General features: G+C 45.9%; 1 long non-coding RNA gene across 1 annotated transcript; it reads right to left on the bottom strand.

The window, feature by feature from the left end:
* Positions 1 to 43,626: 43,626 nt before the first annotated feature.
* LOC125163239 (uncharacterized) lies at positions 43,627 to 89,052 on the bottom strand. Its single transcript, XR_007151355.1, has 5 exons — positions 89,001 to 89,052; positions 70,913 to 71,030; positions 49,407 to 49,473; positions 46,161 to 46,253; positions 43,627 to 43,683 (listed from the first exon to the last, which is right to left on the bottom strand). It is a non-coding gene; the product is annotated as an uncharacterized LOC125163239 (long non-coding RNA).
* Between the last annotated feature and the right edge of the window lie 55,127 nt (positions 89,053 to 144,179).

Below are 144,179 nucleotides of genomic sequence, written 5' to 3'. Positions count from 1 at the left end.
GCCACCCCCACCTTCTCCAAACTGGTGACTTCTGGGACCTCACCCTCCACCTTCACCACCTGGAAAGATTATCTGACCAGTATGAGTTGACTTATAAAACACGTTTTGTCTTTTTGCTTGTTGAGTGTTTGGAGAAGATGCAGTGATGGCCCCACAGGGCTTCCAGGTCAGCCTGAGTGAGGACGTTGTAACGTGCTTCAAATTTCTCAGGACATGCATGAAATGGGCAGTCACTTCCACATTGTGAGCTGGGTAACACGTGTCTCTGATACAGAAGGAAAGAGGTCTTATACAGGCTGGCAGACATAGCACTCCCTAGGATGTAGCTTGTACAGAGACCATGTGCTGTGTTCTCTAAGGGCTTAGACACACCCCTAACTTTATTTATAGCTAGTTGAAACCTGAACTGTTCACAGCTGCTTGATTAGTTATAAAAACACCTGAACCAGGGTCACGTAACCTTCCTCAAGGGACGGGATCAGATCTCCCTCTTGTCCTCAAGGGTCACCCGAGGCACCTGAAAAACTCTCTGCCCCTGGTACGGGATGTGTGAAAGAATTGAATACAATGAGAAATGTTGCGGATGGTTTGTTTTTCTTCCACACAGTCTATGCAAGTCAGAATCAACTTCCATCCACCTCCATCCTCTATGAGACCTAGGACGTGGTGCAGCTCCCATGGGGAATATCAGTTGTGTCTCTACCAATGATGCAGAGAAAGATAAGGTAAATTCTGTTGCCCATTTCAGTTGCAATGCTTTCTGGAAACTTTTATCTGGCCTTGTCTGGTTTTCTATGTCCTCTGGTGTCTTTACTGTTTGATTTACGTCCTCACAAGATCGTCATGTTAGCTAGTGGCTCTGGACGCCACAAGTGTGTGGAGGCTGAGGACCACGTGGCTCTCACTTTGTGTTTGTGGAAATAACTTGATGAGGATGACACTTCACTGCACCCTCAAGTCTTCTGGAGCATCTGACTCCTTCCACACCTTCTTTACACGGGACTATCATTATTATTTTCATTTTTTCTTATTTCAGTGTAGGCGATGAACTTGTTCCAAATGTCTGCGATAAGCCTCGTGACTGGAAAAGATGAAAACTCTTTCCAACTTTATATTGTGTGATTTGTGCAGTGCTGAGTGTTCTTAGATAAATTTCAGAATTCATTACTGGTCCTTTTGTGTTGGTAAATGTGCGATAGAGAATTTCTCCAGTTGTCCCCTAAGTGGAAATACTCTGAATTCTCAGAAGCGGCATGTGTACTCGAAAATGTACATGGATCTGCAGTCGTGAAGGGAGAGAATCAGTGATTACTTGCAGGGCCAGTACCTCACAGAGGTCTTCAGGTGTGTTTATATGAGCAGGTTCTCTTGTGTCCTGGGAGCAGTTGTAACTGGTACTTTGTCTCATGATGCCTTGTGGGAGTTTTACACCTGAAATCGAAACATGTTTCTGTTCATTCTTTTGTGTAGAATTTCTAGCTCCCTTTTACAACTGGACAAAATAGCTCTGCAACTCATATTGTATTTAAAAGATGAATTACCTGTGAATTAATATAAACATACCTGGGACCAATGAATGTGCACAGATAATGTGTTTCTCTCAGAAAACACATTTCTAGGCCCCCTGCAGGACTCCAGGAATCTCCATCTCCTCAGAGGTCTCTGTGGCCTTGCACAGAAAATGTCTTTGTCAGGGAGGGAAGCAGAGTGAGGACAGGCATGGGATGGCAGGTTGAGCTTTGACCCTGGGGTGGCCCTGAATCTCTGTGTGGTTTTGGGCTTTTCTTTCATTCCTTCATGTTCTGTCTATTCTCAAAGTGCAAATAAAAAGTCTGCAGATCTGGTGGAAGAGGACAACCAGAGGGGTCCAGGACACAGATGCCTGAATCTCTGGAATACGCTCCTTTATTAGACTGGCATTACTGCCATCGATCTAGAATAGGATCCCTTGGCTTTCTGCATTTGTAAACATGGGCAGTGACGTGTGGAGACAGTAGTTTTTCCTTATGCCATCTGGTATCTTCAGGCTGTAGGTGGGACCTCGTAGGAGGTCCTTGTGGGACCTTCAGGCTGTAGGTGGGACCTCTTGGGAGGGTAGAGTTTTCTGGCACTGATGCTGTGTTCTACTAGAACCCGTGAATGAAGAAGGGGCCAGGTGCCAACACCTGTTTCATTGTGTTTCAGCTCCTGTGGGTGTTCTGCTTCTGTGTGTCATACCAACATACCTGTCACTTCTGTTCTGCAGGTCCCTATGTATGCAAGAGGTCCTCCTTCTTTACCAGACCCACCCTGTAGGCCCTTCTGCACAGATCCCCTTTATCACTGTTCATGGACTCTATGAGCCACCTCCAGCTCCTTGGTGTCCTCAGGGACAGGACCCACCACCTCGACAATTTGTAAGATGATCTGAACAGTATGAGTTGACATGTTCAGCATGTTCGTCTTCTGTCTTGTTGAGTCTTTGAGAAGATGTAGAGATGGCCTCACAGGCTTTGCAATGCAAGGGTGCTGCTGGCTGAGGACACTGTTAAGACGCCTCAAGTTTCTCAGGACATACATATGTTGGGCTGTGTCATTTTCTAATACTGACCTGGGCCGCAGGTGTCTCTTTTGGAGAAAAAAAGAATCTTCATAGAAAAGCAGGTGTATCAGTTCTGCAGATGTGCCTTTTACAGAGTCCATGTTCTTGGCTCTGTGAGGGATGAAGCAAACCCTTACCATCAGGGGCTTCAAGTGTCCTAACAAGGAGAGAGTCACATGCATTAAATGACCTGGGGCTTCTGATCTACAATAGTGGAAGCTCCAGTAGTGGGTCCTCATGTACAAGAGACGGAGAAATGAATCTCATGGGAATGAATTGGAGGAAGAGCTGAGATGGTGCAGAGGGGAGGGTGTTGGAGTCAGTGAGATGGAGTTTTAGGTCATTTCTGGTAGGGCCAACAACCTGGGCAGGGAGAGTGAGTGCAGCGTGAGATCCACACAGAGCTGCTGCATGGGTTCAAGGACAGTTCATGCAGGTATCATCTCTGAAATGTCATTGTGGCCAAAGTGCACCTAGTTCATCATCTAAATAAAGACTGTTGTTTCCCTTGGTTTTCTGAAGGTTTTGGATCTGTGTGAAAGAATGCCCTGGAGAATTGTAGTTTAACATGGTTCTTATGGGATGCTTGTCTGCCTAAATTTGTGTGTCTCTGTGAGACTAAATGCGATGAAAGGTTGTAGATCAGCTGTGTGGCTTCCTTGGCCTTAAGCCTGAGTCAGACTCTTATCGGGGAATTCCGGTTTGACCAGGAAACGCCCCTGCTGGACTCTTGTCACTGCACCCCTGAACCTACTTTCACTACCCTGCCTGAAGGTTTTCAATTCCGAGACTTCCCTCACAATTTCCTGAGGCTTTGCTTGTGTTCCTGCTGTCTCAGCCCTAATGCCAGCTCTCAGTGGGGCCATCTCAGAGCCTCAGCTTTGTAATCTGAGAAGCAAGGACAATGTTGATCTCTGAGGTCAGTGCAATGAAGAGGTGGTTAAGCACATAAGGAATTTGTAAAATGTATGGGATGAGTGGGCACTCACTCTTCTCAGGGTGGAAATGAATGTATCTGCACACAGAAGATCATCAACAGATGTTCATTCAATTTCATGAAACTAAGGGTATAATGCCTGAGGCTGGGAGATTGGCAATTCCTGTTTAAAAAGATACAACAAACATCCCTGTGTGTTTTCTATTAAAATTCAGGTCCTTCTTTACAAAGAAGGAAAAGATAAGCAGGAGAATGTGTACATTCAGGGATCTACCTCTAAGATCTGAGGATAATCTTCTTCCATTACAGGTAGACACACAAATGCAGCCACACAAATATGGGCTCATCCAAGGCCACAGATGTATTGTAGAAGACAAAACACATAGAGGAGAATAGAAGATCCCTTTGCAATAACTCAAAATCATCTTGATGTAGAGGGCAGTCAGTTTGAAATTTGAAGAGGACACTGAACCATTACAAACCAGCTGTGGTTATTATATATTTAGAGATGGTGTCTAATCTTCCCCTTGGTCTGAATGCTTTCCCTGCCCACCCCATCCCCTCCACTGTGTCCTTCCTAATGTCCCCTAATACACTGGTCACAGTTGTGTTTCTGTGTCAGGTTCTGCTTCCAGGAAAATCGACACTCATTCCCCATCAAGTGTACACTTTGGGGTTCCTGTATATGCAGTTAACAAACACATAGTATGTACAGTATTGGTGGAAGAAAACAGATCATTCTTTGGGTTTGTATTGCCTGGAAGGGACCTATAGTTCCATCTGAGGAGTTGGATACATCCTTTAGGGAGCTCTGGTGGTGGTTGTTAATTTGTAGATAGATATTCATGAGCAACAGCGTGTGTGCTAGATGATGAGGTTTGTGCTGATGAACAGGGCAGGTATCTGTCTCCATGAAAGGCTCTATTCTGATGGTGAGGAATGGATTCAGGAGAACAGTAAGGAGGCCCTGCATTAACTCAGCTCTTGTGCCCTTGTTCATCTTACCAGCTGCTCCCAATAGCACCAATCCAGGTGGCCTCCAAGGGGGAAAATGGCACAACTTTTGTGGTGAGTCACATGATGTCCCATAAAGCTTCCCTTGTTGCCTTATTGAGGAATGGGGAGGGCAGAGGTCCATGGTCTGAGATAGGTTCCTTCGACACCACCCAGGAGAGTTGGATGTAAGTATATGGCTCCTTGTACATTGGCCAATCCAATCCACTTTGCCCCAGGGACCCTGAACCCTCTGAGCCCCTTTTTCCTCCCAGCTTAGGGAAGCAGCCAGCCCTCCAGAAGCTTTTGGGTCATGGCTGGGCCACTAAGGGTAAATGTCTGGCTGTCCACATGCTGCCAGCATTGCTATAGCAAATGTCAATGTGAGCAGCTGTTGTACAGGGGATTCTCCTCCATTGTGATCAGGGCCTGGGATGAAACATGACAGGACAGAGGGAGAGACAGGAGTGCCCTGTGCTCCTAGACAGGGCTGCATGCACAGAGTACATAGCCTGAAGCCTGTGGAGAGGTAGAGAAAGAGACAGGCAGGGAGAGAGACCCTGGATGAGTGATAGGGGAATTAGGCAAGTCCTAGAGAGTGAAAGGAATTATCAGAGAGAGAGAGAGAGAGAGAGAGAGAGAGAGATGTGGTTAGAGAGAAACAGACAAAGAGGAAGTACAAGGAGGAAAGTAGAGACCTGGTTCAGGTATGTGGACAGGGTGACATGGGCCAGGAGAGAGGGGATGTATGAAGTGGCTCTGAGTGCTGGGGCAGAAAGGGATGGTATCATGGGCATCAGAGTTCTGTGACTCCAAGACTCCAACATCCCTGGGACCAAGCTTTGCAGAGGCCATTGCATTTGAAAAGATGGGTATCTTGGGCGCCTGGGTGGCGCAGTCGGTTGGGCATCCGACTTCAGCCAGGTCACGATCTCACAGTCCGGGAGTTCGAGCCCCACGTCGGGCTCTGGGCTGATGGCTCGGAGCCTGGAGCCTGTTTCCGATTCTGTGTCTCCCTCTCTCTCTGCCCCTCCCCCGTTCATGCTCTGTCTCTCTCTGTCCCAAAAATAAATAAACGTTGAAAAAAAAATATAAAAAAAAAAGAAAAGATGGGTATCCCTCATTTCTCCTGTAATTGTGAGGCTCAGTCTCATGTTCTGTCATGGAGAAGGATGTCTTGAGGGAGAGTGTGCTGCTCTTTGGCAGGTAAACTCCAGATCCTACCCTGTGGGGAGGTGACCCAGAGCCATCTCCCTCACTGCCCCAGGCCCTGTTGGATTTCCCCCCCCTGCCCCTACCAGCTGGCCTTCCTTATGTTCTAATCCCAGGAATCAGGCATTTTGTTGCCCCCAGTTCTGGCAGTCTGGACCTGGCAGAGTTGAACTGCTGATATTGATAAAAAGTACTTGACAATAAGGTCCCTATTCTCCCTCTGGAACTAGCGGTGTGCATCAGGATCATGGGTTGCTATCCTCCTGTCCACTGCCAAACTGAGGATGCCGATGGTAGGTGAACCCTTTAAAACACCATAGTCTTCTCTTACATCAAATTCAAACACATTTTCTTGTCCCAGCTTTCTTTTAATTTTGAAGAGATGGCAATTAATAACTGAAGGCATAATGGTCCTATAGGAATTTGACCTATATGACTGATGGACATTATTTCATCCATCTATATCCCTAAAGCACATTTCATTGGAAATATTAGCCAAGGATACATACAGTAAATTCATAACAGATGTGTAGCTCCCTGTAAGTTGCATTCTGACCTTGTCACATATGTGTCATCAAAGATATTATTAGTGACTTTTCAGATAAGCACTCAACATCAAGATGGTGATGTTAGAGAATCTGGTATAAATGGAATTTCACAGATTCTAAATTAGGAATGATTTTTTTTAATTTATAATTTTTTATAATTTATAATTTTTTTTCTTTTTTTGAGAGAGCCTGAGTGTGGAAGCGCGGGAGAGAGCGGGAGACACCGAATCTGAGGCAAGCTCCAGGCTCTGAGCTGTCAGGACAGAGCCTGACACAGGGCTCAAACTCATGGTCTGCAAGATCATGACCTGAGTGGAAGTCGGACGCTTAACCAAGTAAGCCACCCAAGCCCCCCAGGAATGGTAGTTTATTGGCAAAAAAAGATAAATTAAAGAGAGTGTAAAGGATGTCGACTTTTAACTGAAATATTTTTCACACATTTGTTGTATTAGTTTTAGGCATACATTGTAGTCATTCCATATGTCTATAAATTATGTTATATTTAAGCACAAGTGTAGCTATCATGTGAAAGCATGCAACAGTATTATTACAGGATTGACTCTATTCCATTGTCTGTCCCTTGTATCCCTAAGACTCATTCATTCCATACCTGGAAGCCAGTACCTCTCTCAAAGGTGTCCATTCTTTATCTAACCTAAACACTTAGGTGGTAAACACAATTACCTCTTGTTCAGCATGTGTAAATTGGCGGTCTGTTTTTCTGGAAACATTGCTTAAAGCATTACAAATGATGTCATTACGTTAATAAATTCGGTTTCATTCTTCATTCACAAGAAAGGAGAAGGAAAAGATTTGTGTCCCAGGCCCTGTCACTAAAACCCTTCCCAATGTGGAGAACAGGCTGAGTTGCCCAGAGCACCTCTGGTCCCTCAGCTGAGTGACCAGGGAGTTCAACATTGCAGGAATTCCCATGGTGGCCAGCAGAGAGAGCTCGAGCACCACAGACCCGGAGGGGCGGTTCTTCTGCTGGGCAGTGATGGCCAGCAGAGGGCGCACCATCGGCTTTTCTGACCCAGGGCACCTGAGAGCAGGAGGGCTTCTGTTGCTCCCAGGGGACGCAGGGCCTCTGCTGCTGCCTCAGGACAGAGAGCAGAGATGTGTTTCCAGCAGGTTCTGCTGCCCGCCCCAGGGGTGACCTTGGAAGCTTTGCAGCAACTTGGTGTCTCCTGAGTCGCCAGAGAGAAGCTGCCTTGTTGTACTGAGTGCTGAGGAGGGGACGCTGGGTGGCTTCCCTGGGCAAGCTAGTTGCTGAGCAGCACAGGCCCTTGCATTTTTCTGGGCTGTCCCCATGTTTCATTCCTCCCCTTCCCGGACAGTATTTGAACAAGACGTATTTTACTAAAGGACTCATGGATTGCAGGGTCCCACAACATCACCTCATAGATGCAGTGGATGGTTTGTTCCAGATTCAGGCTTGTTTCCGGGAAGAAATCCTGACAGAAATTCAGAAGAACGGGAGCTGCATTCCGTTAGGACGTGAATACATGAAATGTTCATCTCAGGACCTTCTAGAAGAATGAGCTGGGACCCACTTTCCGAGTGCTGCTGTAACCAGAGACCGAGGTAAGGGCACAAACTCTTCCCCACATCATACATGCTTTTAAAAAAATTTAATTGTTATTTTTCCAACATAGTGAAGTGATTGAAAACTACAGAAAACCTGGTAGGTAGCTGTCATGAACCTTATTTTATCTTTGAATTTAAATTCCAGTGAGTGAAGACACAGTGTAATATTAGTTTCAGGTGTGCAATATAGACCAACACTTCCCACACGTCACCCGGTGCTCATCCCAAGTGCACTTCTTAATCCCCAGCAGCTGTTTCACCCATTCCCTCACCTCACTGTGGAAGCCCTCAGTTTGTTTCCTAGTTAAGAGTCTGTTTGTCATCGTCTCCTCCCCCCCACCTTTGTTTTGTTTTATTTTCATGTGTTATTGAAATCATCTGGTATTTGTCTTTCTCTGACAGGCTTATTTCACCCAGCATTACATTTTCTTGCTCCATCCACCTCGTGGCAAATGACAAGATTTCATGTTTTTACGGCTAAGTAATATAAGTAATATTACATTCCATTTACTACATCTCAATTTATTCACCAGTTGATGGGTGCTTGGGCAGTTTCCGTAATTTGGCTGTTGTAGAAAATGCTGCTGTAAACATCAGGGTGCATGTATACCTTTGAAGAATTATTTTTGTATTCTTTCTGTAAATACCTCGTAGTGAAATTTCTGGATCAAAACGTAGTTATAGTTCCAGTTTTTTTCTTTTGACAAATCTCCATGATGTTTTCCAGAGTGGCTGCACCAGTTTGCATTCCTACCCACAGTGCAAGTGTTTCTCTTTCCCCACATCCTTGGCAACACCTGCTGTTTCATCCTTCATTGATTTTAGTCATTCTGACAGATGTGATGTGTTATCTCATTGTACTTTTGAATTGTATTTTCCTGAAGATCAGTATGGTTGAGCATCTTTCATGTGTCTCTTGGCTATGTGTATGTCTTCCCTGGGAAAATGTCCATTCGTGTCTTCTGCCCATTTTTAATCGGATTTCTCATTTTTTGGGTGCTGTATAACTTTATATATTTTGGACACTAACCCTTTATCAGATGTCGTTTGCAAATATCATTCTGTGAGTGTTTTGTTGATTATTTCCTTGGTGACAGAAGCTTTTTATTTTTAAGAAGTCCCATTATTTTTGCTTGTGTTTTCCTTATCTCAGGAGATATATCTACAAAGATGTTTGTACAGCCAATGTCAAATAAGATACTACCTGTGTTATCCTCTGGGATTTTTATGGTTTCAGGTTTCACACATAGGTCTTTATCCATGTTGGATTTATTTTTGTGTATGTTTTAAGAAAATGGTCCATTGTTGTTTTTGTTTTGTTTTGCAGGTTGCTGTCTAGTTTTTCCAAAACCATATGTTAAGGAGACTTTTTTTTAAGTTTATTTATTTATTTTTGAGAGAGAGAGAGAGAGAGAGAGAGAGAGAGAGAGAGCGAGCGCATGCAGAAGAGGAGCAGAGAGAAATGGAGACAGAGAATCGCATGCATGCTCTGCACTGCCCTGAGATCATGACTTGAGCTGAATCCACAATCACATGCTTTGGTGACTGAGACATCCACGTGTCCCAAGACTATCTTTTTTTTCCATTCAATATTCTTTCCTGCTTTGCTCAGCATTAACTGACCATATAGGTGTGAGTTCATTTCTGGGTTTCCATTCTATTGATCTATGCCTCTGTGTTTTGTTGTTGTTGATGTTTTCCCAGTAGCATACTGTTCTGATCAGTACAGCTTTGTAATATAACCTGAAGTCTGGAACTGTGATGTCTAGATTTAGTTTTTGTTTTCAGTTTTGTTTTGGCTGTTTGGGGTCTTTGTCGTTCCATACAAATTTTGGGATTATTTGTTCTAGGATTTCATTACATGTGCAGATTGTTTTGAGGAGTGTAGACGTTTTAACAGTATTTTCTTCTTCCCATCCATGAACATGAAATGTATTTCCTTTTCTTTGTGTCCTCTTCCATTTCTTTCATCAGTATTTCATAGCCTTTAGAATACAGGTCTTTCACCTGTTTGGTTAGGTTTATTCTAGGTATCTTGGGGTATTTGGTGCACCTGTCAATGGGATTGATCCCTTACTTTCTCTTTCTGTTAATTCATTATTCGTCTACAGAAATGCAATAGATTTATGTACATTGATTTCTGTATATTGTGATTTGTCAAATTCATATATCAATTCTAGCAATTTTTAAGGGAGTCTTTCATGTTTTTTATAGAGAGCATCATGTCAGTTCCAAATAGCGAAAGTTCTACTTCTTCCTTGTCTATTTGGATGCCTCTTATTTCTTTTTGTTGTCTGATTGCTGTCACTAGGACTTCTAGTACTATGTGGAATAACAGTGGTGAGAGGGATCATCCCTGTCTTGTCCCTGACCTTGGAGGAAAAACTTTCAATTTTTCCCCATTGAGGATTAGATTAGCTGTGGGTTTTTCCTAGATGACCTTTATATGTGCAGGTAGGCTGAGTCTCCATGTACTTTGCTGAGGGTTTTTATCATGAATGGATGTGACATTTTGTCAAATGGTTTTCCTGCATCTGTTGAAAGCATCATATTGTTCTTATCCTTTCTTCTATTATTGTGGTGCATCATGTTGTTTGATCTGTGAATGTGGAACCACCCTCCCAGCCCAGGAATATATCCCACTTGATTATGGTAAATGATTCTATTAATGTATTGTTGACTTTAATTTGAAGGTATTTTAATGAGAATTTGGGCATACATACTCATCACGCTATTGGCCTGAAGTTTTATTTAAAAAATTTGTAACATATTTTTAAATGTTTATTTACTTAGAGTACATAAAAGTGAGGGAGAGGCAGAGAGGGAGAGAGAGAATCCTGGCCATGCTCCACACTGTCAATGCAGGGTCCAACGTGGGACTCGAACCCACGCACCGCAAGATAATGTCCTAATCTGAAATTAAGAGTTGGACAGTAAACCGACCAAGCCACACAGGCGCCGCTCCAGTTTTCAGTTTTAATGGAGGCTGTATCTGGTTTTGGTATCAGGGTAATGATGGCCTCATAAGATGAATTTGTAGGTTTTCCTTCTTTTTTATTTTTTGTAATAATTCGAGGAGAATACATATTACCTCTTCCTTAAATGGATGGTAGAATTCATCAGTGAAGCCATCTGGCCCTGAACTCTTGTGTTGGGGGGTAGATTTTTTTAATTACTAATTTGATTTCTTTCTTTTTTCAGATTTTATGTTTCTTTCTGTTTCAGTTTTGGTATTTTGTGTGTTTCTAGGAATTTGTCCATTTTTCTCAGCGTGTCCAATTTGTTGCATGTAATTGTTCATAATATTCTAACTGTATTTTTGTGGTGTTGACTGTTATTTCTCCTTTCTTACTTGTGATTTTATTTATTTGAGTCCTTTCTGTCTTCTTTGTGAAAAGTCTGCCTAGGAGGTATTCATGTTGATTACTGTTTTGAAAGAACCAGCCCCTGGTTTCATTGATTTGGCCTAGTGTCTTTTTGGTTTCTATATTCCTTATTTCTGCTTTAATCTCTATTATTTCCTTCCTTCTGCTGTTCTTTTTCTCATTCCTTTAGTTGTCAGTTAGGATAGTTTGAGATTTTTCTTGCTCCTTAAGGTAGGCTAGTATTGCTACATACTTCCATTGTAGACTGCTTTTGCCGCATTCCAAAGGTTTTTACCAGTGTATTTTCATTTTCATTTTCATTTTCATTTTCATTTGTTTCAGTGTATTTTCTCATTGATTTCCTGTTTGACCCATTCATTTAGTAGCATGTTATTTAACCTCCCTTTATCTGTGGCTCCCCCCCCCCCCTTTTTTTTTCTGGTCGACTTCAAGTTTCCTAGCTTTGTGGTCAGAAATGATGCTTGTTCTGATCTCTCTTTGGGTACCTGTTGAGGCCTGATTTGTGACCTAGAATGTGATCAGTTCTGGAGAATGCCCCATGTGCGCTTGAAAAGAATGTGTGCTCTGCCATTTTAGTATGGAGTGTTCTGATATAAGCCAATCTGGTCCGGTGTGGCATGCAAAGCCATTGTTTCCTTGTTGATTTTCTGTTTACAGGTTCTGTCCATTGATGTGAGTGATGTGTTAAAGTCCTCTACTATCGTTATATTATTATAAATGAGTTCTTGTATGGTTGTTATTAAATGTTTTATATACTTGGTGATCGCATGTTGGGTGCATCAAAATTTAAAATCATTGGATATTCTTGTTTGGCTGTCCCCTTTAGTATGAGGGGATATCTTATTATGTCTTCCACTCTTGTTATAGCCTTATTTATTTATTTTTTAATATAAGTCTTAGTTGACATACAGTGCATTCTCGGATTTGGGAATAGAATTCGGTGATTCATCCCTTACATACAACGCCCAGTACTCATCACAACAAGTGCTCTCCTTAATACTCGTCCCCCATCTAGTGCAGTGCTGACCCATATCCCTCCATCAACCTTCAGTTTTTTCTCTAACATTAGGAGACTCATATGGTTTGTTACCACTCTTCTCTTTCCTGCCCCCTTCCCTTGTTTTCATCTTTTTCTTAAATTCCACGAGTGAAATCATATATTTGTCTTTCTCTGATTGACATATTTCACTTAGCATAATACATTCTAGCTCCATCCACATCATTGCTAATGGTAAGATTTCATTCTTCTTGAAGCTGAGTTATATTTCATTGTATATGCATATGTATGTATGTATATATGAACATACACATATGTACATACGTATACACACACACACACACACACACACACACACACACACACCCCACAACTTCTTTATACCTTCATCAGTTGATGGATACTTGGGCTTTCTCCGTAGTTTGGCTACTGTTGATAATGCTGCTATAAATATTGGATGTATGCAATTTCACTTTAGGTATTTACCCAAAGAGTACCAAAATAGAGTCTCAGTTTTAAAGTTTATTTTGCCTGATATAAGTATTGCTACTGGCTTTCTTTTGACATTATTGACATGATAAATGTTTCTTCATTTCCTCACTTTAAATCTGCAGGTGACTTAAGTCCAAATAAGGCTTTATAGGGAACATCTAGATAGGTCTTGTATTTTTGTTTGTTTCTTTTCTTTTCTTTTCTTTTCTTTTCTTTTCTTTTCTTTTCTTTTCTTTTCTTTGGCCATTCTGACAACCTATCCAATGTCTTTTGATTGGAGCATTTAGTCCATGTACATTCAGAGTAATTATTGATAGGTATATATTTAGTGCCATTCTACTAGTTGCTTTGCCATTGTTTCTTGATGTTTTCTCTGATCCTTTCTTGTCTGTAACACTTTTGGTCTTTCATTTCCACTCAAAGAGTCTGATTTAAATATTCATTTCTTTTGACTGGTAGTACATTTCTTTACTTATTTTTAATATTTCTTCTTTTTTAAATTTAAGCCCAAGTTACCTTAAACTGGAATATTAGTTACTTTAAAGTGGAATAAAGTTTCAGGAGTAGAATTTAGTGATTCATCAAGTACAAAATATACGCAGTACTCATCCTAAGTGATCCCCCTAAATGCCCATCACCATTTAGCCCATACCCCTATTCAGTAACCCTCCAGGATCCCTGAGTTTCTCCTCTGTTTTTAAGAGTCTCTTATCATTTGACTCCTTCTGTTTGTATCTTATTTTTGCTTTCCTTTCACTACGGTCATCAGTTTTATTAAATTCCACATATGAGAGAAATCATATGATGTGTTTCTTTCTCTAACATATTTTGCTTAGCATAATAAAGTCCGGTTCCATCCACGCTGTTGCAAATAGCAAGATTTCACTCTTTTTAATCACCAAGTAATATTCCCTTGTAAAAATATACCACATCTTCTTTATCCATTCATCAGTCAATGGTCATTTGGGCTCTTTGCATAATTTAGCTATTGTTGATAATGCTGCTATAAACATTGGAGTGCATGTGCCACTTTGAGTCAGCGTTAGTGTATCCTTTGGAAAAATACTTAGTAGTGCAATTGCTGGGTCCTAGTGTAGTTCTATTTTTGTTTTTTTTTTGTGACAAATCTCCATACTATTTTCCAGAGTGGCTACACGACTGCATTCCCACTAGCATTGCAAAAGCGTTCCCTTTCTCTGCATCTTTTCCAACATCTGTCATTTCCTGAGATGTTAATTTTAGCCATTCTGATAGGTGTGAGGGGTTATTTCATTGTGGTTTTGATTTGTATTTCAGTGATGACTAGTGAGATTGAGCATCTTTTCACGTGTGACCAATCTGGATATCATCTTTGTTAAAGTGTCTCTTCATGTCTTTTGCCCATTTCTTCACTGGATTATTTGGTTTTTGGGTGTTGAGTATGATAAGTTCTTAATAGATTTTGGGTACTAACCCTTTATCTGATATGTTACCTGAAAATATCTTCTCCCATTTCATTTAGTTGCCTTTTAGTTTTGCTGATTGTGTCCCGTGCTGTGCAGAAGCTTTTTATCTTGAGGTCCCAATAGTTCATTTTGGTTTTTATTGTCCTTGCTTCTGAAGACATGACAATCAAGAAGTTGCTGCAGCCAGGATCAAGGAGGTAGATTGCATCTTTTCTCCTCTAGGATTTTGATGGCTCCTGTCTTACATTTAGATCTTTCATTCATTTTGAGAGGTGTATGTGTGTGTGTGCATGTGCATGTTTGCGTGTGTGTGCGCGTGCATGGTTTAAGAACATAATCCAGGTTCATTCATCTCACTGTCCAGTTTTCCCAGTACCATTTGCTGAAGAGACTCTTTTTTTCCATTGGATATTTTTTCCGGCGTTGTCAGAGATTACTCAGCCATATGTTTGAGGGTCAATTTCTGGGTTCCCTATTCCATTCCATTGATGTCTGTGTCTGTTTTTGTGCCTGTACCATACTGTTTTGATAATTGCAGCTTTCTAATACACTATAAAGTCCAGAATTGTAATGTCTCCAACTTTGTTTTTCTTTTTCAACATGACTTTGGCTATTTGAGGTCTTTTCTGGTTCCTTACAAATTTTAGGGTTGCTTGTTCTAGCTCTGTGAAGAATGCTGGTGTTATTTTGATAGGAATTGCATTGAATGTGTTGATTGCTTTGGTTAGTATTGACATTTTAACAATATTTCTTCTTCTAATCCATGAACATGGAATGTTTCTCCATTTCTTTGTGTTTCTTCAATTTCTTTCGTAGACTTTGTATGGTTTGTTCCTTTATTTTTTTTAATGTTTATTTTTGAGAGAGAGAGAGAAAGAGCACATGAGCAGGGGAGGGGCAGAGAGAGAGAGAGAGAGAGAGAGAGAGAGAGACTCTGAAGCAGGCTCCAGGCTCTGAGCTGTCAGCACAGAGCCCATCGTGGGACTCCATCCCACAAATGCGGGATCATGACCTGAGCCGAAGTCAGTGCTTAACCGACTCAGCCACCCAGACACCCCTCTATTGTTTTAAGTGTACTGCTCTTTTACCTTTTTGGTTATGCTTATCCCTGGGTATTTTATGATTTTCAGTGCAGTTGTAAATGAGATCAATTCCTTGATTTCTCTTTCTGCTGATTCATTATTGGTGTATAGAAGTGCAATCAACTTCTGTATATTGATTTTATATCCTGAGACTTTCCTGAATTCCTGTATCAGTACTAGCAGTTTTTCAGTGGAGTCTTTTGTATTTTCCATGGAAAGTATCATGTCTGCGAAGAGGGAAAGGTTGACTCCTCCTTGCCAATTTGGACACCTTGTATTTCTTTTTGTTGTCTGATTGCTGGGGTTAGGACTTCCAACAGTATGTTGAATAATAGTGGTGAAAGTGGATATCCCAGTCGTGTTCCTGACCTTAGGGAGAAAGATCTCAGGTTTTCCTCATTGAAAATGATAGTAGCTGTGGGTCTTTCATATCTGGACATACTGATATGAGGCACAATCCTTTTATCCCTCCTTTCATGAGGGTTTTTTGTTTTCATCAAGAATCGATGCTGCATTTTGTCAAATGCTTTTTCTGCATCTATTGAGAGGATCATATGGTTGTTATCCTTTCTTTTATCAATGTGATGTATGGCATCAGTTGATTTGCAGATATTGAATCTGTTGTGCATCCCAGGAATAAATCCGATTCATTGTGGTGAATAATTCTTTTTATGTATTGTTGGATCCGGTTTGCTACTTTCTGTTGAGAAGTTTTGCATCCAGGGTCATCAGGGAAATTGGTCTGTAGTTTTCCTTTTTATGGGGTCTTTGTCCAGTTTGGACTCAAGGCCAAGCTGGCCTCATAGAATGAGTTTGGAAGTGTTCCTTCCATTTCTCTGCCCATGACCTTATCTTGTTCTTTCATTTGGGATGTATTCCTCTTGTCTTGGCATTTTGGCTGAGTATTTGCCTTCTCTGTGTTACCAAAACTCATTATGTTACCTACCTGTGAGATGAATGGCTTTATGAAGAGGAGGTCATCTCGTGTCCAGGGTCTGGCACATCAGGGAGTGTCTGTGGTATGTGTTGCATGCAGTGTTTTGTGTTCTGGCTGCACTATCCTTCAGGCCAGTTGTATGGGCAATGTATGGTCCTTGGCCAGAATGTGCTGAGTTTTATCTCGGTCTGCTCCGATCTGCTTGTTAAATGAGACTTGAAACGACTGTCACTCAAAGTGAAGCCCTGCAGAACTGTCTGGTCAAGAGAGGTGGTGTGGTCATGGGCTTCCGCTGGTCTTCTGGGGAAGGGGCCAGCTCCATTGGGACTGAGGCAAGCTTGATTGAACTAGAAGGCTAGACTTGCCAAAGCACAGGAATGTGGGGTTGGTGTAAGCAGCTTAGGCAGCCAGTGTGGGGATGACCTTGTTTCCAGAAGATGGCTCTCTGTTTATGCTGGGGGAAAGAGGAGGAAAATGGCGCCACCCAGCTCCTCTGTCCTAGCTCCTTTGTCCCCTCATTGTGAACACTGCCTCTCAGGGATGCTCTCCACGATGAGTGTATAATCTTCCCACTGTGTGCACCAGGTGATGTACAGATCACTGTTTCCGTGCCGTCTGCCTGCAAGTAGTTTGCTGCATTCTCTTCAGGAGTAGGCCAGTGCCCTCATGGCTGTATCCCAGCCAAGACTGCTAACCTTTAAAACTCCACATTCTCAGGGTGCCTGAATGGCTTGGTTAAGTGTCTGACTCTTGATCCTGGCTCAGATCATGACCTCGTGGTTGTGGGATTCTCTCTTTCCCTCTCGTCCTGCCCCTCCCTTGCATGTGCTCTCTTTCTCTCTCTCTCAAAATAAACAAACTTAAAAAAATGGTGGCATGGAATATCTTATTTAGACAATATTACCTCCCTGAGAGGAATGGAAGTGATCTATCAGTTAAATTTCCAGCACTGACTAGGAAATTCTTTGCTGACTGGTTAAAGGTTACATTCTTACAGGAATGAAATTAGGTTTAGTGACATGGGGCCTTAACATAAGTAAATCCATGACGAGTCTGTGATTTTTCTTAACATTCCAAACCCAAATTTTTACACATACATTTTTTTAATTAAAAACATAGCCCTAAATAATATTTTAGCCATCCTCTGCCGGCCCGATGATCATATCCTGTGAAACTGTGACCATCTCCTAATCATAGGTGAAGATCAACTCTGTGACTCTAAGATCTTTGTGGCTCTAAGTTACTTTGATGTATGTTACTAAGATCTTTGTGAGTCTAGGTTACTGCTTGCCTTTTGAAGTCTTTGACCCAGGGATACCCAGCCAGGTTGCTGACCCATCACTTAGGCACAGAAGCACCCTTTCCAAGTCACCTCTTCCTAAAGCGTTGTCTTTCCCTCTTGTACTTCTGGGTCTTACCCTTTTGCAGATCACATGCTGTGATGGACATCCTCTCATGCACACCTGTCAAAGTAGCCAAGAGAAAGCTGCTTGCCTGTGACTGCCATTTCATGGTCACATCTTTTCCTTCTGAAACCCCTTGAACTCCCTATCGTTCTTCCAGTCTTTGGATATATCTTTGATTTGAAATATTTGATTCTCGTGCATTCCTGCTAAAAATATGTGTGAAAATATTAAATCAAGGATTCTTTACAATAAGTGAGCCAGTCACAATGATTCATCTGGCCGTGTGTATATTTTTATTTTGACAGTGTTCAGGCATGATTTGAAGTACATCCTGTAAAATCTGAGTATCATTCATTATCTAGGATAACCACCTTTATGGAAAGCCATTCAATGACATGCTCATTCAAGATCAGAAAAACACTTAATTTACATACCACATAATACAGTGGTATATACATACATTATTATCTTAAAATATGTAATGTAGATGTTTCTATGATTTATATATCATGCATTCAGTTTTCTGTACCATGAATGCTATTTTTTAAATTAAACATTAGTAAGAACAAGAATAGGTACATGTGCATCACTAGTAACTAATACTAGAACTAGTCATATAATATTATGTGTTGAAAACATAAAACCATGATTACTAATAATCTTTTCATTTGCGATGGGTTCCTAGTTACCAAAAAAATTGGGAAGGTATTACTGAGTCTCCACATACATCAGACTGTTTTCTGAATATTGATGTCCTATGAGTTGGTACATGATCACAATCAATATCCCAAAGAGATATGGTAGTATTAACTAAAGTTTATATTTGTATTCAGATCGCTTTGGTTTTAACTTCTTCTGTTCCAGACTCATCCCAGCTGGCACATTACAGTCATCCTATCTCAGGCTCCACTTGGCCATGACAATTTTTAGATTTTCCATATTTTCATAATCTGCAAAGTTTTGAGGGTAAGTTTGTAGAATGTATTTTGTAGAATGATCCTTGGTTGGGATATGTCTAATGTTTGTTCAAATACTTAGGCCAGAGTTACTGTGTTTTGGAACAAAAGATCCAGGAGCATAATGCCATCCATAATTATTATTTCACATAAAGGTTGTTTACTCTGAAGGCTGGGGTCTTTTGTGGTTCCATACAAATTTTAGGACTCTTCTAGTTCTATGAAAAATGCTGTTGGTTTTTTGATGGAGATTGCATTAAAAGTGTCAATTGCTTTGGGAAGTATAGACATTTTCATGAAATTTGTACTTCCAATCCATGAGTATGGAATGTCCTTCCATATCTTTGTGTCATCTTGAATTTCTCTCATCACTGTTTTATAGTTTTCAGAGTATAGGTCACTCACCACTTTGGTTAGATTTATTCATAGATATCTTATTATTTGGTGTACAACTGTAAATGGGACTGTTTTCTTAATTTCTCTTTCTACTGCTTCAGTATTGTCTAGAAACCCAAAGATTTCTGTACAATGATTTTGTATCCTGTGACATTGCTGAATTCATTTATGAGTTCTAGCAGTTACTGGGTGGACTCTTTAGGGTTGTCTATATATAGTGTCATGTAATCTGCAAAGTGTGAAGGTTTCACTTCTTCAATATTTGGATGTGTTTTTATTTTATTTTATTTTATTTATTTTATTTTATTTATTTTATTTTATTTTATTTCTTTTGTTTTGGTTCATTTTGTTTCGTTTCATTTATCTGCTGGCTGTGGCTTGGACTTCCAGTACTATGTTTATTAAAAGTGGTAAGAGTAAACATCCTTGTATTCTTCCTGACCTTACAGCAAAAGCTCTCAGATTTTCCCCACTAAGGTTGATTATAACTGCAGGGTTTTCATAGATAACCTTTATTACATTGATGTATGTTCCCCGTAAACCTAATTTAGGGGGTTATAATCATGAATGGATGTTGTACCGTGTCAAATGCTTTTTTCTGCATGTATTGAAATGACCATATGGTTCTTTTCTTTTAAAGTTTATTAATCTTGAGAGAGAGCGTGAGCATGGGAGGGGCAGAGACAGAGTGCGAGACACAGAATTCGAAGGAGGCTCTTGGCTCTGAGCTTTCAGCACAGAGTCCGATGCGGGACTTGAACTCACGAATCATGGGGTCATGACCTGAGCTGATGTTGGACTGTTACAGTATTGAGCCACCCATATGCCCCGATCATATGGTTCTTATCCTTTCTCCTGTTGATGTATTGTATCACATTGATTCATATGCGAATATTGAACCACCTTTGTAACCTGGGAATAAATTCCACTTAATTGTGGGATATATTTACAGTTGTTAGATCTTCTTTTTGGATTGTACCCTTTACTGTTATATAGTGTCTTCCTCTGTCTCTTGTTATGTACTTTTTTTTTAAGTGTATTTTTTCTGATACAAATATTGCTACTCCAGCTTTTGTTTTTTCATCCATTCTTACACCCTATGTCTCTAGATTGGAGCATTCATTCCATTTACCTTCAAAGAAATGATTGATATATATGTATGTATTGCCATTTTATTACCTGTTTTCTTGTGGTTTCTAATGATTTTCTCCGATCCTTTCTTGTCTGTCTTTCATGTTTTGCTTATTTTCTTTAGTGATATATTTGATTTCTTTATCTTTATTCTTAGCATATTTATGACTGGTTTTAGTATATGGTTACTGTTATATATAACAGTTTATATACTGTTTATATAACCTCTTCTGCATTTAGCAGTTTGTATTAACTTGATGGTCATTTACCTTTGCACCCATTATTTTCTCTTCCCTAGGTTTTTGGTAGATGTTATTATATTTCAAATCCATTTCTCTGAGTTTCTTAACTGATTCTTTACAGAAATATTCATTTTTTACTTGATTTGTGTCTTCTACTCTATACTGTCACTTTGGTCTCTTCTTTCCACTCAAAGAGTCCCTCTTAATATTTCTTACAGGACTGGTTTAGTGGTACAAACACCTTTAGTTTTTGTTTGGGAAACTCTGTGTCTCCTTCCATTCTGAATGATAGCCTTGCTGGATAGAGTATTCTTGGCTGATGATTTTTCCATTCAGTACTTTGAATATGTGATGTCACTCGCTTCTGGCTTGCCAAATTTCTGTTCAGAAATCTGTAGCTAGCCCTATGGGTCTTCCCTTCTAAGTTAAGGTCTCTTTGTCTTGCTGCTTTTAAGAGTTTTTCTTTATTGTCACTGTAATTTGCAAGTTTGCTTACAATATGTTTGTGTGTTGGCCTGATTTTGTTGATGTTGATGGGAGTTCTTTAGTCTCCTGGATGTGAATGTTTGTTTCCGTCCCCCAATTAGGGATGTTTTCAGCTATTATTTCCTCAAATAAATTTTCTGCCCCCTTTTCTCTTTCTTCTGGGACTCCTACAGTATGAATATTATTGTGTTTGCTGTAGTCACTGAATTCCCTTAGTCTCATCTCACGTTGCAGAATTCTGTTCTCTTTCTTTGGTTCAGTGTGATTAATTTCCATTACTCAGTCTTTGAGGTCCCTGGTTTGTTTCTCTGCGTCTTCCATCCCTCTGTTCATTCCAGCAAGCGTGTTTCTCCTTTATTGTGTCCTCAATGTCTACTGTATTATTTCTTATCTCTAGTCAGGGGTCTCACTCTTCTACTCATTTTGCAACTCCAATGAGTATCCTTATAATCATTGCTTTCAATTATGTATCAGGTATGTTACTTATACCTCTTTGGCTTAGGTCTCTGGCTATGGCTTTGACTAGGTCTTTCATTGTGGACAAACATCTCTGTGTGTCCATTTTGTTTGTCTCTCTGGCTCTGTTTCTCTGTGTTAAGAAAGTCAGCTGTGCCTTCTGCTCTTGAAACTAATGACATTATGAAGAAGAGGTCCTGGAGACCTCTGTAGTGCACGTCTCCATTTATAGGACCTGGACCTTCAGGGGGATATCGTATGGGTATTGCTCACGGCCTGATGTTGTGTCTGGGTTACTTTTCCTTTTAGTTCAGGTGTCTGCACTGATTGCATGCCTGTTGTGGGCTGTGCTTGCTCTCAGTGGTGTTAGTGGGACCCAAGCAGGCCAGCTGTGGGGTGGTATGGCCTCTGGGTAACTTGGGAGCAGGGCAGGAGTGTTAGCAAACTTGCACAGGGCTACTAGTCCTATGCCATATTTCCCAATGTTTGGTGGCTGGGCCAGTGGTGGAAGCTAGGGGCTTGAGGATATGCACAGGGCATATCTGTGCCTGAGGACATGTGGCTGGGTGAGACGGATGAGGGTGCCTGGATGTACACAGCTGGGTGAGGTTCAGATGTGCACAGCATGCTGTGGCAGCTATGCATGCAAGTTGTCCTGCAGGGTGCCCTTGTGGTTTTAAGAATGTTTGCCCTGAGACCAGCAGTCTTGGTTTGGTGAGTCCCCCAATGAAACCTTGGGACTGGTGCACTGCTAACGGGTTAGGTAGCAAGTGTCTGTGCAGCCTCACCCTCTGGTGGGTGCTTCTATGCTTATTCTGGGAGGCTGTGGGAGAAGAATGGTGCCTGTGAGCACCCTCATTGTTGGAGAAGTCCTCCAACACACTCAGGAATCAGCATGAATACATCTGTCTCCTGTAGCCTCGGCATTGTGTAAAATGCCATGTTCACATTGCCTCACTACACAGGCAGGGGGCTATCACTCATCCTCCTGGATCACCCAGTGCTGGGTCAGCTGACCTCCAAAGCTCCAGGATCTAAACTCAAGGGAATTCAGCCCCTCTGGATTTTAATGCCAAGTGTGACGGAGATTAGTCTTCCCTGTGTCAGCTCTCTGGTGTGAGCTCACTTTCTCTGCCCATTCTGCAGGCAGCCAGCCTCCACCTTTCTGACCTTCCTAACCTTTCTGATGCAGCTTCTCTCTATTTAGGTGTGGAGTTTGTTCTGCCAGTCTTTGGATCGCTCTCTGGTTCATGGACTTGGATGTGGATGTTATGTAGTTGAAAACATGGGGCAGGGTGAGCTCAGGGTCCTCTTAGTCTGCTATTATTAATTTTTTAAATGTCTTATTATTTTGGATTTTTGAGACATGGGCAGACAGACTCATATCACCCATGAGCTTCAGGATTAAAAAGGAACTTTCCCACATTTTCTTCTAGTATTTTATGTTTTGAAACTCTCTTTAATGAGGTATAATTACATCTAACAAACCTCAAGTTAAAGGGTATACTTTGATGAGATTGAGGGTACAGGACCATGGGTACAGCACCATGAAATCATATGGTTTCTCCCTAAACCTTCCATCATGATCCCTTTGTGTCTAATGCTAATGTTGCTTTTGAAGTAAGGACTACTTTTTTTCCCCTCACGTTTTCACATATTGCCCAGGTGTCTGAAAGCTGGCATTGGGGTATCTCCTTTTCCAATAGTCTATATTCCCATAAGTTTTGCAGTCGGTTTACCTTTGGACTTTTGCTTCTATTGTATCTCTCTGTATGTTCACATACTCTCGTTGCAATACTTTAATGATGAGGTCTTCATCATCGCTTTAATTTTCACTAAATGGTATGAGCTGCAGTTCCACTTATGACAGAATGCACAGGCTTCCTATGATATGTATTCAAGAGCAAGGCAGATATCCTGAGCACTTGAGCTGAGAATGTCACCCTGTCTTTTGCCAGCCCTCTTCCCTTCCCTGCAAGACAAGAATCTCCTTTTGTTCACACAGAAATGTGGGTGAAGTCAGTAGAAAACATTGCCTTCTCTCCTCTTCCCTTTATCTCTCAAAATCCTTGCCACTATCTTCTGCCTTTCCCTTTCTCTGACTCAATCTCCCAGGCCCACAGTTCCACTCCAGCCATGATCAGGGTGTCCTCCAGCTGCTGGCCTCTGCCCTGTCCATCCCTCAGTGAGAAATCTGGAGTAGGATTATGCATTTCACAGGACTGATCAAGAAACATGTGATCCTCAGAGACCTCCTGCACAAGGTTGCTGTCCGTGGAGACATGGCATCCTGAGGGAGGATCTGACTCCATGTGTGGCCTCCTCACTCATCTCCCACAGTCACTGCTGGTCCCTGATCCTTACCCACCATTACAAATCAGCCATATGCTAGGGCCAGGTACCTGTCTATCTGACCCCAAGCACCAGGAGTCAGTAAATATTTCTAAAATAAATGAGCACAGGCACCCCATGCATCTAGATATAGGAAGTTACCATCACCCCAGAAAACTCTCTCGGGCTCCTCTGCAAAAAGGGCGATCTTGCTACTATCCTACATCACTGCAACTTCTGCTAGTTTGTTACCTGTGTGTATAGGAACCACACTGTGTACATTCGATGGAGGGTGTGAGTAGGTCCTCCTAGAAGCAAACACTGAAACAGAGACAGAACAGTGAAAGTACTATTAAGGGATACTAAGAAAAACAAAGTGGAGAGCTCAGGGTTAGCAGAGAAAGCATGCAGGCAGATCTGACACATTTTTAAGATATATAATCACCATACTCTGTCACCTCACACAGTCCTCTTCAAATTTCAAAATAGTTGTCGTATAAGGCAGTGAGATTTACGAGATTTGGGGTTATTTCACTATGGTCTTATGTTTTCCTACATGCATTCCCTCTTCGGTACTTAATCTGTGGCCTCAGATGAACACTTTAGTGTGGATGCATCTGCGAGTCTATATGTAATGGAATATGATTGTCTTCAGATCTCAGATGTAGAACTCTGATATACACATTCTCGTAATTATCTTTTTCTTTCTTTGTCTGGCAGGGCCTGAATCTTAATACAATAAGTGTGCCGTTGTCTTCTTTAAAGTGGCGATCCCCAATCCCTGGGCGGAGGCGTTAACCGTCTTAGTTTAATGAACTTCTGTGACCATCTTTTTTTGATGATCATTTGTGTGGAGATATCTTAATTGAAACTGTGAGAAGTGTGAGTGGATATTTCCCAGACATTTTGCAGATGCATTCTGTATTCAATGTCTTCTTTTCATTATGTCCTTATAAACAAATATTACCCCTCTTTCACAGATAACCCATCTCAGGCTCTGTGTAGGTCCCACTGAGAATTGGTATTCTGGCTGAGATAGCAGGAACACAGGGAAACCCTCGGGATATTGTGAGAGAAGTTTAAGGAGATAGATGCAAAGCCATAGTCAGGTTATGTCAGGGGTCCAGCAGGGGTGGCATCTGGGCATCCCTGAATTGTAGGTTTACCCAGGCTAAAGGCCAATGCAGGCACTCAGCTGATCTAGATCCTGTCTTCACTTTTAGTCTCACTGAAGGATATGAACTTATGCAGACAAGCATTTCCTTAAGACCAAGTTAAATTTTCTATATATCCAGGGCATTTTTTCACCCATAAATATCCAGAACCTTCAGACAACGCAGGGAGACAACAACCTTTTTAGATGATCACCTGGGTGCACTTTGACAAATATGACATTTTGGAGAGGAACCTTGCATTGTGCACTGAGAGTGATCCCACATAGTAGCTCCGTGTGGAACTCATGCTCCCTGCTCAGGCTGTGGTCAGTCAGGAACGGGCTGCAACTGCATCTCACTGAACCCAGGACCCTCCTCTCTGCACTTCCTCAAAGTCTGCTTACTGTCCTCTAATTTCTCAAATTTCTATTCCTGTGTGATTCAAGTTTCCCCCACTCCTTCACTGGTGCTTTCAACATGGTGACCACAAGGTCTATGTCATATAATGCATGTGCCCCATTTCACACAGGACACCTAAGTCACCTACACTTAGGGGTGCATCTCATCCTTCACAGAACTCAAAACATTGTGTCTGTAAAATATGCACCAGTACGCCCGATACATCTGTCTTTGTGTAAAAATCCTCTTTCTTGTTGACAGGAGAAACCTAAAGCTTACCTCATTATGGGGAAATGATACAGTCCATTGAACATATGTCCTGAGAAACTTGAGATATGTTACAAAGTCCTCAGGGGTTTTGCAGTTGAATTGCCAAGCCCTAACAACCATCTCTACATTTTTCCCACAAAGTGTTTCACGAAGTAGATGAATATGCTTTAGAAATACCTAACCACTTCAGCTTATCTGCCCAAATAGAGGAGGTGGAGGATGGGGGGGGGTGGTTTATAGCCCATGACTGGAGATGAAGGACTGTCCATGGGGTTAGGGTTAGGGGTTAGGGTTAGCGGTTCGGGGTTAGGGTTAGGGTTAGATTAGATGGTTAGATTTAAAGTGTTAGGATTACGGTGAAGGTTAGGTTTAGGGTTTAGGGGCTAGGGTTGGGGTGTAGCTTAGGGTTAGGGCAGGGCTTAGGTGTTAGTGTTAGTATCAGCATTAGCTCAGGGTTAGGGTCACGGTCAGGGTAGTGTCAGGGTCAGGGGATAGGGATTAGGATTTAGGTTTTATTGTTTAGAGTTTACGTTTTAGGTTTTGGGGTAGGGGTTAAGTTTTCGTGGTTACGTGTTAGTGGTTAGGTTTTAGGGTTATGGTCAGGGTCAGTGTTTGGTTAGGGTTAGTGTTTAGTATTTATGGTTTGGGGATTAGGGTTAGTGGTTAGTCTTCAGGTCTACGGTTTAAGTTTATGGTTACAGTTAGGATTTGGATTCGGATTTGGGGTTTATGGTTCAGCGTTTCGGTTAGGGTTTGTATTATTGTTGCAGATGGTGTTAATGTATATTAGTGCCGTGGTTTGGGTTAGGGATAGGATTTAGGGCTAGGATTAAGGTTTGGGTTAGGGTTAGGGTTAGGGTTAGTAGTTAGGATTTAGGCCCTAGGGTATTGCAGGGGCTGAACCCACAGCATTGCAATTGTCTACCAAAGGGCTGAGGTGAGGTTGCAAGGTCGGTTGCCTGTCACGATTAATCTTTTGGTTCCAATCCAGACAACTGTATGGGAGAGTGGTCTGGTAGGCCTCAGGGATATTCTTGGGCAGCTGCAGCCAGGTTTTTGAAATGACATGGTGATGTTCCAGGTTCTAAGCCGAGTGATCCTGCACCACTTCTGGACCTCAGAGCGTGGTGTTGTCAGACTTTGTTATTGGGTCTGCATGGATAGAGAGCCTTAACTAGGGTTATGGTTTGTTACAGGGACGTCGCCAGGGTGTAAGCGACTCTAGTTTCGTGATCTCCCTCTAGGACTGAATTGAGGACCCATGCGACGGTGCTTTTCAACTGTAGGTTTAGGGTTGAGATAGTGTTAGGATTCAGTTGAGGGTTCTGTTTAGGTTTAGGCATAGGCTTAGGGTTACGTTCCAGGAGACACTAGGCGCTGAAACCAGAGCAGTGCAGTTGTTTCCCCAAAAGTCTAATTTGAAGGAACAATGGATGGTGCCGATTAGGATTAGTCTTTGAGTTCCAAGGCTAGACAACTGTATGGGCCACTAGTTGGGTAGGCCTCTGGAAATCTCTCTGGATCTTCAACCGGTCCTTCAAAAGAACATAGTATATTACATGTCCTATGCGGAGTTATGCTGCACCGCTTTTGTTCCCCAGGCATGTGGTGTTGTCATACGTTGTTATGGGGTCTAATATCGAGAGAGACTTACCTAAGGTTAGGGTTCTGTCCAGTGACATTTCCAGCTCCAAGCGAAACCAGTCTCGTCATCTCCCTCGAGGTCTGAAGTGAGGGCCAATATGACGAGGCGGAGCAATTGTAGGATTTGGGTTCGAGTTAGGTTCGGTTTCAGTTCAGGTTTCTGATGAGGGTTAGAAGTAGGGTTCGGATTTTGTTCCCAGGAGGTTCAAGGCGCTAAACACATAGCAGTGCACTTGTCTCCCTGAAGGGCTGAGTTGAGGGCACAAGGGAGGGTGCCGGTCAGGGTTTGTCTTTGGGTTCCAAGGCCAGACAACTCTATGGGCCACTGGTCGGTTAGGCCTCAGGAATACTTTTGAGTACCTGAAACCCAACCTTGGAAACGACATGGTGATGTTCCAGGTTCTATGTGGAGTAATCCTGCACCGCTTCTGGACCCCAGGCGCATGGTGTTGTCAGATTTTGGTATTCGGTCCCATGGGAAGAGAGCCTTAGCTAGGGTTAGGGTTTGGTCCAGGGACATCACCAGAGCTGAAGCAACTCCCATCTCGTGATCTTCCTTGAGGGCTGAAGTGAGAGCCTGGGTGATGGTACGGGTCAAGTGTACGGTTAGGTTTCGAGACTGGGTTAGGTTTTGGTTGGCGGTTCTGGTTGGGGTTAGGGTTACGGTTAGGTCCCAAGAGGCTCCAGGCACTGAACCTACAGCAGTGTGGTTGTCTACCCAATGGGCTGAGTTGAGGGCTCAAGTGAGGGTGCTGGTCAGGATTAGTCTTTGGGTTCCTATGCCAGATATCTATGGGCCACTGGTTGGGTAGGCGTCAGGATTCCTCTCAGATAGCTGCAGTCGGGCTTTGGAAACCACATGGTGATGATCCAGATTATTTGTTGAGTGATCCTGCACCATTTCTGCACCCCAGGCGCTTGGTGTTGCCAGACTTTGGTATGGGGTCCCCATTGGGAAAGAATCTTAGCTTGTGATAGGTTTCGGTCTAGGGACATCGCCAGGGCCAAAGCAACTCCAGTCTTGTGATCTCCCTCGAGGGCTGAAGTGAGGGCCCATGCGACGGTGCGGCTCAACTGTAGGGTTAGTTTTCGAGATAGGGTTAGGTTTTGGTTGAGAGTTCTGGTTAGCGTTAGGTCCCAACAGGCTCCAGGAGCTGAAGCCACAGCAGTGCAGTTGACTCCCCGAAGGGCTGAATTGAGGGCACAAGGGAGGGTGCCCTCAGGATGAGTCTTTGGATTCCAAGGCCAGACAACGCTGTGGGACAGTGTTCGGATATTCCTCAGGAATACTCTTGAACAGCTGCCACCGGGCCTTGGAAATGACATGGTGATGTTCCAGATTCTATGCTGAGTGATCCTGCACCGCTTCTGGACCATAGGCGTGTGGTGTTGTCACTTTGGTATTGGGTCCTTATGGGGAGAGAGCCTTATCTAGGGATAAGGTTCGATCCAGAGACAACACCAGGGCCGAAGCGACTCCAGTCTCGTGATCTCCCTCGAGGGCTGAATTGAGGGTCCTTGCAATGGTGTGAGTCATGGGTTTGGGTTCGAGATACCGTTAGGTTTCTCTTGAGGGTTCTGGTTAGGGTTAGGGTTAGGTCCCAGGATTCTCCCTGCACTGAACCCACAGCAGTGCAGATGTCTCCCTGCAAGGCTGAGTTGAGGGCACAAGGGAGGGTGCCGCTCAGGATTAGTCTTTGGGTCCCAGGCCATACAATTCTATGGATCACTCGTCACTTAGGACTCAGGAATTCTCTTGTGCCCCTGTACTCAGGCCTTGGAAATGACTTGGTGATGTTCCAGTTTCTATGCTGAATGATCCTACATCGCTTCTGGACCCCAAGCACGTGGTGTTGCGAGACTTTGGTGGGTCCCAATGGGAAGAGAGCCCTAGCTAGGGTTAGGGTTTGGTCCAGGGATGTCCCCAGATGCAAAGTGACTCAAGTCTCTTGATCTCCCTCGAGGGCTGAAGTGAGGACCCATGTGACGGTGTGGGTCAAGTGTAGCATTAGGTTTCAGTTGAGGGTTCTGGTTAGGGGTAGGGTTAGGTCCCAGGAAGCTCCTGGCTCTGAGTCCACAGCAGTGCAGTTGTCTCCCCGAAGGGTTGAGTTGAGGGCACATGGGAGGATGCCGATCATTTTTAGTGTTTCCGTTCCATTTCCAGACAACTGTATGGGCCATTGGTTGTGTAGGCCTCAGCAATCATTTCAGAAAGCTGCAGCCCGGCCTGAGAAACGACATGCTGAAGTTCCAGGTTCTATCTGGAATGATCCTTCACTGCTTCTGGACCCCAGGTGTGTGGTGTTGTCAGACTTTGGTTTTGGGTGCCCATGGGTAAGAGCCTTAGCTAGAGTATGGTTCCATCCAGGGTTGTCGCCAGGCTGAAACAACACCACTGTTGTGAATTCAATGGAGGGCTGATGTGTGGCTGTGAGTCTGCTATAGAGTTAGTGTGCTAGATACGGTTAGGCTTAGGGTGAGGGTTATGTTTCAGTTCACCGTTAGTGTTAAGTCCCAGGTGAGTGAAGGCAGTGACTCTACAGCAAAGCAGTTGTCTTCCTGAAGGCCTGAGTGCAGTACAGAAGGGAGGGTGTTCGTTCGCATTAATCTTTAGGTACCAAAGCTAGACAAACATATGGCCCACCTTTTGGGTAGGCCTCAGGATTCTTTTCGTGCAGCTGCTGTCGTGCTTTGCATATGACATGGTGATGTTCCACGTTTCATGCCTACTATTTATGCACCGATTCTTGATCCCATGTATGTGCTGATGTCAGACTTTGTAAATGAGTCCCCCTGGGGATAGACACTTAGCTAGGGTCAGGGTTCAGTATAGGGAAGTCGCCAAGTCCGAAGCGACACCAGTGTTTTGAATTCCATGGAGCGCTGAATTGAGGGCACATGTGTGGCTGTGAATCTGGTTTAGAGTTAGTGTACTAGATAGGGTTAGGGGTAGGGTGAAGGTTATGGTTAGGGTTATGATTAGGGTTAGGGTCAGGTCTCAGGAGGCTCTAGGCACTGAACCCACAACACTGGTGTTATCTCCACAAAGGGGTTAGTGGTGTCCCCAAGGGAGGGTGTCAATCAGGACTAGTCTTTGGGTTCCAAGGCCAGACAAATGTAAGTGTCACCCTTCGGGTAGGTCTCAGGATTCGTCTCGTGCAGCTGCAGTCGCGCTTTTGAAATGAGATAGTGATGTTCCACACTCCATGTCGAGTATTTCGGTACAGATTCTCGAAACCGTGTGCATGCTGTTGTCAGACTTGGAATTGGGTCCCGATGGGGAGAGAGCCTTACCTAGGGTTTGTGTTAGGTCCAGGGAAGTCAGCAGGAGCGAATCGACTCCAGTTTCGTGATCTCCCTCGAGGACTGAATTGAGGGCCCATGCGACAGTTCGGGTCAAGTGTAGGATTTGGGTTAATGTTAGGGTTAGGTGTAGGGTGAGGGTTATGTTTAGGGTTACGTTAGGGCTGGGGTTAGGTCCCAGGAGTCTCTAGGCACTGACCCCACCGCAGAGCAGTTGTCTCCCCGATGGGCTGAGTGGAGTACACAAAGGAAGGTGCCAGTCGGGATTAGTGTTTGGTTTCCATTGCCAAACAAATATTGGGCAAGCTTCATATAGGCCTCAGGAATCCTCTCGTTCAGCTGCAGTTCCTCTTTGAAAATGACATAGTGATGTTCCACGTTCCACGTCGAGTATTTCTGCACCGTTACTCGAACCCTTGTTCATGCTCTTGTCAGACTTTGCAATTGGGTCCCCATGGGGACAGAGCCTCAGTTAGGGTTAGGTTTCGGTCCAGGGGAGTCACCGTGGCAGAAGCCATAGGAGTGTTGTGAATTCCATGGGGGGCTGAAGTGGGGGTATGTGCGTGGCTATGTGTCTGGTGTAGCTTATCAAGGTTGATAGGGTTAGGTGTAGGGTAAGAATTATGTTTAGGATTAGGGTTAGGTTTAGGTCCCAGAAGACTCCAGACACTGATCCCACAGCAGAGCTCGTGTTACCCCAAGGGGCTGAGTGGAGTACCCAAGAGAGGGTGTCGGTCAGGATTAGCCTTTGACTTCCAAGGCCAGAGAAATGTATGTGTCACCCTTCGTGTAGGACTCAGGAAGCCTCTCGTGCAGCTGCAGTCGCGCTTTGGAAATGACATGGTGATGTTCCACGTTCCATGCCAAGTATTTCTTCACTGATTCTCGAGCCCGCATGCGTACTGTTGTCAGACTTTGGAATTGGGTCCCCGAGCCTTAGCTAGTGTTAGGGTTTGGTCCAGGGAAGTCACCAGGCCCGAAGCAACTCCGGTTTTGTGATCTCCCTCGAGGGCTGAATTGAGGGCACATGCGAGGGTGTGGTTCAATGTAGGGTAGGGTTAGATATAGGGGTAGGTGTAGGGTGAGGGTAATTGTTAGGGGTACAGTTAGGGTTATGGTTTGGAAATAACATGGTGATGATATATATTCCATGCCAAGTATTTCTACACCTGTTTCGAACCCTTGTGTGTGCTATTGTCAGATTTTGGACTTGTTTCCCCATGGGAGAGACACTTAGATAGGTTCAGGGTTTGGTCCAGGAATGTCACCAGGGCCAATGCAACTCCAGTGTTGTGAATTCCATGGAGCTCTGAAGTCAGGACACATGCGCAGCTGTGGGTCTGGTGTAGACTTAATGAGATAGATAGGGTTCAGTGTAGGGTGATATTTATGGTTAGGGTTACTGTTAGGTTTAGGTTTAGGTCCCATGAGTCTCCAGACACTGACCCCAAACAGAGCAGGTGTCAACCTGAAGGGCTGAGTGTAGTACACAAGGGAGGGTGCCCGTCAGTCTTCGTATTTGGGTTCCAAGACCAAACAAATGTATGAGCCACCCTTTGGGTAGGCCTCAGGATTCCTCCCCTGCAGCTGCAGTCGCGCTTTGGAAGTGACATGGTGATGTTCCAAGTTCCATGCCAACTATTTCTGGACCAATTCTTAAACCAGTGTGAGAGCTGTTGTGAGACATTGGAATTAGGTCCCAATGCATACAGAGCCATAGCTAGGGTTAGAGTTCATTCCAGCGGTGTGGCTATGGCCGAAGAGACTACAGTCTCGTGATCTCGCTGCAGGGCTGAATTGAGTGCCCATGCGAGTTGCGGGTCAAGTGTAGTGTTTGGGTTAGAGATAGGGTTAGGTGTAGGTTGAAATTTACGATTAGGGTTAGGGTTAGGTCCTAACCCAGCAAGCTCCAGGCACTGAACGCACAACAGAACAATTGTCTCCCCGAAGGGCTGAGTGTAGGATACAAGTGAGGGTGCCTGTTAGGATTAGTCTTTGGGTTCCACGGCCAGGAAAGTGTATGGGCCACCCTTTGGTTAGGCCTCAGGAATCCTCTTGTGCAACTGCAGCTGTGCTTTTGAAATGACATCGTTATGTTCCACGTTCCATGCTGAGTATTTTTGCACCGATTCTCGAACCCTTGTGGGTGGTGTTGTCAGATTTTAGAATTGGGTCCCCATGGGGAGAAAGCTTTAGGTAGGGTTAGGGTTCAGTCCAAGGAAGTCGACAGGGCTGAAGCGACTCCAGTCTCATGATCTCCATCGAGGGCTGTGTTGAGGGCCCTAGAAAAGGTGGGGGTCAAGTATAGGGTTCAATTAGAGATAGGGTTAGGTGTAAGTTGAACGTTATGTTTAGGGTTACGGTTAGGGTTAGTTTTAGGTCCCAGGAGGCTCCAGGCACTGAACCTACAACAGTGCAGTTGTCTCTCCGAAGGGATGAATAGAGTACATAAAGGAGTGTGCCGGTCAGTATCACTTCATAGGATCCAAGGCCAGAGAGATGTTTGAGCCACCCTTGGAATAGGCCTCAGGAATCCTGTCGTGCAGCTGCAATCACACTTTGCAAAAGACATGGTGATGTTCCATGTTCGATGCTGAGTATTGTGGCACCGATTCTCGAACCCGTGTGCGTGCTGTTGTCAGACTTTTAACTGGGTCCCCATGGGGATAGACACTTAGCTAGGGTAAGAGTTCTGTACAGGGAATTGCTAAGGCCGAAGCGACACCAATGTTGTTAATTCCATGGAGGGCTGAAGTGAGGGCACATGTGCGGCTGTGCATCTGGCTTACTTTTCATGTGCTAGATAGGGTAGGTTGAGGGTTATGTTTAGGGCTATGTTTACGGTTAGTGTTAGGTCCCAGGAGGCTCTCTATCCATGTAGTTTCAAATGGCAAGATTTTATTCTTTTTGATGGCTAAGTAATATTCCATGGTGTGTATATGTATGTGTATACACACACACACACACATACATACTATGTATGTATGTATGTATGTATGTATATATACCACGTCTTTATCCATTCATACATCGATGGACATTTGGGCTTTTTCCTTACTTTAGCTATTGTTGATAGTACTGCTATAAACTTTGGGGTTCACGTGTCCCTTTGAAGTAGCATATCTGTATCCCTTGCATAAATACCTACTAGTGCACCTGCTGGGTTGTTGAACAGTCTTCTTTTTCATTTTTTGAGGAACCTACATACTGTTTTCCAGAGTGGCTTCACCAGCAGTGCAAGCCAGTGCACCAGCAGTGCAAGAGTTCCTCTTTCTCCATTTCCTCGCCAACATCTGTTGTTGCCTGCGTTGTTAATGTTAGCCATTCTCACAGGGGTGAGGGGGTGTTTCATTGTGGTTTTAATTTGTATTTTCCTGATGATGAGTGATTTTGAGCATTTTTTCATGTGTCGGTTGGCCATCTGGATGTCTTCCTTGGAGGAGTGTTTGCTCGTGTCTTTGCCCATTTCTTCACTGGATTACTTGTTTTTTGGTATGTTCTTGAGTTTGGTATGTTCTTTATAGATTTTGAATACTAATCCTTTATCTCATATGTCGTTTGCAAATGTCTTCTCCCATTCTGTTGGTTGCCTTTTAGTTTTGCTGATTGTTTCCTTCTCTGTGCAGACTTTTTATTTTGATGAGGTCCTAATACTTCAGTTTTGCTTTTGTTTTTCTTGCCTCTGGAGATGTGTTGGGTAAGAAGATGTGGACGCCAACATTAAGAGGTTTTTGCCTGCTTTCCCCTTGAGGATTTTGACCGCTGCCTATCTTACATTTAGGTCTTACATCCTTTTTGAGTGTCTTTTTGTGTGAGAAAGTGGTCCAGGCTCATTCTTCTGCATATCACTGTCCAGTTTTCCCAGCACACTTGCTGAGGAGACTGTCTTTATTCCATTGGATCTTCTTTCTTTTGGTCAAAGATTAGTTGGCCATACATCTGTGGGTCCAATTCTGTGTTCCTGTTCTGTTCCATTGATCTGAGTGTCTGTTCTTGTGCCAGTACCATACTGTCTTGATGATTACAGCTTTGTAATACAGCTGGAAGTCCAGGATTGTGATACCTCCTACTTAGGTTTTCTTTTTCAAGATTGCTTTGGCTATTCGGGGTCTTTTCTGGTTCCATACAAATTGAAGGGTTGTTTTTTGTAACTCTGTGGAGAATGCTGGTGTTATTTCGATAGGCATTCAGTTGAATATATAGATTGCTTTGGGTACTATTGACATTTTAACAATAGTTGTTCTTCCTATCCAGGTTCATGGAATGTTTTTCATTTTTGTGTATTTGTCATCTTCAATTTCTTTCATAATCTTTCTATAGATTTCAGTGTATAGATTTTTCACCTCTTTGGTTAGATTTATTCCTAGGTATCTTAAGGGTTTTGGTGCAAATGTAAACAGGATGGATTCTGTGATTTCTCTTTCTGTTGCTTCTTTGTTTGTGTATAAGAATGCAACTAATTTCTGGGCATTAATTTTATACCCTGCCACTTTGCTGAATTCATGGATCATTTAACAGTTTTTTGGTGGAACCCTTTTATCAAGAAAGGATGCTGTATTTTGTCAAATGCTTTCTCTGCATCTATTGAGTGCATCATGTGGTTCTTGTCCCTTCTTTTATTGATGTGATGAATAACATTGATTATTTTGTGGATATCGATCCAGCCTTGCATTCCAGGTTAAATCCCACTTGGTCGTGGTGAATAAAGTTTAAATGTATCATTGGATCTGGTTGGCTAATATCTTGTGGAAGATTTTTGCGTCCATGTTCATCATGAAAATTGGTCTATACTTCTACTTTTTAGTGGGATCTTTGTTTAGTTCTGGAATCCAGGTAATGCTGACTCATAGGAAGAGTTTGGATGTTTCCTTCCATTTCTATTTTTGGGACAGCTTCAAGAGAATAGGTGTTAACTGGTCCTTAAATGTTTGGTAGAATTCCCCTGGAGAGCCATCTGGCCCTGGGCTCTTGTTTTTTGGGGAGATTTTTGATTACTAATTCAATTCTTTACTGGTTATGGGTCTGTTCAAATTTTCTATTTCTTCCTCTTTCAGTTTTCATAGTTTGTGTATTTCTAGGAATTTGTCCATTTCTTCCAGATTGTCCATTTTATTTGGTATATAATTGCTGATAATATTCTCTTATTCTTGTTTGTATTTCTCCTGTGTTGGTTGTGCTCTCTCCTCTTTCACTCTTGATTTTATTTATTTGGGTCCTTTCCTTATTCTTTTTGATCCAACTGGCTGGTGGTTTATCAATTTTATTAATTATTTCAAAGAACTAGCTTCTGGTTACATTGATCTCTTCTACTGTTTGTGTGTGTGTGTGTGTGTGAGGGGTTGTTGTTTGTTTTTGTTTTTGTTTTCAGTTTTGAAAGCATTGATTTTTGCTGTAATCTTTATCATTTCTTGTCTTCTGCTGGATTTGGATTTTATTTGATGATCTTTTTTCCATTACTTTAAGGTATAAGCTTACGTTGTGTCTCTGAGACTTTTCTTCCCTCTTTAGGAAGGCCTGGATTGCTAAACTTCCTCTTATGACTACCTTTGTTGCATCCCAGAGGTTTTGGACTGTGGTGTTATCAGTTTTATTGGCTTCCATGTACTTTTTAATTTTCCCTTTAACTTCTTGGTTTACCCATTCATTCTTTTTTTTTTAATTTTAGTTTTTATTATTTACAATTTACATCCAAATTAGTTACCGTATAGTGCAACAGTTATTTCATGAGTAGATTCCTTAGTGCCCCTTACCCATTTAGTCCATCCCCCCCCACAACCCCTCCAGTAACCCCATGTTTGTTCTCCATATTTATGTGTACTCTTCTTTTGTACACCTCCCTGTTTTTATTTTTGTTTCCCTTCCATTATATGTTCATCTGTTTTGTGTCTCAAAGACCTCCTATGAGTGAAGTCATATGATATTTGTCTTTCTCTGACTACTAATTTCACTTAGCAGAATACCCTCTAGTTCCAACCATGTAGTTACAAATGGCAAGATTTCATTCTTTTTGATTGCTGAGTAATACTCCATCACACACACACACGCACGCGCGCACGCACACACACACACACACACACACACACACACACCACATCTTCTTTATCCATTCATCCATCAATGGACATTTGGGCTTTTTCCATACTTTGGCTATTGTTGATCGTGGTGCTATAATCATGGGGGTGCATGTGTCCCTTCAAAACAGCACACCTGTATCCCGTAGATAAATGCCTTGTATTGCAATTGCTGTGTCGTAGGATAGTTCTCTTTTTAGCTTTTTGAGGAGCCTCCGTACTGTTTTCCAGAGTGGCTGCAGCAGCTTGCATTCCACTATTCATTGTTCCATAGGATGTTCTTCAGTCTACAAGTATTTGTTATCTTTCCAAATTTTTTTTTTGTGGTTGACTTAGAGTTTCATAGCATTGGGGTCTGAAACTGTGCACGGTATGATCTCTATCTTTTTGTACTTGTTGAGTACAAGTAAACATAAAATTATTTATGTTTATTTATTTTAGAGAGAGAGAGACAGGGGCAGAGAGAGAGGGAGACACAGAATCCAAAGCAGGCCTCAGGCTCTGAGCTGTCAGCACAGAGTCCAACACAGGGCTCAAACTCACAAACCATGAGATGACGACCTGAGTTGAAGTCAGATGCTTAACTGAATGAGCCTCACAGGCACCCACTTTAGTGACATTTTAAATGACACCGTTCAAAGTGCACTTGCTACCTTGCAAACTCAGAGAGAAAGAAAGAAATGTGAAGAATCAGGAAGTAGTTAAGAGTTGGCTGCTGAGTTTTACTGTAATTTGGTGTTTGGAGGGTTTTTGTTCATTGGGTGAAGTGAGCACAGCATATTTGCCTGCCATTTACCACAGTAGACAGTGGGCCTCTGGGAGCCAAAACTCTTTCTGACCAATGAGCTGGAATTTTACTAGGACCGCCAAGATGAGATTTGCTATTTCAAGGACTAGGAGTTATCTTTTATTTTCACAACTTGGTAATTATCACATCATTCAACTCTGCCCTCCAAGATATGTAGAAAATACCTATATATAGTTGAGAGAGAAAGGGTGATAGCCAAAGTGTATAATCCTTTCCCTTTAAAAAATATGTTTAAATTATGCTTTATGATTTTTTTTAATTTTAGTGAGGGGGCATGCAAGTGGGGGAGAGGGAAAGAGAGAGAATCTTAAGCAGGATTCACACTCAGTGTGGAGCCCAACACAGGTCTGGATCACATGATCCTACAATCGTGACCTGACACAAAATCAAGAATCTGATGCTCAACTGACTGAGCCACCCAGGTGTGCAATAGTCTCTTTCTCTCTGAATGCTGAATAGGAAATTTTCAATGTGAATGGGGGATAAACAGGCATACATACATACATACATACACCACTAAGAAAGCCATGAGTTGTTAGACATGAATTATTTTCCATCATCTTTGTCTTCTAGTTATATTCATGCCTCTAGTGTTTGTTGATTGCAATGCACGATCTTGCTGTGTGAGGTACAAATTGTTGTGTGATCAGTTTTCCGTGAAAGTCTTTCCTCATATCTGTCTTAACCACAAGGTGCCAATGTTGAATTCGAGGATGTAGAGCTAAGAGCCTTGAGGTCCAATAACTGTCAACTAGAAGTTATATTTTCTGTTGGGGAGAAATCCCCATATGATGGCAATGACTTTGCATTGGTAAGGGAAAGAATACTTTCATGCCTTCATGGTTCTTGCGCTTTTTGTGTCTTACCAAAATCAAGACTCAGGTCATGTGCATGTTTATCAAGCAAACACCTTTTTTTTTTCCAGAAAATAAAAACGCCCTGGAAGACAAGTGTAATGCATTGAGGTCTGTGAAAGCCACAAAGGAAGCAAAAGTCAAACAGCTGAAAGAGAAAGCACATAACCTGGAAGAATTCTATGAACAAAGAAAAGTGCCTACAAAAAAAGTAAGATGGGGGCGCTTGGGTGGCTCAGTCGGTTGAACGTCCAAATTCGGCTCAGGTCATGATCTCATGGTCCATAAGTTCAAGCCCCATGTCGGGCTCTGTGTTGACATTTCAGAGCCTCAGAGCCTGGAGCTTGCTTTGGATTCTATATCTTCCTCTGGCCCTACCCAACTCGCACTCTGTCTCTATCAAAAAATGAATAAACGTTAAAAAAATTTAGAAAAGTAAGATGTTCATGTGAGAACTGTCACAAGGACCGTATTGTATGGGAGAACATGGCAGCCAGTAGAGGTAATTGTATTTCTTTTGGAACTGGGTCCAGAGTATTTTTGCCCAATGCATTCAGTAGAATTGGACCTTCCCTTCCTACCTTGCTTTCTGTAATGTAACCTGCATTTTCCTTTCTCCTAAGTGCTTGCCACACATTGTGTCATGTTTTGGGGGCGGCAGAGGGAAGGTACCATCATTAATAATGTTAATACCTGGATCCACTCTGGATCCATCTACACTGTCCTATAGGTTTCAATCGCATCACACTGTTTTGTCACCCAGCAGTTAGGTCATTTTTGTTCAGGACCAGACATGGGTCAAAAATGTGTGGGGAAAAAAATGAATTCTATTGCTGCAGAAACAATGGAAGTTGATTTCTGGAAAGTGGGTAGGGGTACCAGCAGTACTGGATCCCTGCATCCATTATGCCAGTGAGATTGCTCACTGCAGGCCCAATCCCTAAGAAAGTCAAGTTGTTTCCTGTCCCCTGATTTTTCAAGTGTAACTTTTCTGAGTCTTGGCCAAAGCCCGCAGCTTCACTAGGGATCATCTTTGCTGGCCTCCCCTGAACGACACTTGTTTACTTCTAAGTCTGTGCCCATAAAGTTGTTCAGCTTCTTTGCCGTTCAAATGTATGCACCCCACATCAACGATGAGTCCTAGGGAGTTTGGGTCCAACTGCCAGGCTGGCTTTGTCCTGGGCTTCCTTCTTCTCCATCTTGGTCTTGTGTGTCTTTGTGGGGTTGTCAGATACTTGGTGCATTCAGTCCCATGTTTCCTCCTTTGTACAGTATTTCCTTTTGTTCTCAGGAGGAGATGGGGGACTTTAGAGTCCCTCACTCGTGTTGGAAAGTGAAGTCTTCTCTTCCCTGGAGACTCACCTTTATGTTCGTCCTTCCCACAGCGGGGGTTAGGGCTTGCTCTGTCTCACTTGCATCTTGTTTTTGTTAACTCGTAAGCTCTTTCTGTGAGTGGGTACAGCACCCTGACCACCTCTCTATCTTCAACCCCTTACAACAGAGCCACTACATTACAACCACTCCAGCAAGCATTTGCCCAAGGACTGCCTGAGAGACCAGAAGGAAATGCATGTGCCTTTCTCTGTCTAGTGCTTTTGTGTCATTTGCTAAGAGATTTTCAATTTTGCGTATGATTCTTGAGGACATCAAGTGTCAAGTTGAAACCATCTCAGTCAACACCACAAAGAAAATGGTCTGAGGGCAACACAGCAACCCAGCCTTGCCAAGCATTGCCTTCTGCTGCCTTCACTATCAATGGAATGAGTTTGTTAAAGTAGATTTGGCTCCATGAAGTTGAGAGTTTTCCACCTGAAATCTCTTTCCTGGAAGTAAACCCAGACTGTGTGACAGTTCCTATCAGGTTGTATGTCAGCAGATGATGTTGTTCTAAGAATGGCCTTTTGAAGATGGAGGCAGGGGTTGCAGTCCTGAACGCTAGCGATGTCTGGGAGTGAGCTGCAATGTTAGTGAAACCATATTCTGGAATGTCGTCTTTCAGGTGATTGCCTGTGTCATGGTACAACTTTTGGACTGAGAATCAGGGCTCCCCATGGAGGTGTAAGACTAGTGATGATCCCTTGATTCATCCTAATGGGTACAGTTGGTCAGATACGGTTTTTCACTCACTGATGAAATGAGTCTTCGCCATATCAAACAAAAGACCAACTCTGGGATGGCAGAAAGTGCAATGTTATTTGATGACTTTATGATAAAGGAGAGGAAACGAGAACTAGAAAGACAGTTCCAATAGTAGAGACGTGGCAGCAGACAGAAGTTGAATTTTCTTGAACTTAAATGGGGTGTTCACTTAATTTCTCTGATTCGTTGTCAGTCTGTGCATTTATGGGAGAAGTGGGGGAAGGGATATTTGCATAGGCCTTCAAGAGTGCTGGGAGGTAAAAAGGGAGAACCTCTGGACCTTGTTCCTGACTGTGTGTGTATCTTTCCCATCTTAGGAAGCTGAAAATGACACTGTGAACTGGCAGCAAAGAAGAATCAGCTAGCAGATGCAGGTAAAATTTGAAAATAGCTACAGAAGGGGCGCCTGGGTGGCTCAGTCGTTTAAGCGTCCAACTTCAGCTCAGGTCATAATTTCACAGTCTGGGTGTTCGAGCCCCGTGTCAGGCTCTGTGCTGACAGGTCAGAGCCTGGAGCCTGTTTCAGATTCTGTTACATCTCTCTCTGTCTCTCCCCCACTCATGCATGTGCTCTCTCTCTGTCTCAAAAATAAATAAACATTAGGGAAAAAAAAAGAAAATAGCTACAGAAGAAATAAACAAGTACAAGTGAGTTCAGCTAGTAATTACCAGGAGCTCATGAAACGGCTGTTATTTTTTGGTTTTTAATATTTTTGAAAAGTTTAAAGTCAACATATGCATAGAGTATTAACAGATAAAAAAGGTAAGTTTTAGAAAGAATAAAATAATTAAGTTTCTAAACATTTGCAGATCTCAAGTAGTGACCAGACTGTGTGGAAACTTTCTCCATGCTAACATTCCTCGGGGGTGGTGTCAAGTGTCATCATCTGTAGGAAAGCAGTGTGTCGTACAATGAATCATACCCATCAACGTGGTAGTGCCATTTCATGGCCTTCGTCTTTGCAAGCCTGGGAAACATGGTGAGGATATAAGTTATAGAAGGATAGATCTTTATGATAAAAGACACTTGTCACATGATGAGTTAGAGAAAGATTGAAAATGGGAAGGAATTCTATGAACTCTGAACCCTACAGGCATGGGATAATGAGTAAGGAAAGGATGTAACAATAGCTTTGATCCTACTGTACATTGATAATCATGGGCAAAGTGTTTCATGTGTAAGAATAAATTGTATCCTGGGACAGATATGAGGTTGTTGGGAACGTGGGCAGCTTATTTAAAATCATACCCAATATTGGGCCTTATCTGACAAGAGCAATTGTAACTCACAGGCCACAAATTGAACAAACACGGGAACAGCTGCAGCAAGCAGAGCTCACCTTTAGATACCAGGTAACCTGAGTTCTGCCTGACATACTGAACCCTTAGCACCTCACGCAGGTGAGTGTAGTGGCCCTTGGAATCCCTAACCACGGGCTTTTCATTGTTGGCTTTTTCCGCTTGCAGTTCATGAGAAGAATGCTCAGGACAACTAGGTAAGTGTTTTCTTGTTTCCTCCTCTTTCTTTGGTGCACAGTGTGGCACCACCTTCCGACTGAAGGTGGATGTGTTTTTTCTCCCCCAGATCAAGACTCAGATCTGGGACAGGGAGATGGCGGAGCAGGGCAGGGAGGTCGCTTACTTGAAATACAGGTGTGGTCATTTGACTCGCGTTTTTATGCGTGTTTCCAGGGATGACACCTGCACTGTTAGTTGTCTAGGAGACGACGTGGTGTTGCAACTCTTATAGAAGTCCATTATTTTTCTGTATCCAAGACTGGGTGGGATGGAACCAAAGAGGCTGCCTGAGGGATACACGAGGCAGAAACCAATCACTGCAAGAACCCTCCAAGGAGAGGTAAGGAGCACGTTGTGATGTGCCGCAGTCCAATTTCTGCTGTGCAGCCTGTTCCTGTGTGTGATCATCGTGTGGTCTGGAAAGAATCACACGCACTAAGGACGGCAGGTGGTCTGAAGGGGTGACAGAAGGATGTTGTCCTCTGGTGCCACAGACAGTGAGGCACTTTTCCCTGTGACTGGTAGAGCTCATGCCCCTCCTCTGATGGTGACCCTCCCACCTCCTCTAGCATCCCCCTGTCTGAAGAGCCTGGAAACTTTCTTCCCACCCGGATACAATGTGAAGACTTTAGTTTATTTGAGGAGAAGGTCCTTTATTCACTAGTTTGAAGAGTCTTTCTTTTTGTTTGTTTTGGGAACTGTAGCCCTACATCCCGCCATTCAAGTTCCATAAAGCTTAGCTTAGTCCTCTGATGGTATCAGTGCAACTCTGCAGCTTCACTGCTAACTTCTCGCAGTTTTCCTTTTCTCAATAGTGTCAAATTAGTCTTTCCTTACATAATAACTGCTGTGGAAGGCAGCTTGTAGATAAGCTGGGAGATTGAACAAATTGCCTGAAGAAATGCACCCTTGTTGAGGACTCATTGAGGATATACACCAAACCAGTGTTCTCAGTGTTATTCTTTTTTGTTAAGTTTATTTATTTTGAGAGATGCCCAAGCAGGCATCACACTGTCAGTGAGGAACCCAACGCTGGGCTTGAATTCACAAGCTGTGAGATCGTGACCTGAGCCAAAATTAAGAGTCGGATGCTGAATCCAAGCATCCTCAGACTAATTCCTGATCTGTAATGGAATCGTGATTTCCCATGATGTATACTGAGAAAATTGTTTTACTGGTGAATTCTAAATTGCTAGTTGCGCCTGACCTGTCCACAGTTATGTGATTAATTATGAAACAACATGAACTAGGGCACCGTGAGGTCTTTATCAAGGTGAGGGGATGGTTCTCCCCCTTATCCTTGGGGGCCACCTGAGGCATTTGGGATACCCTCTGCCTCTGGTCAGGGACCTGACTGTAGGGAAAAGTTTAAGATATTTGAGGAATGAGTTAAGGGATTGTTTTCATTTCGCACAGTCCTCTAAAAGCAGAATAAACCTCTGTCCCTTCCAGGGTCTTTAGTAGATCGAGAAACTGCTGAAACCTCTGTGGGTTACAGCGACTCTGGCTGTACCAAGAATGCAGACAAGGGCAAGGTAAATGCCGGGGCCATTCTCAGTTGTAACTCTTTTGGGAAATCCTCATCTTTATGTACAGTATGCTCTCCCGGCCTTGTCTTGTTTTGCATGTTGTGTGCTATGTCTGTTTGTTCTTTCTTTTCCAAATGCACACTCATAACCCAGGAGCCCACAGGCTTCTCAATTTTTAGTCTGTCAGCTTTCTGTGGTAAGTTTAGAAGCCAAAAGCGCGGAGAGACTGAGTACCTTAAGGTTTTTCTGTGAGTTTCAGGAAATAATGAGAGGAGGATGAGTGCACACTCCAAACAGATGTCTCCCGGCCTGGGTGATCCCTTCCAGACCTCACCTCTGTGGGAACAGTGTGGCTGCTGTGTCTTCCTTTCTTGATTCTGGCTAGGAGATGAACCTGTTAGAAACGACATCATGACTCCAACTTTCTATTGTGTGCCCTGTGCCATTTAGAGTGGTCATAGAGAAAGCCAATATCATCACTCATCACCTTTCCGTCTTTGTTGGTAAATGACTTGTCTGGAATCCTCCAGCTATGCCTTAGGTAAATACAATTTGCACACTGTGTCCTTCAATTGTGTTTCTATGAGCAGTTTCTGGTTGTGTCCCCAGTCACTGTTAGAGCTGATATAGTCTCATGACACATACCAGTTTTATACCAAAGCACTTGCATGAAATCTGTTATGTGAATTTCTCTTTTTTTCCATTGCACATAATGACTCTGTGTCCTGTAGTATGCTTAAAGTCAGAATTCCCTATGAAGATGAACACATCTGAGCTTTGTAGACATTCACCACAAGTAACTCGTTCTTCACAGAAGACTCTCCTTCCCCTGCAAGATTCCAGGCATCCTCCACTCCCCAGAGGTCTCTGAGGCCTTTGACAACACTTCCAGAGGGAAGACTCCTTTCTCAGGGAGAAGAGCAGAGGAGGCACAGTGAGGGTCCGGCTGCAGAATATTTTGCCAGGAGTGGCTGTGATTCCATGAGCAGAATATGAGCCGTGTATTCCCACTCATTTTTTTTGTGTTCCTAATATAGCAAAAGCAGAGCATCTGGAGTCGCTGTAGATGAGGGATGCAGGGTGAACCTGGACATGGATGGCTGCCTGTCTGGAGAATGCTACTTCATTAGTCTGTAATTACTTCTGTTAACCCTCTAGGACAGGACCCTTGCCCTTTTCTTCCACAGACGTGGGCAGTGATGTGTGGTGGCAGTAGGTTAACCTCTTGCATCTACTACCCCAAGCTGTAGGTGCTATCCAGTGGCAGGGACAGAGTTTTCAGGTACTGATGCTACTCTCTTGGATCCTGGTGGCAGAGAAGGTGGCAGGTGCTGACACATTCTTCTCTGGGTTATAGCTGCTTTTGGTATTGGTTCTTTGGTCTGGAATATGGATGTAGCTTCACTTCTGTTCTGCAGGGCAGTCTGGATCCTGGGGACCTCCTCCGTTAACTGGACGATTCTGCATGCCCTACCCTGGAGTCGCCCCACCCCCATGGACTATTAGGCACATACACCTCCTGAACCTTGGCAGCCCTGGGGCCACCCGGAACCCCTCCACCTGCAACACTTGGTAAGACGATCTGAGCACTAGGAGTTGACTTGTAAAACACACTCACCTTATTTTGTTACTGTTAGGTCTTGGGCCAAGGTGCAGAGGCGGTACCACAGACCATTGTGGTGCAAGGGGAATGTGTCTGCTGCCATTACCAAATTCCTCAAGTTTATCAGGATCTCATCTTCGTCTTTTCCCCCACCATGGGTTGGTACAGGCGTCTCTTGTAGAGAAGGAATGGGGCCGTATGCAGCAAATCAGACATAGCGCTTCAGCAGAAATGCCCTGTACACAGTCCACATGCTGGGATCTGTGAGGCATGAGGCACAATGTAATGTACGTCCATCTAGTTGTGCCCCCAGCCATCCATAGTTGTTCGATGAGTGATGAATACATCTGAGTCAGGGCTTTTAGGAGTTTTCATCAAGTTATAAGGGATGGTTCTTCAAGTTCTTTTTGGGTATCACCGGAGGCATGTGGGACACCCTGTGCATGTAATTTGGGATCTCACTGGGACAAAGAGTTTAAGTTGTCGGAAGTATGAGGGGAGGGTTTTTTGTTTTGTTTTTGACCTCCAAACAGTCTACTCAAATCAGAATAAACCTCCATCCCTTCTGGGGCTTTTTGCAGATCCAGAAGTAGGTATCACAACCAAGAGTGACATCGACACTGGCTCTGCCAAAACTGCCAAGAAGCACAAAGTAAATGCTGTGGCCATTTTCAGTTCTAAGTATTTACGGACCGCCACATCTTTCTGGTTTGTGTGTCGTATGGTCTGTCTGCTGTTTTTGTTTTTGTTTTCCCAAATGCAAAACCTTTACTGCCGAGTCTACGGGCTTCCCTGTTTCCCAGCTGGCATCTGTTTGTGGTAACTTGAGCAGCTAAGAGTGCCTAAAGGTGGGGACCATAGGGCTTTTCTAATGTGTTCCTGGAATAAATCAAGGAGGATGACACCACACTCCACTTGGAAGTCTCCTACCTTGCCTCATTCTTTGTGGATCTCCTCATTGTGGAATCTTTGCTCTTGCTGTGTCTTCCTCTCCTGTTTCCTTCTATTGAGGATTTTAACGTGCTCAGAAAAATCTGTGGGTATCGTTACAATTTGAAAATGCGAACTGCCTTCACTCCAACTTATATTTTTGTATGTGTCCTTTAGAATGTAAATTTCATACCCATCAGCATTTTGGTAAGCATGCTGTCCAGAATCCCTTCAGGTGTGCCCTGGGCACAAACACTCTGAACTATAAGAGGTGGCATATTTGCCATAGAAAACATGCACTGGAACTTAAGTTGTGAAGAGAAAAAATCCAAAATTACCTGTGTGGCAAGTCCCCACGGTGTCCTTCACTTGTGTTCACATGAGCACGTTCTCTCGTGTCCTGTGTCACAGGTACAGCTAAAACATGGAAACTTACAGCAGGCATCAAAGTGCATTTGTGTCAATTTTGTCTTTTAGAATTTCAGCTCATTTTTCCAGAGGACACAATTACCCTGCAAAGTATACTGCACTTAAGCTGAGAAGTACCTCCAAAGTAAAATAAATTAGCTCAACCCAACTAACATGTATAGGTTACCCGTTTCTCTAAGAGCATGCTTTCCCAGGTCCTCTGCAGGCCTTCAGGATCCCCATTTCCCCATGTGTCTCTGTGTCCATGGATAGCACTTCCAGAGAGGAGGAGAACCCATTGTCGGGACAGAAGTAGTTTGGGCACAGGCAGGGGCTTAGAGGCAGAGCTCTGAGCCACGAGGGTATGATTCCATGTGTGGACACTGGGATTGTCATTCCTTCTCATTCTGTAGTTCTCCACAGACACAATAAACAGCCTCTGTGGTGGAGGGGATGAAGGGTGGAGTGTGATCCTGGACATAGTTGCTTTCCTATCTGGAATATGCTACTTTGTTAATTTAGTATTCAGCCTATAAATCTTCTAGGAAAAGGGCCCTTGCTGTTTCTAGGTTTCCAGACACATGGGGACACTAGTTTATCCCAATCACATCAAGAGTCCTGGTCCTTTCCCAGGATTGCCTTGCAGGCTGTACCCCGTGGACCACCCTTCACCTCCAGTCATGGGCTATAGGCCACATCCCCCTCCTCCACCTACTCTATTTGTTAAGATGACCTGAACTGGCTGAGTGGCTGGTAAAGTATATTCATCTTCTTCATGATTGACTTTGTGGGAATGATGTAGAGACGGTTGTGAGTCTTGGCAATCCAACTACAAACTGCCTGAGGACACTGTAGCATATCTCAAGTTTCTCAGGCCATACATACAATGGGCAGTGGCATGTCCCTGTAATACAGTGAGCTATACGTTTCTCTTGTCAAATGAAAGAGGAGTTTTTACACAAAAGTAGACGTATCAGCAGTACTGGTGGGTATCTTGGAGACACAATGTGTTGGGTTCTGTAATGAATGAAGTGCACCCCTAACTTTTAGAGCATCAGGTGTCCTGTGTGACAGAGGGACATTCATTACTTTTGATCACCAACATGGAAACACCAGTGAGGATCCAGGGCAAAACCGGGGGAGCCTTGAATCATACAGGAATAGAAGGGAAGTTGAGCAGAGTAAGCAGAGTTTGAGGAGGTGCAGAGGGGAGGGTGTTGGGGTCAGGGAGATGCAGTTGGAGGTCTTTCCCGCCACAGCCTGAGCAGGGAGTGTGAGGTCCATACAGAACTGCTATGTGGGATTGCTCTCAGTGCAAAGTGCACGCAGGTAATCACCTAAAAAGATTCTCATCTCCCTGGATTTTCCTGAAGGTTCTGGGTATTTGTGGGGGGGGGGGGAAGAGCCCTGGATATATGGGGTATTTAACTTGGTCTTATGAAAATGCTGTATGCCCAAGTTCATATCCCTCAAGAGACTAAAAGTGGAGACAGGGTCTAGATCAGCTGAGTCATCCTACAATTCAGGGATGGCCAGATGACACCACTGCTGGACCCTGTCATCATCCTGACTACAGCTTTGCATCTCCTCAAACTTCTCTCACAATATTGTGACAGCTGTGTTATCTGTGAAAACGGTTAATATTTGTTTCTAAGAACAAGAGAAAAAGAAGACATTCAGTGCATAAAGCGTCTGCAAAATCTCTGGGAAGGGTCCCCTCACACTTCTCACAGTTAGTTTCCATTAAGATCTCTCCACACAATGATCCTCCAAAAAAGATGGTCACGGGAGTTCATTAAACTAAGACTGTTAACAACTCAGCCAAGGGAGTGGGAATCACTGTTTTAAAAAATAAGACAATGTCCCTCGTTTTTCTATTAGAATTCGGGCCCTGTCACACAATGAAAGAAAAGATAATCATCAGAATGTGTACATTCAGAGGCCTAGATCTGAAGACAATCATTTTCTATTACACATCATCTCACAGATGCAGCCACACACTACAGTGTTCATCTGAGGCCACAGATAAACTACAGAAGACAGAATGCATGTAGGAAAACATAAGACCACAGGGAAATAAACCAAAATCTCTTTGCCTTATAGGACAACTCTTTTGAAATTGAAGAGGACTGGGCACGGTGACAGACAATCGTGTTTGTATATACATTTTAAAAGCTTTCCCTGCCCATCCTGTCCCCTCCACTTTGTCCTTCCTACTGTCCCCTAATCTACCTTTCATCGTTTTGTCTCTGTGTCAGCGTCTGCTTCTAGGGCCATCTACTCTCGCTCCCCATTGAGTGCACACAATGGGGTTCCTGTACACACAGGAAACAAAGTGCCAGAAATGGTGGTGAGGGAGGATAGAAGCAAGATCACCCTTTGTGCAGGGGAGCCTGAGGGAGTTTTCCGGGGCGATGGGAACTACCTATATCTAGATTGATGGGGTGCTTATGCTCAATTATTTTGGAAATATTCCCTGACTCCATGGTGCCTTGGGATCAGACAGGTATCTGTCCTTAGGAAATGGCTGAGATCTAATGGTGGAGAAGGATGAGGGACCAGCAGTGACTGTGGTAGAGGAGTGAGGGTCAGACCCATGCCCAGAATGCCAGGTCTCCACAGACAGCACCACGTGTAGGAGGACTCTGAGGAGCAGAGATTTCTTGATCAGACCCATGGACTACATAATCATCCTGCAGTTTCCTCACTGAGCGATGGCCAGAGCAGAAGGACAGCAGCTGGAGGACACCCTGATCATGGCTGGAGTGGAGCAGTGGGCCTGGGGGATTGAGTCAGGGAAAGGGACAGGCAGAAGGTAGTGACAGGGAGTCTGAGAGACAAAGGAAAGAGAAGAGAAGGGACCCTTCTCTGCTGACTTCACCTACATTTCTGTGTGACCAAAACGAGACCCTTGTCTCCCAGGGAAGGGAAGAGGGCTGGCAAAACACCGAGTGACATCCTCAGCTCAAGTGTCCACGGTATCTGCCTTGCTCTTGAGTACCTAACACAGAAGCACGAGCTTTCTGTCATGATTGGAACTGCAGCTCGTAGCATTTAGTGAAAATCAATCCAATTATGCATCCCTCAGCATTAAAGTACTCCAACAAAATTAAGTGAACACACTGAAAGATACAACGCAGGATAAAGTCCAAAGGTAGATCGACAGCAATACTTACGGGAATACAGTCTATCCGAAAAGGAGGCAGGTACCCTAGTGCAGGCCTTCAGAAACCTGGCCGATATCTGAAAACGTAAAAAAAAAAAAAAAAAAAAAAAAAAAGTCCTTACTCCAAAAGCAACATTAGCACTAGACACAAAGGGATCATGATTAAGGTTTAGAGAGCAACCATATGACTTCATGGTGCTGTATCCATGAGAACAAGCCTCATCAAATTATACCCTTTAATTTGAGGCTCTTTGTTATATGTAAATTGTACCTCATTAAAGAGAGTTTCAAAGCACAAAATACTAGAAGCAAATGTGGGAACGTTCCTTTCAAATCCTGAAGTACACGGGTGAGATGAGTCTGTCTGCCCATGTCTCAAAAATCCAAAACAATACACCTAAAAAATTAATAATAGCAGACTAAGCAGACCCTGAGCTCACGCTGTCCCATGTTTTCAACTGCATAACATCCACATCCGAGTCCATGAACCAGAGAGGGATCCAAGACTGGCACAACAAACTCCACACCTAAATAGAAGATGCAGCAGGAAGGTTAGGAAGGTCAGAAAGTTGGAGGCTGGCTGCCTGCAGAAGGAGCAGTGAAAGTGAGCCCTCACACGAGGGAGTTGACACAGGGAAGACTAATCTCCATAACATTTGGCATTAAAACCCAGAGGGGCTGAATTCCCTTGAGTTTAGATCCTGGTGCTTTGGAAGTCAGCTGACCCAGCACCGGGTGATCCAGAAGGATGAGTGATAGCCAGGTCCCTGCCTGTGTAGAGACGCAACATAAACATGGCATTTCACACAATGCTTAGGCCACAGGAGACACATGTATTCATGCTGATTCTTGACTCAGCTGGCCTGCCTGGGTCCCACTGACACCACTGAGAGCAAGCAGAGCCCACAACAGACACGCAATCTGTGCAGACCCCTGCACTGAAAGGAAAAGTAACCCAGACACAACAGCAGGGAGTGAGCAATACCCATACGATATCCTCCTGAAGGTCCAGGGCCTATAAATGGAGACGTGCACTGCTGAGGACTCCAGGACCTCTTTTTCATAACGGCATTAATTTCAAGATCAGAAAGCACAGCTGACTTTCTTAACACAGAGAAATAGAGCCAGAGAGACAGACAAAATGCACACACAGAGATGTGTATCCACAATGAAAGACCTAGTCAAAGCCACAGCCAGAGATCTAAGCCAAAGAGATATAAGGAACATACCTGATACAAAATTTAAAGCAATGATCATAAGGATACTCACTGGAGTTGTGGAATGAGTAGAAGAGTGAGACCCCTGACAGAGTTAAGATATAACACAGTTAGACACTGAGGACACAATAAAGGAGAAACATGCTTGCTGGAATGAACAGAGGGATGGAAGAAGCAGCCGAACAAACTAGTGACCTCGAAGACTGAGTGATGGAAATTAATCACATTGAACCAAAGAGAGAGAACAGAATTCTGCAACGTGAGATGACACTAAGGGAACTCAGTGACTACAGCAAAGATAGTATTCGTATTGTAGGAGTCCAGAAGGAAGAGAAAATGGGGAAGAAAATTTATTTGAGGAAACAATAGCTGAAAACTTCCCTAATTGGGGGAGGGACACAAACATCCACATCCAGGAGACTAGAGAACTCCCATCAAAATCAGGCCAACACACAAACTTTTGTAAGCAAAGTTACAAATTAGGGTGAGAATAAAGAAAACTCGTAAAAGCAGCAAAACAGTCCTTAACTTAGAAGGGAAGACCCATAAGGCTAGCTACATATTTCTGAACAGAAACTTGGCAAGCCAGATATGAGTGACATCACATATTCAAAGTGCTGAATGGAAAAATCAGCGGCCAAGAATACTCTATTCAGCAAGGCTATCTTTCAGGATGAAGGAGGCACAGACTTTCCCAAACAAAACCTAAAGGAGTTTGTACCACAAAACCAGTCCTGCAAGAAATATGAAGAGGGATTCTTTGAGTGGAAAGGGGAGACCAACAGTGACAGTATAGAGGTAGAAGACAAATTCAAGTAAAAAATGAAAATTTCTGGAAAAAAATCAGTTACAGTACTCAGAGAAATAGATCTGAAATATAATAACATCTGCCAAAAACCTAGGGAGGATAAAGTAATGGGTGCAAAGGTAAATGACCATCAACTTAATACAAACTGCTAAATGCGGGGGAGGTTATAGAAACACCTAACTGTAGCCATATCCTAAAACCAGTCATACATATGCTAAGAATAGAGATAAAAAAAATCAAAATATATTACTAAAGAATATAAGCAATACATGAAAGAAAGGCAAGAAAGGATCAGAGAAAACCATTAGAAACCACAACAAAACAGGCAATAAAATGGCAATACATATAGACATATCAATCAATTTTGAGGGAAATGGAGTGAATGCTCCAATCTAGAGAGGTAGGGAGTAAAAATGGATGAAAAAACAAAACAGATTCAGATGCCTACAAGTGACCCACTTTACACCTCAAGAATGATAGTGAGGATAGAGAAACATCATACAAATGAATGTCAAAAGAAAGCCGGAGTAACAATACTTGTATCAGAAAAAAATACACTTAAAAAAGTACATAACAAGAGACAGAGGAGGACAGTCTATAACAGTAAATGGTACAATCCAAAAAGAAGATATAACAACTGTAAATATATCCCACAATTGGGTGAGATTTATTCCCAAGCTATAAGGGTGGTTCAATATTCGCAAATCAATCAATGTGATACAATACATCAACAGGAGAAAGGCTAAGAACCAGATGATCGGGGCATCTGGGTGGCTCATCCTTTAACAGTCTGAAATCAGCTCGGGTCATGACTTCATGATTCCTGAGTTCATGTCCCGCATCAGACTCTGTGCTGAAAGCTCAGATCCAAGAGCCTCCTTCGAATTCTATGTCTCCCTCTCTCTCTGCCCCTCCCCTGCTCACGCTCTGCCTCTCTCAAAATTAATAAACGTTAAAAGAAAAGAACCATACAGTCATTTCAATACATGCAGAAAGAAACATTTGCAAAGTACAACATCCGTTCATGCATGTAACTCCCTAAAGTAGGTTTACAGGAAACATACATTAACGTCATAAAGGTTAACTATAAAAACCCTGCAGTTATAATCAACCTTAATGGGGAAAATCTGAGAGCTTTTCCTGTAAGGTCAGGAGGAAGACAGGATGTTTACTCATACCACTTTTAGTAAACAAATTACTGGAAGTCCTAGCCACATCCAGCAGACAAACGAAACGAAACAATTTGCAGATTACATGACACTATATATAGAAAACCCTAAAGAGTCCACCCAATAACTCTTAGAACTGATAAATGAATTCAGCAATGTCACAGGATACAAAATCATTGTACAGAAATCTGTTGCATTTGTAGACAATACGGAAGCAGTAGAAAGAGACATTAAGAAAACAGTCCCATTTACAGTCATATGCCAAAAATAAGATATCTATGAATAAATCTAACCAAAGTGGTGAGCGACCTATACTCAGAAAAGTATAAAACAGTGATGAAAGATATTCAAGATGACACAAAGAAATGTAAGGACATTCCGCACTCATGGATCAGAAGTACAAATATAGTGAAAATGTCTATACTTCCCAAAGCAATGGACAGAATTCATGGAATTTCCATCAAATTACTGACAGCAGTTTTCACAGAACGACAACAGTTCTAAAATTTGTATGGAACCAAAAAAGACCGCAATATTCAGAGTAAATCTTTATGTGAAGTGATAATTATGGATGGCACTATGCCTCTGGATCTTCTGCTCCAAAACACAATAACTCTGGCTTAAGCATTTGAACAAACGTTAGGCATATCCCAGCCAAGGATCATTCTACAAAATACATTGTACCAACGTATCCTCAAAACTTTGCACCTTATGAAAAATATGGAAAAATCTAAAAATTGTCATGGCCAAGTGGAGCCTAAGGAGACAGGATGACTGTAATGTGGCAGCTGGGATGAGTCTGGGCTAGGAGAGGTTAAAACCGAAGCAATCTGAATACAAACATAAACTTTACTTCATACTACCATATCTCTTTGATACCTTGATTGTGATCATGTACCAACCATTATGACATCAATAGTGAGAAAACAGTCTGATGTATGTGGATACTCAGTATTATCTTCCCAATTTTTTTTGGTAACTAGAAACCCATCATGAGAGAATAGATTATTAGTAATCATGGTTTTTCTACACATAAGATTATATAACGAGTTCCAGTATTAGTTACTAGTGATGGCCATGTACCTATTCTTGTTGTTCTTACTATTGTTTAATTTAAATAATAGCATTCATGGTACAGAAAACTGAATGCATGATAAACACTTCATAGAAACATCTAGCTTTACATATTTTATGATAATAACGTATGTATATACCACTCTATTATGTGGTATGTAAATTAAGTGTTTTTCTGATCTTGAACGAGCATGTCATTGAATGGCTTTCCATAAAGGTGGTTATGCTAGATCATGAATGATTCTCAGATTTTACAGGATGTACGTCACATCATGCCTGAACATTGTCAAAAATGAAAACATACACGTGGACAGATGAAGCATTGTGACTGGCTCACTTATTGTAAAGAACCCTTGCTTTAATATTTTCACGTATACTTTTAGCAGGAATATAAGAGAATCAAATATTTCCAAATCAAAGAGATATTCAAAGACTGGAAGAACGATAGGGAGTTCAAAGTGTTTCAGAAGGATAAGATGTGACCGTGAAGGGGGAGTCACAGGCAAGCAGCTTTCTCTGGTCCACACTGACATGTTTGCATGAGGATATGTGACTTGCCAAAGGGTAAGTCCCAGAAGTACCAGAGGGAAAGACAACGCTTTAGGGCGGGGTGATGTGGAAAGGGTGCTTCTGTGCCTAAGAGATGGGTCAGCAACCTGGCGGAGGGTCTCTGCATCAAAGACTTCAAAAGGCCAGCAGTAAACTATACTCACAAAGATCTTAGTAACATAGATCAAAGTAACTTAGAGCCACAAAGATTTTAGAGCCACAGAGTTGATCTTCAACTATGGTTAGGAGATGGTCAGAGTTTCACAGGATATGATCTTTGAGCCAGCAGTAGATGGCTAAAATATTATTTAGGGCTATACATTTAATGAAAAAATGTATGTGTAAAAATTTGGGTTTGGAATGTTAAGAAAAATCACAGGCCCATCATGGAGTTACTTACGTTAAGGCCACATGTCACGAAACCTAATTTCATTCCTGCAGGAATGTAACCTTTCACCGGTCAGCAAATAATTTCCTAGTCAGTACTGGAAATTTAACTGATAGATCCCTGCCATTCCCCTCAGAGAGGCAGTCTTGCCTAAATAAGGTATTCCATGCCACTTTTTTTTAAAAGTTTATTCAAGTTAGAGACAAAGAGAGCACATGCCAGAGAGGGGCAAGACAACAGGGAAAGAGAGAATCCCACAACCAAGAGGTCATGATCTGAGCCAAGATCAAGAGTCAGACACTTAACCAAGCCATCCAGGCACCCCGAGAATGTGGAGTTTCAAAGGTTAGCAGTCTTGGCTGGGATACAGCCATGATGGCACTGGCCTACTCCTGAAAAGAAGGCAGCCAACAACTTGCAGTCAGATGGCATTGAAACAGTGACCTGTACAACGCCTGGTGCACACACTGGAGAGATTATACACTGATCGGGGAGAACATCCCTGAGAAGCAGTGTTCACAATGAGGGGACAAAGAGCTAGGACAGGTGGGCTGCGTGGCACCATTTCCCTGTTCTGCACACCTCCCCCCCAGCAAAAAAAACACAGAGCCATATGCTGGAAACAAGGCAATCCCCACACTGGGTGCCTAAGCTGCTTACACCAACCCCAACTTCCTGTGTTCTGGAGAGACTGGCCTAGGTCATTGAAGCTTGCCTCTGTCGCAATGGACCTGGCCCATTCCCCAGAACACCAGTGGAGGCCCATGACCAGACCACCTCTCTTGACCAGACAGTTATGCTTCACTTCTAATGGCAATCGTTTCAAGTCTCATTTAACAAGCAGATCGGAGCAGACCTAGATAAGTCTCACCACATTCTGGCCAAGGACCATACATTGCTCATACAACTGGCTTGAAGGATAGTGCAGCCAGAACATAAAACAGTGCATGCAACACACACCACAGACACTCCGTGATGTGCCAGGCCCTGGACACTTGATGATCTCCTCTTCATAAAGCCATTCATCTCAGAGGCAGGTAACATAATGAGCTTTGGTAACAGAGAAGGCAAATACTCAACCAAAATGCCAAGACAAGAGGAATGCATCCCAAATGAAAGAACAAGATAAGGTCATGGCCAGGGACATGGAAGGAACACTTCCAAACTCATTCTATGAGGCCAACATGGCCTTGAGTCCAAACTGGACAAAGACCCCACCAGAAAGGAAAACTACAGACCAATTTCTCTGATGAACCTGGATGCAAAAATTCTCAACAAAAAGTAGCAAACCGGATCCAACAATACATAAAAAGGATTATTCAGGACAATGAGGTGGATTTTGTTCCTGGAATGCACAATAGATTCAATATCTGCAAATCAACTTATGTGATACATCACATTGATAAAAGAAAGGATAACAACCACATGATCCTCTCCATAGATGCAGAATAAACGTTTGACAAAATGCAGCAGCATCCTTTCGTGGTGAAAAAAAAAAAAACACCTCATGAAAGGAGGGATAGAAGTATCATGCCTCAACATGAGACTATCCAGATATGAAAGTCCCACAGCTCATATCATCTTCAATGGTGAAAACTGAGCTTTCCCCCTAAGGTCAGGAACACGATGGGGATATCCATTCTCAGCACTTTTATTCACCATACTGTTGGAAGTCTTAGCCTCAGCAATCAGACATCAAAAAGAATACAAGGGCTCCAAGTTGGCAAGGAGGAATCAATCTTTCCCTGCTCACAGACATGATACTCTCCGTGGAAAATCCGAATGACTCCACCAAAAAACATCTAGGATTGTTACAGGAATTCAGGAAAGTATCAGAATATAAAATCAATATGCAGAAGTTGATTGCATTTCTATACACCAGAAATGAATCAACAGAGAAATCAAGGAATTGATGTCATTTACAACTGCACTGAAAACCATAAAATACCCAGGGATAAACCCAACCAAAGAGGTAAAAGATCAGTACAGTTAAAACAATAGAGGGTCTCCTGGGTGGCTCAGTCGGTTAAGTGCTGTCTTCGGTTCTGGGCATGATCCTGCATTTGTGGGATTGAGCCCCTTGACGGGCTCTGTGCTGACAGCTCAGAGTCTGGAGCCTGCCTCAGAGTCTGTGTCTCCCTCTCTCTCTCTGCACCTCCCCCCCCCCCCCACTCATGCGCTATCACTTGCTGGCTCACTCTCTCAAATATAAATAAACATTAAAAAAATTAAAAGAACAAACCATACAACGTCTATAAAAGAAGTTGAAGAAGACACAAAGAAATGAAAAAAAAAATCCCATGCACATGGATTAGAAGAACAAATATTGTTAAAATGTCAATACTACCCAAAGCAATTGACAAATTCAATGTAATTCCTATCAAAATAACACCAGCATTTTTCACAGAGCTAGAGACAACAATCCTAAAATTGTATGGAATCAGAAAAGACCCCAAGGAGCCAAAGTAATGTTGAAAAAGAAAAACAAAGATGGAGACATTCCAACTCTGGACTTTATGGTGCATTAGAAAGCCGCAATCATCAAGACAGTATGGTACGGGCACAAGAACAGACACATAGATCAAAGGACCAGAATAGGGAACCCAGGAATGGAGCCTCAAACATATGGCTGAATAATCTTTCACAAAGCAGGAAAGAATATCCAAAGGAAAAAGAAGAGTCTCTTCAGCAAATGGTACTGGGAAAACTGGACAGTGAGAAGTATGAGCCTGGACTATGTTCTTGAACTTCTCTCTCTCTCTCTCTCTCTCTCTCTCTCTCTCTCTCTCTCTCTGTCACACACACACACACACACACACACACACACACACACACACACACCTCAAAATGGATGAAAGATCTAAATGTAAGACAGGAAACCATCAAAATCCTAGAGGAGAAAACAAGCAACCTACCTCTTTGATCCTGACTGCAACAACTTCTTGCTTGTCATTTCTCCAGAAGCAAGGGCAATAAAACCAAAATAAACTATTGGGACCTCAAGATAAAAAGCTTCTGCACAGCAGAGGACACAATCAGGAAAACTAAAAGGAAACTTAATGGAATGGGAGAAGATATTTGCAGGTGACATATCAGATAAAGGGTTAGTATCCAAAATCTATCAAGAACTTATCACACTCAACACCCAAAAACCAAATAATCCAGAGACGAAATGGGCAAAAGACATGAAGAGACACTTTAACAAACAGGACATCTAGATTGGTCACACGTGAAAAGATGCTCACCCTCATTCCTCATAAGTAAAATACACATCAAACCCACAATGAGATATCCCCTCACGCCTATCAGAATGGCTAAAATTAACATCTCAGGAAACGACAGATGTTGGCAAGGATGCAAAGGGAAAGTTTTGCAATGCTGGTGGGAATGCAAAATGGTGTAGCCACTCTGGAAAATAGTATGGAGATTCGCTACAAAAACCAAAAGTAGAACTGCACTAGGACCCAGCAATTGCACTACTAGGTATTTACACAAAGGATACATTAATGCTGACTCCAAGTGGCACATACACTCCAATGTTTATAGCAGCATTATCAACAATAGCTACATTATGCAACGAGGCCAAATGACCATTGACGGATGAATGGATAAAGAAGATGTATATTCATACAATGGAATATTACACGGCAATCAAAAGGAGTAAAATCTTGCTATTTTCAACAACGTGGAGTGAACTGGACTTTATTATAAGTAAAATATGTCAGAGAAAGACACACATCATATTAAATTCCACAGATGAGAGAATTCATAACACTGAAGAACATAGTGAAAGAGAAGCAAAAATAAGATACAAATAGAGATGGAGTCAAACGATAAGACACCGTTAAATAGAGGGAAGAAGCTCAGGGTTCCTGGAGGGTTACTGAATAGGGGTATGGGCTAAATGGGTGATGGGCATTAGAGACAGCACTTGGGATGAGTACTGGATATATTTTTGTAATTGACGGATCACTAAATTCTAATCCTGAAACTGTATTCCACTATAAGGTAACTAACTTGGGGTTAAATTTTAAAAAAAGAAATGTTAAAAATAAGTAAAGAAATATACTACCAGTCAAAAGAAAAGAATATATAAATCGGGCTCTTTTAGTGGAAATGAAAGACCAAAATTGTTACAGACAAGAAAGGATCAGAGAAAACATCAAGATACAATGGTAAAACAACTAGTAGGGCACTAAATATATACCTATCAATAATTACTCTAATGTAAATCGACTAAATGCTCCAATCAAAAGACATTGGATAGGGGGTCAGAATGGACAAAAAAAAAAAGAAAAGAAAAGAAAAGAAAAGTAAAGAAAAGAAAAGAAAAGAAAAAGAAAAGAAAAGAAACAAACAAAACAAGGCCTATCTAGGTACTACCTACAAAGCCTTATTTGGACTTAAGTCACCTGCAGATTTAAATGGAGGGAATGAAAAAACATTTTTCATGCCAACAATATCAAAAGAAACCCAGTACCAATACTTATATTGGGCAAAAAAACTTTAAAATCGAGACTGTAGTTTGGTACCCTTTAGGTCAATACCTAGTAGTAAAATTGCATGCACCCAATATTTATAGCAGCTTTATCAACAGTAGCTAAATTATGGAGAGCACAAGTATCCATCAAGTGATGAAGGTATAAAGAAGTTGTGGGGTCTGTGTACGTGTGTGTCTGTGTATTCATGTATATGCATGTGTGTGTGTTTGTATATATTTTCATACATACATACATATGTATATACAATCTAATATGTCTCAGTTTCAAAACGAATGAAATCCTGCCATTTACAACAATGTGGATGGATCTAGAATGTGTTATGCTAAGTGAAATATGTCAATCAGAGAAAGACAAATATATGATTTCACTCATGTGAAACTGAAGAAACAAAACAGATGAAAACATGGGAAGGGGGCAGGAAAAGAGAAGAGTGGTAACAAACTACATGTGTCTCTTAATGATAGAGAAAAAAAAGTGAAGGTTCATGGAGGGAGATGGGTCAGCTCTGGGCTAGATGGGGGACCTATATTAAGAAGAGCACTTAGGGCGCCTGGGTGGCGCAGTCGGTTAAGCGTCAGACTTCAGCCAGGTCACGATCTTGCAGTCCGTGAGTTCGAGCCCCGCGTCAGGCTCTGGGCTGATGGCTCAGCGCCTGGAGCCTGTTTCTGATTCTGTGTCTCCCTCTCTCTCTGCCCCTCCCCCGTTCATGCTCTGTCTCTCTCTGTCCCAAAGATAAATAAACATTGAAAAAAAAATTAAAAAAAAAAAGAAGAGCACTTGTTGTGATGAGCACTGGGTGTTGTATGTAAGGGATGAATCACTGAGTTCTACTCACGAATCCGAGAATGCACTGTATGTCAACTAAGACTTAAATTTAAAAAATAAATAAAGCTGTAACAAGAGATGAAGACAAACACTATCTCATACTAAAGGGGACAACCAAACAAGAAGATCCAATGATTATAAATTTTGATGCCCCAACATGCAACCACCAAGTATATAAAACATTTAACAACAACCATAAAAGAACTCATTTATAATAATATAACGATATTAGAGGACTTTAACACATAACTCACATCGATGGACAGAACCTGTAAATAGAAATTCAACAAGGAAACAATGGCTTTGAATCACACACTGGACCAGATGGGTTTAACAGATATATCCAGAACACTCCATACTAAAATGACAGAGTACACATTCTTTTCAAGTGAACATGGGGCATTCTCCATAATTGATCACATTCTAGGTCACAAAGCAGGCCTCAACAGGTACCCAAAGACAGAGATCAGACCAAGCATTTTTTCTGACCACAAAGCTAAGAAACTTGAAGTTAACCACGTGTGCGTGGGCGCGCGCGCGCGCGCACACACACACACACACACACACACACACACACACACTAAGGGGGAAAGGCCACAAATAAAGGGAGGTTAAATAACATGCTACCAAATGAATGGGTCAAACAGGAAATCAATGAGAAAATACACTGAAACTAATGAAAATGAAAATACACTGGTAAAAATATTTGGAATGCGGCAGAAGCAGTCTATGATGGAATGATATAGCAGTACAAGCTACCATAAAGAGCAAGAAAAATCCCAAACAATCCTAACTTATAACTAAAGGAATGAGAAGAACAGCCGAAGGAAGGAAATAATAGAGATTAAGGCAGAAATAAGGAATATAGAAACCAAAAGACACTAGACCAAATCAATGAAACCAGGGGCTGGTTCCTTGAAAACAGTAATCAACATGAAAACCTCCTAGGCAGAGTTTTCACAAAGAAGAAGGAAAGGACTCAAGTAAATAAAATCACAAATAACACAGGAGAAATAACAGTCAATGCCACAAAAATACAGTTAGAAGATAATATTATGAAAATCTCTATGCAACAAATTGGACACTCTGAGAAAAATGGAACAATTCCTAGAAACACACAAACTACCAAAACTGAAATGGGAAGATACATAAAATCTGAAAACAGAAAGAAATCAAATCAGTAATAAAAAAATCTCCCCCCAACACAAGAGTTCAGGGCCAGATGGCTTCACTAATGAATTCTACCATCCATTTAAGGAAGAGATAATATGTATTCTTCTCGAATTATTACAAAAAATAAAAAAAGAAGGAAAACTTACAAATTCATCTTACGAGGCCATCATTACCCTGATACCAACGCCAGTTAAAGCCTCCACTAAAAATGAAAACTGCCAGGGCTCCTGTGTGGCTCGGTGGGTTTAGTGTCCAAATCTTAATTTTGGATTAGGACATTATCTTGCAGCGCATGGGTTCGAGTCCCACGTTGGACCCTGTGCTGACAGTGTGGAGCATGGCCAGGATTCTCCCCTCCCTGTCTCTCTGCCCATCCCTCACTTTTATGTACTCTGTGTCTCTAAGTAAATAAATACTTTAAATATGTTAAAAAACTTTAAATAAAACTACAGACCAATATCCCGATGAATATGTATGCATAAATTCACATCAAAATACCTTCAAATTAAAGTCAATAATACATTAATAGAATCATTTACCATAATCAAGTGGGATATATTCCCGGACTGCAAGCGTGGATCCACATTCACAGATCAATCAACATGATGCACCACAGTAATAGAAGAAAGGATAAGAACAATATGATGCTTTCAAGACATGCAGGGAAACGATTTGACAAAATGTCACATCCATTCACGATAAAACCCCCTAGCAAGTATATTGGGACTCAACCTACCTGCACATAATAAAGGTCATCTATGAAAAACCCACAGCTCATCTCATCCTCAATGGGGAAAAAAATGAAAGTTTTTCTTCCAAGGTCGGGGACAAGACAGGGATGATCCCTCTCACCACTGTTATTCCACATAGTACTGTAAGTTTTAGCCACAGCAATAAGACAACAAAAAGAAATAAGAGGCATCCAAATTGGCAAGGAAGAAATAGAACTTTCACTATTTGGAAATGACATCATGCTCTCTATAGAAAACATGAAAGACTCCCCCCAAAATTGTTAGAATTGATATATGAATTCGACAAATCAAAATATACAGAAATCAATGTACATAAATCTACTGCACTTCTGTAGACAAATAATGAATTAACAGAAAGAGAAAGTAAGGGATCAATCCCATTGACAGGTGCACCAAATACCCCAAGATACCTGGAATAAACCTAACCAAAGAGGTAAAAGATCTGTACTCTAAAGGCTGTGAAACACTGATGAAAGAAATGGAAGAGGACACAAAGAAAAGGAAATACATTTCATGTTCACGGATAGGAAGAACAAAATACTGTTAAAAGGTCTACACTCCACAAAACAATCTACACATGTAATGAAATCCCTATCACACAAACAACACATTTGTCACAGAACTAGAACAAATAGTCCCAAAATATGTATGGACTGGCAAAGACCCCAAACAGCCAAAAGAAATTGAAGACCAAAACTAAAGCTGGAGACATCACGCTTCTAGACTTTAGGTTATATTACAAAGCTGTACTGAACAGAACAGTATGGTACTGGCAACCAACAACAACAACAAAAACACAGACGCAGAGACCAATAGAATGGAAACCCAGGCATGAACTCATACATATATGGTCAATTAATTCTCAACAAAGCAGGAAAGGATATCCTATGGGGGAGAAAAAGATACTCTTGGGACACATGTGTGGCTCCACAGCGTGTGACTGTGGATTCAGCTCCGATCATGATCTCAGGGCAGTGCAGAGCATGCGTGGGATTCTCTCTCTCCATTTCTCTCTGCCCCTCTTCTGCATGTTCTCTCTCTCACTCTCTCTCTCTGTCTCTCTCTCTCAAAAATAAATACATAAAATTTAAAAAAGTCTCCTCAACATGTGGTTTTGGAAAAACTAGACAGCAACCTGCAAAACAAAACAAAAACACAAACGGACCACTTTCTTACAACATACACAAAAATAAATCCAACATGAATAAAGAACTATGTGTGAAACCTGAAACCATAAAAATCCCAGAGGATACCTAACACAGGCAGTATCTTATTTGACAGTGGCTGTACAAACATCTTTGTAGATATATCTCCTGAGGTAAGGGAAACACAAGCAAAAATAATGGGACTTCATAAAAATAAAAAGCTTCTGTCACAAAGGAAATAATCAACAAAACTAAAACACCTACAGAATAATATTTGTAAACATCTGATAAAGGGTTACTGTCCAAAATATATAAAGTTATACAGCACACAAAAAATGAGAAATCCAATTAAAAATGGGCAGATGACATGAATGGACATTTTCCCAAGGTTGACATAAACATAGCCAAGAGACACATGAAAAGATGCTCGGCATTACTCATCTTCAGGGAAATACAATTCAAAAGTACAATGAGACCACACGTCACATCTGTGAGAATGACTAAAATCAATGAATGATGAAACAGCAGGTGTTGGCAAGGATGTGGGAAAAGAGAAACCCTCTTGCATTGTGGGAAGGAATGCAAACAGGTACAGCCACTCTGGAAAACATCATGGAGATTCGTCAAAAAAAAAAAAATGGAAATAGAACTATGTTACAATCCAGCAATTTCACTACGAGGTATTTACAGAAAGAATACAAAAATAATTCTTCAAAGGGATACATGCATCATGAGTTTACAGCAGCATTTTCTACAAAAGCCAAATTAAGGAAACTGACCAAGCATCCATCAACTGATGAATAAACTGAGATGTAGTATATGGAATGTAATATTATTCAGCCATAAAAACATGAAATCTTGTCATTTTCCACGAGGTGGATGGAGTGAGAGAATGTTATGCTGGGTGAAATAAGCCTGTCAGAGAAACACAAATACCAGATGATTTCACTAACACATGAAAATGAAACAAAACAAAGGGGGGGGGGAGGAGACAGTGACAAACACTCTGAACTAGAAAAAAAACCGAGGGGTTCCACAGTGAGGTGGGGGAATGGATGAAAAAGCTTCTGGGGATTACCAAGTGCACCTGGGATGAGCACCAAGTGACGCATGGAAGTGTTGCTCTATATTGTACACCTGAAACTAATATTACACTGTAGGTTTCTTAAGTGCAATTTAAAGTAATAGATAACATAAGGTTAATACACCTACCTACCGGGTTTTCTGTAGTTTTCAATCACTTCATTAGGTTAGAAAAATAACCATAAATTTTTTTAAAAAGCATGTATGATGTGGGGGACAGTTTGTGCCCTTACCTCGGAACAACCCAGAAAATGCAAGGGCCTATGCTGTTTAGCAACCATCATGCCCAAGGAAGCCACCCAGAACCCCCTCCTCAGTACTCAGTACAACAAGGCAGCTTCTCTCTGGCGACTCAGGAGATGCCAAGTTGCTGCTAAGCTCCCAAGGTCTCCCCTGGGGCGGGCGGCAGAACCCGCTGGAAACACAGCTCTGCTCTCTGTCCTGAGACAGCGGTAGAGGCCCTGTGTCCTCTGGGAGCAGCAGCAGCCCTTCCTGCTCTGAAGTGCCCTGGGTCAGAAAAGCCGATGGTGCGCCCTCTGCTGGCCATCACTGCCTAGGCAGAGGAGCCCGCCCCTCCAGGTCTGTGGTGCTTGAGCTCTCTCTGCTGGCTACCATGGGAATTCCTGCAATGTTGAAGGCCCTGGTCGCTCAGCTGAGGGACTGAAGGTGCTCTGGGCAACTCCGCCTGTTCTCCACAATGGGAAGGGTTTTAGTGACAGGGCCTGGGACACAAAGAAATCTTTTCCTTCTCCTTTTTTTTGAGTGAAGAATGAAACGGAATTTATTAACATAATGACATCATTTGTAATGTTTTAAGCAATGTCCACAGAAAAATAGACCGCCAATTTACACATGCTGAGCAAGTAATGGTGTTTACCACCAGAGTATTTAGGTTAGATAAAGAATTGACACCTTTGAGAGGGAGATAACTGCTTCCAGCTATGGAACGAATGAGTCCTAGGGATACAAGAGACAGCCAATGGAATAGAGTCAATCCTGTAATAATATTGTTGCATGCTTTCACAGGATAGCTACACTTGTGCTGAAGTACAACATAATTTATAGACATATGGAATGACTACAATGTATGCCTAAAACTAATACAACAAATGTGTGAAGAATATTTCAATGAAAAATTGACATCCTTTACGCTATCTTAATTTATCTTTTTTTGCCAATGAACTATCATTCCTGGGGCGCTTGGGTGGCTTAGTCAGTTAAGCATCCAACTTCCCCTCAGGTCATGATCTTGCAGTCCATGAGATTGAGCCCTGCGTCAGGTTCTGTCCGGACAGCTCAGAGCCTGGAGCTTGCCCCAGATTCCGTGTCTCCTGCTCTCTCCCCCCTCCCTCCCTCAGGCTCTCTCCAAAAAAGAAAAACAGAAACATTATAAATTAAAAACAATCATTCCTAATTTAGAATCTGTGAAATTCCATTTATACTAGATTCTCTAACATCACCATCTTGATGTAGAGAGCTTATCTGAATAGTCACTAATAATATCTTTGATGACACATATGAGGCAGGGTCAGAATGCAACTTACAGGGAGCTACACATATGTTATGAATTTATTGTATGTATCCTTGGCTAATATTTCCAATGAAATGTGCTTTAGTGATACAGATGTATGAAATAATGTCCATCAGTCATATAGGTCAAATTCCTGTAGGACCATTCATTATGCCTTCAATTACTAATTGCCATCTCTTCAAAATTAAAAGAAAGCTGGGACAAGAAAATGTCTTTGAATTTGATGTAAGAGAAGACTATGGTGTTTTAAAAGGTTCACCTACCATCTGGCATCCTCAGTTTGGCAGTGGACAGGAGGATAAAAACCCACGATCTTGATGCACACCACTAGCTCCAGAGGGAGAATATGGACCTTCTTGTCAAATACTTTTTATCAATATCAGCAGTTCAACTCTGCCAGGTCCAGACTGCCGGATCTGGGGGCAACACAATGCCTGATGCCTGGGTTCAGAACATGAGGAAGACCAGCTGGTAGGGAGCTGCGGGGAAATCCAACAGGGCCTGGGGAAGTGAGGGAGATGGGTCCAGCTTCCCTCCCCACAGGGCGGCTCTAGTGTTTACCTGCCAAAGAGCAGCACACTCTCCCTCAAGACATCCCTCCCCATGACAGAACATGAGGCTGTGCCCCCACAATTCCAGGAGAAATGAGGAATACCCATCTTTTCAAATGCAATAGCCTCTGCAAAGCTTGGCCCCAGGGATGTTGGAGTCTTGGAGTCACACAACACTGATGCCCATGATACCTGCCATTTCTGCCCCAGCACTCAGAGACACTTCATACATCCCCTCTCCCCTGGCCCATCTCACCCCACCCACATTCCTGGACCAGGTCTCTACTTTCTCCTTGTACTTCTTCTTTGTCTCTCTTTATCTCTAACCACATCACTCTCTATTTCTTCCTTTCACTCTCTAGGACTTGCCCAATTCCCCTATCACAAATTCAATGTCTCTCTCCCTGCCTGTCTCTTTCTCCACCTCTCCCCAGGCTTCAGGATATCTGCTTTCTGCATGGAGCCCTGTCCAGGAGCACAGGGCACTCCTGTCTCTCCCTCTCTCATGTCTTGTTTTGTCCCAGGCCCTGATCACAATGGAGGAGAATCCCCTGTACAGCAGCTGCTCATGTTGACATTTGCTAGAGCAATGCTGGCAGCATGTGGACAGCCAGACATTTACCCTTGGTGGCTAATCCATGACCCAAAAGCTTCTGGAGGGCTGGCTGCTTCCCTAAGTTGGGAGGAAAAAGGGGCTCAGAGGTTTCGGGGTGCCTGGGGCAAAGTGGATTGGCTTGGCTGATGTAAAAGGAGCCATATGCTTACCCACAACTCTCCTGGGTGGTGTCCAAGGAACCTATCTCAGACCATGGAGCTCTGCCCTCCCGATTCCTCAATAAGGCAACAGGGGAAGCTTTGTGGGACATCATGTGGGACTCACCACAAAAGCTGCGCCATTTGCCCCCTTGAGGCCACCTAGATTGGTGCTATTGGGGGAAGCTGGTAAGGTGCACAAGGGCACAAGAGCTGAGTTAATGCAGGGCCTCCTTACCGCTCTCCTGAATCCATTCCTCACCATCAGAAGAGACACTTTCCTGGAGACAGATACCTGCCCTCCTCATCAGCACGAACCCCATCAACTAGCACGCACGCCATGTGCTCATGAGTATCTATCTACAGATATAACAACCATCACCAGATCTCCCTAAAGGATGAATCCAACTCCTCAGATGGAACTATAGGTCCCTTCCAGGCATTACAACCCCAAAGAATGATCTGTCTTCTTCCACCAATCCTGTACATACTATGTGTTGGCTGACTGCATATACAGGAACCCCAAAGTGTATGCTTGATGGGGAATGAGTGTTGATTTTCCTGGAAGCTGACGCTGACACAGAAACACAACTGTGACAAGTGTATTAGGGGACATGAGGAAGGACAAAGTGGAGTGGACAGGGTAGGCAGGGAAAGCATTCAGACCAAGGGGCAGATTAGACACCATCTCTAAATATATAATAACCATAGCTGGTTTGTAATGGTTCAGTGTCCTCTCCAAATTTCAAACGGATTGTCCTCTACATCAAAGTGATTTTGACTTATTGCAAAGGGATCTTCTGTTCTCCTCTATGCATTTTGTCTTCTACAATACATCTGTGGCCTTGGATGAGCACATATTTGTGTGGCTGCATTTGTATGTCTACCTCAGATCTTAGATATAGATGCCTGAATATACACATTCTCATACTTATCTTTTCCTTCTTTGTAAAGTAGGACCTGAATTTTAATAGAAAAAACACAGGGGTCATTGTTGTATCTTTGGAAACAGGAATTGCCAATCTCCCAACCTCAGGCATTATACCCTTAGTTTCATGAAACTGAATGAACATCTGTTGATGATCTTCTGTGTGCAGATACATTCATTTCCACCCTGAGAAGGGTGAATGCCCACTCATCCCATACATTTTACAAATTCCTTATGTGCTTAACCACCTCTTCATCGCACTGACCTCAGAGACCAACATTGTTCCTGCTTCTCAGATTACAATGCTGAGGCTCTGAGATGGCCCCACTGAGAGCTGGCATTAGGGCTGAGACAGCAGGATCACAGGCAGTGCCTCTGGAAATTGTGAGGGAAGTTTCAGAGATGTACACCTTCATGCAGGGTCATGACAGTAGGTTCAGGGGTGCGGTGACAAGATTCCAGCAGGGGCGTTTCCTGGTCAACCCTGATTTCCCTGCTAAGAGTCTGATTCATGCTGAAGGCCAAGGAAGCCACACAGCTAATCTACAACCTTTCATCACATTTAGTCTCACAGAGGCACACAAACTTAGGCAGACAAGCATCCCATAAGAATCAAGGAAAACTACAAATCTCCAGGGCATTCTTTCACAAGGATCCAGAATCTTCAGAAGAACCTCCAAGAGAAACAACAGTCTTTATTTAGATAATTAACTGGGTGCACTTTGGCCACAATGACATTTCAGAGATGATACCTGCATGGACTATCCTTGAACCCATACAGCAGCTCTGTGTGGATGCCACTCTGCGCTCACTATCCCTGCCCAGGTTGTGGGCCCTGCCAAAAATGGCCTCCAACTCCATCTCACTGAGTCCAACACCCTCCTCTCTGTACCATCTCAGCTCTCCCTTCTCATGCACAGTCTCCAATTCATTTCCATGAGTTTCATGTCTCCGTCTCTTGTACTTGAGGACCCATTACTGGAGCTGCCATTATTGTAGACCAGAAGCTCCATGTAATTTAATGCACGTGACTCTCTCCCCATTAGGACAGTTGAAGCCCCTGATGGTAAGGGTTTGCCTCATCTCTCACAGAGCCAGGGACATGGACTGTGTGCTGGGCACATCTGCAGAACTGATATGCCTGCTTTTCTATTAAAAGACTCTTTCCTTCTCCACAAATGATATATGCAGCCCAGCTCAGTAATGGAAATGACACAGCCCAACATATGTATGTCCTGAGAAACTTGAGGAATCTTAACAGTGTCCACATCCAGCAGCACCCTTGCATTACAAAGCGTGTGAGGCCATCTCTCCATCTTCTCAAAGACTCAACAACATAGAAGCTGAACATGCTGAACATGTCAACTCATACAGCTCAGTTTATCTCACAAATAGTCGAGGTGGAGGTGATGGGTACTGTCCCACCATCAAGGAGCTGGAAGCAGCCCATAGAGCCCATGAACAGTGATAAATTGTATCTGTGCAGGGTGGACCTGGGAAAGAAGGAGGTCCTCTTGCATCCATAGGGACCTACAGAAATGACAGGTGTGTTGGTATGACAGACAGAAGCAGAACGCCCACAGGAGCTGAAACACAATGAAGCAGGTGTCAGCACCTGGCCCCTTGTTCATTCATGGGTTCTAGTAGAACAGAGCATCAGTGTCAGAAAACTCTACCCTTCCATGAGGTCCCACCTATATCCTGAAAGTACCAGATGCCACAAGGAAAAACGACTGTCACCACACATCACTGCCCATGTTTAAAAATGCAGAAAGCCAAGGAGTCCTGTTCTAGAAGATTGATGGCAGTAATGCGAGTCTAATAAAGGAAAGTATTCCAGAGAGGCAGGCATCTGTGTCCAGGATCTCTCTGGTGTCCTCTTCCACCAGATCTGCAGACTTTTTCTTTGCACATTGAGAACAGACAGAACATGAAGGAATGAAAGAAATGACCAGAACCACACAGAGATCCAGGGCCACCCCAAGGTCAAAGCTCTACCTGCGATCCCATGCCTGTCCTCACTCTGCTTCCCTCCCTTACAAACACATCTTCTGTGCAAGGCCACAAAGACCTCTGAGGAGATGGGGATTCCTGGAGTCCAGCATTGGGGCCTGGATATGAGTTTTCTGAGGGAAACACATTACCTGTGCATATTCATTGGTCTCAAGTATGTTTATCTTAATTCACAGGTAATTCAGCTTTTAAATACAACATGAGTTGCAGAGCTATTTTGTGCCATTGTAAAAGGGAGGTAGAAATTCTACGTAAAAGAATGAACACAAACATGTCTCAATTTCAGGTGAAAAACTCCCATAAGGTATCATGAGACAAAGTACCAATTACAACTGCTCCCGGGACACAAGAGAACCTACTCCTATAAACACAACTGGAGAACTCTGTGAGGTATTGGCCCTGCAAGTAATCACTGATTCTCTGCAGTTCCACGTACATTTTTTATTACACATGGACTTCTGAAAATTCAGAGTATTTCCACCTAGGGGACAACTGGAGAAATTCTCTATCGTACATTTGCCAACACAGAAGGACCAGTAATGAATTCTGAATTTTTTCTAAGAACCCTCAGCACTGCACAAAGCACACAATATAATGTTGGAAAGAGTTTTTATCAATTCCAGTCATGAGGCTCATAGCAGACATTCTGAACACATTCATGGCCTACACTGGAAAAGGAAAAAAATGAAAATAATCAGGATAATCCCGTGTAAAGAAGGTGTGGAAGGAGTCAGACGCTCCAGAAGACTTGAGGGTGCAGTGAAGTGTCATCCTCCTCAAGTTATTTCCACAAACACTAAGTGAGAGCCAGGTGGTCCTCAGCCTCTATGCACTTGTGGCGTCCAGAGGCACTAGCTAACATGATGATGTTACATTGGAGAAGCCTGGAGGCTTGTGAGGACATAAATCAAACAGTAAAGACACCAGAAGACCAAAACAACAACAACAACAACAACAACAACAACAACAACAACAACAACAAAAAACAAAAAACAGACAAGGCCAGATAAAAGTTTCCAGAAAGTATTGCAACTGAAACTGGCAACAGAATTTACCTTGTCTTTTTCTGCATCCTTGGTAGAGACACAACTGATATTTCCCATGGGAGCTGCATCACGTCTTAGGTCTCATAAAGGATGGAGGCAGATGGAGGTTGATTCTGACTTGCATAGACTGTGTGGAAGAAAAACAAACCATCCTGAACATGTTTCATTATATTCAACTCGTTCACACTCTCGGGTCCCTTACCAGGGACAGAGCGTTTTCCACGTGCCTCGGGTGACCCTTGAGGACAAGAGGGAGATCTGATCCTGTCCCTTGAGGAAGGTTTACAGGGCCCTGGTTCAGGTGTTTTTATAACTAATCAAGCAGCTGTGAACAGCTCAGGTCTCAGCTCGCTAGAAAGTATGTTAGGGGTGTGTTTCATCCCTCGGAGAGCCCAGCACATGGTCTCTGTACAAGCTACATCCTAGGGAATGCTATGTCTGTCAGCACGTATAAGGCCTCTTTCCTTCTCTATCAGAGACACGTGTTGCCCAGCTCACTATGTGGAAATGACTGCCCATTTCATGCATGTCCTGAGAAACTTGAAGAACCTTACAACGTCCTCACTCAGGCTGACCTGAAAGCCCTGTGGTGCCATCAATGCATCTCCTCCAAACACATAACAAGTAAAAGACACAACGTGTTTTATAAGTCAACTCATACTAGTCATATCATCTTTCCACATGGTGGAGGAGGAAGGTGAGGTCCCAGAGGACCCCAGTTTGGAGAAGGTGGGGGTGGTCCAAAGCCCATGGGTGGTGTTAAATGTCAGCCCACGGGGTATGACATGGAGGGCACTTCTGGGAAAGGAGGAAATATCCTGGAAACCACGTGGACCTGCAGGACAGAAATTAAACTTTTGAGATGTGTTAGGGTAAAAGGTGAAAAATTCAACACCAACACCAACACTAACATACCTGAACCCCAATGAAGCCGAATGGCACCTGTCTCCTTCCTCTCCACCTGGTTTCAACAGGGCAGCATCAGTGCTTCTAGACTCCACCCTTCCCACTGGGTCCCACCTAGAATTTCTAAGAGTTGGAGGAGGCAAAGAAGTGCATTGCTGGCAGCATGGTACTAGCTGTGTCTGCAAATGTGGGGAAGGAAGTGGCTAGTCTTAAAGAATCAGAGGGATAATTCCAGACTACTAAAGAAAGTCTGTTCCACACACACACAGTCTTCCATGTCCAGGACTACTTTCCACCCAGCCCTTCACCACCTCAACAGCTCCGTCTTGGCATAGTAAGAGCGGAAACGATGAGGAAGAATTTTGTTTCCATACTGTTCATTTACATCTTTAATCCATTTCAAGTTAATTCTTGGAGTGGTATAACATAAGGTGCTAAGCTTTATTCTTATGCACGTGTCTATCCAATTTTCCCAGCCCCAGTTATTCAAGAGAATACCCTTCTCCACTATGTATTCTTGACTCCCTTGTCAAATACTAGTTGACTGTTCATGGAAGGGTTTAGTTTGGGCTCTCAATTTCCGTTCCATTGTCTTGTGTGTGTGCTTATGCCAGTGACATAACTGATTTCTTTGTGTAAGAATGCAGCTAGAAATCGAGAAGTGTGATGCCTTCCATTTTGTTCTTTCTTGCGTTGGCTACTTGGGGTCTTTTTGTGGTTCCAAATACATTTTATGATATGTTTTTCTAATGGCATAAAAATTGCATTGGAGTCTTGATAAAGATTGCACTGAATCTCTAGATGGCTTTGGGTAATATGGACATTGTATCTATATTAATTCCTCTGAAAGACAGACGTGAGATGGCTTTTCACTGACTTGTGTGTTCTCCTGTTTCTTTCATCCAAATTGAATTTCTTCCGTTTCAGTACATGGGTGTTATAGTTTTCTGTAGAGAGATCTTTCACTTCCTTGGCTAAATTTATTCCTATACAGTTTATTGTTTTTGATGCTATTGTAAATGGATTGTTTTCTTTTCTTCTTAGATAATTTGGTTAGTGTATAGGAAAGCTACAGGATGTGATATAGTGACTTTCTAGTTTGGAACTTTAATGTATTTCTTGATTAGATATTAACAAGTTCTTTTACACTGAACTTTATTTCATTCTTTTACCTTTTTAAAAAATCATGTTATTTGGGAATAGCTGATACAGTATGTTACATTAGTTTCAGATGAACAACATAGTGATTGGACAAGTGTATACATTCTGATACGCTAACACAGGTGTAGCTACAATCTGTCACCATGCATCACTATTCCAGTACCATTCTCAATGTTCCCTATGCTATATCCTCTATCTGTAATTTATTATTCCATAACCGGAAGCCTGCATCACCCAACCCCTTCACATATAGGGCATCCTTGTCTTGTTCCTGATCTTAGAGGACAATCTTTCACAATTTCACTATAGAGTATGATGTTAGATATGGGCTTCACATACATGGCCTTTCTTATGTTGAGATATGTTCCCTCTACGGGGAATTTTTAAAGAGTTTTTTAGCACAAATGGATACCAAATTTTCTCAGAACTTTTTTGTGTATCTATTGACATAGTCACAGCAGTTTTCTTTTTAATTTTTAAAATGTATGGGGTGCCTGGGTGGCTCAGTTGGTTGAGCGTCTGACTTGATTCACGTCATGATCTCACGGTCTATGGGTTTGAGCCCCGCATCAGGCTCTGTGCTGACAGCTCAGAGCCTGGAGCCTGCTTCGATTCTGTGTCTCACACTCTCACTACCCCTCCCCTGATCATGCCCTCTCTCTCTCTCTCTCTCTCTCTCTCTCTGTCTCTCTCTCTCTCTCTCTGTCTCTCTCTTTCTCTCTGTCTCTCTCTTTCTCTCTGTCTCTCTCTGTCAAAAATAAAGAAACATTAAGAAAAATTTAAAAAATGTATTTATTTTGTTAACTTTAAATTTATTTATGTATTTCTTTAGTATATATTTTTTTCATGTTTTTATTTAAATTCTAGTTGGTTAACATACAGTGTAATGTTAGTTTCAGGAGTACAATGTAGTCATCCATCACTTACATACAACATCCAGTGTTCCTCACTACTAGCGCCCTCCTTAGCCGATCACCCATTTAACCCATCCCCCTGCCCACCTCCCTTCTAGTAATCCTCCGTTTGCTATTTATAGTTGATTCTGGTTTCTGGACGATTTTTCTTTCATTCAATTATGGGAGGGGTCATATTTATTGATTTTCATTTCTGAAACATCCTTCCTTTACAGGGAAAAACCCTACATCACGGTCAATGATCCTTTTTATGTGATGGTTAATTTGGTTTGCCTGTATATCACTGGGAATTATTCATCTATATTCATCATGGGAATACTGGCCTATAGTTTTCTGTTCAGGTAGTATCCTTTTCTGGCTTCCTACCAGGGTAATTCCAGTCTCATGAAATGAGTTTATGGTGTTCATTCCTTTTGAATCAGTGAGAGGACTGCTGTTATTTCTTCTACAAACGTTTGGTCACATTCATCAGTGAATCTACCTGGTCCTGGGCTTTTCTTCCCTGAGAGAATTTCGATTACTGATTCAATTTACTTACTTTGGTTATCTTCTTGTATTGATGCAGTCTTCCTTTAATGGGTCTGTTCAAACCTTCTATTTCTTCCTGATACAGTCTTGGTAGGTTGTGTGTTTCTAAGAACCTATCCATTTCTTCTATGTAGGCAGTTTGCTGGCATCTAATTTAGCCATGGTCGCCTCTTTGTCTCCTTTATGTTTCTTTGGTATCAGGTGTAATGTCTGCCCTTTTATTTATAATTATTTTGAGTTGGGTCCTCTCTCTGTCTTAGCATAGTCTACGTATAAACTTGAAATTTTTGTTTCACTCTTCAGAAAACCCACTGTTGACCTTCTTCATATTTTCTATTGATTTCATGGTCTCAGTTTCATTGGTTTCCACTCTCATATGCATTACTTCCTCCCTTTTGAGAACATTGGACATTGGTAGATTGTTGTTTTTTTCTAGTTCTTTTAAATTAAATGTAGGTTGTTCATTTGAATCCCAAATCTACCCTCCACACATGCAAAACCAGTGACTCATCAGAGAACCTTCAATAGGTCTCTTCTGCCCTATTTCTCATTCTCCAAACTCTGAGAAATGGAACCAGAAAATTTATTTGAAGACACAATAGATGAAAACGTCCTTAATGTGGGGAATGAAACAGATCCAGAAGTAGGAGGCACAAAGAACCCCCAAAATATTCAACAGAAGCAGATCCACATCAAGTCATATAGGAATTAAAATGCAAAATGTCGTGATAAAGAAACAATTTAATAGCAGAAAAACCAAAAGATGACAATTACCTACAAGAGAAGCCCCATAAGGTTATCACTCGATGTTTTTCAGAAGAAACTTTGAAACCATAAGTGAGCAGCACGGTATGGTACAGGTGCTGAATGAATAACATCTGCAGCCAGAGAGTCTATCCACAACACTATCATTCAGATGGAAGGAGAGATGAAGAGGTTCCCAAATAAATACTCAGCGAGTTCACAACCAACAAACCACCCCTGAAAGATTTGTTAAAGCGGACACTTTAAGTGGAAAAGAAACACCTAAAGTGACACTATTAACGTGCGAAACGCAAAAGCAATAAAAATGAGTACATCTATAAAACATCAGCCAAAGTATTCGCGATATGAAAGGTTTTGAAACATGACACTACATATCTACAACACGGGGAGGAGAGGAGTAAAGAACTGGTTCAAACTTAAACAACTATCAACTAAATATAGACTTCTATATGCACAAGTGGTTTGGTACAAACCTAATAATAACCACAAATCAAACACCACCAATACATATGCAGACTATAAAGACAAGCAATTTCAACTGTGGTACTAAAGAAACCAAGCAAACCATAAAAAAGAGAAAGAGAAGAAAGGATCAGAAAGATTCAGAAACAACAATCATCAAGTAATAAAAGGACAAGTATATGTCTATCAATTACTTTGAAAGGAAACAGGATAAATGCTCAAATCAAAGGCACAGGGTAACAGATAGGGGCGCCTGGATGGCTCAATAACGTGAGATTTCAACTCTTGACTTTGGATCAGGCTATGATGCCAGGGTCATTGGATTGAGACCTCACTGGGCTCTGCACTGAGCAAGGAACTTACTTAAGATACATACTGAGTCTCATTCTCTCTCTTTCTCTCTGTCTTCCCCATTTTCCCCAACCAGCCCTCCCATACCCGAGCTCTCTCTCCTCATAAAAAAAGGCACTGGGTGGGAGAATGAATGAAATATAGGACCTATCTATTCTCTACCTACAAGAGAGTAATTACAGAAGTAAATTATCAAAAGAAACAGCAGTAGCCATACCTATATCAAACAAATACATTTAAAAATAAAACTCTAAGAAGAGAGAAAGAAGGAAATTATAATGAAAAAAGGTATAATCAAACGAAAGATACAACAAATGTAAACATATATGTGCTCAACCTGAGAGAATCCAATACACAAAACACTGAAAACCTAAAGTAAATAATTGATACTCATACAATCATAGAAGTGCACTTTAACACCACAAAGACATCAAGGGAGATTTCATTCCATCAGAAAATACACATTTGTATATTTTCTAATAACAGCATGCACATGGGTTCCAGAATTGATGAAGAAATACTCGACATGGAACGTTGAATATCACCATGTCATTTCCAAAGCGAGACGGCAGCTGCACTGGAGGATTCCTGAAGCCTACAGTAAGGGTGGCACATACATATGTCTAGCCTTGGAACCCATAGAATAATCTTGACCGGCACCCACCCTTGTGACTCCATTCAGCCCTTTGGAGATACACCTGCTATGCTCTGGGGTACAACCCAGGGCCTCCAGGGAGCTAACCCTAAACCTAATGGTAACCCTAACTAGAACACTCACCCTACACCTAACCCTATATATCACACTAACTTTACAACACATCCATGTCGGAGCATGTGCCCTCATTTCAGCCTTCCATGGAATTCAAAACACTGATGTCGCTTCGACCCTGGCGACTTCCCTGGACTGAACTATAAACCTCTGACAACACCATGTGGCTGGGGTCCAGAAGCAGTAAAGGGTCACTCGGAAAGGAATGTGGAACCTCACCATGACATTTCCCAGGCCCGACTGCAGCTGCCCGAGAGGATTCCTGAGGCTTACCCTACAGGGGGCCATAGATTTGTGTGAAATAGGAAGCCAAAGACTGGTCTTGATTGGCACCCTCCCTGTACCCTCAACTCACACCCTAACCCCACCACAAAAGGGGACCCTCCAATGAAACTAAAGGGGGCCTAGAACCCTACCCTACACTTGAGCAGCCCCGTGTCATAGGCCCTCACTTCAGCCCTCGAGGGATATCACGAGACCGGAGTCGCTTCGGCCCTGGCGAGGTCCCTGGACCGAACCATAACCCTAGCTAAGGCACTCTCCCCATGGGGACCCAATTCCAACGTCTAACAACACCACGTGCCTGGGGTCCAGAAGTGGTGCAGGCTCACAAGGCATGGAACCTGGAAGCTCAGCATGTCGTTTCCCAAGCCGGGCTGCAGCTGACCCAGAGGATTCCGGAGGCCTCCTCGACCAGGGGCCCATTGACGTGTGTGACCTTGGCAGCCAAAGACTGATACTTACCTGCACGCTCCCTTGTGCCCTCAACTCAGCCCTTCGGGGAGACCACTGCCCTACTGTGGGTTCAGCGCCTGGAGTCTGCTGGGACCTAAACCTAACCTTACCCAAAACCAGGACCCTGCTCTGAAAACTAAGCCAGCCTCGATCCCTAACCCTATATTTGAGCCACCCCATTGCATGGGCCCTCACTTCAGGCCTCGAGGAAGAATATGAGACCGGAGTCGCTTCGGCCCTGGCGACGTCCCTGGAAAGAAACCTAACCCTAGCTAAGGCACACTCCCCAAGGGGACCCAATACCAAAATGTGACAACACCACGTGCCTGGGGTCCACAAGCAGTACAGGCTAACTGGGCATGGAACCTGGAAGCTGTCCATTTCATTTCCCAGGTGGCTGCAGCTGCCCGAGAGGATTCCTGAGGCCTCCCCGACAAGGGGCCCATCGACGTGTATGGCCTTGGCAGCCAAAGACTGATCCTGACCGGTAGTCTCCCTTGTGCCCTCAAGTCAGCCCTTCAGGGAGACCACTGGTCTGCTAAGGGTTCAGTGCATGTAGACTCCTGAAAACTAACCCAAACCCTAACCCTACCTCAAACCGGTTGCCTACACCAAAAACTAAGCCGGCCTTGTAACAGAACCCTAAACTTGAGATGCCCCGTCGCATGGGCCCTCACTTTAGCCCTCAATGGACATAACGAGAGCGTAGTCGCTTCGGTCTGGCGACGTCCCTTGACCGAACCCTAACCCTAGCTGAGGATCTCTCCCCATGGGGACCCAATACCAACGTCTGACAACACCACGCACCTGGGGTACACAAGTGGTGCAGACTCACTCGGCATGGAACCTGGAAGTTCACCATGTCATTTCCCAGGCTCGGCTGAAGATGCCCGAGATGATTCCGAAGGCCTCCCCGACCAGGGCCTGTCGATGTGTGTGGCCTTGTCAGCCAAAGACTGAATCTGACTGGCACCCTCACTTGTGCCCTTAACTCAGCCCTTTGGGGACACCACTGCCCTGCTGTGGGTTCGGGGCCTGGAACCTACTGGGACATATCCCTAAACCTAAAACTACCTCGATCCGGGAACCTCCAATGAAACCTAAGCGGGCCTCGAACCCTAACCCTACACTTGTGTCACCTGATCGCATGGGCCCTCACTTCAGCACTCGAGGTAGGTCACGAGATCAGAGTCCTTTCGGCACCGGCGACGTCCCTGGACCGAACCCTAAACCTAGCTAAGGCACTCTCCCCATGTGGACCCAATACCAAAGTCTAAAAACACCACGGGCCTAGGTTACACAAGAGGTGCAGGCTCACTCAGCATGGAACCTGGAAGCTCACCATGTCTTTTCCAAGGCCTGGCTGAAGCTGCCCGAGAGGATTCGGAGGCCTCCTCGACTAGGAGCCCATTGACGTGTGTGGCCTTGACAGACAATGACTGAACCTGACCGGCAAACTCATTTATGCCCTCAACTCAGCCCTTCGGGGAGACCACAGCCCTGCTGTGGGTACGGCGCCTGGAGCCTCTTGGGACCTAACCCTAAACCTAACACGACCCTTAACTGGGAGCCTCCACCGAAACGTAAGGCTGCCTTGAACCCTAACCCTGTACTTGAGCTGCCTTCTCGCATGGGCTTTCACGTCAGCCCTGGAGGGAGATCACGAGACCTGAGTCGCTTCGGCACTGGAGACGTCCCTGGACTGAACCCTGATCCTAGCTAAGGCTCTCTCCCCATGGGGATCCAATTCCAACCTCTGAACAAACCACGTGTCTGGGGTCCAGAAGCGGTACAGGCTCACATGGCATGGAACGTGGAAGCTCACCATGTCATTTCCCAGGCCGGGCTGCAGCTGCCCCAGAGGATCCCAGAAGCCTCATCGACCAGGGGCCCATCAACGTGCGTGCCTTTGCAGCCAAAGACTGATCCTGGGTGGCACCATCCCTTGTGACCTCAATTATGCCCTTCAGGGAGACCACTGCCCTCCTGTGGGTTCAGCGCCTGGAGACTCCTGGGACCTAACACTAACCGTAATCCTAGCCCGAACCGGGACACTCCACCGAAACCTAAGCCTGCCTCGATCCTAACCCTGCACTTGAGCCGCCTTGTCCCATTGTCCCTCAATTCATCCCTGGAGGGAGATCACGAGACCGGAGTCGCATCAGTCCTGGCAACGTCCCTGAACCGTATCCTAACCTTAGCTAAGGCTATCTCTCCATGGGGACCCAATTCTTACATCTGACAACACCACGTGCCTGGGGTACAGAAGCGGAGCAGGCTCAAACGACATGGAACATGTCGTTTCCCAGGACGGGTGGCAGCTGCCAGAGAGGATTCAGAGGCCCCCTCGACCAGAAGCCCATCGACGTGTGTGGCCTTGGCAGCCAAAGAGGGATCCTGAACGTCACCATCAGTTGTGCGCTCAACTCAGCCCTTTGGGGAGACCACTGCCCTGCTGTGGGGTCGGCACCTGGAGCCTCCTGGGACCTAACCCTAACCCTAACCCTACCCTGAACCGGGACCCTCCACCGAAACCTAAGCCTGCCTCGAACCCTAACCCTGCACTTCAGCCACTTTGTCACATGGGCACTCACTTCAGCCCTCGAGGGAGATCATGAGACCGGAGTCGTGTCGGCCCTGGCGACGTCCCTGGACTGAACCCGAACCCTAGATAAGGCTCTCTCCCCATGTGGAGCCAATTCCAACGCCTGACAACAGCACGCACCTGGGGTCCAGAAGCGGTACAGGCTCACACGGCATGGAACCTGGAAGCACACTATGTCGTTTCACAAGCCAGGCGGCATCTGCCAGAGAGGATTCCGGAGGCCTCCTCGACCATGGGCCGATCGACATGTGTGGCCTCGGCAGCCAAAGACTGATCTTGACCGTCACCATCCCTTGTGCCCTCAACAGATCCCGTCGGGGAGACCACTGCCCTGCTGTGGGTTCCATGCCTGGAGCCTCCTGGGACCTAACACTAACCCTAATCTTACCCCGAACCAGGACCCTCCACCGAAACCTAAGTCTGCCTCGAACCCTAACTCTGTAATTGAGCCACCTTCTGGCATGGGCCCTCACTTCAGCCCTCGAGGGAGATCATGAGACTGGAGTCACTTTGGCCCTGGGAATGTCCCCAGACCGAACCCTAACCCTAGCTAAGGCTGTCTCCCCATGGGACCCAATTCCAACGTCTGACAACAACACGCGCCTGGGGTCCAGAAGCGGTGCAGGCTGACTGGGCATGGAACCTGGAAGCTCACCATGTCGTTTCCCAGGCCCGGCTGCAGCTGCCCGAGAGGATTCCAGAGGCCTCCTCGTCCAGGGGCTGATTGACATGTGGGGCCTTGGCAGCCAATGATGGATCCTGACCGGCACCGTCCCTTGTGTCCTCAACTCAGCCCTTTGCGGAGACTACTGCCCTCCTCTGGGTTCGGCACCTGGGGCCTCCTGGGACGTAACCCCAACCCTACCCTTAACCGGACCCTCTTCCAAATCCTAAGCCGGCCTTGAGCCCTATCCCTTCATTTTAACCTCACCTTCACATGAGCCCTCACTTCATCTCTCGAGGGAGATCTTGAGACTGGAGTCACTTCGATCCTGGCTACGTCCCTGGTCCAAACACTAACCGTAGCTAAGTCTCTCTCCCCTTTGGGACCCAATCCCAAGGTCTGTCAACACCACGTGCCTGGGGTTCCAGAAGTGGGCAGTGTCCCTCGGCATGGTGCCTGGAACCTCACAATGTCAATCTGCATGCCCGGCTGCAGTTGTCTGAGGGAATTCCTGAGGCCTACCCAACCAATGGCCCATAGATTTGCGTGGCCAGGAAGCCAAAGACTGAACCTTACCGGCCCTCTCCCCTGTGCCCTCAACTTAGCCCATTCAGGTGACCACCGCTCTGCTGTGTGTTCAGTACCTGGAGCCTCTTGGGTCCTAATCCAAACCCTACCCCTAACTGGAAACCTCAACGGAATCCTAACCCGATCTTGAAACCTAATCAAACACTTGACCCCCGCTGTCTCCTGGTCCCTTACTTCATTCCTCTAGGGAGATCACGAGACTGGAGTTGCTTTGGCCCTGGCAACGTCCTGGACCGAACTCTTACCCTAGCTCAGACTCTCTCCCAATGGGGATGTAAGCAACAAACCATGAATCATCTGTGAGAAAAATTGAAGAAACCCAAAGAAATGGAAAACATTCCATGCTCACGTATTAGAAGAACAAACATTGTTAAGATGTCAATACTACCAAAGCAATTGACACACTCAATGCAATCCCTATCAAAATAACACGAGCTTTCTCCACAGAGCTAGAACAAACAACCCTAAAATGTGTAAGGATCCAGAAAAGATACCAAAAGCCAAAGTCATGTTGAAAAAGAAAACAAAGGTGGAAACATGACTATTTTGGATTTATGGTATATTAGAAAGCTGCATTCATCAAGACAGTATGTACAGGCACAGAAACGATGACAGACGTCAATGGAACAGAATATGGAACCCAGAAATATACCCTCAAACATATGGTGAGTAATCTTTATTAACACAGAAAGAATATCCAATGGAATCAGAGTCTCTTCAGCAAATGGTACTAGGAATACTGGACAGTGAGAATGATGAACCTGGACACTGTCCTTAAACGACACACACACACACACACACACACACACACACACACACACACACACCTCAAAATGGATGAATTATCTAAATGTAAGTCAGGAAACATCAAAATCCTAGAGGAGATAACAGGCAATGTACCTCCTTGATCCTGGCCGCAGCAACTTCTCACTTGTCATGTCTCCAGAAGCAAGGGCAATAAAACCCACAATGAACTATTGGGTCCTGAAGATAAAAAGCTTCTGCAAAGCAGGGGACAAAATCAGCCAAACTAAAAGGCAAAAATGAGAGAAGATATTTGCAGGTGACATATCAGATAAAGGGTTAGTATCCAAAATCTATAAAAAACTGATCACACTCAACACCCAGAAACCAAATAATCCAGTGAAGAAATGGGCAAAAGACATGAAGAGACACTTTAAGAAAGACGACATCCAGATCGGTCACACATGAAAAGATGCTCAATCTCACTGGTCATCACTGAAATACAAATCAAACCCACAATGAGATATCCCCTCACACCTATCAGAATGGCTAAAATTAACATCTCCGGAAATGACAGATGTTGGCAAGGATGCAGGGAAAGGGAACCCTTTTGCAATGCTGGTGGGAATGCAAAGTGGTGTAGCCATTCTGGACAATAGTATGGAGATTCGTCACGAAAACAAAAAATAGAACTACACTAGGACCCAGCAATCGCACTACTAGGTATTTATCCAAAAGATACACTAATGCTGACTCGAAGTGGCATGTGTACTCCCATATTTATAGCAACATTATCAACAATAGCTAAGTTATGCAAAGAGCCCAAATGACCACTGACAGATGAATGGATAAAGAAGATATGGTATATTCATACAATGGACTATGACTCGGCAATCAAAAAGAATGAAATCTCGCTCTTTGCAACAACGTGGATGGAACCGGACTTTCTTAAGCTAAGCAAAATATGTCAGAGAACGACACACATCCTATGATTTCTCTCATCTGTCGAATTTAATAAAACTGATGAACATAGTGCAAGGAAAGCAAAAATAAGATACACACAGAGAGGGAGTCAAATGATAAGAGACTGTTAAATAGAGGGAAGAATCTCAGGGTTCCTGGAGGGTTACTGAATAGGGGTATGGGCTAAATGGGTGATGGGCATTAGGGGTGGACCTTGGGATGCGTATTGGGTATATTTTGTACTTGATGGATCACTAAATTCTACTGCTGAAACTGTATTCCTCTATAAGGTAACTAACTTGGGCTTCAATTTTAAAAAGAAGAAATATTAAAAATAAGTAAAGAAATGTACCACCAGTCCAAAGAAAAGAATATTTAAATCGGGCTCTTGAGTGGAAAGGAAAGACTAAAACTGTTACAGACAAGAAAGGATCAGAGAAAACATCAAGAAACAATGACAAAACAACTAGTAGAATGGGACTAAATATATACCTAGCAATAATCACTCTGACTATAAATGGACTAAATGCTCCAATCCAAAGACATTGGGTAGGGCGTCAGAATGGACAAAACAAACAAACAAGTAAACAAAAACCATGTCTATCTAGATGCTGCCTACAAAGCCTTATTTGGACTTAAGTCTCCTGCAGATTTGTTATTTTTAAAAATTTTTTTTAATGTTTATTTATTTTTGAGACAGAGAGAGACAGAGCATGAACGGGAGAGGATCAGAGAGAGGGAGACACAGAATCTGAAACAGGCTCCAGGCTCTGAGCTGTCAGCACAGAGCCCAACGCGGGGCTCGACCTCACGGACTGCGAGATCATGACCTGAGCCGAAGTCGGCCCCTTAACTGACTGAGCCACCCAGGCGCCCCACGTCTCCTGCAGATTTGAAGTGAGGGAATGAAGAAATATTTGTCATGCCAATAATGTCAAAAGAAAGCCAGTAGCAATACTTATATCAGGCAAAATAAACTTTAAAACCAAGACTCTATTTTGGTACCCTTTGGGTAAATACCTAATAGTGACATTGCATGCATCCAACATTTATAGCAGAATTATCAACAGTAGCCCAACTATGGAGAAAGCCCAAGTATCCATCAACTGATGAAGGTGTAAAGAAGTTGTGGTGTGTGTATGTATACGTATGTATATGCATATAGACATATGTGTATGTTCACATATACCTACAAACGTATATACAATGAAATATAACTCAGCTTCAGGAAGAATGAAATCTTGCCATTTGCAACGATGTGGATGGCGCTTGAATGTATTATGCTACATGAAATATGTCAATCAGAGAAAGACATATATATGATGTCACTCATGTGGAAGTTAAGAAACAAAACACATGAAAACTAAGGAAGGAGCCAGGAAAAGAGAAGCGTGGTAACAAACCACATGAGTCTCTTAATTTAGAGAAAAAAAAAAGTGAAAGTTGATGGAGGGAGATGGGTCAGCGCTGGGCTAGATGGAGGACGAGTATTAAGGAGAGCACTTGTGATGAGCACTGGGTGTTGTATGTAAAGGATGAATCACCGAATTCTACTCCTAAACCCGAGAATGCACTGTATGTCAACTAACACTTAAATTAAAATACATACATACATACATACATACATACATACATACAGCTATAACAAGAGATGAAGACAGACACGATCTCATACTAAAGGGGACAGCCAAACAAGAAGATCCAATGATTGTAAATTTCGATGCACCCAACATGCGATCACCAAGTATACAAAACATTTAGCAACAACCGTAAAGGAACTCATTTATAATAATATGATGATAGTAGAGGACTTTAACACATCACTCACATCAATGGACAGAACCTATAAACAGAAAGTCAACAAGGAAACAATGGCTTTGAATGACACACTGGACCAGAAGGGTTTAACAGATATATTCAGAACACTCCATACTAAAATGGCAGAGTACACATTCTTTTCAAGCATACCTGGGGCGTTCTCCAGAATTGATCACATTCTAGGTCACAAATCAGGCCTCAAGAGGTACCCAACGACAGAGATCAGACCAAGCATCTTTTCTAACCACAAAGCTAGGAAACTTGAAGTCAACCACAAAAAGAGGGCTGGGGGGGGGGGGGGCGGGAAGGCCACAAATAAAGGGAGGTTAAGTAACATGCTACTAAATGAATGGGTCACACAGGAAATCAATGAGAAAATACACTGAAACAAATGAAAATGAAAATACACTGGTAAAACCCTTTGGAATGCGGCAAAAGCAGTCTATGATGGAAGTATATATAGCAATACAAGCCTACCTTAAAGAGCAAGAAAAATCTCAAACAATCCTAACTTACACCTGAAGGAATGAGAAAAAGAGCAGCAGAAGGAAGGAAATAATAGAGTTTAGGGCAGAAATAAGGAATATAGAAACCAAAAAGACACTAGGCCAAATCAATGAAACCAGGGGCTGGTTCATTGAAAGCAGTAATCAACTTGAAAACCTCCTTGGCAGACTCTTCACAAAGAAGACAGAAAGGACTCAAATAAATGAAATCACAAATAAGAAAGGAGAAATGACCGTCAACACCACAAAAATACAATTAGAAGATAGTATTATGAACAACTATATGCAACAAATTGGACACTCTGAGAAAAATGGACAAATTCCTAGAAACACACACACTACCAAAACTGAAACAGGAAGATACCTACAATCTGAAAACAGAAAGATACCCCATCAGTTATTAAAAAAATCTCCCCCCAACACAAGAGTTCATGGCCAGATGGCTTCATGGATGAATTCTACCATCCATTCAAGTAAGAGGTAATAGGTATTCTCCTCGAATTATTACAAAAAATAAAAAAAGAAGGAAAACTTACAAATTCATCGTATGAGGCCATCATTACCCTGATACCAAAACGAGATGAAGCCTCCACTAAAACCGAAAACTGCAGCGGCGCCTGTGTGGGTCGGTTGGTTTACTGTCCAACTCTTAATTTTGGATTAGGACATTATCTTGCGGTACGTGGGTTCGAGTCCCACGTTGGGCCCTGCCATGACAGTGTGAGGCATGGCCAGGATTCTCTCTCTCCCTGTCTCTCTGCCCCTCCCTCACTTTTATGTCCTCTATCTAAGGAAAGAAGTAAGCATTTAAAAAGATGTTTAAAAAATTTTAAATAAAACTGCAGAGCAATAGCCTGATGACTATGTATGCCTAAATTCTCATTAAAATACCTTCAAATTAAAGTCAACAATACATTGATAGAATCATTTCCCATAATCAAGTGGGATATATTCCTGGGCTGCAAGCGTGGTTCCACATTCACATATCAATCAACATGATGCACCACAGTAATAGAAGAAAGGATAAGAACAATAGGATGCTTTCAACAGAGGCAGGAAAACTGATAAAATGTCACATCCATTCATGATAAAAACCCTCAGCAAAGTACATTGAGACTCAACCTACCTGCACATAATAAAGGTCGTCTATGAAAAACCCACAGCTCATCTCATCCTCAATGGGTAAAAATTGAAAGTTTTTCTTCCAAAGTCAGGGACAAGAGAGGAATGACCCCTCTCACCACTGTTATCCCACATAGTACGGGATAACCACAGCACACAGCACTCAGACAACAAAAAGAAATAAGAGACATCCAAATCGGCAAGGAAGAAGTAGCACACTCGCTGTTTGGAACTGACATGATAGGTTCTATAAAAAACATGAAAGGCTCCCTTAAAAATTGCTAGAATTGATATATGAATTCGACAGGTCACAACCTACAGAAATCAAGGAACATATGTGTATTGAATATCTAACACAAATCATGAATTAACACAGAGAGAAAGTAAGGGATCAATCCCATTGACAGGCTCACAAATACCACAAGAAACCAGGAATCAACCTAACCAAAGAGGTGAAAGACCTGTACTCTAAACGCTATGAAACACTGATGAAATAAATGGAAGAGGACACAAAGAAATGGACATACATTTCATGTTCATGGATGGGAAGCACAAAATACTGTTAAAATGTCTACACTCTTCAAAGCAATCTACACATATAATGAAATGAAGTGTGCTAGGGATATCACACTAACAAAAACATTTGTCACAGAACAAGAACAAATCATCTCAAAATGTGTATGGAATGACAAAAGTGCCCACACAGCCAACACAAACTTGTAGAAGAAAAGCAAAGCTGGAGACATCACAATTCCAGACTTTAGGTTATATTACAAAGCTATACTGATCAGAACAGTATGATCCATATGTCCGTACTGAACAGTACTGACAAAACAACAACAAAAAATAACAACAACAACAAACTCATACGCATAGATCAATAACATGGTCACCCAGAAATAAACTCACACCTCTATGGTCAATTAATTCTCAACAAGGCAGGAAAGAACATCCAATGGAAAAAAAAGATAGTCTTGGGACACATGGGTGGCCCAGTCACTAAAGCGTGTGATGGTGGGTTCAGCTCAGGTCATGATCTCAGGGCAGTGCAGAGCATGCGTGGGATTCTCTCTCTCCATATCTCTCTGCCCCTCTTCTGCATGCTCGCTCGCTCTCTCTCTCACTCAAAAATAAATACATAAATAAAAAAAAGGCTCCTCAACATATGGTTTTGGAAAAACTGGACAGCAATCTGCAAAACAAAACAAAAACAACGGACCACTGTCTTACAACATACACAAAAATAAATCCAACATGGACAAAGACCTATATGTGAAACCTGAAACCATAAAAATCCCAGAGTATAACACCGGTACTATCTTACTTGAACATTGCCTGTACAAACGTCTTTGTAGATATATCTCTAGAGGTAAGGGAAACGCAAGCAAAAATAATGAGACTTTATAAAAATTAAAACCTTCCGTCACCAAGGAAATAATCAACAAAACGAAAACATCAACAGAATGATATCTGCAAACGACATCGGATAAAGGGTTAGTGTCCAAAATATGTACAGTTATACAGCACCCAAAAAATGAGAAACCTGATTAAAAATGGGCAGAAGACACGAGTGGACATTTCCCGAAGGAAGACATATATATGGCCAAGAGACACATGAAAAAATGCTCAACAATACTGATCTTCAGGGAAATACAATTCAAAAGTACAATGAGAGAACACATCACATCTGTCACAATGACTAAAATCGATGAAGGATGACACAGCAGGTGTTGCCAAGGATGTGAGGAAAGTATAACCCTCTTGCACTGTGGGTAGGAATGCAAACTGGTGCAGCCACTCTGGAAAACCACATGGAGATGTCAAAAAACAAAACAAAACTGGAAATAGAAGTACCTTACAATCCAGCAACTTCACTACAAGGTATTTCCACAAAGAATACAAAATCTTCAAAGGGATACATGCACCGTGATGTTTACAGCAGCATTTTCTACAAAAGCCAAATGACAGAAACTATCCAAGCGCCCATCAACTGATGAATAAATTGAGATGTGGTCTATGGAATGTAATATTATTAGGCCGTAAAAACATGAAATCTTGTAATTTGCCATGCGCTGGATGGAGAGAGAGAATGTTATGCTGGGTGAAATAAGCCTGTCAGAGAAAGACAAATACCCAATGATTTCACTAACACATGGCAAGAAAACAACGCAAAGGGGCGGGGGGAGGAGACAAACGGACTCTTAACTAGGAAACAAACTGAGTTGAGGGAATGGGTGAAACAGCTGATGGGGATTAGGAAGTGCACCTGAGATGAGCACCGGGTGACGTGTGGAAGTGTTGCTCTATATTGGACGCCTGAAACTGATATTACACTGTGTCTTCACTCAGTGGAATTTAAATTAAAAGATAACATAAGGGTAATGAGACTTACCTACCGGGTTATCTGTAGTGTTCAATCACTTCCCTAGGTTGGAAAAATAACCATGAAATTTTTAAAAAAGCATATATGATGTGTGGGACAGTTTGTGGCCTTACCTTGGTCTCTGGTTCCAGCAGGACTCGGAACATGGGTCCCAGCTCATTCTTCTAGAAGGTCGTGAGACGAGTATTTCATGTATCCACGTCCTAATTGAATGAAGCTCCCGTGCTTCTGAATTTCTGTTAGGGTTCCTTCCCGGAAACAAGCCTGGAATGGAACAAACCATCGACTGCATCTATGAGGTGATGTCGTGGGACCCCGCAATCCACAAGTCCTTTAGTAAAATACGTCTTCTTCAAAAACTGTCCGGGAAGGGGTGGAATGAAACACGGGAACAGCCCAGAAAATGCAAAGGCCTGTGCAGCTCAGCAACCAGCTTGACCAGGGAAGCCACCCGGCGCCCCCTCCTCAGCACTCAGTACAACAAGGCAGCTTCTCTCTGGCGACTCAGGAGATGCCAAGTTGCTGCTAAGCTCCCAAGGTCTCCCCTGGGGCGGGTGGCAGAACCTGCTGGAAGTGCAGCTCTGCTCTCTGTACTGAGGCACTAGCAGAGGCCTGAGTCCTCTGAGAGCAGTCTAAGCCCTTCCTGCTCTGAGATGCCCTGGGTCAGAAAAGCAGATGGTGCGCCCTCTGCTGGCTATCACTGCCCAGCAGAGGAACCCGCCCCTCGGGGTCTGTGGTGCTTGAGCTCTCTCTGCTGGCCACCATGGGAATTCCTTCAATGTGGAAGGCCCTGGTTGCTCAGCTGAGAGACCCAGGGTGCTCTGGGCAACTAAGTCTGTTCTCCTCGTTGGGAAGGTTTTAGTGACAGGGCCTGGGACACAAAACCTTTTCCATCTCTTTCTTGTGAGGGAAGAATGAAACCGAATTTATTAACGTAACGACATCATTTGTAATGTTTTAAGCAATATTCACAGAAAAATAGACCACCGATTTACACATGCTGAACAAGACGTAATGTTGTTTACCACCAAAATACTTAGGTTAGATAAAGAATGGACACCTTTGAGAGAGAGAGATACCGGCGTCCAGCTATGGAGTGAATGAGTCCTAGGGATACAAGGGACAGCCAATGGAATGGAGTCAATCCTGTAACAATATTGTTGCATGCTTTCACAGGATAGCTACACTTGTGGTTGAGTACAACATAATGTAGAGACATATGGAATGACTACAATGTATGCCTAAAACTAACACAACAAATGTGTGAACAATATTTCAATTGAAAATAGACATCCTTTACACTATCTTTAATTTCTTCTTCTTTGCCACTAAACTATCCTTCCTGGGGCGCCTGGGTGGCTTAGTTGGTGAAGCGTCCGACTTTGAGTCAAGTCAGGATTTGGCAGTCCATGAGTTTGAGCCCCGCATCAAGCTCTGTCCTGAGAGCTCAGAGCCTCGAGCCTGCCTCATATTCGGTGTCTCCCACTCTATCCCCCTCCCCAGCTCGGGTTCTCTCAAAAAAAGAAACATTAAAAATGAAAAATCATTCTTCATTGAGAATCTGCGAATTTCCATTTATACCAGATTCTCTAACATCACCTTCTTGATGGTGAAAGCTTATATGAAAAGTCACTAACAATATCTTTGATGACACATATGTGACAGGTCAGAATGCAACTTACAGGGAGCTACACATCTGTTGTGAATTTACAGTGTGTATCCTTGGCTAATATTTCCAATGAAATGTGTTTTAGGGATACGGATGGATGAAATAATGTCCATCAGTCATATAGGTCAATTTGCTATAGGTCTATTATGCCTTCAATTACTAATTGCCATCTCTTCAGAATTAAAAGAAAGCTGGGTCAAGAAAATGTCTTTGGGGGCGCCTGGGTGGCGCAGTCGGTTAAGCGTCCGACTTCAGCCAGGTCACGATCTCGCGGTCCGTGAGTTCGAGCCCCGCGTCAGGCTCTGGGCTGATGGCTCGGAACCTGGAGCCTGTTTCCGATTCTGTGTCTCCCTCTCTCTCTGCCCCTCCCCCGTTCATGCTCTGTCTCTCTCTGTCCCAAAAATAAATAAACGTTGAAAAAAAAATTAAAAAAAAAAAAAGAAAATGTCTTTGAATTTCATGTAAGAGAAGACTAGGGTGTTTGAAAGGTCCACCTACCTTCTGGATTCCTCAGATTGGTTGTGGAGAGGAGGAGCGCAACCTATGATTTGGATGCACACCGGTAGTCCCAGAGGGAGGATGTGTACCTTATTCTCGAATATATATATTTTATCAATATTACTAGTCCACCTCTGCCAGGTTCAGACAGCAGGACCTGAGGGCAACACAATGCCTGATGCCTGGGTTCAGAACTTGAGGAAGGCCAGCTGGTGGGGAAGGGGGGAAATCCAACAGAGCCTGGGGCAGTGAGGGAGATGGCCCTGGGACACCTCCCCACGGGGCAGGCTATGGAGTTTACCTGCCAAAGAGCAGCACACTCTCCCTCAAGACATCCCTCTCCATGACAGAACGTGAGGCTGAACCTCACAATTCCAAAAGAAATGAGGGCTACCCATCTTTTCAATTCCAATGGCCTCTGCAGAACTTGGACCCAGGGATGTTGGAGTCTTGGGGCCATGGAACTCTGATGCCCATGATAGAAGCCCTTTCTGCCCCAGCACTCAGAGCCACGTCATACATCCCATCTCCCCTGGCCCATCTAACCATGTCCACATACCGGACCAGGTCTCTACTTTCCTTCTTGTACTTCCTCTTTGTCTCTGTTTCTCTCTAACCACATTTCTCTCTATTTCTTCCTTTCACACTCTAGGGAGTGGTGTATTATATACGGTGCTAAACTTTGTTCTTATACATGTGAATATCCAATTTTCCCAGCACCAGTTATTCAAAAGACTACTCTTCTCTACTGTGTATTATTATTATTATTATTTTTTTTAATGGTGCCCTCTGAGAACTGGTATTTATTTATTTATTTATTTTTTCTGAAATTTATTGACGAATTGGTTTCCATACAACACCCAGTGCTCATCCCAAAAGGTGCCCTCCTCAATACCCATCACCCACCCTCTCCTCCCTCCCACCCCCCATCAACCCTCAGTTTGTTCTCAGTTTTTAACAGTCTCTTATGCTTTGGCTCTCTCCCATTCTAACCTCTTTTTTTTTTTTCCTTCCCCTCCCCCATGGGTTCCTGTTAAGTTTCTCAGGATCCACATAAGAGTGAAACCATATGGTATCTGTCTTTCTCTGTATGGCTTATTTCACTTAGCATCACACTCTCCAGTTCCATCCACGTTGCTACAAAAGGCCACATTTCATTTTTTCTCATTGCCACGTAATATTCCATTGTGTATATACACCACAATTTCTTTATCCATTCATCAGTTGATGGACATTTAGGCTCTTTCCATAATTTGGCTATTGTTGAGAGTGCTGCTATGAACATTGGGGTACAAGTGGCCCTATGCATCAGTGCTCCTGTATCCCTTGGATAAATTCCTAGCAGTGCTATTGCTGGGTCATAGGGTAGGTCTATTTTTAATTTTCTGAGGAACCTCCACACTGCTTTCCAGAGCGGCTGCACCAATTTGCATTCCCACCAACAGTGCAAGAGGGTTCCAGTTTCTCCACATCCTCTCCAGCATCTATGGTCTCCTGATTTGTTCATTTTGGCCACTCTGACTGGCGTGAGGTGAAACCTGAGTGTGGTTTTGATTTGTATTTCCCTGATAAGGAGTGACGCTGAACATCTTTTCATGTGCCTGTTGGCCACCCGGATGTCTTCTTTAGAGAAGTGTCTATTCATGTTTTCTGCCCATTTCTTCACTGGGTTATTTGTTTTTTGGGTGTGGAGTTTGGTGAGCTCTTTATAGATTTTGGATACTAGCCCTTTGTCCGATATGTCATTTGCGAATATCTTTTCCCATTCCGTTGGTTGCCTTTTAGTTTTGTTGGTTGTTTCCTTTGCTGTGCAGAAGCTTTTGATCTTCATAAGGTCCCAGTAATTCACTTTTGCTTTTAATTCCCTTGCCTTTGGGGATGTGTCGAGTAAGAGATTGCTACGGCTGAGGTCAGAGAGGTCTTTTCCTGCTTTCTCCTCTAAGGTTTTGATGGTTTCCTGTCTCACGCTTAGGTCCTTTATCCATTTTGAGTTTATTTTTGTGAATGGTGTGAGAAAGTGGTCTAGTTTCAACCTTCTGCATGTTGCTGTCCAGTTCTCCCAGCACCATTTGTTAAAGAGGCTGTCTTTTTTCCATTGGATGTTCTTTCCTGCTTTGTCAAAGATGAGTTGGCCATACGTTTGTGGGTCTAGTTCTGGGGTTTCTATTCTATTCCATTGGTCTATGTGTCTGTTTTGGTGCCAATACCATGCTGTCTTGATGATGACAGCTTTGTAGTAGAGGCTAAAGTCTGGGATTGTGATGCGTCCTGCTTTGGTCTTCTTCTTCAAAATTCCTTTGGCTATTCGGGGCCTTTTGTGGTTCCATATGAATTTTAGGATTGCTTGTTCTAGTTTCGAGAAGAATGCTGGTGCAATTTTGATTGGGATTGCATTGAATGTGTAGATAGCTTTGGGTAGTATTGACATTTTGACAATATTTATTTTTCCAATCCATGAGCAGGGAATGTCTTTCCATTTCTTTAAATCTTCTTCAATTTCCTTCATAAGCTTTCTATAGTTTTCAGCATACAGATCCTTTACATCTTTGGTTAGATTTATTCCTAGGTATTTTATGCTTCTTGGTGCAATTGTGAATGGGATCAGTTTCTTTATTTGTCTTTCTGTTGCTTCATTGTTAGTGTATAAGAATGCAACTGATTTCTGTACATTGATTTTGTATCCTGCAACTTTGCTGAATTCCTGTATCAGTTCTAGCAGACTTTTGGTGGAGTCTATCGGATTTTCCATGTATAATATCATGTCATCTGCAAAAAGCGAAAGCTTGACTTCATCTTTGCCAATTTTGATGCCTTTGATTTCCTTTTGTTGTCTGATTGCTGATGCTAGCACTTCCAGCACTATGTTAAACAGCAGCGGTGAGAGTGGGCATCCTTGTCGTGTTCCTGATCTCAGGGAAAAAGCTTTCAGTTTTTCCCCATTGAGGATGATGTTAGCTGTGGGCTTTTCATAAATGGCTTTTATGATCTTTAAGTATGTTCCTTCTATCCCAACTTTCTCAAGGGTTTTTATTAAGAAAGGGTGCTGGATTTTGTCGAAGGCCTTTTCTGCATCGATTGACAGGATCATATGGTTCTTCTCTCTTTTTTTGTTAATGTGATGTATCACGTTGATTGATTTGCGAATGTTGAACCAGCCCTGCATCCCAGGAATGAATCCCACTTGATCATGGTGAATAATTCTTTTTATATGCCGTTGAATTCGATTTGCTAGTATCTTATTGAGAATTTTTGCATCCATATTCATCAGGGATATTAGCCTGTAGTTCTCTTTTTTTACTGGGTCTCTGTCTGGTTTAGGAATCAAAGTAATACTGGCTTCATAGAATGAGTCTGGAAGTTTTCCTTCCCTTTCTATTTCTTGGAATAGCTTGAGAAGGATAGGTATTATCTCTGCTTTAAACGTCTGGTAGAACTCCCCTGGGAAGCCATCTGGTCCTGGACTCTTATTTGTTGGGAGATTTTTGATAACCGATTCAATTTCTTCGCTGGTTATGGGTCTGTTCAAGCTTTCTATTTCCTCCTGATTGAGTTTTGGAAGAGTGTGGGTGTTCAGGAATTTGTCCATTTCTTCCAGGTTGTCCAATTTGTTGGCATATAAGTTTTCATAGTATTCCCTGATAATTGTTTGTATTTCTGAGGGATTGGTTGTAATAATTCCATTTTCATTCATGATTTTATCTATTTGGGTCATCTCCCTTTTCTTTTTGAGAAGCCTGGCTAGAGGTTTGTCAATTTTGTTTATTTTTTCAAAAAACCAACTCTTGGTTTCGTTGATCTGCTCTACAGTTTTTTTAGTTTCTATATTGTTTATTTCTGCTCTGATCTTTATTATTTCTCTTCTTCTGCTGGGCTTAGGCTGCCTTTGCTGTTCTGCTTCTAGTTCCTTTAGGTGTGCTGTTAGATTTTGTATTTGGGATTTTTCTTGTTTCTTGAGATAGGCCTGGATTGCAATGTATTTTCCTCTCAGGACTGCCTTTGCTGCGTCCCAAAGCGTTTGGATTGTTGTATTTTCATTTTCGTTTGTTTCCATATATTTTTTAATTTCTTCTCTAATTGCCTGGTTGACCCACTCATTCGTTAGTAGGGTGTTCTTTAACCTCCATGCTTTTGGAGGTTTTCCAGACTTTTTTCTGTGGTTGATTTCAAGCTTCATAGCATTGTGGTCTGAAAGTAAGCATGGTATAATTTCAATTCTTGTAAACTTATGAAGGGCTGTTTTGTGACCCAGTATATGATCTATCTTGGAGAATGTTCCATGTGCACTCGAGAAGAAAGTATATTCTGTTGCTTTGGGATGCAGAGTTCTAAATAGATCTGTCAAGTCCATCTGATCCAATGTCTCATTCAGGGCCCTTGTTTCTTTATTGACCGTGTGTCTAGATGATCTATCCATTTCTGTAAGTGGTGTATTAAAGTCCCCTGCAATTACCACATTCTTATCAATAAGGTTGCTTATGTTTATGAGTAATTGTTTTATATATTTGGGGGCTCCGGTATTCGGTGCATAGACATTTATAATTGTTAGCTCTTCCTGATGGATAGACCCTGTAACTATTATATAATGTCCTTCTTCATCTCTTGTTACAGCCTTTAATTTAAAGTCTAGTTTGTCTGATATAAGTATGGCTACTCCAGCTTTTTTTTGGCTTCCAGTCGCATGATAAATAGTTCTCCATCCCCTCACTCTCAATCTAAAGGTGTCCTCCGGTCTAAAATGAGTCTCTTGTAGACAGCAAATAGATGGGTCTTGTTTTTTTATCCATTCTGATACTCTATGTCTTTTGGTTGGCGCATTTAATCCATTTACATTCAGTGTTATTATAGAAAGATACGGGTTTAGAGTCATTGTGATGTCTGTATGTTTTATGCTTATAGTGATGTCTCTGGGACTTTGTCTCACAGGGTCCCCCTTAGGATCTCTTGTAGGGCTGGTTTAGTGGTGACAAATTCCTTCAGTTTTTGTTTGTTTGGGAAGACCTTTATCTCTCCTTCTATTCTAAATGACAGACTTGCTGGATAAAGGATTCTTGGCTGCATATTTTTTCTGTCTAGCACACTGAAAATCTCGTGCCAATTCTTTCTGGCCTGCCACGTTTCAAAAGAGAGATCAGTCACGAGTCTTATAGGTCTCCCTTTATATGTGAGGGCACGTTTACCCCTTGCTGCTTTCAGAATTTTCTCTTTATCCTTGTATTTTGCCAGTTTCACTATGATATGTCGTGCAGAAGATCGATTCAAGTTACGTCTGAAGGGAGTTCTCTGTGCCTCTTGGATTTCAATGCCTTTTTCCTTCCCCAGTTCAGGGAAGTTCTCAGCTATTATTTCTTCAAGTACCCCTTCAGCACCTTTCCCTCTCTCTTCCTCCTCTGGGATACCAATTATGCGTATATTATTTCTTTTTAGTGTATCACTTAATTCTCTAATTTTCCCCTCATACTCCTGGATTTTTTAATCTCTCTTTTTCTCAGCTTCCTCTTTTTCCATAACTTTATCTTCTAGTTCACCTATTCTCTCCTCTGCCTCTTCAAGCCGAGCTGTGGTGGTTTCCATTTTGTTATGCATTTCGTTTAAAGCGTTTTTCAGCTCCTCGTGACTGTCCCTTAGTCCCTTGATCTCTGTAGCAAGAGATTCTCTGCTGTCCTGTATACTGTTTTCAAGCCCAGCGATTAATTTTATGACTATTATTCTAAATTCACTTTCTGTTATATTATTTAAATCCTTTTTGATCAGCTCATTAGCTGTTGTTATTTCCTGGAGATTCTTCTGAGGGGAGTTCTTCCGCTTGGTCATTTTGGATAGTCCCTGGCGTGGTGAGGACCTGCAGGGCACTTCCCCTGTGCTGTGGTGTATAACTGGAGTTGGTGGGCGGGGCCGCAGTCAGACCTGATGTCTGCCCCCAGCCCACCGCTGGGGCCACAGTCAGACTGGTGTGTGCCTTCTCTTCCCCTCTCCTAGGGGTGGGATTCACTGTGGGGTGGTGTGGCTCGTCTGGGCTACTTGCACCCTGCCAGGCTTGTGATGCTGGGGATCTGGCGTATTAGCTGGGGTGGGTAGGCAAGGTGCTCGGGGGCAGGAGGGGCAGGCTTAGATCGCTTCTCCTTAGGTGATCCACTTCAGGAGGGGCCCTGTGGCAGCGGGAGGGAGTCAGATCCGCTGCCGGAGGTTTGGCTCCGCCAAAGCGCAGAGTTGGGTGTTTGCGCGGAGCGAGCAAGTTCCCTGGCAGGAACCGGTTCCCTTTGGGATTTCGGCTGGGGGATGGGCGGGGGAAATGGCGCTGGCGAGCACCTTTGTTCCCCACCAAACTGAGCTCTGTTGTCAGGGGGCTCAGCAGCTCTCCCTCCCTTTGTCCTCCAGCCTTCCCGCTTTCCGAGCAGAGCTGTTAATTTATGACCTCCCAGACGCTAAGTCGCAGTTGCTGTTGGAACACAGTCCGCCCGGCCCCTCCGCTTTTGCAAGCCAGACTCGGGGGCTCTGCTTGGCCGGCGAGCCGCCCCTCCGCCCCGGCTCCCTCCCGCCGGTCCTTGGAGCGCGCACCGCCTCGCCGCCCTTCCTACCCTCTTCCGTGGGCCTCTCGTCTGCGTTTGGCTCCGGCGACTCTGTTCTGCTAATCCTCTTTTGTTTTCTGGGTTATTTAGGCAGGTGTAGATGGAATCTAAGTGATCAGCAGGACGTGCGGTGAGCCCAGCGTCCTCCTAAGCCGCCATCTTGCCGCAACTCCTCTACTGTGTATTATTGACTCCCTTGTCGAATACTAGGTGACTGTGATGCATGGGTTTAGTTTGGGCTCTCAATTTCTGTTCCATTGTCTTGTGTGTGCTTATGCCAGTGACATAATTGATTTCTTTGTGTTAGAATGACGCTTGAAATCCAGAAGGGGGATGCCTCCTGTTTTGTTCTTTCTTGCGTTGGCTACATGGGGTCTTTTTGTGGTTCCAAATAAATTTTAGGATATGATTTTCTAATTGCATAAAAATTGCATCGGAGTCTTGATAGAGATTGCACTGAATCTCTAGATGGCTTTGGGTAATATGGACATTGTACTGTATTAATTCCTCCGAAAGTTGGACATGGGATGGCTTTTCACTGATTTTGTGTTCTCCCCTTTCTTTCACCCAAATTGAATTTCTTCCATTCCTGCACACAGGTTTTATAGTTTTCTGTAGAGAGATTTTCATTTCCTTGGCTAAATGTATTGCTATAATTTTTATTGTTTTTGATGCTATTGTAAATGGGATTCTTTTCTTTACTTCTTCTTAGATAATTGGGTTAGTGTATAGGAATGATACAGAATTTGAAACGGTGACTTTCTTGTTTGGAAATTCACTGCATTTCTTGATTAGATATTAACAGGTTCTTTTACATTAAACTTTTTATTTCAGTCTTTACCTAGTTTAAAAAGAAAAACATGTTATTTGGGAATAGCTGACACACTACGTTACATTAGTTTCAGAGGAACAACATAGTCATTGGACAAATGTATACATTCTGCTACGCTAACACAGGTGTAGCTATCATCTGTCACCATGCATCACTACTCCAGTACCATTCTCTATGTTCCCTATGCTATATGTTATATCTATGATTCATTCATTGCATACAGAGAAGCCTGCAGCACCCAATCCCCGTCACATATCTAGGGTATCGTTGACTTATGCCTGATCTTAGTGGAAAATCATTCAAATTTCACTACTGAGTATGATATTAGCTGTGGGCTTCACATACATGGCCTTTGTTATGTTGAGATTTGTTCCTTCTACACAGAATTTTAAAGAGATTTTTACCACAAATGGATACCAAATTACCTCAGAACGTTTTTCAGTGCCTTCTGACATCATCACATGAGGTTTCTTTTTGCTTTTTAACATGTATTTATTTAGTTTACTTTAATGTATTTATGATTTTCTTTAGTATTCATTTTTTCAAGTTTTTTTTTAATTCCAGTTGGTTAACATACAGCGTAATGTTAGCTTCAGGTAAAGAACGTAGTCATCCATCACTTACACACAACACCCAGTGATCCTCACTGCTAGTGCCCTCCTTAGCCAATTACCCATTAAAACCATCCACTTACGCCACCTCCCTGGCGACGTCCCTGGACCGAACGCTAAACCTACCTAAGGCTCTCTCCCCATGGGGACCCAATTCCAACGTCTGAAAACACCATGTGCCTGGGGTCCAGAAGCGGTGCAGGCTCACGCGGCATGGAACCTGGAAGCTCACCATGTCGTTTCCCTGGCCTGGCTGCAGCTGCCCGAGAGGATTCCGGAGGCTCCACGATCAGGGACCGATCACTTGTGTGTGGCCTTGGCAGCCAAAGAGGGATCCTGACCGGCACTGTCCCTTGTGCCCTTAACTCATCCCTTTGCGGAGACCATGACCATGCTGTGGGTTCGGCGCCTGGAGCTCCTGGGAGCTAACCCTAACTCTAACCCTACCCCGAACAAGGAAGCTCCTCTGAAACCTAAGCCTGCCTCGATCCCTAACCCTGCATTTGAGCCGCCTTCTACCATGGGCCCTCACTTCAGCCCTTGAGGGAGATCACCAGACCGCAGTTGCTTCGAACCTGGCGGTGTCCCTGGACCGAACTCTAACCCTATCTAACGCTCAGTCCCCATGGGGACCCAATTCCAACGTCGGAAACCACAACGCGCCAGGGGTCCAGATGCGGTGCAGGCTCACGCAGCATGGAACCTGAAAGCTCACCTTGTCGTTACCCAGGCCAGACGGCAGCTGCCCGAGAAGATTCCTAAGGCTCCTCGATCAGGGGCCGATCGACGTGTGTGGCCTTGGCAGCCAAAGAGAGATCCTGACTGGCACCGTCCCTTGTGCCCTCAACTTAACCCTTTGCGGAGACCACTGCCCTGCTGTGGGTTCGGCGCCTGGAACCTCCGGGGCCTAACCCTAACCCTACCCAGAACCGGGACACTCCACCGAACCTAAGCCTGCCTCGATCCCTAACCCTGCATTTGAGCCGCCTTCTACCATGGGCCCTCACTTCAGCCCTCGAGGGAGATCACGAGACAGGAGTCGCTTTGGCCCTGTCAACGTCCCTGGACCGAACCCTAACCCTATCTAAGGCTCTCCCCATGGGGACCGAATTCCAACATCTGACAACACCACGCGACTGGGGTCCCGAAGCGGTGCAGGCTGAATCGGCATGGAAGCTGGAAGCTCACCATGTCGTTTCCCAGGCCGGGCTGCAGCTGCCTGAAAGGATTCTGGAGGCCTCCTCGATCACAGGTGGAACAACATGTGTGGCCTAGGCAGCCAAAGAGGGACCCTGACCAGCACCGTCCCTTGTGCCCTCAACTCAGCCCTTCGGGGAGACCACTGCCCTGCTGTGGGTTCGGCGCCTGGAACCTCCTGGGACCTAACCCTAACCCTAACCCTACCCCGAACTGGGACCCTCCACCGAAACCTAAGTCTGCCTCGATCCCTAACCCTGCATTTGAGCCGCCTTCTGGCATGAGCCCTCACTTCAGCGCTCGAGGGAGATCACGAGAACGCAGTTGCTTTGGCCGTGGAGTGTCCCTGGACCGAACTCTAACCCTAGCGAACGATCAGTCCCCATGGGGACCCAATTCCAACGTCTGAAGACACCACGCGCCTGGGGTCCAGAAGCGGTGCAGGCTCACGAGATATGGAACTTTGAAGCTCACCATGTCATTACCCAGGCCTGGCAGCAGCATCCTGAGAGGATTTTGGAAGCTCCTCTATCAGGGGCCGATCGACGTGTGTGGTCTTGGCAGCCAAACACGGATCCTGACCGGCACCGTACCTTGTGCGCTCAACTCAGCCCTTCGGCGAGACCACTGCCCTGCTGTGGGTTGGACGCCTGGAACCTCCTGGGACCTAACCCTAACCCTAACCCTACCCCGAAACGGGACCCTCCACCGAAACCTAAGCCTGCCTCGATCCCTAACCCTGCATTTGAGCCGCCTTCTGGCATGGGCCCTCACTTCAGCCCTCGAGTGAGATTCCGAGACCGCAGTCGCTTCGGCCCTGGCAACGTCCCTGGACTGAACCCTAACCCTAGCTAAGGCTCTCTCCTCTTTGGGACCCAATTCCAACGTCTGAGAGCATCAGGCGCCTGGGGTCCAGAAGCGGTGCAGGCTGACTCAGCAAGGAACCAGGAAGCTCACCATGTCGTTTTCCAGGCTCGGCTACAGCTCCCGAGAGGATTCCGGAGGCCTCCTCGACCAGGGGCGGACCGATGTGTGTGGCCTCGGCAGCCAAAGGGGTATCCTGATCGGCACCGTCCCTTGTGCCCTCCACTCAGCCTTTCGAGGAGACCACTGCCCTGCTGTGGGTTTGGCGCCTGGAGCCTCCTGGGACCTAACCCTAACACTAACCCTTCCCCGAACCGGGACCCTCCACCGAACCTAAGCCTGCCTAGATCCCTAACCCTGCATTTGAGCCGCATTCTGGCATGGGCCCTCAATTCAGCTCTCCAGGGAGATCACGAGACCGGAGTCGCTTCGGCCCTGGCGACGTCCCTGGACCGAACCCTAACCCTAGCTAAGGCTCTCTCCTCATGGGGACCCAATTCCTAGGTCTGACAGCATCACGAACCTGGGGTCCAGAAGCGGTGCAGGCTGACTCGGCAAGGAACCTGGAAGCCCACCATGTCGTTACCCAGGCTCGGCTGCAGCTCCCAAGAGGATTCCGGAGGCCTCCTCGATCAGGGGCGGATCGACATGTGTGGCCTGGGCAGCCAAAGGGGGATCCTGATGGGCACCGTCCATTGTGCCCTCCACTCAGCCCTTCGCGGAGACCATGACCCTGCTGTCGTTTTGGCGCCTGGAGCTCCTGGGAGCTAACCCTAACCCTAAACCCACCCCGAACCGGGACCCTCCACTGAAACCTAAGCCTGCCTCGATCCCTAACCCTGCAATTGAGCCGCCTGCTGGCATGGACCCTCACTTCAGCCCTCAAGGGAGATCACGTGACCTGAGTTGCTTCAGTCTTGGTGACGTCCCTGGACCGAACACTAACCATAGCCAAGGCTCAGTCCCCAGGGGACCAATTCCAACGACTGACAACACCACGCACCTGGGGTCCAGAAGCGGTGCAGGCTGACTCGGTATGGAACCCGAAAGCTCACCGTGTCAATTCCCAGGCACAGCTGCAGCTGGGCGAGAGGATTATGGAGACTTCCTGGAACAGGGGCCATTTCACGTGTGTAGCCTTCGCAGCCAAGGCAAGATCCTGTCCGGCAACGTCCTTTGTGCCCTCAACTTAGCCCTTCAGGGAGACCACTCCCCTGCTGTGTTTTCGGTGCCTGGAGCCTCTAGGGAGCTAACCCTAAGCCTAACACTACCCCGAACCGGGACACTCCACCGAAACCTAAGCCTGACTCGATTCATAACCCTGCAATTGAGCGGCCTTTTGGCATGGGCCCTCACTTCAGCCCTCGAGCGAGTTCACGAGACAAGAGTCACTTCGTCCCTAGCGATGTCCCTGGACCGAACCCTAACCTTACCTAAGTCTCTCTCGATGGGGACCCAATTACTACATCTGACAACACCACGCAACTGGGGTACACAAGCGGTGCACGCTGACTCGGCAGGGAACCTGGAAGCTCACCATGTCGTTTCCCAGGCCCGGCTGCAGCTCCCGAGTGGATTCCGGAGGCCACCTCGAACAGGGGCTTATCGACGTGTGTGGCCTTGGCAGCCAAAGAGGGATCCTGACTGGCACCGTCCCTTGTGTCCTCAACTCAGCCGTTCGGGGAGACCACTGCCCTGCTGTGGGTTCGGCGCCGGGAGCATCATGGGACCTAACCCAAACCCTAACGCTACCCCGAACAGGGACCCTCCACCGAAACCTAAGTCTGCCTCGATGCCTAATCCTGCATTTGAGCCACCTTCTGGCATGGGCCCTCAATTCAGCCCTCGAGGGAAAACACGAGACCGGAGTCGCTTCGGTTGGCAACGTCCCTCGACCGAACCCTAACTCTAGCTAAGGCTCTTTCCTTATGGGGACCCATTCCAATGTCTGACAGCATTACGCGCCTGGGGTCCAGAAGCGGTGCAGGCTGACTCGGCAAGGAACCTGGAAGCTCACCATGTCGTTTCCCAGGCACGGCTGCAGCTCCCAAGTGGATTCCGGAGGCCACCTCGACCAGGGGCTTATCGACGTGTGTGGCCTTGGCAGGCAAACAGGGATCCTGACCGGCACTGTCCATGTGCCCTCAACTCAGCCCTTCGGGGAGACCACTCCCCTGCTGTGGGTTCGGCGCCTGGAGCCTCCTGGGACCTAACCCTAACCCTAACCCTAACCCTACCCCGAACCGGGACCCTCCACCGAAACCTAAACCTGCTTCGATCCCTAATCGTGCATTTCAGCCGCCTTCTGTCATGGGCTCTCACCTCTGCCCTCGAGGGAGATCACGAGAACCGAGTCACTTCGGCCCTGGCGACGTCCCTCGACCGAACCTTAACCCTAGCTAAGGCTCTCTCCTCATGGGGACCCAATATCAAGGTCTGACAGCATCACGCGCCTGGGGTCCAGAAGCGGTGCAGGCTGAATCCGCAAGGAACCTGGAAGCTCACCATGTCGTTTGCCAGGCTTGGCTGCAGCTCCCGAGAGGATTCCGGAGACCACCTCGACCAGGGGCTTATCGACGTGTGTGGCCTGGGCAGCCAAAGAGGGATACTGACCGGCACCGTCCCTTGTGCCCTCAACTCAGCCGTTTGGGAATACCCCAGCCCTACTGTGGTTTTGGCGCCTGGAACCTCCGGGTACCCAACCCTAACCATAACCCTATCCCGATCCGGGAACCTCCACCGAAACCTAAGCCCGACTCGATCCCTAATCCTGCATTTGAGCCACCTTCTGGCATGGGCCCTCACTTCAGCCCTCGAGGGAGATCACGAGACCGGGGTAGCTTCAGCCCTGGCGACATCCGTGGACCGAACCCTAACCCTAGCTAAGGCTCTCTCCTCATGGGGACCCAATTCCAAGGTCGTATAGCATCACGCTCCTGGGGTCCAGAAGCAGTGCAGGCTGACTCTGCAAGGAACCTGGAAGCTCACCATGTACTTTCCCAGGCCAGCTGCAGCTCCCGAGCGGATTCCGGAGGCCACCTCGACCAGGGGCTTATCGACGTGTGTGGCCTTGGCAGCCAAAGAGGCATCCTGACCGGCACCGTCCCTTGTGCCCTCAACTCAGCCGTTTGGGAATACCCCTGCCCTACTGTGGGTTCGGCACGTGGAACCTCCTGGGACCTAACCCTAACCCTACCCCGAACCGGGACCCTCCACCGAAACCTAAGCCTGCCTCGATCCCTAATCCTGCATTTCAGCCACCTTCTGTCATGGGCTCTCTCTTCTGCCCTCGAGGGAGAGCACGAGAACCGAGACGCTTCGGCCCTGGCGACGTCCCTCGACTGAACCCTAAACCTAGCTAAGGCTCTCTCCTCATGGGGACCTAATTCCAAGGTCTGACAGCATCACGAGCCTGGGGTCCAGAAGCGGTGCAGGCTGACTCGGCAAGGAACCTGGAAGCTCACCATGCCTTTTCCAGGCTCGGCTGCAGCTCCCTAGAGGATTCCGTAGGCCTCCTCGACCAGGGGCTTATCGACGTGTATTGCCTTGGCAGCCCATGAGGGAATCTGACCGGCACCGTCCCTGGTGCCCTCAACTCAGCCCTTCAGGGACACCACTGCCCTGCTGTGGGTTCGAAGCCTGGAGCCTCCAGGTACTCATCCCAAACCCTAACCCTACCGCAATCCGGGACCCTCCACTGAAACCTAAGCCAGCCTCGATCCCTAATCCGGCATTTGAGCCACCTTCTGGCATGGGCCCTCAGTTCAGCCCGCGAGGGAGATACGAGACCGGAGTCGCTTCGGCCCTAGCGACGTCCCAGGACCAAACCCTAACGGTAGCTAAGGCTCTCTCCTCATGGGGACCCAATTCCAAGGTCTGAGAGCATCACGCGCCTGGGGTCCAGAAGCGGTGCAGGCTGACTCGCCAAGGAACCTGGAAGCTCACCATGTTGTTTCCGAGGCCTGGCTGCAACTCCTGAGAGGATTCCGGAGGCCTCCTCGACCAGGGGCTTATCGACGTGTGTGTCCTTGGCAGCCAAAGAGGGATCCTGACCGGCACCGTCCCTTGTGCCCTCACCTCAGCCCGTCGGGGATACCACTACCCTGCTGTGGGTTCGGCGCCTGGAGCCTCCAGGTACCCAATCCTAACCTTAACCATACCCGATCCGTGACCCTCCACTGAAACCTAAGCCTGCCTCGAGCCTTATCCTGCATTTGAGCCGCATTCTGGCATGGGCCCTCACTTCAGCCGTCGAGGGAGATCACGAGACCAGAGTCGCTTCGGTCCTGGCGACGTCCCTGGACGAAACCCTTACCGTAGCTAAGGCTCTCTCCTCATGGGGACCCAATTCCAAGGTCTGACAGCATCACGAGCCTGGGGTCCAGAAGCGGTGCAGGCTGACTCGGCAAGGAACCTGGAAGCTCACCATGTCGGTTCCCAGGCCCGGCTGCAGCTCCCGAGAGGATTCCGGAGGCCTCCTCGACCAGGGGCTTATCGACGTGTGTGGCCTTGGCAGCCAAAGAGGGATCCTGACTGGCACCGTCCCTTGTGTCCTCAACTCAGCCCTTCGGGGAGACCACTGCCATGCTGTGGGTTCGGCGCCTGGAACCTCCTGGGACCTAACCCTAACCCTAAACCTACCTTGAACCGGGACCCTCCAATGAAACATTAGCCTGACTCGATCCCTAATCCTGCATTTGAGCCTCATTCTGGCATGGACGCTCACTTCATCCCTCTAGGGAGATCACGAGACCGGAGTCGCTTCGGCCCTGGCGACGTCCCTGGACCGAACCCTAACCCTAGCTAAGGCTCTCTCCTCATGGGGACCCAATTCCAAGGTCTGACAGCATCACGCCTGGGGTCCAGAAGCGGTGCAGGCTGACTCGGCAAGGAACCTGGAAGCACACCATGTCGTTTCCCAGGCCCGGCTGCAGCTCCCGAGAGGATTCCGGAGTCCTCCTCGACCAGGGGCTTATCGACGTGTGTGTCCTTGACAGCCAAAGAGGGATCCTGACCGGCACCGTCCCTTGTGCCCTCAACTCAGCCCTTCGGGGAGACCAATGCCCTGCTGTGGGTTCGGCGCCTGCAGCCTCCAGGTACCCATGCTTAACCCTAACCCTACCCCGATCCGGGACCCTCCACTGAAACCTAAGCCAGCCTCGATCCCTAATCCTGCATTTGAGCCACCTTCTGGCATGGGCTCTCACTTCAGCCCTCGAGGGAGATCACGAGACTGGACTCGCTTCGGCCCTGGCGACGCCCCTGGACCGAAACCGAACCCTATCTAAGGCTCTCTCGTCATGGGGCCCCAATTCAAAGGTCTGACAGCATCGTGCCTGGGGTCCAGAAGCGGTGCAGGCTGACTCGGCAAGGAACCTGGAAGGGCACGATGTCGTTTCCAAGGCCCGGCTGCAGCTCCCGAGAGGATTCTGGAGGCCTCCTCGACCAGGGGCTTATCGACGTGTGTTGCCTTGGCAGCCCATGAAGGATCCTGACCGGCACCATCCCTTGTGCCCTCAACTCAGCTCTTCGGGGACACCACTGCCCTGCTGTGGGTTCGACGCCTGGAGCCTCCAGTTACTCATCCTTAACCCTAACCATACCCCGATCCGGGACCTTCCACCGAAACCTACGCCCGCCTCGTTCCCTAATCCTGCATTTGAGCCGCATTCTGGCATGGGCCCTCACTTCAGCCCTCGAGGGAGATCACGAGACTGGAGTCGCTTCGGCCCTGGCGAAGTCCCTTGACCGAACCCTAACCCTTGCTAAGGCTTTCTCCTCATGGGAACCGAATTCAAAGGTCTGAGAGCGTCACGAGCTTGGGGTCTAGAAGCGGTGCAGGTTGAGTCGGCAAGGAACCTGGAAGCTCACCATGTCGTTTCCCAGGCCCGGTAGCAGCTCCCGAGAGGATTCCGGAGGCTTCCTCGACTAGAGGCTTATCAACGTGTGTGGCCTTGGCAGCCAAAGAGGGATCCTGACCTTAACAGTACCTCGTGCCCTGAAGTCAGCCGTTCGGAGAGACCACTGCCCTGCTGTGGGTCCGGCGCCTGGAAACTCCTGGGACCTAACCCTAACCCTAACCCTTCCCCGAACCGGGACCCTCCACCAAAACCTAAGCCTGCCTCGATCCCTAATCGTACATTTGAGCCCACCCTTGGCATGGGCCCTCACTTCAGCCCTAACGGGAGATCACGAGACCGGGGTCGCTTCGGCCCTGGCGACGTCCCTGGACCGAACCCTAACCCTGGCTAAGGCTCTCTCCTCATGGGGACCCAATTCCAAGGTCTGACAGCATCACGCGCCTGGGGTCCAGAAGCGGTGCAGGCTGAATCGGCAAGGAACCTGGAAGCTCACCATGTTGTTTCTCAGACCCGGCTGCAGTTCCCGAGAGGATTTCAGAGGACTCCTCGGCCAGGGGCTTATCGACATGTGTGGTCTTGGTAGACAAAGAGGGATCTTGACCGAGACCGTCCCTTGTGCCCTCAACTCAGCCCTTCGAGGAGACCACTGCCCTGCTGTGGGTTCGGTGCCTCCAGGTAACCAATCCTAAACCTAACCCAACCCCTATCCGGGACCCTCCACCAAAACCTAAGCATGCCTAGATCCCTAATCCTGCATTTGAGCCGTCTTCCAGCATGGGCCCTCACCTCAGCCCTCGAGGGAGATCACGAGACCGGAGTCGCATCGGCCCTGGTGATGTCCCTGGACCGAACCCTAACAATAGCTAAGGCACTCTCCTCATGGCGACCCAATTCCAAGGTCTGACAGCATCACGTGCCTGGGGTCCAGAAGAGGTGTAGGTGACTCGGCATGGAACCTGTAAGCTCACCATGTTGTTTCCCTGGCCCGGCTGCAGCTCCCGAGAGGATTCCGGAGGCCTCCTCGACCAGGGACAGATGGACGTGTGTGGCCATGGCAGCCAAAGACGGATCATGCGCGGCACCGTCCCTTGTGCCCTCAACTCAGCCCTGCGGGGAGACAACTGCCCTCCTGTGGGTTCGGCGCCTGGAGCCTCATGGGACCTAAACCTAATCCTAACCCTACCCCGATCCAGGACCCTCCACTGAAACCTAAGCCTGCCTCGATCCCTAACCCTGCAATTGACTGCCTTCTGGCATTGGCCCTCACTTCAGCCCTTGAGGGAGATCACGAGCCTGGAGTCGCTTTGGCCCTGGCGATGTCCCTGGACCGAACTGTAACCCTAGTGAACGCTCAGTCCCCATGGGGACCCAATTCCAACGTCTGAAAACACCACGAGCCTGGGGTCCGGAAGTGTTGCAACCTCACGTGGCATGGAACCTGGAAGCTCACCATGTCATTTCCCAGGACCGGCTGCAGCTGCCCAAGAGGATTCCGGAGGTCTCCTGACCACGGTCGGATCGACGTGTGTGGCCTTGGCAGCAAAAGAGGGATCCTGACCGGCACCGTCACTTGTGGCCTCAACTCAGCCCTTCGGAGAGACCACGACCTTGCTGTGGGTTCGGCACCTGGAGCTCCTGGGAGCTTACCCTAACCCTAACCCTTCCCTGATCCGAGACCCTCCACCGAAACCTAAGCCTGCCTCCATCCCTAACCCTGCAATTGAGCCGCCTTCTGGCATGGGCCCTCACTTCATCCCTCAAGGGAGATCACAAGACTGGAGTCGCTTCGGCCCTGGCGACGTCCCTGTTCCAAACCCTAATCCTAGCTAAGGCTCTCTCCCTGTGGGGACCCAATCCCTACGTCTGACAACACCATACGCTGTGGGACCTGAAGGGTTGCATGGTCACTTGGTATGGTATCTGGAAGCTCACCATATTGTTTCCCATGCCTGTTGCCACTGCCAGAGAGGAATCCTGAGTCTTCCCCGACCAGGCGCTCATAGAGTTGTGCAGCCTTGGAAGAACAGAGTCTGACCCTGCCTGGCACTCTCCCTTGTGCATTGAACTCAGTCCTTCGGGGAGACCGCTGAAGTGTTCTGGCTTCAGCACCTGGGTCCTCCTGGGACGTAACCCCAACCCTACCCTTAACCGGACCCTCTTCCAAATCCTAAGCCGGCCTTGAACCCTATCCCTTCATTTTAACCTCACCTTCACATGAGCCCTCACTTCATCTCTCGAGGGAGATCTCGAGTCTGGAGTCACTTCGATCCTGGCTATGTCCCTGGTCCAAACACTAACCGTGGCTAAGTCTCACTCCCCTTGTGGACCCAATCCCAAGGTCTGGCAACACCACGCGCCTCAGGTTCCAGAAGCGGCGCAGTGTCCCTCGGCATGGTGCCTGGAACCTCACAATGTCATTCTGCAGGCCCGGCTGCAGTTGTCTGAGAGAATTCCTGAGGCCTACCCGACCAGTGGCCCATAGATTTGCGTGGCCAGGAAGCCAAAGACTGAACCTTCCCGGCCCTCTCCCCTGTGCCCTCAACTTAGCCCATTCGGGTGACCACTGCTCTGCTGTGGGTTCAGTACCTGGAGCCTCTTGGGTCCTAACCCAAACCCTACCCCTAACCGGAAACCTCAACGGAATCCTAACCTGATCTTGAAACCTAATCAAACACTTGACCCCCGCTGTCTCCTGGTCCCTTACTTCATTCCTCTAGGGAGATCACGAGACTGGAGTTGCTTTGGCCCTGGCAACGTCCTGGACCGATCCCTAACCCTAGCTCAGACTCTCTCCCAATGGGGATGTAAGCAACAAACTATAAATCGTCTATGAGAAAAATTGAAGAAACCCAAAGAAATGGAAAACATTCCATGCTCACGTATTAGAAGAACAAACATTGTTAAGATGTCAATACTACCAAAGCAATCGACACACTCAATGCAATCCCTATCAAAATAACACGAGCTTTCTCCACAGAGCTAGAACAAACAACCCTAAAATGTGTAAGGATCCAGAAAAGATACCAAAAGCCAAAGTCATGTTGAAAAAGAAAACAAAGGTGGAAACATGACTATTTTGGATTTATGGTGTATTAGAAAGCTGCATTCATCAAGACAGTATGTACAGGCACAGAAACGATGACAGACGTCAATGGAACAGAATATGGAACCCAGAAATATACCCTCAAACATATGGTGAGTAATCTTTGTTAACACAGAAAGAATATCCAATGGAATCAGAGTCTCTTCAGCAAATGGTACTCGGAATACTGGACAGTGAGAATGATGAACCTGGACACTGTCCTTAAACGACACACACACACATACACACACACACACACACACACACACCTCATAATAGATGAATTATCTAAATGTAATTCAGGAACATTCAAAATCCTAGAGGAGATAACAGGCAATGTACCTCCTTGATCCTGGCCGCAGCAACTTCTCGCTTGTCATGTCTCCAGAAACAAGGGTAATAAAACCCACAATGAACTATTGGGTCCTGAAGATAAAAAGCTTCTGCAAAGCAGGGGACAAAATCAGCCAAACTAAAAGGCAAAAATGAGAGAAGATATTTGCAGGTGACATATCAGATAAAGGGTTAGTATCCAAAATCTATAAAAAACTGATCACACTCAACACCCAGAAACCAAATAATCCAGTGAAGAAATGGGAAAAAGACATGAAGAGACACTTTAAGAAAGATGGCATCCAGATCGGTCACACATGAAAAGATGCTCAATCTCACTGGTCATCACTGAAATACAAATGAAACCCACAATGAGATATCCCCTCACACCTATCAGAATGGCTAAAATTAACATCTCCGGAAATGACAGATGTTGGCAAGGATGCAGGGAAAGGGAACCCTTTTGCAATGCTGGTGCGAATGCAAAGCGGTGTAGCCATTCTGGACAATCGTATGGAGATTCGTCACGAAAACAAAAAATAGAACTACACTAGGACCCAGCCATTGCACTACTACATGTTTATCCAAAAGATACACTAACGCTGACTCGAAGTGGCACGGGTACTCCAATATTTATAGCAGCATTCTCAACAATAGCTAAGTTATGCAAAGAGCCCAAATGACCACTGACAGATGAATGGATAAAGAAGATATGGTATATGCATACAATGGACTATCACTCGGCGACCAAAAAGAATGAAATCTCGCTCTTTGCATCAACGTGGATGGAACCGGACTTTATTAAGCTAAGCAAAATATGTCAGAGAACGACACACATCCTATGATTTCTCTCATCTGTCGAATTTAATAAAACTGAACATAGTGCAAGGAAAGCAAAAATAAGATACATACAGAGAGGGAGTCAAATGATAAGAAACTGTTAAATAGAGGGAAGAACCTCAGGGTTCCTGGAGGGTTACTGAATAGGGGTATGGGCTAAATGGGTGATGGGCATTAGGGGTGGACCTTGGGATGAGTATTGGGTATATTTTGTACTTGAGGGATCACTAAATTCTACTGCTGAAACTGTATTCCTCTATAAGGTAACTAACTTGGGCTTCAATTTTAAAAAGAAGAAATATTAAAAATAAGTAAAGAAATGTACCACCAGTCAAAAGAAAAGAATATTTAAATCGGGCTCTTGAGTGGAAAGGAAAGACTAAAACTGTTACAGACAAGAAAGGATCAGAGAAAACATCAAGAAACAATGACAAAACAACTAGTAGAATGGGACTAAATGTATACCTAGAAATAATCACTCTGACTATAAATGGACTAAATGCTCCAATCCAAAGACATTGGATAGGGCGTCAGAATGGACAGAACAAACAAACAAGCAAACAAAAAACAATGTCTATCTAGATGCTGCCTACAAAGCCTTATTTGGACTTAAGTCTCCTGCAGATTTGTTATTTTTTTAAATTTTTTTAAATGTTTATTTATTTTTGAGACAGAGAGAGACCGAGCATGAACGGGGAAGGGTCAGAGAGAGGGAGACACAGAATCTGAAACAGGCTCCAGGCTCTGAGCTGTCAGCACAGAGCCCGACGCGGGGCTCGACCTCAGGGACTGCGAGATCATGACCTGAGCCGAAGTCGGCCCCTTAACCGACTGAGCCACCCAGGCGCCCCACGTCTCCTGCAGATTTGAAGTGAGGGAATGAAGAAATATTTATCATGCCAATAATGTCAAAAGAAAGCCAGTAGCAATACTTATATCAGGCAAAATAAACTTTAAAACCGAGACTCTATTTTGGTACCCTTTGGGTAAATACCTAATAGTGACATTGCATGCACCCAACATTTATAGCAGAATTATCAACAGTAGCCCAACTATGGGGAAAGCCCAAGTATCCATCAACTGATGAAGGTGTAAAGAAGGTGTGGTGTGTGTATGTATACGTATGTATATGCATATGGACGTATGTGTATGTTCATATATACATACATACATATATACAATGAAATATATCTCAGCTTCAAGAAGAATGAAATCTTGCCATTTGCAACGATGTGGATGGCGCTTGAATGTATTATGCTACGTGAAATATGTCAATCAGAGAAACACACATATATGATGTCACTCATGTGGAAGTTAAGAAACAAAACACATGAAAACTAAGGAAGGAGCCAGGAAAAGAGAAGCATGGTAACAAACCACATGAGTCTCTCAATTTAGAGAAAAAAAAAGTGAAAGTCGATGGAGGGAGATGGGTCAGCGCTGGGCTAGATGGAGGACGAGTATTAAGGAGAGCACTTGTTGTGATGAGCACCGGGTGTTGTATGTAAAGGATGAATCACCGAATTCTACTCCTAAACCCGAGAATGCACTGTATGTCAACTAACACTTAACATACATACATACATACATACATACAGCTATAACAAGAGATGAAGACAGACACGATCTCATACTAAAGGGGACAGCCAAACAAGAAGATCCAATGATTGTAAATTTCGATGCACCCAACATGCGATCACCAAGTATACAAAACATTTAGCAACAACTGTAAAGGAACTCATTTATAATAATATGATGATAGTAGAGGACTTTAACACATCACTCACATCAATGGACAGAACCTATAAACAGAAAGTCAACAAGGAAACAATGGCTTTGAATGACACACTGGACCAGAAGGGTTTAACAGATATATTCAGAACACTCCATACTAAAATGGCAGAGTACACATTCTTTTCAAGCATACCTGGGGCGTTCTCCAGATTTGATCACATTCTAGGTCACAAATCAGGCCTCAAGAGGTACCCAACGACAGAGATCAGACCAAGCATCTTTTCTAACCACAAAGCTAGGAAACTTGAAGTCAACCACAAAAAGAGGGCGGGGGGGGGGGGGAAGGGAAGGCCACAAATAAAGGGAGGTTAAGTAACATGCTTCTAAATGAATGGGTCAAACAGGAAATCAATGAGAAAATACGCTGAAACAAATGAAAATGAAAATACACTGGTAAAACCCTTTGGAATGCGGCAAAAGCAGTCTATGATGGAAGTATATAGCAATACAAGCCTACCTTAAAGAGCAAGAAAAATCTCAAACAATCCTAACTTACACCTAAAGGAATGAGAAAAGAGCAGCAGAAGGAATGAAATAATAGAGTTTAGGGCAGAAATAAGGAAAATAGAAACCAAAAAGACACTAGACCAAATCAATGAAACCAGGGGCTGGATCATTGAAAGCAGTAATCAACTTGAAAACCTCCGAGGCAGACTCTTCACAAAGAAGACAGAAAGGACTCAAATAAATGAAATCACAAATAAGAAAGGAGAAATGACAGTCAACACCACAAAAATACAATTAGAAGATATTATGAACAACTATATGCAACAAATTGGACACTCTGAGAAAAATGGACAAATTCCTAGAAACACACACACTACCAAAACTGAAACAGGAAGATACCTACAATCTGAAAACAGAAAGATACCCCATCAGTAATTAAAAAAATCTCCCCCCAACACAAGAGTTCATGGCCAGATGGCTTCATGGATGAATTCTACCATCCATTCAAGGAAGAGGTAATAGGTATTCTCCTCGAATTATTACAAAATTAAAAAAGAAGGAAAACTTACAAATTCATCGTATGAGGCCATCATTACCCTGATACCAAAACGAGATGAAGCCTCCACTAAAACTGAAAACTGCAGTGGCGCCTGTGTGGGTCGGTCGGTTTACTGTCCAACTCTTAATTTTGGATTAGGACATTATCTTGCGGTACGTGGGTTCGAGTCCCACGTTGGGCCCTGCCATGACAGTGTGAGGCATGGCCAGGATTCTCTCTCTCCCTGTCTCTCTGCCCCTCCCTCACTTTTATGTCCTCTATCTAAGGAAAGAAATAAGCATTTAAAAAGATGTTTAAAAAATTTTAAATAAAACTGCAGAGCAATAGCCTGATGACTATGTATGCCGAAATTCTCATTAAAATACCTTCAAATTAAAGTCAACAATACATTGATAGAATCATTTCCCATAATCAAGTGGGATATATTCCTGGGCTGCAAGCGTGGTTCCACATTCACATATCAATCAACATGATGCACCACAGTAATAGAAGAAAGGATAAGAACAATAGGATGCTTTCAACAGAGGCAGGTAAACTATTTGATAAAATGTCACATCCATTCATGATAAAAACCCTCAGCAAAGTACATTGGGACTCAACCTACCTGCACATAATAAAGGTCGTCTATGAAAAACCCACAGCTCATCTCATCCTCAATGGGTAAAAATTGAAAGTTTTTCTTCCAAAGTCAGGGACAAGAGAGGAATGACCCCTCTCACCACTGTTATCCCACATAGTATGGGAAACCCTAACCACAGCACTCAGACAACAAAAAGAAATAAGAGGCATCCAAATCGGCAAGGAAGAAGTAGCACTTTCGCTGTTTGGAACTGACATGATAGGTTCTATAAAAAGCATGAAAGGCTCCCTTAAAAATTGCTAGGATCGATATATGAATTCGACAGGTCACAATCTACAGAAATCAAGGAACATAGATGTATTGAATATCTAACACAAATCATGAATTAACACAGAGAGAAAGTAAGGGATCAATCCCATTGACAGGCTCACAAATACCACAAGAAACCAGGAATCAACCTAACCAAAGAGGTGAAAGACCTGTACTCTAAACGCTATGAAACACTGATGAAATAAATGGAAGAGGACACAAAGAAATGGACATACATTTCATGTTCATGGATGGGAAGCACAAAATACTGTTAAAATGTCTACACTCCTCAAAGCAATCTAGACATATAATGAAATGAAGTGTGATAGGGATATCACACTCACAAAAGCATTTGTCACAGAACAAGAACAAATCATCTCAAAATGTGTATGGAATGACAAAAGTCCCCACACAGCCAACACAAACTTGTAGAAGAAAAGCAAAGCTGGAGACATCACAATTCCAGACTTTAGGTTATATTACAAAGCTATACTGATCAGAACAGTATGATCCGTATGTCCGTACTGAACAGTACTGACAAAACAACAACAAAAAGTAACAACAACAACAAACTCATACGCATAGATCAATAGCATGGACACCCAGAAATAATCTCACACCTCTATGGTCAATTAATTCTCAACAAAGCAGGAAAGAACATCCAGTGGAAAAAAAGATAGTCTTGGGACACATGGGTGGCCCAGTCACGAAAGCGTGTGATGGTGGGTTCAGCTCAGGTCATGATCTCAGGGCAGTGCAGAGCATGCGTGGGATTCTCTCTCTCCATATCTCTCTGCCCCTCTTCTGCTTGCTTGCTTGCTCTCACTCTCTCTCTCTGTCTCTCTCTCTCTCAAAAATAAATACATAAATTAAAAAAAAAAGGCTCCTCAACATATGGTTTTGGAAAAACTGGAAAGCAATCTGCAAAACAAAACAAAAACAATGGACCACTTTCTTACAACATACACAAAAATAAATCCAACATGGACAAAGACCTATATGTGAAACCTGAAACCATAAAAATCCCAGAGGATAACATGGGTAGTATCTTACTTGACATTGCCTGTACAAACATCTTTGTAGATATATCTCTAGAGGTAAGGGAAACGCAAGCAAAAATAATGAGACTTTATAAAAATTTAAACCATCCGTCACCAAGGAAATAATCAACAAAACGAAAACATCAACAGAATGATATTTGCAAACGACATCGGATAAAGGGTTAGTGTCCAAAATATATACAGTTATACAGCATGCAAAAAATGAGAAATCTGATTAAAAAAGGGGCAGAAGACACGAGTGGACATTTCCCGAAGGAAGACATGTACATGGCCAAGAGACACGTGAAAAAATGCTCAACAATACTGATCTTCAGGGAGATACAATTCGGAAGTACAATGAGAGAACACATCACATCTGTCACAATGACTAAAATCAATGAAGGATGACACAGCAGGTGTTGCCATGGATGTGGGGAAAGAATAACCCTCTTGCACTGTGGGTAGGAATGCAAACTGCTGCAGCCACTCTGGAAAACCACATGGAGATGTCAAAAACAAAACAAAACTGGAAATAGAAGTACCTTACAATCCAGCAACTTCACTACAAGGTATTTCCACAAAGAATACAAAATCTTCAAAGGGATACATGCACCGTGATGTTTACAGCAGCATTTTCTACAAAAGCCAAATGACAGAAACTATCCAAGCACCCATCAACGGATGAATAAATTGAGATGTGGGCTATGGAATGTAATATGATGTAGCCGTAAAAACGTGAAATCTTGCCATTTGCCACGAGGTGGATGGAGAGAGAGAATGCTATGCTGGGTGAAATAAGCCTGTCGGAGAAAGACAAATACCCAATGATTTCACTAACACATGGCAAGAAAACAAAAGAAAGGGGCGGGGGGAGGAGACCAATGGACTCTTAACTAGGAAACAAACTGGGGAGTTCCACAGCGAGGTGAGGGAATGGGTGAAACAGCTGATGGGGATTAAGAAGTGCACCTGGGATGAGCACCGGGTGACGTGTGGAAGTGTTGCTCTATATTGGACACCTGAAACTACTATTACACTGTGTCTTCACTCAGTGGAATTTAAATTAAAAGATAACATAAGGTTAATGAGACATACCTACCGGGTTTTCGGTAGTGTTCAATCACTTCACTAGGTTGGAAAAATAACCATGAAATTTTTAAAAAAGCATGTATGATATGTGGGACAGTTTGTGCCTTTACCTTGGCCTCTGGGTCCAGCAGGACTCGGAACATGGGTCCCAGCTCCTTCTTCTAGAAGGTCGTGAGACGAGCATTTCATGGATCCACGTCCTAATTGAATGCAGCTCCCGTGCTTCTGAATTTCTGTTAGGGTTTCTTCCTGGAAACAAGCCTGGATCTGGAACACACCATGGACTGCATCTATGAGGTGATGTCATGGGACCCCGCAATCCATAAGTCCTTTAGTAAAATACGTCTTGTTCAAACACTGTCCGGGAAGGGGTGGAATGAAACACGGGAACAGCCCAGAAAATGCAAAGGCCTGTGCAGCTCAGCGACCAGCTTGACCAGGGAAGCCACCCGGCGCCCCCTCCTCAGCACTCAGTACAACAAGGCAGCTTCTCTCTGGCGACTCAGGAGATGCCAAGTTGCTGCTAAGCTTCCAAGGTCTCCCCTGGGGCGGGTGGCAGAACCTGCTGGAAATGCAGCTCTGCTCTCTGTACTCAGGCACCAGCAGAGGCCTGAGTCCTCTGAGAGCAATCAAAGCCCTTCCTGCTCTGAGGTGCCCTGGGTCAGAAAAGCAGATGGTGCGCCCTCTGCTGGCTATCACTGCCCAGCAGAGGAACCCGCCCCTCGGGGGTCTGTGGTGCTTGAGCTCTCTCTGCTGGCCACCATGGGAATTCCTTCAATGTGGAAGGCCCTGGTTGCTCAGCTGAGAGACCGAAGGTGCTCTGGGCAACTAAGCCTGTTCTCCTCGTTGGGAAGGTTTTTGTGACAGGGCCTGGGACACAAAATCTTTTCCTTCTCTTTCTTGTGAGTGAAGAATGAAACCAAATTTATTAACGTAACGACATCATTTGTAATGTTTTAAGCAACATTCACAGAAAAATAGACCACCGATTTACACATGCTGAACAAGACGTAATTTTGTTTACCACCAAAATACTTAGGTTAGATAAAGAATGGACACTTTTGAGAGAGAGAGATACCGGCGTCCAGCGATGGAGTGAATGAGTCCTAGGGATACAAGGGACAGCCAATGGAATGGAGTCAATCCTGTAACAATATTGTTGCATGCTTTCACAGGATAGCTACACTTGTGGTCGAGTACAACATAATGTAGAGACATATGGAATGACTACAACGTATGCCTAAAACTAACACAACGAATGTGTGAACAATATTTCATTTAAAAATAGACATCCTTTACACTATCTTTAATTTCTTCTTCTTTGCCCTAAACTATCATTCCCGGGGCGCTTGGGTGGCTTAGTCAGTGAAGCGTCCGACTTTGAGTCAAGTCAGGATTTGGCAGTCCATGAGTTTGAGCCCCGCATCAAGCTCTGTCCTGAGAGCTCAGAGCCTCGAGCCTGCCTCATATTCGGTGTCTCCCACTCTATCCCCCTCCCCAGCTCGGGTTCTCTCAAAAAAAGAAACATTAAAAATGAAAAATCATTCCTCATTGAGAATCTGCGAATTTCCATTCATACCAGATTCTCTAACATCACCTTCTTGGTGTTGAAAGCTTATCTGAAAAGTCACGAATAATATCTTTGATGACACATATGTGACAAGGTCAGAATGCAACTTACAGGGAGCTACACATCTGTTGTGAATTTACAGTGTGTATCCTTGGCTAATATTTCCAATGAAATGTGCTTTAGGGATACGGATGGATGAAATAATGTCCATCCGTCATATAGGTCAATTTCCTATAGGACTATTATGCCTTCAATTACTAATTGCCATCTCTTCAGAATTAAAAGAAAGCTGGGTCAAGAAAATGTTTTTGAATTTCATGTAAGAGAAGACTAGGGTGTTTGAAAGGGTCCACCTGCCTTCTGGATTCCTCAGATTGGTTGTGGAGAGGAGGATAGCAACCTATGATTTGGATGCACACCGCTAGTCCCAGAGGGAGGATGTGTACCTTATTGTTAAATATATATATATATATATATATATTTTTTACCAATATTACTAGTCCACCTCTGCCAGTTCCAGACTGCATGATTTGGGGGCAACACAATGCCTGATGCCTGGGTTCAGAACTTGAGGAAGGCCAGCTGGTGGGGGGGGGGAAATCCAACAGAGCCTGGGGCAGTGAGGGAGATGGCCCTGGGACACCTCCCCACAGGGCAGGCTATGGAGTTTACCTGCCAAAGAGCGGCACACTCTCCCTCAAGACATCCCTCTCCATGACAGAACGTGAGGCTGAACCTCACAATTCTAGAAGAAATGAGGGCTACCCATCTTTTCAATTCCAATGGCCTCTGCAGAACTTGGACCCAGGGATGTTGGAGTCTTGGGGCCATAGAACTCTGATCCCCTGATACAAGCCCTTTTTGCCCCAGCACTCAGAGCCACTTCCTACATCCCCTCTCCCCTGGCCCATCTAACCGTGTCCACATACCCGGAACAGGTCTCTACTTTCCTTCTTGTACTTCCTCTTTGTCTCTGTTTCTCTCTAACCACATCTCTATTTCTTCCTTTCACTCTGTAGGGAGTGGTGTGTTATACGGTGCTAAACTTTGTTCTTATACGTGGGAATATCCAATTTTCCTAGCACCAGTTATTCAAAAGACTACTCTTCTCCACTGTGTATTATTGACTCCCTTGTCGAATACTAGGTGACTGTGATGCATGGGTTTAGTTTGGGCTCTCAATTTCTGTTCCATTGTCTTGTGTGTGTGCTTATGCCAGTGACATCATTGATTTCTTTGTGTTAGAATGACGCTTGAAATCCAGAAGGGGGATGCCTCCTGTTTTGTTCTTTCTTGCGTTGGCTACATGGGGTCTTTTTGTGGTTCCAAATAAATTTTAGGATATGATTTTCTAATTGCATAAAAATTGCATCGGAGTCTTGATAGAGATTGCACTGAATCTCTAGATGGCTTTGGGTAATATGGACATTGTACTGTATTAATTCCTCCGAAAGTTGGACATGGGATGGCTTTTCACTGACTTGTGTGTTCTCCCCTTTCTTTCACCCAAATTGAATTTCTTCCATTCCTGCACACAGGTTTTATAGTTTTCTGTAGAGAGATTTTCATTTCCTTGGTTAAATGTATTGCTTTAATTTTTATTGTTTTTGATGCTATTGTAAATGGGATTGTTTTCTTTACTTCTTCTTAGATAATTGGGTTCGTGTATCGGAATGATACAGAATTTGATATGGCGACTTTCTAGTTTAAAACTTCACTGTATTTCTTGGTTAGATATTAACAGGTTCTTTTACATTAAACTTTTTATTTTAGCGCTTTACCTAGTTTAAAAAAAAAAAACATGTTAGGGGCGCCTGGGTGGCGCAGTCGGTTAAGCGTCCGACTTCAGCCAGGTCACGATCTCGCGGTCCGTGAGTTCGAGCCCCGCGTCGGGCTCTGGGCTGATGGCTGAGAGCCTGGAACCTGGTCCGATTCTGTGTCTCCCTCTCTCTCTGCCCCTCCCCCGTTCATGCTCTGTCTCTCTCCCAAAAATAAATAAAAAACGTTGAAAAAATAATAATAAAAAAAAACATGTTATTTGGGAATATTGACACACTACATTATATTAGTTTCAGATGAACAACATAGTCATTGCACAAATGTATACATTCTGGTACGCTAACACAGGTGTAGCTATCATCTGTCACCATGCTTCCCTACTCCAGTACCATTCTCTATGTCCCCTATGCTATATTTTCTATATGTGATTCATTCATTGCATAACCAGAAGCCTGCATCACCCAATACCCTTCACATATCTAGGGCATCCTTGTCTTGTGTCTGATCTTAGTGGAAAATCTTTCACAATTTCACTGCTGAGTATGACATTAGCTGCGGGCTTCACATACGAGGCCTTTGATATGTTGAGATTAGACCCTTCTGCACAGAATTTTAGAGATTTTTACCACAAATGGACACCAAATTTTCTCAGAACGCTTTTTCTGTCTATTGACATCATCACATGAGTTTTCTTTTTCCTTTTTAACATGTATTTATTTAGTTTAGTTTAAATGTATTTATGTATTTCTTTAGTATTCATTTTTTCAAGTTTTTATTTAAATTCCAGTTGGTTAACAAACAGTGTAATGTTAGCTTCAGGTAAAGAATGTAGTCATCATTCACTTACATGCAACACCCAGGGATCCTCACTACTCGTGCCCTCCATACCCCGTCACCCATTTTAACCATCCCCCTACGCCACCTCCCTGGCGGCGTCCCTGGACTGAATCCTAACCCTAGCTAAGGCTCTCTCCCCATGGGGACCCAAGTCCAACGTCTGACAACACCACGCGCGTGGGGTCCAGAAGCGGTGCAGGCAGACTCGGCATGGAACATGGAAGCGCACCATGATGTTTCACAGTCCTGGCTTCAGCAGCCTGAGAGGATTGTGGAGTACTCCTCGACCAGGGGCCGATTGAAGTTTGTGGCCTTGGCAGCCAAAGACGGATACTGACCAGCACCGTCCCATGTGCCCTCAACTCAGCCTTTCGGGGAGACCGCTGTCATGCTGTGGGTTCGGGGCCTGGAGCCGCCTGGGACCTAACCCTAACCGTACCCCGAACTGGGACCCTCCACCGAAACCTAAGCCTGCCTCGATCCCTAACACTGCAATTGAGCCGCCTTCTGGCATGGGCCCTCATTTCAGCCCTTGAGGGAGATCACGAGACCAAAGTCACTTCGGCCCTGGTGACATCCCTGGTTCAAACCCTAACCCTAGCTAAGGCTCTCTCCCCATGAGGACCCAATTCCAACGTCTAACAACACCACGCAACAGGGTTCCAGAAGCAGTGCAGGCTGATTCGGCATGAAACGCAGAAGCTCACCATGTCGTTTCCCAGGCCAGCTGCAGCTGCCCTAGAGGATTCCGGAGGCCTCCTCGACCAGGGGCTGATCGACGCGTGTGGCTTTGGCAGCCAAAGAGGGATCCTGACGGGCACCGTCCCTTGTGCCCTCAACTCAGCCCTTCGGGGAGACCACTGCACTGCTGTGGGTTCGGCGACAGGAGCCTCCGGGGACCTAACCCTAACCCTACCCCTATCCCAAACCGGGAACCTCCACCGAAACCTAAGCCTGCCTCGATCCCTAACCCGGCAATTGAGCTGACTTCTGGCATGGGCCCTCACTTCAGCCCTCGAGGGATATCATGAGATCAGGGTCACTCGGCCCTGGTGACGTCCCTGGTTCGAACCCTAACCATAGCTAAGGCTCTCTCCCCATGGGGACCCAATTCCAACGTCTGACAACTCCACGTGCCTGGGGTCCAGAAGCGGTGCAGGACGACTCGGAAAGGAAACTGGAGGATCACCCTGTCGTTTCCCAGGCCTGGCTACAGCTGCCCGAGAAGATTCCGGAGGCCTCCTCGACCAGGGGCTGATCGACGTGTGTGGACTTTGCAGACAAAGCCACACCCTGACAGGCACCGTCCCTTGTGCCCTCATCTCAGCCCTTGGAGAGACCACTGCCCTGTTGTGGGTTCGGCGTCTGGAGCCTCCTGGGAGCTAACCCTAACCCTAACCCTACCCCGAACCGGGACCCTCCACTGAAACCTAAGCCTGCCCCGAACCCTAACCCTGCAATTGAGCCGCCTTCTGGCATGGGCCCTCATTTCACCCCTCGAGGGAGATCATGAGACCGGAGTCGCTTCGGCCCTGGTGACGTTCCTGGACCAAACCCTAACCCTAGCTAAGGCTCTCTCTTCATGGGGACCCAATTCCAATGTCTGACAGCATCACACGCCTGGGGACCTGAAGCGGTGCAGGCTGACTCGGCAAGGAACCTGGAAGCTCACCCTGTCGTTTCCCAGGCCCGGCTGCAGCTCCTGAGAGGATTCCGGAGGCCTCCTCGACCAGGGGCTTATCGACGTGTGTGGCCTTGGCAGGCAAAGAGGGATCCTGACTGGCACCGTCCCTTGTGCCCTCAACTCAGCCCTTCGGGGAGACCACTGCCCTGCTGTGGGTTCAGCGCCTGGAGCCTCCAGGTTCCCATCCCTAACCCTAACCCAACCCTGATCCGGGACCCTCCACCGAGATAGGTCAGATGGATGCCAGACACAAAATCCCAATCAGCTACTGTGAGACCTGGCTTCGAGGCCGGGAGTCAATTACCATGCCTTGACACGGCTGAGGGCGCTCCATGTACCTGAGAGAATGGGGTCACACAATCACAAACACCCGCCAGGCTCTGGGTTCCCTGCTCAGAAACTCCCGGGGAAGTTCGGAGGGATAGGATGCACAAAATGGGTAGTGCTCCTGCTCGCCCCAGGCCTCCACGCCCAGAGCGGCTTGCCCCGGGCCTCCACGCCCAGGGCTGCTCGCTATGGCTCACTATGGCTGAAGCCTTTCCTGTACCTAAGAGAAGGGGTCACACAAACACAAAACAAACACCCGCCAGGCTCTGGGTTCCCTGCTCAGAAACTCACGGGGAAGTTCGGAGGAATAGGATGCACAAAATACGTAGTGCTCCTGCTCGCCACGGGCCTCCACGCCCGGGGCTGTATCTTACTATGTCTCATCAGGGCTGAAGCCTCTCTCTGTACCCGAGAGAAACGGGTCAGTGTTTCCCACACAGCCTCCCGACCATGGAGTCTCAGCTCAGAAACTTACGGGGAAGGATGGAGAAGTGGGAGACACAGAATTCCAAGCAGCCCCTCCAGGGGCTACGCAGCGAGCACAAAATCCCAAGGAGACATATGCCTGCATCCTGAAAAGCCAACAAACCCTTCCCCTCAGCTCCAAAACTCCCCGGTTTGGACCGAGGGATGCGAGACCCAGAACCCAAACACCTGATACGAGCCCCGGCCTCCATGCCCTGAGCCATTAACATGGCTCACCATGGTTGGAGCCGCTCCCTGTACCTGAGAGAAAGGGGTCACAGAACCCGAAACAGCCTCAAGACACTGGGGTCTGAGCTCAGAAACTCCTCGGAAAGGTCCGAGGGATTGGAGACACAGAATGGGAAGTACCCGCTCGCCCCGGGTCTCTAGGCCCGGAGCCGCTCGCCCCGGGCCTCCAGGCCCAGGGCCGCTCGCCCCGGGCGTCGACACCCGGGGATGCTTGCTATGGCTCACTATGGCGGAAGCCGTTCCTGTACCTGAGAGAAGGGGTCACACAAACACAAACACCTCCAGGCCTCGGTTCCCTGCTCAGAAACTCCCGGGGAAGTTCCGAGGGATAGGATACACCAAATAGGTAGTGCTCCTGGTCGACCCGGGACTCCATGCCCGGGGCTGTATCTTACCATGGCTCATCAGGGCTGAAGCCTCTAACTGTCAATGACAGAAACGGGTCAGTGTTTCGCACACAGACTTCAGACCTTGGGGTCTCAGCTAAGAAACTTACGGTGAAGGATGGAGAAGTGGGAAACACAGAATTCCAAGCAGCTCTTCCAGGGGCTATTCAGCAAGCCTAAAATCCCAAGGAGACATATGCCTGAATCCTGAAAAGCCAACAACCCTTCCTCTCAACTCCGAAACTCCCGGGTGCGGACCGAGGGATGCGAGACCCAGAATCCCAAACACCTGCTACGAGCCCCGGCCTCCAGGCCCTGAGTCATTACGATGGTTCACCATGGCTGGAGCCTGAGAGAAGGCGGTCACCCTGTACCTGAGAGAAAGGGGTCACAGAACCCGAAACAGCCTCCAGACACTGGGGTCTCAGCTCAGAAACTCCCGGAATGTTCCGAAGGATTGGAGACACAGAATGGGAAGTGCCCCTCTCGCCCCGGGCCTCCAGGCCCGGGGCTGCTCGCCCCGGGCCTCCACCCTCGGGGCTGCTCGCCCCGGGCCTCCACGCCCGGGGCTGCTCGCCCCGGGCCTCCACGCCCGGGGCTGCTCGCCCCGGGCCTCCACGCCCGGGGCTGCTCGCCCCGGGCCTCCACGCCCGGGGCTGCTCGCCCCGGGCCTCCACGCCCGGGGCTGCTCGCCCCGGGCCTCCACGCCCGGGGCTGCTCGCCCCGGGCCTCCACCCTCGGGGCTGCTCGCCCCGGGCCTACAGGCCCGGGGCTGCTCGCCCCGGGCCTCCACCCCCGGGGCTGCTCGCCCCGGGCCTCCAGGCCCGGGGCTGCTCGCCCAGGGCCTCCACGCCCGGGGCTGCTCGCCCCGGGCCTCAACGCCCGGGGCTGCTCGCCCCGGGCCTCCAGGCCCGGGGCTGCTCGCCCCGGGGCTGCTCGCCCCGGGCCTCCAGGCCCGGGGCTGCTCGCCCCGGGCCTCCACCCCCGGGGCTGCTCGCCCCGGGCCTCCACCCCCGGGGCTGCTCGCCCCGGGCCTCCAGGCCCGGGGCTGCTCGCCCCGGGCCTCCACGCCCGGGGCTGCTCGCCCCGGGCCTCCACGCCCGGGGCTGCGCTCCCCGGGCCTCCACGCCCTGGGGCTGCTCGCCTGGGCCTCCACGCCCAGGGCTGCTCCCCATGTCTCACTATGGCTGAAGCCGTTCCTGTACCTGAGAGAAGGGGTCACACAAACACAAATACCTTCCAGGCCCTGGGTTCCCTGCTCAGAAACTCCCCGGGAAGTTCCGAGGGATAGGATACACCAAATGGGTAGTTCCCCTGGTCGACCCCTGCCTCCACGCACGGGGATCTATCTTACCATGGCTCATCAGGGCTGAAGCCTCTCCCTGTCAGTGACAGAAACGGGCCAGTGTTTCCCCCACAGACTCCAGACCTCGGGGTCTCAGCTAAGAAACTTACGGTGAAGGATGGAGAAGTGGGAGACACAGAATTCCAAGCAGCCCTACCAGGGGCTATGCAGCAAGCCTAAAATCCCAAGGAGACATATGCCTGAATCCTGAAAAGCCAACAACCCTTCCTCTCCACTCCGAGACTCCCGGGACAGGACCAAGGGATGTGAGACCCAGAATCCCAAACACGTGCTACGAGCCCCGGCCTCCAGGCCCTGAGTCATTACGATGGCTCACCATGGCTGGAGCCTGAGAGAAGGCGGTCACCCTGTACCTGAGAGAAAGGGGTCACAGAACGCGAAACAGCCTCCAGACACTGGGGTCTCAGCTCAGAAACTCCACGGGAATTTCCGAAGGATTGGAGAAACAGAACGGGAAGTGCCCCGCTCGCCCCGGGCCTCCAGGCCCGGGGCTGCTCATCCCGGGCCTACAAGCCCGGGGCTACTCGCCATGATTCACTATGGCTGAAGCCGTTCCTGTACCTGAGAGAAGGGGTCACACAAACACAAACACCCTCCAGGCCCTTGATTCCCTGCTCAGAAAATCCCGGGCAAGTTCTGAGGGATCGGATACGCCAAATGGGTTGTGCTCCTGGTCGACCCGGGCCTCCACGCCCAGAGCTCTACCTTACCAAAGCGCATCAGGGCTGAAGCCTCTCCCTGTCAGTGACAGAAACAGGCCAGTGTTTCCCACACAGAGTCCAGACCTTGGGGTCTCAGCTAAGACACTTACGGGGAAGGATGGAGAAGTGGGAGACACACAATTCCAAGCAGCCCTACCAGGGACTATACTGCAAGCCTAAAATCCCAAGGAGACATATGCCTGAATCCTGAAAAGCCAACAACCCTTTCTCTCCACTCCGGTACTCCCGGGTCAGGACCAAGGGATGCGAGACCCAGAATCCCAAACACCTGCTACGAGCCCTGGCCTCCAGGCCCTGAGTCATTACGATGGCTCACCATGGCTGGAGCCTATCCCTCGGAACTTCCCGGGGAGTTTCTGAGCAGGGAACCCAGGGTCTGGAAGGTATTTGTGTTTGTGTGACCACTTCTCTCAGGTACAGGAACGGCTTCAGCCACAGTGAGACATGGTGAGCAGCCCTGGGCGTGGAGGCCCGGGGCGAGCAGCCCCGGTTGTGGAGGCCCGGTGCGAGCAGCCCCGGGCGTGGAGGACCAGGGCGAGCGGGGCACTTCCCATTCTGTGTCTCCAATCCCTCGGAACTTTCCAGGGAGTTTCTGAGCTGAGACCCCAGTATCTGGAGGCTGTTTCGGGTTCTGTGACCCCTTTCTCTCAGGTACAGGGTGACCGCCTTCTCTCAGGCTCCAGCCATGGTGAGCCATCGTAATGCCTCAGGGCCTGGAGGCCGGGGCTCGTAGCAGGTGTTTGGGATTCTGGGTCTCGCATCGTTGGTCCTGACCCGGGAGTATCGGAGTGGAGAGGTAAGGGTTGTTGGCTTTTCAGGATTCAGGCATATGTCTCCTTGGGATTTTAGGCTTGCTGCATAGCCCCCGGTAGGGCTGCTTGGAATTCTGTGTCTCCCACTTCTCCATCCTTCCCCGTAAGATTCTTAGCTGAGACCCTTGAGGTCTGGATTCTGTGTGGGAAACACTGGCCCGTTTCTGTCACTGACAGGGAGAGGCTTCAGCCCTGATGAGCCATGGTAAGATACAGCCCCAGGCGTGGAGGCCCGGATCGACCAGGAGCACTACCCATTTGGTGTATCCTATCCCTCCGAACACCCCGGGGAGTTTCTGGGCAGGGAACCCAGGGCCTGGAGGGTATTTGTGTTTGTGTGACCCCTTCTCTCAGGTACAGGAACGGCTTCAGCCATAGTGAGCCATAGTGAGCAGCCCCGGGCGTGGAGGCCCGGGGCGAGCAGCCCCGGGCGTGGAGGCCGGGGGCGAGCAGCCCCGGGCGTGGAGGCCGGGGGTGCGCAGCCCCGGGCGTGGAGGCCCGGGGCGCGTAGCCCCGGGCGTGGAGGCCCGGGGCGCGCAGCCCCGGGCCTGGTGGCCCGGGGCGCGCAGCCCCGGGCCTGGAGTCCCAGGGCGAGCGGGGCACTTCCCATTCTGTGTCTCCAATCCCTCGGAACTTTCCGGGGAGTTTCTGAGCTGAGACCCCAGTATCTGGAGGCTGTTTCGGGTTCTGTGACCCCTTTCTCTCAGGTACAGGGTGACCGCCTTCTCTCAGGCTCCAGACATGGTGAGCCATCGTAATGACTCAAGGCCCTGAGGCCGGGGCTCGTAGCAGGTGTTTGGGATTCTGGGTCTCGCATCCCTCGGTCCTAACCCGGGAGTATCGGAGTGGAGAGGTAAGGGTTGTTGGCTTTTCAGGATTCAGGCATATGTCTCCTTGGGATTTTAGGCTTGCTGCATAGCCCCTGGTAGGGCTGCTTGGAATTCTGTGTCTCCCAATTCTCGATCCTTCCCCGTAAGATTCTTAGCTGAGACCCTTGAGGTCTGGATTCTGTGTGGGAAACAGTGGCCCGTTTCTGTCACTGAGAGGGAGAGGCTTCAGCCCTGATGAGCCATGGTAAGATACAGCCCCAGGCGTGGAGGCCCGGGTGGACCAGGAGCACTACCCATTTGGTGTATCCTATCCCTCGGAAAACCCCGGGGAGTTTCTGGGCAGGGAACCCAGGGCCTGGAGGGTATTTGTGTTTGTGTGACCCCTTCTCTCAGGTACAGGAACGGCTTCAGCCATAGTGAGCCATAGTGAGTAGCCCCGGCGTGGAGGCCCGGGGCGAGCAGCCCCGGGCGTGGAGGCCCGGGGCGAGCAGCCCCGGGCGTGGAGGCCCGGGGCGAGCAGCCCCGGGCGTGGAGGCCCGGGGCGAGCAGCCCCGGGCGTGGAGGCCCGGGGCGAGCAGCCCCGGGCGTGGAGGCCCGGGGCGAGCGGGGCACTTCCCATTCTGTGTCTCCAATCCCTCGGACCTTTCCGGGGAGTTTCTGAGCTGAGACCCCAGTGTCTGGAGGCTGTTTCGGGTTCTGTGACCACTTTCTCTCAGGTACAGGGTGACCGCCTTCTCTCAGGCTCCAGCCATGGTGAGCCATCGTAATGACTCAGGGCCTGGAGGCCGGGGCTCGTAGCAGGTGTTTGGGATTCTGCGTCTCGCATCCCTCGGTCCTGACCCGGGAGTATCGGAGTGGAGAGGTAAGGGTTGTTGGCTTTTCAGGATTCAGGCATATGTCTCCTTGGGATTTTAGGCTTGTAGTATAGTCCCTGGTAGGGCTGCTTGGAATTCTGTGTCTCCCACTTCTCCATCCTTGCCCGTAAGTTTCTTAGCTGAGACCCCAAGGTCTGGACTCTGTGTGGGAAACACTGGCCCGTTTCTGTCACTGACAGGGAGAGGCTTCAGCCCTGATGCGCCATGGTAAGATAGAGCCCCGGGCGTGGAGGCCCGGGTCGACCAGGAGCACTACCCATTTGGCGTATCCGATCCCTCAGAACTTGCCCGGGATTTTCTGAGCCGGGAACCCAGGGCCTGGAGGGTGTTTGTGTTTGTGTGACCCCTTCTCTCAGGTACAGGAACGGCTTCAGTCATAGTTTGCCATGGCGAGCAGCCCCGGGCGTGGAGGCCCGGGGCGAGCAGCCCCGGGCGTGGAGGCCCGGGGCAGGCAGGCCCGGGCGTGGAGGCCCGGGGCGAGCAGGCCCGGGCGTGGAGGCCCGGGCCTGGAGGCGCGGGGCGAGCAGCCCTGGGCCTGGAGGCGCGGGGCGAGCAGCCCCGGGCCTGGAGGCCCGGGGCGAGCAGCCCCGGGCCTGGAGGCGCGGGGCGAGCAGCCCCGGGCCTGGAGGCCCGGGGCGAGCAGCCCCGGGCCTGGAGGCCCGGGGCGAGCAGGGCACTTCCCATTCTGTGTCTCCAATCCCTCGGAACTTTCCGGGGAGTTTCTGAGCTGAGACCCCAGTGTCTGGAGGCTGTTTCGGGTTCTGTGACCTCTTTCTCTCAGGTACAGGGTGACTGCCTTCTCCCAGGCTGCAGCCATGGTGAGCCATCGTAATGACTCAGGGCCTGGAGGCCGGGGCTCATAGCAGGTGTTTGGGATTCTGGGTCTCGCATCCCTCGGTCCTGACCCGGGAGTACCGGAGTGGAGAGGATGGGTTGTTGGCTTTTCAGGATTCAGGCATATGTCTCCTTGGGATTTTAGGCTTGTAGTATAGTCCCTGGTAGGGCTGCTTGGAATTCTGTGTCTCCCACTTCTCCATCCTTGCCCGTAAGTTTCTTAGCTGAGACCCCAAGGTCTGGACTCTGTGTGGGAAACACTGGCCCGTTTCTGTCACTGACAGGGAGAGGCTTCAGCCCTGATGCGCCATGGTAAGATAGAGCCCCGGGCGTGGAGGCCCGGGTCGACCAGGAGCACTACCCATTTGGCGTATCCGATCCCTCGGAACTTGCCCGGGATTTTCTGAGCAGGGAACCCAGGGCCTGGAGGGTGTTTGTGTTTGTGTGACCCCTTCTCTCAGGTACAGGAACGGCTTCAGTCATAGTTTGCCATGGCGAGCAGCCCCGGGCGTGGAGGCCCGGGGCGAGTAGCCCCGGGCCCGGAGGCCCGGGGCGAGCGGGGCACTTCCCATTCTGTGTCTCCAATCCCTCGGAACTTTCCGGGGAGTTTCTGAGCTGAGACCCCAGTGTCTGGAGGCTGGTTCGGGTTCTGTGACCCCTTTCTCTCCAGTACAGGGTGATGCCTTCCTTCAGGCTCCAGCCATGGTGAGCCATCGTAATGACTCAGGGCCTGGAGGCCGGGGCTCATAGCAGGTGTTTGGGATTCTGGGTCTCGCATCCCTCGGTCCTGACCCGGGAGTACCGGAGTGGAGAGGATGGGTTGTTGGCTTTTCAGGATTCAGGCATATGTCTCCTTGGGATTTTAGGCTTGTAGTATAGTCCCTGGTAGGGCTGCTTGGAATTCTGTGTCTCCCACTTCTCCATCCTTGCCCGTAAGTTTCTTAGCTGAGACCCCAAGGTCTGGACTCTGTGTGGGAAACACTGGCCCGTTTCTGTCACTGACAGGGAGAGGCTTCAGCCCTGATGCGCCATGGTAAGATAGAGCCCGGGCGTGGAGGCCCGGGTCGACCAGGAGCACTACCCATTTGGCGTATCCGATCCCTCGGAACTTGCCCGGGATTTTCTGAGCAGGGAACCCAGGGCCTGGAGGGTGTTTGTGTTTGTGTGACCCCTTCTCTCAGGTACAGGAACGGCTTCAGTCATAGTGAGCCATGGCGAGCAGCCCCGGGCGTGGAGGCCCGGGGCGAGCAGCCCCGGGCGTGGAGGCCCAGGGCGAGCAGCCCCAGGCGTGGAGGCCCGGGGCGAGCAGCCCCGGGCCTGGAGGCGCGGGGCACTTCCCATTCTGTGTCTCCAATCCCTCGGAACTTTCCGGGGAGTTTCTGAGCTGAGACCCCAGTATCTGGAGGCCTTTTCGGGTTCTGTGACATCTTTCTCTCAGGTACAGGGTGACTGCCTTCTCCCAGGCTCCAGCCATGGTGAGCCATCGTAATGACTCAGGGCCTGGAGGCCGGGGCTCGTAGCAGGTGTTTGGGATTCTGGGTCTCGCATCCCTCGGTCCTGACCCGGGAGTACCGGAGTGGAGAGGATGGGTTGTTGGCTTTTCAGGATTCAGGCATATGTCTCCTTGGGATTTTAGGCTTGTAGTATAGTCCCTGGTAGGGCTGCTTGGAATTCTGTGTCTCCCACTTCTCCATCCTTCCCCGTAAGTTTCTTAGCTGAGACCCCAAAGTCTGGACTCTGTGTGGGAAACACTGGCCCGTTTCTGTCACTGACAGGGAGAGGCTTCAGCCCTGATGCGCCATGGGAAGATAGAGCCCCGGGCGTGGAGGCCCGGGTCGACCAGGAGCACTACCCATTTGGCATATCCGATCCCTCGGAACTTGCCGGGATTTTCTGAGCAGGGAACCCAGGGCCTGGAGGGTGTTTGTGTTTGTGTGACCCCTTCTCTCAGGTACAGGAACGGCTTCAGTCATAGTGAGCCATGGCGAGCAGCCCCGGGCGTGGAGGCCCGGGGCGAGCAGCCCCGGGCGTGGAGGCCCGGGGCGAGCAGCCCCGGGCGTGGAGGCCCGGGGCGAGCAGCCCTGGGCGTGGAGGCCCGGGGCGAGCAGCCCCGGGCGTGGAGGCCCGGGTCGACCAGGAGAACTACCCAGTTGGTGTATCCTATCCCTTGGAACACCCCGGGAGTTTCTGGGCAGGGAACCCAGGGCCCTGGAGGATGTTTGTGTTTGTGTGACCCCTTCTCTCAGGTACAGGAACGGCTTCAGTCATAGTGAGCCATGGCGAGCAGCCCTGGGCGTGGAGGCCCGGGCAAGCAGCCCCGGGCGTGGAGGCCCGGGGCGGGCAGCCCCGGGCGTGGAGGCCCGGGGCGGGCAGCCCCGGGCGTGGAGGCCCGGGGGGAGCAGCTCCGGGCGTGGATGCCCTGGGGGAGCAGCCCCGGGCGTGGAGGCCCGGGGCGAGCAGCCCCGGGCCTGGAGGCCCGGGGCGAGCAGCCCCGGGGCTGGAGTCCCGGGGCCTGGAGGCCCGGGGCGAGCGGGGCACTTCCCATTCTGTGTCTCCAATCCCTCGGAACTTTCCGAGGAGTTTCTGAGCTGAGACCCCAGTTTCTGGAGGCTGTTTCGGGTCTGTGACCCCTTTCTCTCAGGTACAGGGTGACCGCCTTCTCTCAGGCTCCAGCCATGGTGATCCATCGTAATGACTCAGGGTCTGGAGGCCGGGGCTCGTAGCAGGTTTTTTGGGATTCTGGGTCTCGCATCCCTCGTTCCTGTCCTGGGAGTATCGGAGTGGAGAGGAAGTGTTTGTTGGCTTTCAGGATTCAGGCGTATGTCTCCTTGGGATTTTGTTCTCGCTGCATACCCCCTGGAGGGGCTGCTTGGGATTCTGTGTCTCCCTATTCTCCAGCCTTTCCTGTAAGTTTCTGAGCTGAGATCCCATGGTCTGGAGGCTGTGTGGGAAACACTGACCCGTTTTTGTCGGGTACAGGGAGAGGCTTCAGCCCTCATGAGCCATGGTAAGATACAGCCCCGGGCGTGGAGGCCCTGGGCGAGCCGGAGCACTACCCATTTTGTACATCCTATCCCTCCGAACTTCCCCTGGATTTTCTGAGCAGGGAACCCAGAGCCTGGCGGGTGTTTGTGATTGTGTGACCCCATTCTCTCAGGTACAGGGAGCGGCCTCTGACGTGGAAAGTCATGGTAATTGACTTCCGGCCTCGAAGCCGGGTCTAACAGTAGCTGATTGGGACTGTGTGTCTGGCATCCATCTGACCTATCTCGGGAATTTCTGAGCTGAGACCACAGGGTTTTTTGTGTCTAGCTTATGTCTCCCTTGGGATTTTGTGCTGGCTGCCCATCCCTGCATGGGCTGCTTGGTTTCTGTGTCTCTGATTTCTCGGACCATTTCCGGGAGATTCTAAGCTGAGACCCCAGGTTCTGGAGGCTGTTTAGTATTTTGTGACCCCTTTCTCTCAGGTACAGGGAGCGGCTTCAGCCATGGTGAGCCATGGTACTTGACTCAGGGCCTGGAGGCCGCAGCTTGTAGCTGGTGTTTGGGATTCTGTGTCTGGCATTCCTCGGTCCTAACACGGGAGTTTCGGACCTGAGACCACAAGGTTTGTTGGCTTTTAGGATTCAGGCATATGTCTTGCTTGGGATTTTGTGTTCGCTGCACAGCCCCTGGAGGGTCTGCTTGGGATTCTGTGCCTCCCACTACTTGAAACTTTCGCGGAAGTTTCCTAGCTGAGACCCCATGGTCTGGAGGCTACATTCAGGTACAGGGAGAGGCTTCAGGCATGATGAGCCATGGTAAGTGACAGCCCCGGATGAGGAGGCCCGAGGCGAGCAGCCCCTGGCGAGGAGGCCCGGAGAGGATCAGCCATGATGAGCCATGGTAAGTGACAGCCCCGGACGAGAGGCCCGAGGCGACCAGCCCCTGGCGAGGAGGCCCAGAGAGGATCAGCCATGATGAGCCATGGTAAGTGACAGCCCCGGGCGAGGAGGATGCTCAATTGCAGGGTTAGGGATCGAGGCAGGCTTAACTTTCGGTGGAGGGTCCCGGTTCGGGGTACGGTTAGGGTTAGGATTACGTCCCATGAGGCTCCGGGCACCGAACACACACCAGGGCAGTGGTCTCCCGGAAGGGCTGAGTTGAGGGCACAAGGGACGGTGCCGGCCAGGATCCGTCTTGGGCTGCCACGGCCACAAACTTCGATCGGCCCCTGGTCGAGGAAACCTCCAGAATCCTCTCGGGCAGGTGCAGCCGGGCGTGGGTAACGACATGGTGAGCTTCCAGGTTCCTTGCCGAGTCAGCCTGCACCGCTTCTGGACCCCAGGCGCGTGGTATTTTCAGACATTGGAATTGGGTCCCCACGGGGAGAGAGCCTTAGCTAGGGTTAGGGTTCGGTCCAGGGACGTCACCAGGGCTGTAGCGACTCCCGTCTTGTGGTCTCTCTGGAGGGGTGAAATGAGGGCCCATGCCAGAAGGTGGCTCAAATGCAGGATTAGGGATCGAGGCAGGCTTACGTTTCGGTGGAGGGTCCCGGTTCGGGTAGGCTCCAGGTTAGTGTTAGGACACAGGATGTTCCAGGCGCCGAACCCACAGCAGGGCAGTGGTCTCCCCGAAGGGCTGAGTTGAGGGCACAAGGGACAGTGCCGGTCAGGATCCCTCTTTGGCTGCCAAGGCCACACACGTTGATAAGCCCCTGGTCGAGAAGGCCTCCGGAATCCTCTCGGGAGCTACAGCCGGGCCTGGGAAACGACATGGTGAGTTTCCAGGTTCCTTGCTGAGTCAGCCTGCACCGCTCCTGGACCTCAGGCGCGTGATGCTGTCAGACGTTGGAATTGGGTCCCCATGAGGAGAGAGCCTTAGATAGGGTTAGGGTTCGGTCCAGGGACGTCCTCAGGGCCGAAGCGACTCCGGTCTCCTGATCTCCCTCGAGGGCTGAAGTGAGGGCCCATGCCAGAAGGCGGCTCAAATGCAGGATTAGGGATCGAGGGAGGCTTAGGTTTTGGTGGAGGGTAACGGTTTGGGGTATGGTTAGGGTTAGGGTTAGCTCCCAGGAGGCTCCAGACGCCGAACCCACAACAGGGCAGTAGTCTCCCCAAGGGCTGAGATGAGGGCACAAGGGACGGTGCCTGTCAGGGTGTGGCTTTGTCTGCAAAGGCCACACACGTCGATCAGCCACTGGTCGAGGAGGCCTTCGGAATCCTCTCGGGCAGCTGCAGCCGGGCCTGGGAAAGGACATGGTGAGTTTCCAGGTTCCTTGCCGAGTCGTCCTGCACCGCTTCTGGACCCCAGGCACGCGGAGTTGTCAGACATTGGAATTGGGTCCCCATGGGGAGAGAGTCTTAGCTATGGTTAGGGTTCGAACCAGGGATGTCGCCAGGGCCGAAGTGACTCTGTTCTCATGATCTCCCTCAAGGGCTGAATTGAGGGCCCATGCCAGAAGTCAGCTCAATTGCAGGGTTAGGGATCGAGGCAGGCTTAGGTTTCATTGGAGGTTCCCGGTTTGGGATAGGGGTAGGTTTAGGGTTAGGTCCCAGGGGGCTCCAGGCGCCGAACCCACAGCAGGGCAGTGGTCTCCCCGAAGGGCTGTGTTGAGGGCACAAGGGACGGTGCCAGTCAGGATCCCTCTTTGGCTGCCAAAGCCACACGCGTCGATCAGCCCCTGGTCGAGGAGGCCTCCGGAATCCTCTAGGGCAGCTGCAGCGGGCCTGGGAAATGATATGGTGAGCTTCCGGGTTTCATGCCGAATCAGCCTGCACTGCTTTTGGAACCCAGTTGCGTGGTGTTGTCAGACGTTGGAATTGGGTCCTCATGGGGAGAGAGCCTTAGCTAGGGTTAGGGTTTGAACCATGGACGTCGCCAGGGCCGAAGTGACTTTGGTCTCGTGATCTCCCTCGAGGGCTGAAATGAGGGCCCATGCCAGAAGGCGGCTCCATTGCAGTGTTAGGGATCGAGGCAGGCTTAGGTTTCGGTGGAGGGTCCCAGTTCGGGGTACAGTTAGGGTTAGGTCCCAGGCGGCTCCAGGCCCCGAACCCACAGCATGACAGTGGTCTCCCCGAAAGGCTGAGTTGAGGGCACATGGGACGGTGACGGTCAGGATCCGTCTTTGGCTGCCAAGGCCACAAACTTCGATCGGCCCCTGGTTGAGGAGTACTCCACAATCCTCTCGGGCAGCTGAAGCTAGGACTGTGAAACATCATGGTGCGCTTCCATGTTCCATGCCGAGTCTGCCTGCACCGCTTCTGGACCCCACGCGCGTGGTGTTGTCAGACGTTGGAATTGGGTCCCCATGGGGAGAGAGCCTTAGCTAGGGTTAGGATTCAGTCCAGGGACGTCGCCAGGGAGGTGGCGTAGGGGGATGCTTAAAATGGGTGATGGGGTATGGAGGGCACGAGTAGTGAGGATCCCTGGGTGTTGCATGTAAGTGAATGATGACCATCTTCTTTACCTGAAGCTAACATTACACTGTATGTTAACCAACTGGAATTCAAATAAAAACTTGAAAAAATGAATACTAAAGAAATACATAAATACAGTTAAACTAAACTAAATAAATACATGTTAAAAAGAAAAAAGAAAACTCATGTGATGATGTCAGTAGACACAGAAAAAGCGTTCTTAGAAAATTTGGTGTCTATTTGTGGTAAAAATCTGTAAAATTCTGTGCAGAAGGGTCAAATCTCAACATAACAAAGGCCACGTATGTGAAGCCCACAGCTAATGTCATACTCAGCAGTGAAATTGTGAAAGATTTTCCACTAAGATCAGGCACAAGACAAGGATGCCCTAGATATGTGAAGGGTGTTGGGTGATGCAGGCTTCTGGTTATGCAATGAATGAATCACAGATAGAAGATATAGCATAGGGGACATAGAGAATGGTACTGGAGTAGGGATGCATGGTGACAGATGATAGCTACACCTGTGTTAGCGTACCAGATTGTATACATTTGTGCAATGACTAGGTTGTTCATCTGAAACTAATATAACGTAGTGTGTCAATATTCCCAAATAACATGTTTTTTTTATTATTTTTTTAACGTTTTTTATTTATTTTTGGGACAGAGAGAGACAGAGCATGAACGGGGGAGGGGCAGAGAGAGAGGGAGACACAGAATCGGACCAGGCTCCAGGCTCTGAGCCATCAGCCCAGAGCCCGACGCGGGGCTCGAACTCACGGACCGCGAGATCGTGACCTGGCTGAAGTCGGACGCTTAACCGACTGCGCCACCCAGGCGTCCCAAACATGTTTTTTTTTTTTTTAACTAGGTAAAGCGCTAAAATAAAAAGTTTAATGTAAAAGAACCTGTTAATATCTAACCAAGAAATGCAGTGAAGTTTTAAACTAGAAAGTCACCATATCAAATTCTGTATCATTCCTATACACTAACCCAATTATCTAAGAAGTAAAGAAAACAATCCCATTTACAATAGCATCAAAAACAATAAAAATTAAAGCAATACATTTAACCAAGGAAATGAAAATCTCTCTACAGAAAACTATAAAACCTGTGTGCAGGAATGGAAGAAATTCAATTTGGGTGAAAGAAAGGGGAGAACACACAAGTCAGTGAAAAGCCATCCCATGTCCAACTTTCGGAGGAATTAATACAGTACAATGTCCATATTACCCAAAGCCATCTAGAGATTCAGTGCAATCTCTATCAAGACTCTGATGCAATATTTATGCAATTAGAAAATCATATCCTAAAATTTATTTGGAACCACAAAAAGACCCCATGTAGCCAACGCAAGAAAGAACAAAACAGGAAGCATCCCCCTTCTTGATTTCAAGCGTCATTCTAACACAAAGAAATCAATGATGTCACTGGCATAAGCACACACACAAGACAATGGAACAGAAATTGAGAGCCCAAACTAAACCCATGCATCACAGTCACCTAGTATTCGACAAGGGAGTCAATAATACACCGTGGAGAAGAGTAGTCTTTTGAATAACTGGTGCTAGGAAAATTGGATATTCCCACGTATAAGAACAAAGTTTAGCACCGTATAATACACCACTCCCTAGAGAGTGAAAGGAAGAAATAGAGAGAGATGTGGTTAGAGAGAAACAGAGACAAAGAGGAAGTACAAGAAGGAAAGTAGAGACCTGGTCCGGGTATGTGGACACGGTTAGATGGGCCAGGGGAGAGGGGATGTAGGAAGTGGCTCTGAGTGCTGGGGCAGAAAGGGCTTCTATCATGGGAATCAGGGTTCCATGGCCCCAAGACTCCAACATCCCTGGGTCCAAGTTCTGCAGAGGCCATTGGAATTGAAAAGATGGGTAGCCCTCATTTCTTCTAGAATTGTGAGGTTCAGCCTCACGTTCTGTCCTGGAGAGGGATGTCTTGAGGGAGAGTGTGCCGCTCTTTGGCAGGAAAACTCCATAGCCTGCCCTGTGGGGAGGTGTCCCAGGGCCATCTCCCTCACTGCCCCAGGCTCTGTTGGATTTCCCCCCTCCCCCGCCAGCCTGCCTTCCTCAAGTTCTGAACCCAGGCATCAGGCATTGCGTTGCCCCCAGGTCCTGCAGTCTGGACCTGGCAGAGGTGGACTCGTAATATTGGTAATATATATATATATATATATATATATATATATATATATATATATATATTTGACAATAAGGTACACATCCTCCCTCTGGGACTAGCGGTGTGCATCCAAATCATAGGTTGCTATCCTCCTCTCCACAACCAATCTGAGGAATCCAGAAGGTAGGTGGACCCTTTCAAACACCCTAGTCCTCTTACATGAAATTCAAAGACATTTTCTTGACCCAGCTTTCTTTTAGTTCTAAAGAGATGGCAATGAGTAATTGAAGGCATAATAGTCCTATAGGAAATTGACCTATATGACGGATGGACATTATTTCATCCATCCGTATCCCTAAAGCACATTTCAGTGTAAATATTAGCCAAGGATACACACTGTAAATTCACAACTGATGTGTAGCTCCCTGTAAGTTGCATTCTGACGTTGTCACATATGTGTCATCAAAGATATTATTCGTGACTTTTCCGATAAGCTTTCAACACCAAGAAGGTGATGCTAGAGAATCTGGTATGAATGGAAATTCGCAGATTCTCAATGAGGAATGATTTTTCCTTTTTAATGTTTCTTTTTTTGAGAGAACCCGAGCTGGGGAGGGGGATAGAGTGGGAGACACCATATATGAGGCAGGCTCGAGGCTCTGAGCTCTCAGGACAGAGCCTGATGCGGGGCTCAAACTCATGGACTGCCAAATCCTGACTTGACTCAAAGTCGGACTTTTCACCGACTAAGCCACCCAAGCGCCCCAGGAAGGATAGTTTAGTGGCAAAGAAGAAGAAATTAAAGATAGTGTAAAGGATGTCTATTTTTAATTGAAATATTGTTCACACATTCGTTGTGTTAGTTTTAGGCATACATTGTAGTCATTCCATATGTCTCTACATTATGTTGTACTCAACCACAAGTGTAGCTATCCTGTGAAATCATGCAACAATATTGTTACAGGATTGACTCCATTCCATTGGCTGTCCCTTGTATCCCTAGGACTCATACACTCCATCGCTGGTTTCATTCTACACTCACAAGAAAGAGAAGGAAAAGATTTTGTGTCCAGGCCCTGTCACTAAGACCTTCCCAACGAGGAGAACAGGCTTAGTTGCCCAGAGCACCTTCGGTCTCTCAGCTGAGCAACCAGGGCCTTCCACATTGAAGGAATTCCCATGGTGGCCAGCAGAGAGAGCTCAAGCACCACAGACCCCCGAGGGGCGGGTTCCTCTGCTGGGCAGTGATAGCCAGCAGAGGGCGCACCATCTGCTTTTCTGACCCAGGGCACCTCAGAGCAGGAAGGGCTTTGATTGCTCTCAGAGGACTCAGGCCTCTGCTGGTGCCTGAGTACAGAGAGCAGAGCTGCATTTCCAGCAGGTTCTGCCACCCGCCCCAGGGGAGACCTTGGGAGCTTAGCAGCAACTTGGCATCTCCTGAGTCGCCAGAGAGAAGCTGCCTTGTTGTAATGAGTGCTGAGGAGGGGGCGCCGGGTGGCTTCCCTGGTCAAGCTGGTCGCTGAGCTGCACAGGCCTTTGCATTTTCTGGGCTGTTCCCGTGTTTCATTCCACCCCTTCCCGGACAGTGTTTGAACAAGACGTATTTTACTAAAGGACTTATGGATTGCGGGGTCCCATGACATCACCTCATAGATGCAGTCCATGGTGTGTTCCAGATCCAGGCTTGTTTCCAGGAAGAAACCCTAACAGAAATTCAGAAGCACGGGAGCTGCATTCAATTAGGACGTGGATCCATGAAATGCTCGTCTCACGACCTTCTAGAAGAAGGAGTTGGGACTCATGTTCCAAGTCCTGCTGGACCCAGAGACCAAGGTAAGGGCTCAAACTGTCCCACACATCATACATGCTTTTTAAAAAATTTCATGGTTATTTTTCCAACCTAGTGAAGTGATTGAACACTACCGAAAACCTGGTAGGTAAGTCTCATTAACCTTATGTTATCGTTTAATTTAAATTCCACTGAGTGAAGACACAGTGTAATAGTAGTTTCAGGTGTCCAATATAGAGCAACACTTCCACACGTCACCCGGTGCTCATCCCAGGTGCACTTCTTAATCCCCATCAGCTGTTTCACCCATTCCCTCACCTCGCTGTGGAACTCCTCAGTTTGTTTCCTAGTTAAAAGTCCGTTTGTCTCCTCCCCCCGCCCCTTTCTTTTGTTTTCTTGCCATGTGTTAGTGAAATCATTGGGTATTTGTCTTTCTCCGACAGGCTTATTTCACCCAGCATAACATTCTCTCTCTCCATCCACCTCGTGGCAAATGGCAGATTTCACGTTTTTACGGCTAAATCATATTACATTCCATAGACCACATCTCAATTTATTCATCAGTTGATGGGTGCTTGGATAGTTTCTGTCATTTGGCTTTTGTAGAAAACGCTGCTGTAAACATCACGGTGCATGTATCCCTTTGAAGATTTTGTATTCTTTGTGGAAATACCTTGTAGTGAAGTTGCTGGATTGTAAGGTACTTCTATTTCCAGTTTTGTTTTGTATTTGACATCTCCATGTGGTTTTCCAGAGTGGCTGCACCAGTTTGCATTCCTACCCACAGTGCAAGAGGGTTATTCTTTCCCCACATCCATGGCAACACCTGCTGTGTCATCCTTCATTGATTTTAGTCATTGTGACAGATGTGATGTGTTCTCTCATTGTACTTTCGAATTGTATCTCCCTGAAGATCAGTATTGTTGAGCATTTTTTCATGTGTCTCTTGGCCATGTATATGTCTTCCTTCGGGAAATGTCCACTCGTGTCTTCTGCCCATTTTTAATCAGATTTCTCATTTTTTGGGTGCTGTATAACTGTATATATTTTGGGCACTAACCCTGTATCCTATGTCGTTTGCAGATATCATTCTGTTGATGTTTTCGTTTTGTTGATTATTTCCTTGGTGACGGAAGGTTTTAATTTTTATAAAGTCTCATTATTTTTGCTTGCGTTTCCCTTACCTCTAGAGATATATCTACAAAGACGTTTGTACAGGCAATGTCAAGTAAGATACTACCCGTGTTATCCTCTGGGATTTTTATGGTTTCAGGTTTCACATAGAGGTCTTTGTCCATGTTGGATTTATTTTTGTGTATGTTGTAAGACAGTGGTCCGTTGTTTTTGTTTTGTTTTGCAGATTGCAGTCAAGTTTTTCCAAAACCATATATTGAGGAGCCTTTTTTTTAATTTATGTATTTATTTTTGAGAGAGAGAGAGAGAGCGAGCATGCAGAAGAGGGGCAGAGAGACATGGAGAGAGAGAATCCCACGCATGCTCTGCACTGCCCTGAGATCATGACCTGAGCTGAACCCACCATCACACGCTTTCGTGACTGGGCCACCCATGTGTCCCAAGACTATCTTTTTTTTCCATTGGATGTTCTTTCCTGCTTTGTTGAGAATTAATTGACCATAGAGGTGTGAGTTTATTTCTGGGTGTCCATGCTATTGATCTATGTGTATGAGTTTGTTGTTGTTGTTATGTTTTGTTGTTGTTTTGTCAGTACTGTTCAGTACGGACATACTGATCATACTGTTCTGATCAGTATAGCTTTGTAATATAACCTAAAGTCTGGAATTGTGATGTCTCCAGCTTTGCTTTTCTTCTACAAGTTTGTGTTGGCTGTTTGGGGACATTTGTCATTCCATACACATGTTGAGACTATTTGTTCTTGTTCTGTGACAAATGTTTTTGTGAGTGTGATATCCCTATCACACTTCATTTCATTATATGTGTAGATTGCTTTGAGGAGTGTAGACATTTTAACAGTATTTTGTGCTTCCCATCCATGAACATGAAACGTATGTCCATTTCTTTGTGTCCTCTTCCATTTATTTCATCAGTGTTTCATAGTCTTTAGAGTACAGGTCTTTCACCTCTTTGGTTAGGTTTATTCCTGGTTTCTTGTGGTATTTGTGAGCCTGTCAATGGGATTGATCCCTTACTTTCTCTCTGTGTTAATTCATGATTTGTGTTAGAAATTCAATACATCTATGTTCCTTGATTTCTGTAGATTGTGACCTGTCGAATTCATATATCGATTCTAGCAATTTTTAAGGGAAACTTTCATGTTTTTTATAGAACCTATCATGTCAGTTCCAAACAGCGAAAGTGCTACTTCTTCCTTGCCGATTTGGATGCCTCTTATTTCTTTTTGTTGTCTGAGTGCTGTGGTTAGGGTTTCCCGTACTATGTGGGATAACATTGGTGAGAGGGGTCATTCCTAGCTTGTCCCTGACTTTGGAAGAAAAACTTTCAATTTTTACCCATTGAGGATGAGATGAGCTGTGGGATTTTCATAGACGACCTTTGTTATGTGCAGGTAGGTTGAGTCTCAATGTACTTTGCTGACGGTTCTTATCATGAATGGATGTGACATTTTATCAAATAGTTTCCCTGCATCTGTTGAAAGCATCATATTGTTCTTATCCTTTCTTCTATTACTGTGGTGCATCATGTTGATTGATATGTGAATGTGGAACCACGCTTGCAGCCCAGGAATATATCCCACTTGATTATGGGAAATGATTCTATCAATGTATTGTTGACTTTAATTTGAAAGTATTTTAATGAGAATTTCGGCATACATAGTCATCAGGCTATTGCTCTGCAGTTTTATTTAAAATTTTTTAAACATCTTTTTAAATGCTTATTTTTTCCTTAGATAGTGTACATGAAAGTGAGGGAGGGGCAGAGAGACAGGGAGAGAGAGAGTCCTGGCCATGCCCCACACTGTCATGGCAGGGCCCAACGTGGGACTCGAACCCACGTACCGCAAGATAATGTCCTCATCCAAAATTAAGAGTTGGACAGTAAACCGACCGACCCACACAGGCGCCACTGCAGTTTTCGGTTTTAGTGGAGGCTTCATCTCGTTTTGGTATCAGGGTAATGATGGCCTCATACGATGAATTTGTAAGTTTTCCTTCTTTTTTTATTTTTTGTAATAATTCGAGGAGAATACCTATTACCTCTTCCTTGAATGGATGGTAGAATTCATCCATGAAGCCATCTGGCCATGAACTCTTGTGTTGGGGGGAGATTTTTTAAATTACTGATGGGGTATCTTTCTGTTTTCAGCTTTTAGGTATCTTCCTGTTTCAGTTTTGGTAGTGTGTGTGTTTCTAGGAATTTGTCCATTTTTCTCAGAGTGTCCAATTTGTTGCATATAGTTGTTCATAATATTATCTTCTAATTGTATTTTTGTGGTGTTGACTGTCATTTCTCCTTTCTTATTTGTGATTTCATTTATTTGGGTCCTTTCTGTCTTCTTTGTGAAGAGTCTGCCTAGGAGGTTTTCAAGTTGATTACTGCATTCAATGAACCAGCCCCTGGTTTCATTGATTTGGTCTAGTGTCTTTTTGGTTTCTATATTCCTTATTTCTGCCCTAAACTCTATTATTTCCTTCCTTCTGCTGCTCTTTTTCTCATTCCTTCAGGTGTAAGTTAGGATTCTTTGAGAGTTTTCTTGCTCTTTAAGGTAGGCTTGTATTGCTATATACTTCCATCATAGACTGCTTTTGCCGCATTCCAAAGGGTTTTACCAGTGTATTTTCATTTTCATTTGTTTCAGTGTATTTTCTCATTGATTTCCTGTTTGACCCATTCATTTAGAAGCATGTTACTTAACCTCCCTTTATTTGTGGCCTTCCCGCCCCCCCCCCCGCCCTCTTTTTGTGGTTGACTTCAAGTTTCCTAGCTTTGTGGTTAGAAAAGATGCTTGGTCTGTTCTCTGTCGTTGGGTACCTCTTGAGGCCTGATTTGTGACCGAGAATGTGATCAATTCTGGAGAACGCCCCAGGTATGCTTGAAAAGAATGTGTACTCTGGCATTTTAGTAT

The sequence above is a fragment of the Prionailurus viverrinus genome, chromosome B1, assembly GCF_022837055.1.
Source record: "Prionailurus viverrinus isolate Anna chromosome B1, UM_Priviv_1.0, whole genome shotgun sequence".
Taxonomy (NCBI): Eukaryota; Metazoa; Chordata; class Mammalia; order Carnivora; family Felidae; genus Prionailurus; species Prionailurus viverrinus.
Note: the sequence above shows the minus strand (reverse complement) of the source record. Positions and strands in the feature narration are given on the sequence as shown.